Here is a 125,938-nt window from a genome sequence, read left to right on the forward strand (position 1 = left end):
TATTGCCATGCTTAAGACCCCCTCACAGCACCATCTAGAGGTCTTCTGTACTCAATTCATGTGAATGGAGTTCATAGCAGCAGCGCCTGATAAAGATTTCACATTCTCTAGTTAAGGTTTTTCTACTCCATTCATTTGTCAATAGAGAAAGCCTCCAGATGGTAGTGGAGGAGAGAGGGGCATAACCACAGCAATATTAGGGATCACAAATCAATCATTATTATTACTGCTGGAATTGGACATAGATGGCAGACACCAAAAATCTCCTACCAAGTGCCTGCAGGAGATCTTTCCTTCAGAAGACCACAAGGAGGGAGCAAAATCATTTTTTTTTAAATACATTGAAATTGTGATGGGTTCAGAAGCTAACGCAATCTGTTCATGCTTCTGGATTGTAATGAAGGGATGAGCTACTTATTTAGGATAAAATAATGAATAGCTCAAACTTTCATCTATTCCTTAAATCAGATTTAAATCTTTGCTGAAGTTAACAAAAATCTCAATACTCTTTTTAAAAAACATTTGCACATGCCTTCACACTTCCAAGTTATATCTTGGATTAAAAGCTGAATTAACAATACCATGAGATGTTATTCTCAGAGGGCCAGATCATGCAACCCAAGATCTATTCGTAGTGGCACCTCTTCTAATGGCAGTTGTTCCTGGAGACTCATTCAAAGGTTGTCCATCTGTGAAGAGGGAACAAATTAATGTAGACTGATCTATAGTAATTTGCACTTATCCCACAAATTTGGATAGGTATGACTCAGTGACCAGATCCTACATACTGACCCTCCCCACCAATGGCTCTAGATCCTCATGGAAGGGTTTCTTGGGAGTTTGAAGGGAAAATAGGAGCATACTGTAGAGCTAGCTTGTCACAGGGCACCTGTCTCTACTCAATGTACTTCACTACCTGGCCATTTCATGTGGCCTCACACTCATAAACACACACCTCGTTGTTACCTTTCCACCATGTGTATTTATTTATTTTTTCCTTATAAAGCATAACAGGCTTCCACACAACTTTCAGTCCTCAACCCAGTCTCACCTTCTGATCTACCCCTTGCTTCCTATTCCTTCTACTTATATTCTCAAATTACTACATTTACCTACTGATTACCATCAAGGTGCTCATAATTCCCCAACAGAAAATGTTTAATTACTCATAGCTGAGCCTGCAACCTACTTCATACTGTAGCAACATCAGTGACTAAGGTGCTACTAATAGTGCCCTATCACATAGCTCTTCCCCTTTATTGTCTCCCCCATCCAAATCCATGAGATTTGGCTCACCTGCACTTGTGGAAGAGAGGAAAACACTGGCCCTACAAATTTTTTTTGCCTGTTTTTGTGTGAGATAGTTTAATCCCTTAAATCTCATTTTCCATTTTAAAGTTATCTTTTATTTATCACTCATCATTTTATTTGTAAAACACTGCAAATTGGTTTTAATTAAAGAAATGTGATATTTGGCAGAGATTTTATTTAAAAATCAGGGAAAATATGAAGTCTGACAATTTGAAGATATTTAATTACAATCATAATTACTCAGAATTATTTTATAAATTGTTCCGTAGATGTTTATCCTTCTCCTTTTGAGGTCAATGGCAATAGGAGTAGGAATGAGCCAATAAACTGTACAGCCAAAAGTTCATTTAAAAATGCAAAACATGCCAAAGATCCATTTGTTAAATTCCTCACCTCTCCAACTCATGAAAAAATAAAGAACATCCCGAAAGATAAAGCAAATTGAGATAAATATTGCATTGTAATGTTAGAGTTCTCACCACAGAGACAATTCACAGACGCATTCTATTGTTATTTTCTCCAAACATTTCTCATCCTTTAAGAATAACATGTGTAGTAATCTTTAAAATGTCTACATATTTATGAAATGCCATTAATCTCTATTCACTAAAACCATGTTTATGATCAAAGTTACCAAAAGATTTCTGGACCCAGAGGACATTTGAAAGCTCTAGTCCTTTTAACCCAATCCTTACATAACTCAAATATGTAAAATATGCTGGAGCTGCCAAGATTCGGTAGCCATGCTGAATTTATTCAGAACCTAGTTATGTATTTATGATTGTAAATCAGAAACAAAAAACCATCAGAAAAGTAGAGAATGCAATCAGAAAATTAAAATGGATTTCAGATAGGCCCAGTACTCTGTAAGTGGGAAACAATGGCTTGAAGGGAGAACTATTTTATTATTAAAAATTCTCTCTCTAAAAGGTAAAAGGCATATTCCCCAGCTCTTTGAACCCTGCCGCGGATTTGTGGCTCCTCAGTTTCTTTCCAGCTGACTAGTAAGGAACTTCTGCAAAGCTGGTCTCAGTCTCTCCCTCAGTAGATAGGGTGTATTTCAAACTATCCTTCTGGACGCCCCAATACTCCTCCTGGAGCTGAAGTTGCGGTTCAAGCAGCCTCAGTCTCTCCCCTCAAGACACCTCTTCTCCATGGAGCTGGATTTACAGCCTGGATCATTCAGGCTGTACGGCCTCATTCAGCTTTTCCTTCAGTTGGCCCCTTTTCCCTAATTAGTCCCCCGATTTAGACAAGTCAGCCCTCTCTTACTGGTGTCTCCCACCTGGTAGCTAGTGCAGAGAGGTCTATCCACCTCATAGGGCTAGGCCGTTCTGAACCGGGTTTCTCCCTTTCAAGACAGCTCCTCCAAGATTGACATGCCTCAAAGACATGGCATGGCCAGGCTGCCTGAGCCTAAAGCGGTTCTTTAACCCCTTCTTGCTTGGTGCATGTTTTATAGACCACATCACTTCTGCTAGTGCAACGTGTATTCAGTTGTTGATTACCCTTAATAGCCATCTACTTCAGAGGCCGACACCCAGGACCATTCCTCTTCTCCTTAGCACAGGAATAATGATGCAAGAATACAACACAGGGCATAAACATACCGAGAATTTATAATCTCAAAAAGAATTCATAAATTGTACATAGACAGATTTCCCAAATTGTCACATATAACATCAAAGCATATCCTCTAGAAGAGAAACACATTGAACAACCATCCCTACAGGCAATTTTCAAAGTGACTTTAAATGTGGTGCCAAACTATAAACACATAAGACATAATTATCAGAGTTGCAGAGCATCTGTGGAAGCCATGCACCTCTGAAAACTGTGCCTCAGGTGTCTAAATATGGACACCAAAAATCAAAGGTCACTTTTTAAAATTTGGTCCTTAATTTATGTACATGGAATTCTTGAGGACTCAATCCAGTGCACTGTATTTGTGGCCTTATGAGTCATCATAGCACTATGTTAAACTGTAGGGGGAGGTTCTGCCCTGCTGCATACAGTGATATACCCTCTTTCTCACCCCATAGCCCACAATCAACTTGGCACCATGCAGGGCATGATCTAGTCCAAAGTGGCAAAATATATTTCCTGTGTTATTTTAGATAGTACATTGTCATTTTTAATAATATTTGTACCTCCATTTGCTCAAATGCAAGTACAAGTGATAATCTTTGCCTGTATAATTTTGCAAACAGAACTTTATTTATTCAGAAGTACAGCTGCTGTTGTCTAATCCTTGCCATCTCTTTATGCAGATTTCTTGGTACATTTCGCAATTTTTTTCTTGGAATCTAGTGGTGAAAATAGTTAAAAAAACACTTTCTGCCAAGCCTTTGCTAAGACTTGAACACTTTCTCTCAACCTAAAGAACTGATAGAATTAAAAAAGCTTTAAGACCGCTTCCTAACAATTTTGCTCAAGTTCATTATGGGTGGCTGGAAGGATCCTTCTGCTTTTAAGCATGGGTACATGGCATAATTCCATAAGCCTTGTATGCAAGTCTGAGAAGGTAGCAATAAGAACGAATATTAGAAGCAAATTAGTCTGGATAAATGAATATACTTCTCATTGATCTTGTTCTTACATCTGGGTTAAGGAGGAGTAACTCCACTGGGACAATAGAGTTAAACAGGTGTAAAAATGGTTTGAGATCAGTAATGAACGCTCTTTGAATAATACTTTAATTGTGTGTTCGCTTTCCTCTATAGGGCTAGTACATTGTTATTTACTGGATTCACTGTAATACCGCATCACCTTTCCATTAATTATTCTCACTGGATAGTTTGAAGATTTTTCAATGAAAGGTTTTAAAATGAAAAAGGCTTCTTACTGTCAAGTGTTTTATATCAATAAGAATTTTGGCTTATTTGTGACTGATGGGGAACAGGATTTAATTTAACTTCTCTCAAAATAATGACTTCAACAGACAACTTCCTACTACCCTCTAAAATCTGATTTATTGGAAAATATGTTCCATTCCTGTAACTGCCTTAACAAATTTTTTATGTGAGAGTTAAGCTGCCTGTTCTATATTCAGTACACAAAATATAATGAATCATAATTCTGTCAGAAAACCTCATTAATGTGGTGCTATTCAGTTGTTCATACACATGCAGAAGTCAGGTAAGATGGAATGCCTCCTTAGTACTTTTCTTATTTATGAGCATTATATTCCAAAAGTTCTGATACCTGTTGTTTTGCCTGTGAAGTTTCTCTGGAACTCAAGCATGATTCAGGATCCTAAATTCTCTCCATCTCACTGGAACTGGTCAGAAAAATTCCAGTAAAATAGGTACACCTAGTTCCCTGCCAGCTCACCTGCCCAGCTCCTCAGCAGCCCATGGGGTGGGCAGTTGGGACTACTCCTGGGGGAATTCTGTGCCAAAAAATTAAAAATTCGACAGCAAACAAATTAAAAATTCTGCACACAATATTATAAAATTCTGCACAATTCTGCATATTTTATTTGTCAAAATAATGCAATATAATCACTCTGGTTTCAATTATTTTGGTAATTTATTTAAACTACAATACAATAGATGGAGAATGGGAGTGGGGAGCACTGGAGGAAATCCCCAAACCCCCTTGCTTAACAGTAATGTAACTAGGTTTGACCCTTTATTTCTAGTTATTAGTCAACAAATATATGCAGCCATATGCTCAGTGTTGCATCATAGGCAACCGAAGAGCAAGTGAAGGCTGGGAAATCAAACTCACAATTTATATTGCCTACTGACCATCTCCAGAAAGGTCAGTAGCAAACAGTTCACGGAGCACATTCTGATAGGACATTTTTTCAGTCCAAAACTTTAGTCCAAAACAGTTCTAATCACTAAAGCACCATAAGCATTTATAAGGCCATACTGTCCTTTACACCACTCTGACAATTTAAAGGAGCCTTAAAACTTTTGCACCTGTTTTATACTCCTGGGGGAATTCACAAAGAGAATGGGAACAATTCACTAAGCAGGCAGGCTGATACATTCTGCTCTGCCTGAGGGGACAGTGCCTGTCCCATGCCTACCTCCTCAGAAACACCCCGAAGTCCTGGCCTTCCAGGCCAAGAGTACTACAATAGTGAGTGAGAGGGACAGAGTGTCTCTCTCTCTCACACACACATGACTGCACAGCCCCCCCTTCGGTGGTGATTTACGTCTCTAGTGGCTACTTCGGGTGCCTAAACCAACCTGCCTGTGTTGCTGGGGAGGGGCACATGACCACTCTTGCGGCTTCCCTTTGCTTCCCCATCAGAAGTCATTTTTCTGCGGGGAAGCAAAGAAATCTGTGGGGGACATGAATTCTGTGCATATGCAGTGACGCAGAATTCCTCCAGGAGTATGGGACGCCAAGGCTTTCAGGCTCCAGGGTAGCCTCCCAGGTGGACTGCCTTAGTGTCAAGGGGGCTCCCAGGGTCTGTGGCTCCATTCCTTTTGGTGGAGATTTTCTAAATTTTGGTGTTTATTCCTAATTGGAATGAAACCAGATTTCAAAATATCAAAACCCTCCATGAAATGGAATTATCTTTCTCTGTCCAGCACTCCATTTCACGCACAAAGTGCCTTGGTTTGACTACTCACCGGAACTTTAATAGAGCAAGCTTCTGGTCTGATACCCAAGGTGCCAAAAATTAGGAAATATCAATAGAGGTATATATGAATGTTTATCCCAAAATTCTGGTTCATCCATGTTACACTTAACTTTGGCCTTCTTTTGCAGAACATGAAGACAAACTCTTAGTGAAAGAGGTTTCTTATCAATGAGGCTATTGACAGACCTGAGAATTCACTGAGCAGGTGGTAATATTCAAAGATTGGAGAGGGTTCTTAGAACTGACTGACAATACACCTTTAACAGACACATGAAAAATGTGTCTCTGCCAACAGCTGATTGTTGCCTTTAGGATGAATTCCTGACCCTGTTGAAATCAATGGGATTTTTGCCACTCATTTCAACACACCCAAGATTTCACTCTCTGTGTCTAGCTACTGTTAACCCCAGTGCTAAAGTTATCTATCCCTGCCCATCTAGTTTCCTGGCATTTTAAATTGCACGTCAGCTTTTCCCTGCTTGATGCAGCCCACATTCCTGTTGTTTGTAATTTGTTCCAAGGTGTCACCTGCTGATTGGCCAGTCATAATATGGTATCACAGTCACAGAAGACAAATCAAAAGAGTATAAGTTACTGTAGCAGCAGATGTATGTTTGGGACAATCTTATATTTTTTGGCTGATTAGCTGCTTTGCCCTTCTTAATTAGGGGACCCTGGAGGACAGAGGAAAAAAGATCAAAATGTGCATTATGTATCAAGTCAATCATGTCAAGAAGTGCTAGTCTTTTCTCCTGAGACAGGATGCCTGGACCGAACTGATATACTAGTAGAGACATTGCATGAGCTCACCAAAAGCAAGTCAGCGAGTAAAATACAGGAAACAATAAAATATTTATTAGGAAAGTGCCTGGTCCAGCATTTAAAGCACAAGATGGAGAGGCAGAAGATCTGAGGTTTATTCCTAGTTTATTCTGTCACCAACTTGCTGTGTGAGTTTGGACAAATCACTTAAACTGCCTGTGCATCAATTTCTCCATCTTAAAAATGGGGATGATAATAATATGGACCTAACTCATCAGGTTACTATGAGGATTAATTTACTAATGGGTTAAATTCAGCCCTGCACAGAAAGATAGGATAGCCCAAGGCCTACTCACCATTTAAGTCAGAACAACATGTCCTACCTCTGGGACAGCAAATGGCCAAAATTACTTGCAAAGTCAGCCTCATTTTTTTTTACTCCATGTTCCATGTATTGTTTTGAACTATGGGGAGCTACTCTTTTTAAAATATTTCTCCTTTGTTTAAAAAAAAATTCACTGTAATTCCTGTATTAACATTGACAAACATTCCATTACAAACTTAGCTATATATTTTACAGTACATCAATGTTGTTATATTTTGACATGTCAACATATTTAGGGAAGCAAGAATATTTTTGAGGCAATGTAATAAGTACTTCTGTGTTTCATTATTCAGATTATATTGCTTGCACATTTCGTAGAAGTCACCACTTGTCAATCATTACAGCTGGAGTTTGCACCTTAGAGAAAAAAGAGATCTTGCAGAGGTAACTTGTGAGCTGGTAAAAGTTTGCTGTTAACTTGTTTTCCCTTAAGTTAATTTATGGCCTCCTATACTCCTCTCAAAAGAATAAATTTGCCTTCATGTTCCTGTGAATTCCAAACTCTGGTCTATTAATCATAAATTACCAGAAATGTCACATATCTTTCCTATCCAAGAAAATATTGTATGCTCAAGTTTTTCATGAGCACATGCTGGGCAGTATATTGAGAAGTGCACAGCTGTCCCACTGCAACTACTAGCACTAGCACGCATGCATCCCCTTTTCCTGCTTCTGAAGGATATCATCAATTCCACGTAAGCTTTATAGCCAAAGCTAAAGATATTTTCTCACAGTGAGGGTACTATAAGTTTCGTAGATATACTCATTGATTTCCCATAGTGATGCCTGCTGATGAAATGCCATGACTAAAATACAGACAGGATGAATTTACATGACAAAAAGTGCAATGAGCAATCTCTGATTCTACTGAAAAGTGTTTATTGAGAAGAAGGAAGGATGATGAGATTAACTAGGTTAATGGAGACCAAAGAGGAAAAGAACAAAAGTCCCAAATAGGAATGAAATGAGATTAATGGATTTAAATTGAGATGCATCTGTGTTCTCAGAAATGAAATCAAGACAACTCCATTTATGTAATATTTTTGTACATTTAGAAACCAGAGAATTAATGCTTAGACAGCCTATACATTTGCTTTCATTGATACATTAAGGTCACATTGTGACATATCTAAAAAGAAAGAAGATAAAGGCCAAAGTGATAGTAGATAATTTAGGAATCTTCTGAAAAAACAGCTAAATTCTGCACACATTGCTCAAGCAAGAGTCCCAGGCGCAGATCCTAAAAGGTATTTAAGTTGATTTCAATGGGAGGTAGGCACTTAAGTACCTTTGAGGATCTAGGCTCTAGTGACTTCAATGGAAGAGTTGCTCAAGTAACAACAGCAGAATTTGGAACGTAATGTATTTCCTGGGATCCTAAGGCTGTGAAGAGGATCACATTATGTTTTGTCCTGGAATATCACATATTAGGCAAAACAAGGAGCTGGGCAGACAGGGGACTAATGAGAGATTATTTTCAATGGTCTGGGAATGACCTCTTCAGGTGGAGTGCAAAGGGTAGTTGAATGATCTATAGACTGACTCAACCCAACACAGGGAAGATAAGCCTCTTCTCACTCTTATAAGGATGATAAAGCCAGAGCCAGAGTAGTGCCCTGAAGAACTGGCTGTACTTGAGGCAGAGAACTCAGAAAAAAGAAAACAGAAAGAGAATTTCTGTCTTTTCATTATAGACTGTAAGGGCAATAGCAGCAGAGAAATCAAGAGAAGGCTAAGAACACAGACCTATTTGCTGTCTTGTAGTTATTAGCTTTTGTTCAACTTATTATTCAACTTGATAGTTTTCTTTTAAATAGTGGGTAACAATAATTCCCTCCATTGCAGGAGGGAATGGATGACATTCTGTGTGCTCTGTTATGCAGTGGTCCCTGGTGGCCTTAAAACCTATGAACATATGAAAGACACCAAAAGTGACCTAAGGAAGTTCTAACGGGTATATCATTGATCTACCAGATCTAGCACACAAGTTCCTACTGCAGGGACACAGGCAAATGTTTTTATTTGTGGGGGCTAGAGTTAAAAAAAAATAAATATAATTGTTGTTGTTGAATATCATTGTAATGAGTAATTTTGTACCATAACTAAATGTGTCCTCTTTTAATAATGTGAGATAAAAGAGCTTCTATTCCAAACATAGTGTTTCTTTTCTTATTACAATCCCTAATGCCCTCCCCAAGCCCTCAGTTATCTATGCACGGGAATGTCATAGCAGGTCTCCTTTCTTAAGTGATCATGTGTTGTTTTGGTCCAGGTCAAAATCAAATGTTTAAGAGGCATTGATAAGAACCAGGGTCAGTAGAGTTACTTTAGCCATGAAAAAGTATTAAAGAATGAATAACACAACCATAGATAGTCCTCTGAATCCACTTTCACAGATGAGCTAACTTGAGCAAACTAACACCTCCTTCCAGGTACTGGTCACTGGAGACATAAATAGCATTTATAAATAAAAATATTGAAAACATTTAGGATGTTGTGCAGGACACATCTCTTAAATCTGGCTTTTAATTAATCAGGAGGTTTATTGTGTGAGATTTTGGGGCAAAGGTTAGGGGCAACCAGTTTGTGTGGCTGTATTGTTTGATCATTTAGAGCAGGGGTCGGCAACCTTTCAGAAGTGCTGTGCCAAGTCTTCATTTATTCACTCTAATTTAAGGTTTCGTGTGCCAGTAATACATTTTAACGTTTTTAAAAGGTCTCTTTCTATAAGTCTATAATATAAATAAACTATTGTTGTATGTGAAGTAAATAAGGTTTTTAAACTGTTTAAGAAGCTTCATTTAAAATTAAATTAAAATACAGAGCTCCCCAGACCGGTGGCCAGGACCCAGGCAGTGTGAGTGCCACTGAAAATCAGCTCGCGTACCGCCTTCGGCACCTGTGCCATAGGTTGCCTACCCTTGATTTAGAGCATGTCTACACTGCAAAATTAAGTTGACTTAATGTAAGTTGACATCCAGCTGCTGCAGTAATTAAGTCAATCATGTGTGTCCATACCACACTCATTGTGTCAGTGGAGTACGTCCTCACTAGCAGCGCTTGCATCAATGCACAGAGCAGTGCACCATGGGTAGCTAACCCACAGTAAATCTAGCCACACGGGGTTTGGGGAAGGGCTTGCAACGCCTCATGGGACCAAAACATTGTCATAGGAGGGAATGGAAACATGGCTTTGGCCTCCCATGATACAGTTTCTTCCCTCCCTCCCCTGATATCAATGGCAAACAACGCATACGTTCTCGTGCCTTTTTTTCGAAAGCCTGGCTTATCCACATGTAAGCCATAGCCCGAGAAGCATGGACCCTGCTCAACTGTACATTCTTGTTGTGAGCATTATAAACACCTCGTTCCTTACCCTGCAGTATTTCCAGAGCCAAGGCAGTCGCCGCCACGCAGAACATTGAGATGTCATGCAAGCAGCCCTGCTGCAAGCCATAGAACAAAACAATTCCCGATAGTTGCTGGCAGTCATGCAGCAGCTGAACAAGGTGGAGCGTCATTTTTGGTCCCGGGAAAGAAGCTCTGATTGGTGGGATCACATCATTATGCAGCTATGGATCCACAGTAGCTGCAGAACTTTTGAATGCAAAAGGCCACTTTCCAGGAACTTTGTGCAGGGCTTTCCCCAGACCTGAAGTGTAGCAACACTAAAATGAAACTGGCTCTGACAGTGGAGAAGCGAGTGGCTATCACTTTCTGGAGTTTACAATGCCAGACTGCTATCGGTCAGTGGGGAATCAATTCAGAGTTGGTAAATCCACTGTGGGAGCTGTTGGGATCCAAGTGTGCAAGGCCATTAATCAACTTCTGCTAAGAAGGGTCATGACTCTGGGCAACATGCAGGACATAGTGGATGGTTTTGCAATGATGAGGTTACTAACTGCAGTGGGGTGATAGATGGCATGCATATCCCTATCTTGACACCAAACCACCTTGCCAAAGAGTACATAAACCATAAGGGATACTTTTAAATGGTTTTGCAAGTGCTGGTGGATCACAGATAGTGTTTCACTCACATCAACATGGGATGGTTAGAAAAGGTGCATGAGACACGCATCTTTACGAACACAAGTCTGTTCAGAAAGCTGCAATTAGGGACTTTCTTTCCAGATCACAAAATAACCACTGATTATGTTGAAATGCCAATAGTGATCCTGGGAGACCCAGCCTAGCCCTTGCTCCCATGGCTTATGAAGCCATATACCAGCCACCTGGACAGCAATAAGGAGTTCAACAACAGGCTGAGCAAGGGCAGAACGGTGGTGGAATATACCTCAGTGAAAGCAATATTGCCATAGTTATCGCTGCCTGCAGTGTGGTCCATAATACCTGTGAGGAAAAGGGAGAGAAGTTTCCATAGGGGTGGGGTATGGAGGCAGATAGGTTGGCAGCTAATTTTGAGCAGCCATTTACCAGGGCAATCAGAAGAGCCCAGGAAGGAGCTCTGAGTCTCCAGGAGGCTTTGAAAACCATTTCAGTAATGAGCCACAGTAATATGTGCTGCTTATCTGCGTTGTGCCTTCCCATACCATCCCTCTGTTGCATCAGTTTTCCTGTACCTCCCTCCCCAAACTCCTATGACTGGAAACAATAAAAAGCATTTCATTCTTGAAACTTTTACTTTTATTGCACACACACACAGAAACTGAAAAAACAGGAAAATAATTGAACCTTGAGTAAACAGTGTGATAAAATTGGAAGGGGAGAAAACATGTCAGCTTGTCTGTCAAAAGTACCGTAGTCTTGACCATCAAATGTCTTTGAATGGCCGCCTTTTGTTCTTGGTATCCTTTCCTGGTGCTGAGTGAAAGGGATATTGCACCTCCCTACCATCACCTCCAGGAACATTTAGGAGAGGGGGATTGGGAACAGGGCGATGCTTGCAGACAGGGGCTGCAGAGGGAGTCTAGCCTCAAGCTGCTGTTCTTGAAGTTCAGCCAGATGCCTCAACATAACTGATTGGCCCTTCATAATCTGAAGCATCTCTTCCTGCATGACACGCTCATGCTTCTGGGTTGCTCTCCAAGTCCATGTCCAGTTTTTCAGACAATGAAATCTTCTAAGTTCTTAACTCCATCTCAGCTGTTAGAGGTGTTTGTTATCTCAGTGAACGTCATCATGCGTCCTCTTTTTTTGCCTTCTAATCTGCAAAAGCCTCTCAGCCGGTGTGGAGGATGTGCCAAAGGCCAAGCTTTCCACTATAAGGCATGAAAAGTACAAGGCAACCATTGTCAGCGCATTCCCTGGGTCTAGTGCCAGGTTGCTATTTAAAAAACACTCCCCTTATTACACTCAAGTGCAAGCCAGAACATGCTCAGAATCCCTAGCTATTCAATGAACTGGTTTGCTGTTCCAGCCATGGTGAGTATGGTCTTGCGGCATGGGCGATGGGTCTTGTTCTGCAACTTGTGGCAAACCTGCATTGGGAGCACAGGTGGACAATGCCCTCTCCCCCTAGAAACATGGACATTGCTTTGAGACCAGGGACCAGCATTAAGCCTCCCAAATTGCTGTCTTTGTCCAACTTGGTGTGGGTGGGTCGGGGGTTGAGGCCATGAGAGAACACAGGAAGTCCATCCCTCTTTCCCTTAATGCTGCTGGTAGTAGTAGCCCTGGACTTGCAGAATCTGAGGTCAACATCGATTCCTGTCAACCAAACCACCAGCATGTTAGGAAAAGTGTGGCTGAGGGACCTGGAAGTCACCATGGGTAGTGGATCACATGCTCTATTGTTTGCAGTAGGAACACTTGTAATGAAAACTTCTGCCATTTCTCCTATGTGATATCAGTCTCCTAAGGGTAACAAAGGAGGCAAGGGAGCAGATGCTGCAAGTGTCTGTGTACAGACCTGGTCCTTATGCTGCAAGGCTGTGTACCACAATGATGCCAGTAGAGTTAATATTGGAGTGGCATGGGGAAGTATCCTACAGTGATGGAAGAAATAAGACAGCCCTCCCCAGAAACCTTCTGCAAAGGATGCAGAGTACCTCTATGAAAGTTTCCTAGAGATCTCCATGGAGGATTGCCAGGGCATCCCTGTGCACATAACCAGTCTTTTCCAGGGAGTACCCTCTGTGTAGCTGGAGCAGCCACTGGGAAGCAGATACCCACAGCACCTCACTTTTTCTTCAGATTAAACATAAAATATAAGAGCATGTAACCCCTACAATTTGTTTGGAATTTCATACACACCAGAGGTGCCTTCCCCAGCATCACGCTTGGACATCATGCTGTCCTGCGACCAGCTAGGCTCCGGGGATAAAACCAGCTCCTGGTTCTCAGGGAGAATGGATCCACTACTTGCCTGTCTCCCTTTCTTCTCCTCCTAATGCACCTAAATCATTCCTCATCTAGAATGCCCACCTTGTTGTTGTGTGAGGTGGCCCGGGACTCAGACTCATGGGAGGTGTCCATGCTGCATTTGGGGGTAGTGGTGGGGATGCCACCAATAATCATATGCAGCTCATTGTAGAAGCGGCATGTCTGTGGTGCAGAACCAGAATTACTGTTCGCCCCCCTTGTCTTCTGGTACGCCTCCAAAGTTCTTTGATTTTCATGCAGCACTGCTGTAGCCCTCGTCCCCCATGCCTCATACAGTCTTTGGATAGATGTCTGTATTTCTTCTATTGAATCAGAGCTGTGCCTGCACAGATTTTTCTCCCCACAGACCAATAAGGTCCACCACCCCCTGTGTACTCCAGGCTGGAGCACCTTTGGGGCATTGAGTCACCATGATCAGCTAGGCTGGCGAGCTCTCCATGCTGATCATACAGGAAATGGGAATTCCAAAGTTCCTGGGGTTGAACAGGGGAGGAGCTGTTTCCTGTATACCTGGCTGCTGTGCAGCAGATTTGAATGCTCTCACCAGAGAGGTCACAACTGAGCATTGTGGGACACCTCCTGAAGGCCAATTCAGTCCATTTACATAACGCTGTGTCCACACTGCCTGTTGACTCATCAACATCGAATTAAGTACTATGCCTCTTGTGGAGGTGGAGTAATTAAGTTGCTGTTACAGGTGAGTTAGGTTGGCAGAAGGGACCTAGTAGTGTAGTAGTAGTAGTGTGGCTTCCATCAACCTAAGTTTGTAGAGTAGATCAGGCCTCCGTTGCCCTTATGCTTAGATAGTTGTTGACTGGCACATTATATAAAAAGAAGTACTTTACGAACTTAGTGATTTTCATAGCAATAGATACAATCTATCCCACTAGTACTCTTGAAACATAAGGGGGGAAAGGAGTTGGTGAGGGGGATACTGTAACTGAGTAGTATCTTTTATTTTGGAAGTCACTATGTTTTACAATCTCCTCTGAAATCCACCTCTTAGAGAAGCATGGTCAATGCAGGCTCCAAACCAGGTCTGCTTATTCATTTCCTTCCCAAGGGAAAGTGATTTATTGACTACTATGTTGTGAAACTTGCAGCAACAAACAAACCTTTCACAGATCTCCCTCTCCCCTCCCTCTCCATGCCTGATGGGTCACTACAAGTACTCAAAGCATAACTTGGTAGATGCTGGTGGATGCTCGGAAAGGAAAACAGGTGGCTCTTATGCATAATGTGCGCATAGTCACAGAATGCAGTATACACTTTATGGTAGCCATATGCAATGATCTGCCTATGACAGCAGTTTATAATTCTTATACATTTCCTCATCCTCATGATGATTATGCACCTAATCTACTGCTCCTAGCACTCTGGAACCACCAGAAGTGGCAGAGATCCCATTGCAGACTTCCTCTGTCTCTGCAACTGTGTTTAGAAAATATAAAGTGGATTAGTACAGACAAGTAACTTAACCAAAATGTCTGTCAAATTTATCTCATAGACTTTAAGGTCAGAAAGGACCATTATGATCATCTAGTCTGACCTCCTGCACAACGCAGGCCACAGAATCTCACTCACCCACTCCAGTAACAAACCCCTAACCTATGTCTGAATTATTGAAGTCCTCAAATCGTGGTTTAAAGACCTCAAGGTGCAGAGAATCCTCCAGCAAGTGACCCGTGCCCCATGCTGCAGAGGAAGGTGAAAAACCTCCAGGGCCTCTGCCAATCTGCCCTGGAGGAAAATTCCTTCCTGACCCCAAATATGGCAATTGCCTAAACCCTGAGCATGTGGACAAGACTCACCAGCCAGCACCCAGGAAAGAGTTCTCTGTAGTAACTCAGATCCCACCCCATCTAACATCCTATCACAGGCCATTGGGCATATTTACCGCTAATAAAGATCCATTAATTGCCAGAATTAGGCTATCCCATCATACCATCCCCTCCATACACTTATCTATGCCATTTGCATTGCTCCCATCACTCTAGTATCTAGGACCCATGTTTTGCTGATCCTTGTAGCATACAGCATCCTTGAGTGTCTGTAAAGATCCTCTGCTGAGGAACTGCATTTGAGAGGGTCATTTGGAACACACAAGTAATGTCACTTTCCCCTGCTAAAAACCCTCACAAGAGATTACAAATGTCATGAGGATATGTATAGCCAATACAGAGGCTCTAAGAGAGGACTTCCTCTTGTATTTTAAATTATGAAAAATACACTTAACATCTTAATGCATGGCTTCTTCTCTGTCCAGAAAAACATGATTTACTTTCAGCATGAAAAAGATGCACATGTGAGACAGATAAAACTTCATAAAATTGCAGTCACAACAAGGGAGTCTCTCTGCAACCAACACTATTAATAGATTATTGTAACTGTTTCTGGCTAAGGTGCTTATGCCTTTCCACTGCCATAGGCAGATAGCCCAGCAGTGATACAGAATGAAAGGAGGAAGCCAAGAGAAAGTCTTTGTTTGATGTGTTAATGTACAATTGTTTGAGATTAAGCCTATGGAAGCATGTGATAATAATGTGACATAGCAAGTAATAAAGAAAATGGAAATGGAAAATTGAGCTTTTACACAGACTAACCTTCTATGCTTGGAAACTCTGTCCTTTCAAAACTGACAATCACCTCATCTGTAGACACTCTAACGCAGTGGTTCTCAACCTGCTGCCCATGGGCTGCTTGTGGCCCAATCAGCACATAACTGCAGCCCATGTGACATCCTCAGGGCCATACAGCTAGTATATTATTGTGCGGATGCAGCCCACATCACACATAAGAGCTGCATATGCGGCCCACAGTGGTAAGTAGGTTAAGAATCACTGCTCTAACAGATGGACAGAAATCTATGCCATGTATGAGCATCATGTATGATGAATTATTCCAAGTCAAGAACTTTAATATGGCTCTCCTTTTAAGCTTCCATGCTTATGGTTAAAGAATATAATTACTAATACAACTCAAGTAGTGTACTGGACTGAAATCGAAAATGGGGAAAAAATGCTTGGTGTGAACATGTAGAGTTAATGGTTGGCTCCTTATCTCAATGATCTGCATGAAAATACAGAGAGAGGTATTAGAATGGAGTCTCCACTTCACCTTTGCCTTGTACAGCACTGGACACAAATGATTCGGCAGGACAACATTTGTGCTGGACAGGTCAAAAGGTTGAGACATCCTGTGTGCTTCAATGAGAAAAAGACCTCCTCAAAATTTCTACCAAACAGCCATAAAGCATTAGTTGCTTCCAATTTCCTGAATTCCCAGAGAAGGAAACAAAACAGTAATTAGTTCAGATTTATTTCAACTCTCTCTTGAAGTTAATGGCTGTTTAAATAACTCTGAACAAGGTGACAGTGCTGAACATTTGTGTGTGCTTATTTGGGAAGGTGCTTTGTACTGTAGATCTGAATTAGCATGTGTGTCATACTGAATGACACAACAATTATCATTGCAAATATCCAGGTTTAGTGAATAATAAAGAATAAAATCTCATATACACTGCTAGAAAATGTCAGGTTTACAGTAATTAGCTCATTTGCATGTTTTAAATCAATGCAGCTTTTGAGTAATACAAATGTATATTCATATCTTAACTTAGCTAACTACCATTTTAAAGCCTTCAGAAGTTAAAAATACTCAAACATTTTGAATACACACACACACACACACACACAGAGGCAAATCTACACCCACGACTAAGTCTGTCTTAGTCAAAATTCCCATTGACTTCAATGGAAGTTTTGCCTGAGTGAGGAATGGATGAAGTTACCTATATATAGCATCTACATATTTAGCAATTCTTTGTTCTTGAGCTCAGAAATTGTTTGCCAAATTCCATTTTGAAGCAAGTTATTTAGCTGAAATATAAAAACTGGATTATATAATTGTAATGAAAACGCCAAAAGAACTCAAATTACTATATATAATGACTTAGTCAGAGCGGCTATAATAATCTCCTGTAATTTAGGAACTGAATCCTATGGCTGAAATCCTGAGGCCCGGGGAAGGGTTACAGCAAAAACTGTAGCCCTGTAGAATTACTGTTGTTCTGCTGCACAGGCAGGGAGAATGAAAAGCAGTGGTGGAGCAAAGAAGATTCTGCGGGCCATTATATATCATGAAAAAGCATGGTGAGGCAGAATGTGGCCAGTAGGTCCACAAATTGTACAGATCTCTTGTCCTACAAAAATGCATATGGCGGTGCGGAATAGCAGCTTATGTTCACTACTTCTGTCCATATGCCATGGAAACAGATGTGCAGCAGATGAGCACTGGCTGCTACAGACTGGGACTAAGGAATTCATTCCCAGTTAAACATGCTATGTCCTCTTCGAACATTCCTCACCTCCATTGTGTTCCACATTACACATTCTAAAATTCTAATGTAGACAAGTTGAATTTTAGCATGTACTAGCTGGCTGAGTTGAAGCCTGGTGTTCACTTAAAACTTGCTCTTTCTATGCTACGGATTTGAAACATGTTAATTAAAACATGTTAGCTAACACATTTTTAAAATTCATCTAGCTAGCGTGAACAGGTCTTACGTGAAAGGAGAACGAGATCCCATGCAGTTCCAATATGTAAGTAAATGTTAGAATTCTGTTAAACAGGCAAAAGAAGGTATAGAATCTAGTTCACTCTCCCAGAGCTGTGTTACTTCTGAAGGGAGTAAAAGAAAAAACTTATTTTTTGTCACTAAACTAGGCAGATATGATTCAGTATATATAGGGAGATCTGTTGAGTAAGAAGGTGCCATTTTTTACATATCACATTTTGGTAGATCCACACTTCAACATCTCCATTGTCAAATTCCAAAGAAGTAGCATCTAAGATCTTTTTTTAAATCAGCAATTCAGTTGCATGAGATCAAAGGTAAACTACCCTATCTCATTTAGAAGGAAAGCTGAAACCCTTAAATTAACAGCTTTAGTGAAAATGAGAAAATCTAAGTTTGTTACTTAAAACAATACTACTAGTGACTACAAATTACACATTTGCTTTGCTTTAGCTCAGTAAGAAATTCCTAGATTGTCTAACCCATATTACTTATGGTTCAGTGATTTACATGGGAGTTTAGGAATGTCAGTGCTTGAGAACAGAACATGCAATATTCAGCTGCAAACACAGATAATGAACAAGGGTAACCCTCACCTCTGTTATCACAGAGTCGCTTAACCTGTTCAGTTGGTCTAAAAATGATGATTCTTGACTGTGTTAATGCAGTTACAATGTTCTGTTCAAATTAAATTCCGGTTTGAATCTGAAATAAAGTAAGAATAAAAATTCGTAGGAAAGGAACACAAGACAATTTATTCTACATTTGTCATTAATTAACACAATGAATAAGTGACTCTGAAATCCAGCTTGTAGAAATTTTACAGATACATTCAATATTATTACAGAAGACTGCTGAGTTATTACAGATAGTATTAAGATCCAAATTTTTTTAAAAAAGCCAGTTCTGTTTTAATCTATAGGTTGCTAATCACTTTTATATATGTGCTAACAATGCACACTACATATGTTTTATTGACCCTATTGTGCACCAGCTCATTAACCACAGCTGCTCTTGATGCATACAAATACAGGACCAAGACATATAGACAGAGAATGAGCTACAACAATATAAAGAGAAGCTTTGGGGCCAAAGTAAAGAGGACTGGGTGCTCTAAAACTATAATTTTGTTTAACTGTGAGCATGATAAAGCAGTTTTATTGCAGATATTTATTAGAAAATCAGGTACCAGTCAAAGGATGGGGGAGATGGAGGGATATCAGTCTCTTATTTAAAATACTGCTCAAGGGAATTTTAGATGATACTACTGGCAACAATTGGCACCTTGCCCATAATGGTGGATCTTTACAAGTGATAGCACAAAGATAGCAAATTTTAATGTTGATTTTAATGGTATTTCTCGGGTGCGGAAAGTTATTCATATTCATTCATTGAGTGCTTTGCTGGCTTAAGACCTAAGGTCTTGATCCAGGGCCCACTGAAATCAATAGGACCTTTTCATTGACTTCAGGGAGCTCTGTGTCAGGCCTTAAAAGTATAACTAGTATAAAAGTGTTGAAATATGCTGTGCTGATCTGATGGTATCAATAGGGTAAGCATCTGAGAATTTTCATTATTATTTCAGGATGATCAGTGTTGAACCCAAAGAGGGATGCAGTCAGAAAAGCCTACAATATATATATATACACATCACTTCAAACATGGAAGTGCTCACAAAGAATTGGTTTAGAAAGATTTTCCATTCCTCACTTCTCTCTTTTCCAGTCTGGAAAAGCTTCCCCCCCGATCCTTACATTCCATCCCTCACACCCTCAAACAGTCTTTTCCTTAATATTTTTAAAGTAAAATATTTTTAATATCTTATTTTGCATTTGTCATTAAAAATGAAATTGATTACATATAAAAACAATTTTATTTTTAATGTTTCCAAAATATACTCATTAAGGGCCCAATTCTGCTACCCTTGTTCAGGTTGAGTAGAACCCTACATTGCAAATTACCCTATTGACTTGAATGGAATTTCTCATAAGTGTAATAAAATGGAAATTTTTTCCATTGACTTCAAAGGGCTTTGGATCAGGCCTGATATGAGTAACAGTGACCAAATGCTGATTGATTAATGATATATTTTTTAAATAAAACACATTACTATGTTACAAATATCCCCATAGATTATTAAAAGTGAAGGAATTTTAATAATTTAATTTACTTTCATTTATGTGACTTTATTTAATTTCTCTCAGAATGAATGCTGAATGCACTGGTCAATTTTGCTTTTGTTTGTAATTAATTTCTCGATCGTTTAATATGTAGTTTTTCATGAAATGGCAAAATTCTGCGATGGTTAGGTTGTCAACACTGCAAGGGCATGTTTATTTGTTAAAAAATGTTTCTACTGGAATTTAGGAGAAAACCATGGAGTTATTTCTATTTATTTTAAATTCTGTAAAATATTGTTTTTAGAAAACCATTATTTTGGGTCATAAATGACTGGCAGTGTCTCATTAGGAAACAAGGAATTCTTCTATATGCTCCATCAATAAAGTACTACAAGATGGAGCCGTAATAGGCCATAACACGGGAGCCTGCCATAGTGCTGCTGCAATTTTTTGGCTATTGTTACAGAATACAGTAGTACTTTTATACGGATGATAAGGGTCATGCGAATGCTTGTGTAAGATAAACTATAGGAATCTAAGGGAAAAGTCTTTGTGAGCCACCTACTGTTTGAAATTAAACCTCACAGTTCTTGGAAATGAAACTTTTGCTAATCAAAAACTATTTCCTGGAGTTAGACACATCTTCAAAATACACAGTTAAGTCCTCTTCTTCTGTTATTATACTAGACTGATAATATATCTTTAGCGCATAGCCAACCTATTGATGTTGATCATCTTCCTCAGCTAGACAATCACAATTTTAAAGAGTACAATATTCCAACTTGGTGATTTTTCTCAAATGTTGTTAAATGAACATTTTGTAATATCTGTGAAACATATTATTTTAGTAACAGTAGCAACAACCTTTCATCATTAATTAAGTAATTAGATTCCCTTAGAAGACTTTAGGGATTAATTTTTGGGTGGATCAGAATTTCAGGAACAGTACATAGACAGTTTAAAAAAAGAGTAACAGTGATAAACAGCCTATAAATAGGAATTTCAGGCTTCTCTGGGGCAACTGCCAAGTTTCTTAGAACATCAGAGTTCCTCACATGTTCAACAGTACCTAGAAATTTTCAAATAGATTAAGCCTAAATAATATATAAACATCAGCAATATGAAATATTTGACAGTGTGGTATAACAAAAAGATATATATATTAGAATAAAATCTTTAATCCTTCAGTGTCTTGGTTTCTTTAAGATAAGTGTAAATAACTGATAATAACTAGGGTGTGGGATGAAAGGGGAGAATATCACAGCTTTCTAGATCCAGTCTGACCAAAGGATCCCACGCCATTCAAGACATCGCATTCACTGTTTTCACTCTAGTGCTTGACTCCTCCACTCTCTGTCCTTTGCAGGTTGGTCAAATTCCTAGAATATTTACTTGCTTATAAACCTCAGCAGTCTTTGCATCAAGCATAAATAATGGGTGCTAGTGCAAAAGCTATTTGGCATATAGTGAAAGTTACCTTACATGCTAAGACATATTAAACAAATGGGGTCTGATCTCACAGTGATGTAAATCAGGAATAATTCCATTTAAGTGAATTTAGTTACACCACTCTAAAACCATGAGCTCACAATCTGGCCCATGTTATTGAATGAGGCACAGTGTAAGTGATATTGGGTTGGATTCACCACTGTGTTACTCCAGTTTTACATCAGCGTAACCACTGATGGAAACACTGATGTGAAAGTGGGTTAAAGCACTGGTGAATCATGCCCAATATGTTTAAGATGTTCCATATAAAGTTTATAGACACCTGAGACTCTTAAATGTTGAAGGTCCTTAGGAATCTTCTTAAGGATGGTATAAAAATACTGTAGGTAGTTACCAAATTAGATTTGTTTCTACTAACTCAAATAATAGTCACAAATGGTTCGTTACATTTATAGCATGTGTAACCCACGCCTGTTGAGTGTGGCACTCTGTCACATTCTACTAGCACCTAGATCAGCTAGTTTATAGATTGAAGAGTCTGCTAATCGCCTTGACTAAGGGCATGTCTACACTTATCTCTGGAGTGATCGATCCAGCGGGGGTTGATTTATCGCGTCTAGTGAAGACGCGATAAATCGACTGCCGAGCGCTCTCCCGTTGACTCCGGTACTCCACCGGAGCAAGAAGCATAGGGGGGAGCATCAGCACTCAACTTACCGCAAAGACCTCGCGGTAAGTAGATCTAAGTACGTCGACTTCAGCTACGTTAGTCACGTAGCTGAAGTTTCGTAACTTAGATCGATCCCCCTTCCTAATGTAGGCCAGGCCTCAGAAAGATGAGTCTTTTAGCTCATGTAGTAGAAGCTCATGCATTAAGCTCCTGAGGTCCCAGGTTTGATGCCGCTGCCAACCAGGATCTGTTGGCGTTAAAAATAGGAGCCTGTCCAGGATATCAACTAGGAAGTCTCTGAAGCCAGGGATACGCTTCTTCAGCTAAGGGAAGTATATAACCCATGCCTGCTTGGTGTGACACCTAGACCAGCTAGAGATTGAAGAGTCTGCTGCAGCCTTGGCTAAGGGAGATGTTTTTTTTAGCTCATGCAGTAGAGGCTCATGCATTAAGCTCCAGAGATGCCAGGTTTGATCCTGGCCCACAACCACCAGGGTCTGTCAGTGTTACACATGTTTGCTCTTTGTGAATCACATTACATCCAGAGTTACACAGGTGCAACTCCCACTGACTTCACTTACAGTTGTACCTATGTACCTGAGTGTGAAATCTGACTTTATGTTTAGTCTAGCACGCAACATACGCAAAATGTTGTTTCATTTCTGTGACAACTATGACACATTCCATATTCTTCCTTTTGATTCCTCTGTTCACAAGCAATTAGGCCTAAATGTTTAAAAAAGTCGCTCAATTTTGGGGCGCTCCACTTGAACCATCTTCAAGGGGCCTGATTTCCAGAAAGAGCAGAGCACCCAGCCTCTAAAAACAGGGCTTTTTAAGATCCCTCGGCTTGAACACACAAAAACGGAGGTATTCAAAATCATTAGTTACTTTTGAAAATTTAGGCTGGATATATTAGTGACCATTTGTAGGAGAAACATAGTTAATCATAAAATGTACTGAAAGATTTAGAACCAGACCTTTGAGCAGTTGGAAAAGCAGGAATACTGCACCTTTGTTCATTTACAAAAATGGTACTTAAGACTCTGTGGACCTATTACTGTGTGTAAAAAGATTAAAGAACTAATTTTACTTAATAATAATTTAAATCCCCCACTAAAATATTCAGATATCATGGAGAAGCTCAATCAATCTGTGAATCATTCTGAAAAACCTGCTTCTGTACCTTCATGCTTTCAGCTATGAAACAGTCCAGCTTGCATCAAAGAAGCATCAATATGTATTACCTAAAAATACACAAAAAAGCAAATAGACAGCTGACTAGACAACGAGATAAAAACCAAAACACTGTGCTTCATGCCTCCAGATTCTTTTTAATGGGCTAAACTCTCCTTCTGTCTCTCGAAACTCATAGTGTAATTGTCAGTAATTGCAATGATACCTTCTCATGACATAAAAACTCATCAACTGCAGGCTCATTGCTAATAAACTTGTTTAAAACAACTTATTAAGACATAACCTTTAAGTGTGTGAGAAAACAATATGCAATCAAACATGCAGTATAAACAGCTATGAAGCCAAAACAAAATGTTAGGATTGCCGCAGCTTCCTCTGAGTGAATCAAAGCATATGGTGGTATAATGGAGCATGAATTTACAGCAACAGAGATGTACGATATAGATTAAAGCTTCATCTGCGAGGACATACTGCACAGCAAAAAAACAACAACAATTATTGTGTTTGTTGCTTTGTATTTTAATGATCAACAAAGGAGCTTTAGTAGAGCTAGGGCTCCCTCTGCTGTTAGTATAATGATAATAAAGCTTCCTCAAAATCATCAGCAGAAATGTGCCCTCCTGATAACACTTTTGTTTTAAATTCAAAGAAGCGAGAGCAGGCCCAATAGGAAATCAACAGTACATACTGAGCTGACTCTGAGGATGGACACAGGACTTCAGGTCTTGTGCAGGTTAGAAATGTGAATGAGTGACTCCAGCTTCACTAAAGGAAAAATCAAAGCTTTTTCTCCCTTTCCCTCTCTCCTCCTTCACAGCTAGTCATAATGAGCTACTGAATTGCCCCTCCTGCTGTAACAATTACAAAGAAATGGAACAAACGAAAAAATCTCCACTAATTGCTTTCCCACCCACTGCAGGAATTTTTAGTTCAAAGCACCAAAAAGCAAGTAATTTGATGCCTTTTATAACTGATTTTTGTTTATTATTATCCCCTGAATTTCTATAGAAATAGTAATCTTTAAAACTTGTAGCACTTTCAGTCCCTGAAGAGCTGCCTGTTTGATAACTGGTATCTCAGATGGAATAACATCTAGTGCCAAATATGGTCTGCATTTGGACCATGATAACTCCCAAATTAGGGCTGGTCTACACTGGCACTTTACAGCGCTGCAACTTTCCCACTCAGGAGTGTGAAAAAACACCCCAAGCGCTGCAAGTTTCAGTGCTGTAAAGTGGCAGTGTAGACAGGGCTCTTGCCAAATTAGAGATCTCTGTCAGGCATCATGACTTGTGTTTTGTGTAGCACTGATTACAACACCACCAGGTGGAGTGTGTCCATAATAGCCACTCTGAATTGGTATAAGTGCTACCTTATACCAGTTCAAGTGAGGGCTGGTATATTTATCAGCTTTCCATGGCTTATTGGGTCTGGAGGAAGAGAAGCAGCTAGTAGTTGAGGGGCTGTTAGGAGCAAAGTTACCAGCTTAGTTCTTCCTACCCTCCACTGGGTGCTGAGATACAGTATCTGCAGCAGTCCAAAGATGGATGTAGAGTTCCATGGCCAGAGTGGGCATAATGGGGGCTGTGTATGTGAGGTGAATCATGTCCTGTGGGAGCATGCAGTGTCAGCCAGGGATCCACAGTTGTGGAAGTGAGGCTCGGGGAGAGCATTTCTGAAGTGGTAAGGGACTCTAAAGGGGGGCAATACTGGTGGGACAGAGGGGTGACTCAGCCATCAAAATAAGGAAGTTAATCAGCTGAGCGAGCTACCAGCTGTCACAGCTGACAGTTCTGAGGATGGAGACTAATTGTGACTGTGAGGCTTGCTCCTATAAATTATAGGGGTAACTTCATCCACTTAGGGTCTCCCTATGAATCCACCAAAGCCCTTCTGCAAGCGGCTGCAAGGTGCCTTTCAGTCAGCTCAGGGACACTACAGACAACGATTTCTCTACTACAGACATACCAAATTCAATGGATATCGCAAACCACATACTGGCTGTATATCAGTCAGAACAACGGATGCAAGGAGCCAGCCAGTGCAATCTGCACCACTGTGGCATTGAGAGGGCCAGCTCCGGCACGGCGCAGCCACTAGGCACCACTCCCTTGGTGGAATCTAGCAACACAACCAGCTCGTCGGGCCCGGGGAAGATCACGCCGTGCAAAGGGTGTCCCCAACCGGCACAGAGCGCTGCCCTTTGCCGCTGCCCGCCGGCGTGGCTGGGAGGGAGAGCGGGGGTAGGGCCAGGAAGCCGCTAGGCGAGGGGCAGAGCCGTGCTGGGCTGCGAGGCGTGGGGAGAAGTTTGAAGGGGAGGCAGCATGCAGGGCAGGAGGGGGTGGGCCAGGCCCGGTAACGCGCACCTGGGCCCCGCGGCGCCCATGGCCGTGACGACGGTCCGAGATGTGGGAGTCCCCGGCCAGCAGCCTGAGGTGGGGGATGTAGGAAGCTGGTCCTACCCGCTCACACCCTAACATCTCGCTCCGCCAGGTCCTGCCAGCGCCTCCCCTCAGCGCCCATTCCCCGCCCAATTCCCTCATCCCACCGCTCTCGGCCGACAGCCTGACAGGGCTCTCGGCAATGGATTGGCGGGGTCTGGGACCGGGGCGCATGCGCACTGTGCGGAGAGGGGCCCCGCCGGTTATCTCGCGTTATCCCGCCCCCCTCGTCACCCCGAGCCATGGCGGACGAGGAGCTGGAGGCGCTTCGCAAGCAGCGGCTGACTGAGCTGCAGGCTAAGCATGGGGTAAGGGGCTGGCACCGCTCATGGACACCCCACCCTGGACTAGCCCCCCCTCGCCTCGACAGCCCCTACCGCTATTTCCTCAGCCCCCAGGTTCCGGGGACCCCCCTCCAGGTTCCGACAGCCCCATTCTGCCCCCTCCCCGGGGACCCGACAGCCCCCACCGCCACCTCCTCAGCTTCCTCCCCCCTCCCCGGGGACCCGACAGCCCCCACCGCCACCTCCTCAGCTTCCTCCCCCCTCCCGGGGACCCGACAGCCCCTACCGCCACCTCCTCAGCCCCTCCTACACCCCACGGCCTTAGCAACTCCTCTCAGCTCCCCGCTCCCCAGGGCCTTGACAGCTCCCTCGACACCCCCCCTTCAGTCCCCTCCGCTAGCCCTGACAGCCCCTTTCACTGGGCCCCCAAGCACCCCTTAGCCCCCCCTTCCCAGGGCCCAGTAGGGTGGCTAGCTGTCCCTTACTTGAAATAAAGCCCCTTGGCTTCCCATTTTAAACATTAAATTGAATTTTATGATAATTGAATCGTGTACATGAGAGAAGTAGAAAAGTACACTTGGGAGAAAAAAATACTAGGTAGGCTAAGGGAAGTGGTGTTTCCCTAAAATGTCCTTTAAAATAAAGCATCTGTTATTTTCATCTAACAGAGGTGGTTCCCCTTAGCCCAACCATACACCCTGGGCCCAGACCACTCCTTCCACACCTTACCTGCCTTCCCAGAGACCAGACAACTTCTCCAGACATCTGATGCCCAGGCCTTGTAACCCAGATGATCCTTTGCCAGCCTCCCCCTCTCCTTCAGGGCCCATGCGGCTCTCTGCCCCACCCCTCATCACTTCCAACAAACACCAGCAACCCCTATTCCCCTCCTCAGACTCCAAGAAGCAGCTCCTCATATGGGCAGTTCCCCTTCAATTCCTGTTGCCTTGGTCCTCCACCACGTGCCCAAACAGTACCTGTCTCTTCTTTCACCACCAGCAGATATGCTGCACGGTTCCCTCGGTTTTCTGAAAGGCCAGTCATTGTTTTTCAGAACTGATGTACTGAATGAATTAAAAGAGTAAATGGAAGCAAACCTGCATTGCTCGAAGAGTTTTAAGAAACTGTTGAGTTATAGAATACCTACATATCATTGTCTTTGAAATACTTGGGAGAATATAAATACCAAATTGGGTAATGGGATGGCGAAAGGAACTATTCATGTACAGTATAACTAATGGAAATCTGCTTTGTACTTTAATCACATGTCTGTTATGAAGTGATTAGGGGTGGGACTCTTCTTCCCCTTCCATTAATCTGTGTTTAATAACTTTCTTCTAAGAAATTAATAGGGTGGGAATAGAACTGGAAGAGATGTAACCTGTGAAATCACTTTCTTTGAATAAAACATTCTGTTAAAATAGAACAGGGCTCCTGTATTGTGTACACCATTTTATTTTGAAAATTTGCAAACAAAATTCTTAAGTGGGAGAGAAGATAGACTTTTACAAATTGTTTAGAAAGCAACACTTTCAAAACCCTTTCTAGACTGGTTACCGCTGTTGCTGCTGCTGCTTGTAGTCTGTTCATAAATTGGCAGTTTTGAAGATTTCAACTTTAATTGCAAGCCTAATTTAGGTAGTTTGATGTCAGTGGCTGTGATCTACGGCAGGCTGTTGGAAAGCTCACCCTTCTGCCTTCAAATATCACAGAGCTGGCCTTATGCCCCAAACCTGTAACTGCCTTTACCTGGCCGAACCCAGTTGCAGGATTAGGGTACTAGTTTGCTCCACCAGGACAAACAACCATGGATCACTCATCTGGTAGGGCAGGCACTTTACATTCTCAATGTCTAAACTATGGTCATGCTGTATTGTTGCAAGCTTGTCGGTCCCAGGATATTAGAATGACAAGGTGAGTAAGGTAATATTTTTTTTATTAGACCAACTTCTGTTGGTGAGAGAGACAAGCTTTTGAGCTACACAGAGCTCTTCCTTAGGTCTGAGAAAGAGCTCTGTTTAGCTCAAAAGACTTGTATCTCTCACCAACAGAAGTTGGTCCAATAAAAGATATTCCCTCACCCACCTGGCCTCTCTTAACCATGGTCAGGTAGATAATTTTGCTTTAGCCAGCTTATTTTAAATTCCGATGAAATACTAAAATCTGACATCATGCACAGAGTGTTTTCTAAAGGGATTGCTAAAGTGTCTTCTGTCATTCTTGTCTTTCAGGATCCTTCTGGTGATCCAGCACAACAAGAAGCCAAACAGAGGTATGATTGTGAGCTGGTGATTTTAGGTAGCATGTTCATAGTCTAGTGGTTTTGAATTTCTATCAGTTTGTTTTTAAACATTAATTACAGTTCCTTGAAACACTAAACTGGTTTATTTTGTTATAGAACAGCCAGTAAATCAGCTGCTAATAAGTGAAAGGGTTTTATCTTTCGCTTAAGCAAAATTTGGGAATTTTGCCTGAGATGCTTGGAATTGGGCTCTAAATTATTTAGAACCTGCACCTGTTAGTGGGAACTGGATCAGATCTTTTGTTTGATTTTGTAGGATGTTGTGGGTTGTTTGTTTACAATTGCTAAAAACATTATTTTCTTACACCTCAGATAAACATTAAATTTTCTTCATTTTTGTGTGTTAATTTGTTATACTTAACATCTGTACCTACTTGAATGAAATGACTTTTAGTCCTTAAAAAATAATTTGGTTTTTGTTTTGATAATACAAAGTATTCAGCAGACTTGGTCATCTTGCAAGATGCTATGTCTGATGCTTGAAACCTTAGTGCTATTGTGTAACTGAATTTTCATTACAGGGAGTCAGAGATGAGAAATAGCATTTTAGCTCAAGTTCTGGATCAAGCAGCTCGTGCCAGATGTAAGCATCTATGTATTTTGCCATTAAATAAAAATTCTCATTTGTACTGTTATGTCTCCCTAAATCAAGGCCTTAAATAGAATGCATAGGAGATTAAATAAAAGAAAGCATTTATCTCTGATGATGGAAAAATAATAAGACTAATGCTGTGGATTTTCAAATCACTAATATTTTTTAAAAACTGATCATGGATACACATATGCTGAAAAGCAAATCCTCAGATGTGGTGGTTTATTCTAGTGGGAGCAGGAATTAGTAAATTTGATGCTTGTGAAAGGTGCCAAATCGATAGCCTGCTTAAACGGAATTTCTCTGTTTAGGGGGAGAATATGTGAAAAGCATAGTAAGCAGAAGTGCCAGCATCCCTATGCCATCCCATCAGTGTATCTTAACCCTTATTTAGAGGGGCTCAGCTCTAGGAATGAGAGAATAAATCAGGGTCTCTGCCAAGACTGCATGCAAGGATGAGAGTTGTCATGATGAGCTTTTGTGATACGGATGTTTGCTCATTAGGAAATTGAGAGTTTGTCTACTATACAAACCTACATCGACCTATATTAAGTTGACTTTCAGCCACCACAGTAATTACTGGGTGGTACATGTCCACACTGCCTTCTTTGGGTTGGTGGTGTGCGTCCTCACAAGGAGTGCTTCCACTGACCTAAGAGGGGGAGTGTGGGGAGCTGAGAGCCTGGTATCTTAGCTTCGCTGGCAGCTCCCTGCCAGGAGCCTGGCTCCCCCACAGGCTCCTGCTAGGCAGCCCTCTCCGCTTTCTCCAATGGTGACAAGGCTGCCCGGCTCCCAACAGGCACCACTTGGGCTTCTCACCCTGGCTTCCATCTGGGAGCTGGGGGGCAGCTGGGCTCTAGCTGCTTGACTTTCTTGCCATGAAATTGACAAGACAGACGATGTAAGCGATGCAGTGTCTACACAAATAGTGTTGCCCTAACTACACCAACATAAGCCTTACGCTTATCATGGAGGTGGAGTTATGTTGGTGTAGGGCATTTACACTGGTGGGAGGAAGGCTGTAGTGTAGATCAGCTGTGAGTGTGACTACCAACTTATTTGTATGCCAAAGACCATCTATCTAAAGTGGTAACAAATTGGTCACAACTGATCTAATTTCGATTTGAACCAGTACCTAGGAGTGAAAGGCATTTTTGTCCATTGCCAATTTCCCATAACCTGATTTTGAGATTTTAATTTGTATGTATTAAAAATGGAGGTGGTACTTGGTAGAGCAATGTGGCCTTGCTACTAGTGATCTGCAGCATTAAGTTTAGTAGGCAGGGTGAAACACCGGTAAGTATGTAGGGTTGTCTTGTTGTAGGTAGTAAGAGATTTGAACCCCCTAACAAATCTTTAGAAGGAGCATATTTGTAGAGTGTTTTGTATAAATTAAAACTATTCCCTTCAATTCATGGTTCTTTCATATCCTAGCATGAATTTAGGACTAAATTGTACAGTACAACTTCTGTTGTTTAGTAGATAAATTGTACAGTACCTCATTCGCTTCTTTGTATAGTAGATGGAGGTAAAAATACAAAAATGAACAGTACCCATTTTTGTTGCAGTAAGCAATTTAGCACTTGTGAAGCCAGAAAAGGCAAAAGCGGTAGAGAATTACCTTATACAGATGGCAAGATTTGGACAGCTAGGTGGGAAGGTAAGTTAAATTTCTTATGTTACTCTAGCTCTTGTTTGCCTGGTCACTTTCAAACCAAGTGTACCCAATGAAACAAACTGAGAAATTTAACACTGAAGTGTACAACATTTTGTATAACATGCTAAGGTGTGAGTTACAGCATGTATATGAATGATTCTCAAATCCTTAAGCTGTGTGTGTATGTATCTATGTATATTTGTGTGTAAACACTGTCCATACGTTTTTTAAAATATTTATGATTTAGCTGTCTTAAACTGAAGTGCTATTCTGGAGTGAAGAAGTGCAGTTTAATGCCTAGGAAGACTGTCAGTCTTGTAATTGAAAGCATTTGTTCTCCTTTGTGACATTGCCTCCACAGAGGCCATTGGCTCAGCCGGGGACTTCCAGAGTTGCAGGTGCTGACAGCTAACCCACATTATACCAGCTTCCAAAAAGACAGGGGCTACCTTAAGCTTCACCTCAAATGTGATAAAACTGTATTGTGTTTTCATCTTAATCAGTTTTGCTACCTGGGTGGCTTCCCAAAGTACCATAAGCATCCTGGGGAAGGGAAGTTTATATACCCTGGATGTTTAGAGCTATTGGCTGTAAGTCTAAGGGCAGGTCTACACTAACCCCCCAATTCGAATTAAGGTACGCAACTTCAGCTACGTGAATAATGTAGCTGAAGTTCAAAGTACCTTAGTTCGAACTTACCTCGGTCCAGACGCGGCAGGCAGGCTCCCCCGTCGACTTCACGGTACTCCTCTCGCTGAGCTGGAGTACCGCAGTCGACGGCGAGCACTTCCGGGTTCGACTTATCTCGTCCAGACAAGACGCGATAAGTCGAACCCAGAAGTTCGATTTGCTTGCCGCCGAACTACCGGGTAGTGTAGACCTACCCTTAGTGAATAAGATCATGTAACTAGTTGTGATGAACTAGTAGACATTCTAGTGTCTCACCATCAGGGTTCACTTGTTGAGTTGGATGGTAGCCTCGTGAATCTACAGTGTATTATCCAAAACATTTAGGGTTGTTACTTAGAGTTCAATTCACAAATTGCTGTTCTTTCAATAGGGCAGCAAGACCAAATGCTGATTTTTAGGAGGGCAGTGTGCTGAGGGAGGCCTCTCCCCACTCCAGAAAGCAACTTTAATTAAGGCTTCAGGAGGTAGATGGGGAACTAAGGGACTCCTAGAGGACACAGGACTTTTACACTCCTTTTAAATGAAACACAGGGCTTGAGGGAATTGCACTTAATCTATAACTGTCCAGGCCCATGACTCCTGCAGCAGGGCTTTTTGAGGCAATAAGATTTGAGAATAGTACTGTGGATAAGTAGTTCTTAAAAATAGCTGTCATTGGTACGGAAATGGTGCAATTTTCTGTGAGCCATATTGTAACTTGTTACAGGAATATCTTCTAGTGGCAGTAATATCACATTGGTAATAGGGCTGTCAAGCGATTAAAAAAATTAATCTCAATTGATCGTGCAATTTAAAAAAAGAGTGATTAATCGCATGATTAACCACGCTATTAAACAATAATAGAATACCATCTATTTAAATATTTGTGGATGTTTTCTACATTTTCAAATATGTTGATTTCAGTTACAACACAGAATACGAAGTGCACAGTGCTCATTTTATATTTTTAATTACAAATATTTGCATTGTAAAAAACAAATAGTATTTTTCAATTCACCTAATACAAGTACTGTAGTGCAGTCTCTTTATCATGAAAGTTGAACTTACAAATGTAGAATTATGTACAAATAAACTGCATTTAAAAATATTAAAATTTTAGCGCCTACAAGTCCACTCAGTCCTACTTCTTGTTCAGCCAATTGCTCAGACAGACAAGTTCGTTTACATTTACAGAAGATAATGCAGCCTGCTTCTTGTTTACAATGTCACCTGAAAGTGAGAACAGGCGTTCGCTAGGCATTGTTGTAGCCAGCGTCGCAAGATATTTATATGCTAGATGTGCTAAAGATTCATATGTCACTTCATGCTTCAACCACCGTTCCAGAGGACATGTGTCCATGCTGATGACGGGTTCTGCTTGGTAACTATCCAAACCGGTGTGGACCGACACATGTTCATTTTCATCATGAGTCAGATGCCACCAGCAGAAGGTGGGTTGGGTTCTGTAGTTTCCTCATCAGTGCGTTGCTCTTTTAAGACTTCTGAAAGCATGCTCCACACTTCATCCCTCTCAGACTTTGGAAGGCACTTCAGATTTTTAAACCTTGGGTTGAGTGCTGTAGCTATCTTTGGAAACTTCACATTGGTACCTTCTTTGCATTTTGTCAGATTTGCAGCGAAAGTGTTCTTAAAACGAACAACATATCTTGGGTCCTCATCCGAGACTGCTATAACATGAAATATATGTCAGAATGCGGGTAAAACAGAGCAGGAGACATACAATTCTCCCTCAAGGAGTTCAGTCACTAATTTAATTAATGCATTCTCTTTTAACAAGCGTTATCAGCTTGGAAGCATGTCCTCTGGAACGAACGCCGAAGCATGAAGAGGCATATGAATCTTTAGCACATCTGGCACGTAAATATCTTGCAATGCCAGCTACAACAGTGCCAATTGAATGCCTGTTCTCACTTTCAGGTGACACTGTAATTAAGAAGTGGGCAGCATTATCTTCGGTAAATGGAAACAAACTTGTTTGTCTTAGTGATTGGCTGAACAAGAAGTAGGACTGAGTGGACTTGTAGGCTCTAAAGTTTTACATTGTTTGTTACTTAACTGCACTCAAAAACAATCTACATTTATAAATTGCACTTTCATGATCGAGATTGCACTACAGTACTTGAATTAGGTGAATTAAAAATACTATTACTTTTATAGTGCAAATATCTGTAATAAAAATATAAAGTGAGCACTGTACACTTTGTATTCTGTTGTAATTGAAATCAATATATTTGAAAATGTAGAAAAATATTCAATACATTTCAATTGTATTCCATTGTTTCACAGCATGACTAAAACTGCGATTAATCGCGATTTTTTAAATCATGATTAATTTTTTTAGTTAATCATGTGATTAACTGCGATTAATTGACCGCCCTAATTGGTAATCAGTCTCTTTGGCATGTGAGCCACTAAACAGTATGTTAGTCTCTGTAGTCAATTAAACGCCTTTGCAAGCACACAAATGGGGAAAGGGAAGCAAGAGAACTATACTAGATTCAATTATTTGAAGCTAAGCCACTTCTCCAAATAAAGTGTGTGGTTTTTATTCTGCTCTTCTAGGTATCAGAACAAGGGTTGATAGAAATACTTGAAAAAGTGAGCCAGCAAACAGAAAAGAAAACAACAGTAAAGGTAAGTTTTTTCCAAAGGCAGTGTAAACTTGGTTCAAACCTGTTCTCAGACAATGCAGAAAAATAAAAGGCTAGGGCCAACAATAGTTGCTGCACATATTTCATGCTATTTCAGGAGGATACACTATTTGTATGTTTAAGCTATATAACTGCTTAAATATACATTTAGATTCTTAATTTTACATTTTTGTTAGACAATAGTCCATGCATTTATTTACTAGATCATTTTTTACTCATGACTTGTCAGGTTGCATTTGGATGAAAAGTGGAATTCAATCAGTTGCACAAAAAACATTTTCAGATTTTTTTTTAGTTAAATAAAACTACCTTGAATGCACAGAATACATAAGTTTATTAAAACATGTTTTGCATTTAAAAGTGATTCTTTAAACAAAGGAAATATCTGTAGTTTATAGCTGACCAGCATGCCTTCAAGATTTTAGAACTGGTAGATCTTCTCATACCTCAGTTTTCCTTTTCCAATGAATAAAAATATCATTCCTCCACTTTCATCTCCTGGTTGGTTTTTCAACTTTGCATTAGCTAGTAATTGAATTGAATTAGTGGAATAAACTGAAAGAAAATATTCTCTCTGCACCTGCAGAAGAGGCTACTGCTTTTAAAAGCTGATTCCGGATTTCAAACTTTGGTTCCATGTGCTTAGCCAGTGACCAGTTCAGATGATTGACTTTCTTTAAATCTTTGGCAGCAAACATGTACTGCTTGAATTATTTTTGTAATGATTAATAGGTAAGTTTAGCCCTTAATGTAGGTTAATTTCAAATTTAATTTTACTAGGTTTTAGAGTATTAAATTAAGTCTAATTTTGATTTATATCATAGAATTTTATCCATCCTGAATAGTTACTAAAGTAACTGAGTACTCAACTATGAAAGTAGCTTTTGATCACAGAAGTTGGACAATATTTTAGTGCTTGCTATTTTTCCTATTGTCTACACCCTTGGTGATGCTCACTGTGAATCTGCATTACTTCTGCACTGATAAGAGGTTCTGGAAGGTTGTGACAGGCTATTTAAACACTTAGGTAAAAATTCCCTCTTCTAAATGTGTAGCAAGGCCAAAACTCAGCAAAACCATAATAATTCTATAGGATAAATTCAGGCTTTAGAAATATTGTATTGGGGACTGTAACCTTGTACCTTGGAGCTGAGTTACAGGAGGAAGGTTTGTGGGCTGGGGTTGTAGGGTCTGCAAACCACATAGGTCCACTGGTCACAAATATTTTTACAGGGAGCAACGGGCTGTAGCGGCTACAAGTCTATAAGTTACCATAGACTGGTTGCCCACAGCCCTTTCTCTATGTTGCCATGCTGGGGAAGGGAAGGATTGGATTCTAGATTCCATCCACACAGCACCTATGTGGACTACTAACTTGGATAAGCATTGAGAACTTTGCCCTTAGTGATTAACTTGAGTCTTGAATCTTTGAAGCTGGAAGGAGTTGCTGTAAACTGAATTTATTGTGTTTGTTTCTAGTTCAACAGAAGAAAAGTACTGGATTCTGATGAAGAGGATGATGATGATTAAATGCTACTGTAAGATTGCTTAACTGCCTGGAAAAAGGCAAAGAAAACAAAGTATAGGCAAATTGAAAGTTCTGATAATATTTAAATGTATTTGCTTTCTGCATTTTTTTTTGATAAAGGTCAATAAATAAATGAACTCATGTTCTGTAAAACAAAATTTGAGAAGGGTTTTTATAGCTTAACTTTTTGTAGTATTAAAGAGGCCTGTGTGGTATGGATTTTCCCACCATGTTCTTAGCATGAACTTTCCTTTGTCCTACTCAGCATGTAAGCTATGCTATCAGCACCTGCCACTCCGTAAGTTGTTGCTACCATAAGAGAGGTCTTGGGAGGGCAGTAAAAGTGTCTTCGGTTGCAAACACCCAGAGCCTGTGGGAGCTGAAAGAATGACAACTCTCTCTCTGTCACAACAGTTGATACAGAAACAAGAAATCCTTTAGTTGAGGGGTTATACAATACCTCACTGGTTCTCAGACTATGGCCAGTGGAACCTTTTGTTGGAGTCTGCAGAATAGAACAGCTGCTGAACGAGTTGGTGAGAAGAGAGGTGGTTCTTTGAGAGGACATCTTATGCATTCTGCTGGATGAAATTGTACATAGCATATAGTTTGATTGAATCAGTTTCTTCTGGAAACTGTCAAGTTGTCTCTGTCTCTGCAGAATGAGGTTAAAAAGTTGAGTAGAGTAGATATTCAGTTGTGACTGAAACTTAATTGGATAACTAATGTAATACAACTCTATTCAGATAGTTGGTAACACCATGTTCTTTATTCTCCTATTTAATTAAATGGTTGGAGTTTATTTTTGTCAAAAAAGGAAAGGCACCTGCTCTAAATTCCATGTGACTTGCATGCATAAAGTAAAACTGACCCTGTGTTGTCGTCTTATTTGAAAATTTGTGGTACAAATACTGTTACATCTTGTGTGATAAGATGGAAGTGAAAAGGGGAGAGACTTCACTACCGGAGAAGAGCTGTTTTCTGCTTTCATTTAAGAGCAACAGTGTACACTATTCCAACTGTAACGGTTTGGAACTGATTAAAATTTTGTTTAAAAAAGTATGAGCAGTAGTGACTGTTTTTCCATCTGTGTGAATATTGTAAAAACTTTGATTACTACAGCTAGTGTTTGTCAATTTTGTATTTTTAACTTGCAGTCTACATTACCAACTTCCTTATTTAAAATGGCACTCTATTGTAGGCTATAGTGCTTAGCTTCTACGAAGGTGATACCTCTGTGCAATCTTCATGTTTAAAAAAAACCCAACCATTTAATTTTAGTGCAGTGAGAAGTTAATAGAAAAGCCTATTTGTTTAAAAAAACGATTTGACTCCTTTCAGAGAGCAAACTGGCTTTTGCAGTAATAATGTCTACTTTTTCATTGTAAATAAGTAAGACGTGAAACCCCAGTACAATTTGAATCTCATGTGATATCAGGGCTTTAGTCTGCAGTTGTAGAGTATACTGGTAAACTGTTTAAAGTGCTCTTTAAGTTTGCTCCCCATCTTTCTCAACATTAACCATCTCATTATTACTAAAGGAGGATTTTCCATTAGATGGGTTTAAGATGCTACTGAATTTACTTAAATTTAGTTTAGGCCATTTCCTTACGTATCAGAAGAGTGAAACTGCTTAGTGTGGTAAGATATTGTTAGATGGTTGGCTGCATGTGTGTTTTCTCTGTGTGCTGTCCCAGCTCTGCACAGACAGTTGGTACAGCAGACCTCGATCGCACTGCCCAATAACCACAGACCCGTTTGTAGCGAAGGAACTCTTGCCATGTTTATTGTCACTGAAGCATGGTCCTAGTGTACAGGTACACTAATACAGGTATGCCCATTTCAATGGACTAGTTCAGTTAATGGTGGGACTTTCCATTATCCCCTAGGCCAGCCAAAGACACTCCCTCAGTGTCATTTTATACATCAATACAAACAAGTTATATATTGCCCCTCTGATGTGATTTGTTACTGCCCCCTGACATGGGTTGTTACCATCCATTACCTTGTACATGTTGATTTGATCAAAACATCTCTATCCATCATATTGTCATCCTGACCTTATCTTTAGGAGGGGTCAATATGCTCTCGTTATCTTTGTACCATACTTGATATGGGGTGTTTGTGTTCTTGTGTGTAGCACTGCTTAGGAATATGTGTTTCTACAATATCGGTCCTATTCTTGCCAGATTCTGTGAGCAGGCCTTGCCTTTTACTCACAACTTAAGTTTGCTTCATAGCAGCAAAGCTTTGAGTCATTTTGGGACTGAAGCAGTCATGTTTCTCATACTGGATTACAAAGAGTGGGAGATAAGTGTCAAACATCTAGTGAAACATATCAAACAGAGTTGTTATAAGAACAGGAGTACTTGTGGCACCTTAGAGACTAACAAATTTATTAGAGCATAAGCTTTCGTGGGCTACTGCCCACTTCTTCGGATGCATATAGAGTGGACCTGTCCATTTCAGCTGAAAAAAATAGGTGGGTTTTATAAAAAAAAAAAGTGCCCTAAATGTTCTGGAACCTGCTTACTTGAAGGACTGCCCCTTCTCTGTGCCATGTATGATCATGTTAACAGCAATGATGGAACTGCTGAGGTGGGGGGCTTCTCCCTGAAGTAGAACAGTCTGTGACTTTAGAATTCACACATGCTGTTTCAGAGCAAGAAGAACTTGACCACATACAGACTATACTGCAAATCCATTGTTTTGAAGAGGTATTTGGGGGAAAGCTGTAATGAGGGGAGTCTTGGTTTGCTCAGTGAGATTTGCTGTATGTATTGCACTAAATGGATGGATGACCTAGAATTTAGCATAGGTGTCGTCTTGGTTTTTAAAAAACTACATCCCAACCTATCAGTGGTTGGGCACTTCTAGTCAAACATCAAAAACTTTGTTCAATGTGCCACATCATTTTAGTGTCTCCCTGTTTTGATAACTGAAGCACTCTAGCAGTTTTGAACCATCCATCCATGTTACCCATGCTCAGGCCTACTTATTATTGTAAGTATCTGAGATACTTTCACTTCTACAGGGGAAAGTTAAGATTACTGAAACTTTTGAGACCCTTTCAGGGAGGCAATCACAATAGTATCCCAACAGACAAGGCTGAAGATGCAAGCAGTGTCCTCCAAATGAAAAGTTAAACAGTGATTGGGAAACAGCTCAGACTCAGGCCAAAAAAAAAAAAAATTAAAAAAAAATCAATGCTGAAGCTTATTACAAACACTATTACGGGAGCTGTTTTATTAATTGCATAGAAATAGGTTTGAAGTACGAAGTATGAAGTATTTTGCAGTAAGTATTGTACCGTATTGAAATTTTTGTTAGGAGTTGCATCTAGTTTGCTACTAGCAACATTTAAAAAGTTTTAACTAGTTAATTTCAGATCCTCTTACATTTATCTCTCGTTTTTTCCCAAAAGGAGAGAGAGAGCAGAATTAGAAGTGTATTTTCCAAAGGAGAGGGGTCACTGAATAAACAGCATGACAAATCTTGTTGCCAAAGCTAGTCTCCATAATAGGTTTATAATAAATATCTAATGAAATATACTTTGACTGTTTGACTATGTTGCATATCTCTTTTTATACTTGATAGTAATATACTATTGCAACTATTAAAAGCATCTAATTAACTGAATCTCTTATTATCCAACTTCATTTTTTACTGAAGCAGGCAGATAGGCAATCTTTTGTTTAAGAGAATGCTGTAATTAAAAACTGAAATTAATCCCCACAAATCAATTCTAAAAATGTGCTCACGCTTTCTCTTTAAGTTTACCCATATTTTAATCTTAAATTTACAAATGATACCTTGCACCTTCCAGCTAAACATGTCCAGGCACTTTATAGAAAATAAATTTGGCCATGAAACAACCCTATGTTAAGTAGGTAATTAACCCAATTTTACATAGCGTAACAATAAGGGATTTGCCATAGGTCACATTCAAAGTCTGTTTTGAGGACCAAAAGTACAGTCCATGTCTCCTGCTGTAATTTAAGCACAAGATCATCCTTTTTCTCAAGTTGTTTATAAATAGTATGGGGCAGAAAGGGAAGGACATACATTGAAGTAATCTAGAAATAGGAAATATCCCATTTAAATCCAACTGCTTCTGTAACTTTTTCCCTTTTATAGGCAGGCCTTTATATTAGATTAAAGAAAAAAGCTCAAAGGGAGAAAAGCATGTTCATTTGTTCAGTGGTAATATGAAGGTGTGGGGAAGGGGAAGCCATCCAAACTTAATGTAACTATTCCTAAACCATCCTTAGGCTTAAAGTAAAATAGTTAAACATTACGTTACAATAACAGTGAGAAGACCGTGCTAAAGGGAGTCAGTTTTTAAATAAGTAGTCAAAGTTAAGAACATTTTCAAGAATCATTACTTTTACTATTTTTCTTTTCCAACATTTGGCACAAATCCAAGGCAAGTTAGAAAATTAAATGAACCCAAATTATTTAGAAAAATATACATGCAACCTTCATCTTAGAGTTTTTTCATTTTTCAAGCACCTTTTACTTCTCTCATTAAAAATTATTTGAAAATAATCACATGGGAAGTCCTCCAATTTCACAGTGCCCTAAGCATAGTATCAATACCACCATAAAAAATCAAAATGGTCTATATTACTACTTTATAAAAGAAACAAAATGTTAATTGGATGTGACCACCTGTAAACCAAAACTATCATTGAGAACCTGAATTGTGCTATTGAAGTCTTTTTCTTTTTAATTCACACTTAAAAAAAAAAAATTTAAACTGAAAACATGTTAAGAAACAAGTTCAACATCTAAGCTTCCATCTAGTTATCTATGAGCATCCTTTAAAATATCACCTTTTAAAATAGGATAACATGCAGCCAGTTTCTGCAAACTCTTACTTTTCCTGCCAGATAACTTACCTAGTAGCTGTAGGCTTCGTGCAGAGGTGTGAATGTGTGTGGCTTTGTCTGATTTGTTCAGGGGGAAAAGCCAACTGTGTGTGTTAAGCATGCTTGTCTCTGCACAGAAATGAGTATTTTAAGTGGGATCTGAACATTCTTCAGTCCAAAGCTGTTCTGCGGTGAGAGCATTTTATTTTATTCCATCGCCAGTAGTACATGATCCTACAGACCCTATACAGGTAAATGTTCCACTGAAATCAGGGGGCGCTTTGTCTATATAGGGACTGCAGGATACTACCGTTCATGTTCATCTCATGCTGTAGATTTTTATGGACTGTTTGCGAAGCTGGTTGCAATATACAGAAATTACATTAATTTCTAAAATGCTATTAAATAAATATAGTGGTTCATAGCATTATAATAAAAATAGAGACTTTTGAATTCCTTCTGGCAATAAATATAATATAACCAATTTAGTGACAAAAACTGAAAAGAAAAAAATAATTCAATGCCTTTTAAAAAAACAGGAGTGGGTAGCTAGAAAGTACTATATAGCCTTTCTCCTCTACTGTTATAAGTAATTTCTTAATAAGTGCTTTGAAAGTGGAATGGGAAACAATCACTTCTTTCTGTCTAAATACTTTGACATTTCAATATGTCTCAGTTTCCTGAAATCAGTCACAAATTGGCTGGGAAGGGGTTTCCACGATAAACAGAGGATTCAGTCTTCAAAAGTGCAAGCCATATGGGAACATTCTACCTCTGCTAAAGATTCATCTTTATGATCCATTTTTGAAAGCAGTTTCTAAGCATCATTTAATTCTTTAATGCCCAGCAGGAGGATCTTGAAACTGGCACCACCTGGTTCTTTAGTTTTTGGCAGCAAATTCACACTTCCTTGTTAGTGTTTTGATAGCAAGTCACCAGAACAGTCTTTTGACAGTGAAATACTTGGATCTCTTGTGTTGGATAAATCACTGTCGTCACTGACATTCTCTGCTGAAAGTGCCACACTAACTGTGTGTCTTCGGTGCATTAGTTTACTTCTAAGAGGAGCATCTATCACATCATCCTGTTTCGCAGGTTCACCATTGCTTTCTGCGTCAATAATCTTAACTTTGCTCTGATCCAACATCTGGTCAATAGGTTTTAACTTGGTCTTATCAAAGCTCTTAATAGCTAACTGTGGGAAAGAAAAAATGGTACATGTTAAAGGCACTGTATATTTTTCTGCCCATAAAAAGGTCAAAAGACTACATTTTAAATATAAGCCTACAGATTCGTTCCAAGGTCTACTTTTATTAAACAGTATTATCGAAAAGTACGTAAGGCATATAGCCAAGGATTAAAAGTGCTTTACAAAGAAGCATAATCATTACATTTTACATATGGGGAAACAAGTACAGAGATGTTAAGTAATTTGCCTAGACTATACAAAAAGTCACCAGCAAAGCTAGGAATAAAATTCAAGCTGTCTCATTTTCAGTGCTCTCTCTAAATCAAGGACTCAAGTACCTAAGCAACTACCATTTCTACCCTCCAAGACTACTGAGATCACCCAAATTGTCACTGCTCTCAGTTGAGACTTCCAGGCGTAATTGGATTGGATGCAGGATCCTTGTCTGCCATAGTGTCTCTGTAGCTGTCCTCAAGGCCTCTCTCTTTCATTCACTGCATCTTTAACTATTTTAATTCCCCCTTTCACACCTACTCTTGATTATTTTTTGCTTGGCAAAGGGGTGGTTCTCCTGGAACACTGGATATTTTACAGGAGTTACTTTATTTTTAGTTAAAGTTAACTAAAAATACTAAAGTCCAGGTATATTAATGATAGATGGTCTATGAATAAGAATACCCAAAAATAGTCATTACCAAAAGCTTTTCCTGAAACAAGATCTTCCAAAAGTTTCAGAATGGGCATCTCCAAAATTCAAATTAATGTAATCATTTAGAACTCAAAGCTCTAGTAAAATCATAGTGCTAACAGCCACCCATGGCAGAAGTACTGTATATTGTTTTTGCACATCAACTTTTTGGAAACCACCATCTTGGTATGACCTACTGCCTGATCCACAACCAAAAGTCCGAAATCCCACTGTTAACTAAACCGTTGATGTAGTATGGTTAGTATTGGTTAGAAGTAATAACGTATTGAGCATCTTCATTTGAAGATCTCGAAGTGCTTTACGAAGCCTCATAACTTTATGAAGCAGAAAAGCATTCTTCCATTTTACAGGTGGGGAAACAGTGGTGGACTGATTAAGTGACTTGCCCAAAGTCACAAAAGAAATCTGTGGCAGAGCTGGGAATGGAACTCAGGAGTTCCAACACCCAGTTTGCTGCCTTAATTACTTGCAAACAATCCCTCCCTAACAATGGGCACATTAGCGCTTATAATGTAAGAGCCATCTGGAATCTCAACACCAAGGTCTCCCACCTTAATGGTCTCTTCTAGGATTCTTGCTCAACCTACTTAAAACCCCCCAGTAATCTCAGTTTCATCTCCGCTTGACTACAGCTCTTTTCTCATATGTTCTGGCCCTCTAAGGCTTGATATATATCCCAGATTGCTCTGGGCAGGACACAGACAACACACAGATGGAGCCTGCAACGAGTGACTATACAGAGGAGATGTAAGAACTGACATGAGTACTCCATAAGTGTAGAAGCAAATAAAATTGCTATATAAAGAACTCAAGCAAACATTTTCTCCTACCTGATGCAATAATTCGTCATCAAAATTAGGGACACTTTTATCTCTTGTTATTGTTCTCCGTAAATATTTTGATCTAAAAATATATTTAAAAAGGATTAGAACTAACTACAAAGCAACGTGTCTTTAGTGACAGTCTCTCTGCAACATAATCTTGTGGACTCATCAGCCACAAGATGGCAACATTTCAATAACATACAAAGATCGGGTACCTGAAGTGTGTATTCATATTAAAAACAAAAACAGAAAAAAAATCTAGTATTTTCTGTGAATAAACAACTATTGAGCATAGAATATACTTTGGATTTTACTACAGACCACCTAACTAGGAAGAATAGGTGGATGAGGCTTTTTTTAAACAGCTAACAAAATCATCCAAAGCACAGGACTTGGTGGTGATGGGAGACTTCAACTACCCAGACATCTGGTGGGAAAACAACACAGCAGGGCACAGATTATCCAATAAGTTCTTGGAATGTATTGGAGACAATTTTTTATTTCAGAAGGTGCAGGCAGTTACTAGGGGAGAGGCTGTTCTAGATATGATTTTCACAAATAGGAAGGAATTGTTGAGAATTTGAAAGTGGAAGGCAGCATGGGTGAAAGTGATCATGAAATGATCAAGTTCATGATTCTAAGAAATGGCAGGAGGGAGAACAGCAAAATAAAGACAATGGATTTCAAGAAGGCAGACTTTAGCAAACTCATGGAGTTGGTAGATAAGATCCTATGGGAAGCAAGTCTTGGGGAAATACAATAGAAGACAGTTGGCAGTTTTTCAAAGAGATGTTATTAAGGGCACAAGAGCAAACTATCCCACTGCATAGAAAAGATCGGAAATATGGCAAGAGATCACCGTGGCTTAACCAGGAGATCTTCAATGACCTAAAAATCAGAGAGTCCTACAAAAAGTGGAAACTAGGTTAAATTATAAAGGATGAATATAAACAAATAACACAAGTATATAGTACAAAATTAGAAAGGCCAAGACACAAAACGAGATCAAACTAGCTAGAGACATAAAGGGTAATAAGAAAACATTCTACAAATACATTAGAAGCAAGAGGAAGACCCAAGGTAGGCCTGTTACTCAATGACAGGGGGGAAATAATAACAGAAAATGTGGAAATGGCAGAGGTGCTTAATGACTTCTTTGTTTCAGATTTTACCAAGAAGGTGGGTGGTGATTGGACATTTAACATAGTGAATGCCAGTGAAAATGAGGTAGGACCAGAAGAGGCTAAAATAGGGAAAGAAGAAGTTAAAAATTACTTGGACAAGTCAGATGTCTTTAAGTCACCAGGGCCTGATGAAATGCATCCTAGAATTCTCAAGGAGCTGACAGAGGAGATATCTAAGCCATTAGCAATTAATTTTGAAAAGTTATGGAAGATGGGAGAGATTCCAGAAGCCTGGAAAATGGCAAATATAGTGCCAATCTATAAAAAGGGAAATAAGGAAAGCCCAGGGAATTATAGACCAGTAAGCTTAACTTCTGTACCCAGAAAGATAGTGGAGCAAATAATTAAGCAGTCAATTTGCAAAAACACAGAGAAGATAATAAGGTGATAAGTAACAGCCTCGATTTGTCAAAAACAAATGATGTCAAACCAAGCTGATAGCTTTCTTTGACAGAGTAACAAGCCTTGTGGATTGGGGGAAGGGGGAGAAGCAGTAGACGTGGTATATCTTGACTTTAGTAAAACTTTTGCTACTGTCTCACATGACCTTCTCATAAAGAAACTAGGGAAATGCAACCTAGATGAAGCTACTATAAGGTGAGTGCAAAACTGGTTGGAAAGCCGTTCCCAGAGAGTAGTTATCAGTGGGTCACAATCATGCTGGAAGGGCATAACAAGTGGGGTCCTGCAAGGATTAGTTCTGGGTCCGGTTCTGTTCAATATCTTCATCAATGATTTAGATAATGGCATACACAGTACACTTATAAACTTTGTGGATGATACCAAGCTGGGAGGGGTTGAAAGTGCTTTGGAGGATAGGATTATAATTCAAAATGATCTGGACAAACAGGAGAAATGGTCTGAAGTAAATAGGATGAAATTCAATAAGGACAAATGCAAATTTCTCCATTTAGGAAAGAACAGTCTGTTGCACACATACAAAATGGGAAATGACTGCCTAAGAGAGAGTACTGCGGAAAGGGATCTGGGGATCATAGTGGACAAGCTAAATATGCGTCAACAATGTAATGCTGTTGCAAAAAAAGCGAACATGATTCTGTGATGTATTAGCAGGAGTGTTGTAAGCAAAACACGAGAAGTAATTCTTCCGATCTACTCCACGCTGATTAGGCCTGAACTGAAGTATTGTGTCCAGTTCTGGGCATCACATTTCAGGAAGGATGTGGACAAATTGGAGAAAGTCCAGAGAAGAGCAACAAAAATTATTAAAGATCTAAAAAACATGACCTCTGAGGCAAGATTGAAAAAACTGGGTTTGTTTAGTCTGGAGAGGAGAAGACTAAGAGGGGACAGGAGAACAGTTTTCAAGTATGTAAAAGGTGGTTACAAGAAGGAGGAAGAAAAATTGTTTTTCTTAACCTCTGAGGCTAGGACAAGAAGCATTGGGCTTAAATTGCACCAAGGGAGGTTTAAGTTAGACATTAGGAAAAACTTCCTAACTGTCATGGTGGTTAAGCACTAGAATAAATTACCTAGGGAGGTTGTGGAGTCTCCATCATTGGAGATTTTTAAGAGCAGGTTAGACAAACACCTGTCAGGGATGGATCAGTGGTTCTCAAACTAGAGCTGCCGTTTGTTCAGGGAAAAACCCTGGCGGGCCAGGCCGTTTTGTTTACCTGCCACGTCCGCAGGTTCGGCCAATCGCGGCTCCCACTGGCTGCGGTTCACCGCTCCAGGCCAATGGGGGCTGCAGGAAGGGCGGCCAGCACGTCCCTTGGCCTGTGCCGCTTCCTGCCTAGGAGGGAGTACTGGCCTGGAGCGTTGGCCTGGAACGGCGAACTGCGGCCAGTGGGAGCCGCGATCAGCTGAACCTACGGACACAGCAAGTAGACAAACCGGCCTGGCCCGCCAGGGGCTTTCCCTGAACAAGCGGTGGCCCTAGTTTGAGAACCACTGGTCTAGATAATACTTAGTCCTGCCATGAGTACAGGGGACTGGACTAGATGACCTCTCGAGGTCCCTTCCAGTCCTATGATTCTATGTATAAGAGCTTAAATACAAGTATCTGCAATTATCAAAAGAGTTATCATCATCATCACAGTTTTCAAATATCTCAGTGAAGCAGTGCTTGGAGGAGATTTTCAAAGCAGTCTAGATGATTTTGCCACACATTAAAATGAATGAGAAATGTGTAGTAAAATCCCTTAGACTGCTATGAAAATGCCAGCCAAAGCTTATCTGGAGTGTGATATACGCTTCGCCCATTTTCTTCTTTATTTAAAAAGTTAGGTTTCTTACTTGTTGGGAAATGACGTCAGTGGTATTTCAAGGAGGTTTCTATGCTTACTTGTTAAATCTGTTGATTGATTGGACCAGTTGAAGTCGTCTGCTGATGGGATCATCTGCTGTCTCAGGTAACTTAACATTTACTACAGGTTCAAAAAACCAGGAGCGGGGATGGAGAATGGGGGTGAGAAATTAAATTTCAGTCATATTTTAGAATCAAGTTAGAACAGTTTTGAATAGAAAAGTGGTATCTGCTGAACTTAATTTTTAAAATCACATTAAAAACTATAACAGAAGTCATCTGAACCAGTCACATTTTCTTCTTCTTGGATGTTTTAAGCCATTTTAATTTGCAAAAAGAAAGAAACATAGCCCTGATCAGATGAGCATGACTGTCCCAGCTTCACAAGGGCATTTTGTTAAACTATGTAAAAATAGTTCTCAAGTTCAGGGACTTTAGTTCAAATGTTTCCAAGTCAGAATCAGTTGACGAACAACCACCACATAATCCCAGTGTTATTCAGATTTATTATGTCATGGCTATCTTACAGTTCTATGAAACTGCCACCATCATTCCTGAAAGTAGCATTTCTGCCTCTCGCATCAGGATACTTCTCTAACTCTCATGTTAAACTACAAAACATTTAACATCTTTCTTAAGAAAAATTATGTCAGAAAATCACCATAATCATTTGTAAAAGCTCACAAAATTTGCAGGTTGGCCAAAGCAAGTTTTTAAAGCAGTGACTCAACTTCATTTAATTATCAACATCATCATTCACAATACTAAGAGCTACTGCCTGATCCACAACCAAAATCTGAATCCCTGTGTTAACTAAAGCCTTGATGTATTATGTTTAAACTGATCACATGTTAAGGGCCCAGAGGCTACTAGTCTCCCATTCTAGCTTCAAAGACCTGCTGTGGAGCTTGTCACCACTGTCACAGCAACAAACTTCCCCAAAATAGGCAGGCCTGGGCATTGTGTACCGTGGATTCTAATTAGCGCCCAACATTATTTTAAACGACTACTGAAACTCTGATTTTTTTAAAATGTATTTCTCATGAAAAGATGTGATTAGTCCTGTAGCAGGAATAGCATTATAATTGTGAAAACAGTAGCAACACTGAAAACCAAACTGCATTCATACATTTGGACATCATTATAAATCAATTATTTTAAGAGATACACATTATATTTTGATTCAACCTTATTAATGCCTGTCCAAAAGTGTCTGATGTCATAGTTATGGTAACAAAGTTACATACGTTTGTAGAGAGTCCTCAAAAAAAATCAATACTGAAGTTTATCTATTAAATAAATTAACTAATTTTGGTAGAAATAAGATTTTTTTCCCTGTAGTGAACGTTATTAAGATGGATGAGCTTTTGAAGCATTGGCAAGTAGGGCAAAACATCAATATGGGTACAAGCTAATTAGAAAGAATGCTGGACCTAGTCCATCACTGTTCCTTAGGGCAAAACAAACAAAAGGATATGTCTGACTCCAAACATCCGGGGGCTACTAAAAAAAGTAAAAATAAAGTTCCATTCATCCTGGAGGAGGCTATAACATCACATAACAAAAATTAATATATAAAAATAAATGAAGTTACGGGCTGTAATCATAGTTCCCTGCAGAAGACTGAAAGGCACTTCGCTTCTCCAGGACTACCTGGGTATGTCTACACTGCAATTAAACACCCCCAGGTGGCCAGTGACAGCTGACTTGGACTTGGGCTAAGGGCTGTTTAATTGTGGTATGGATGTCCAGGCTCAGGCTGAAGCCCAAGCTCTGGGATGCTCCCCTCTCACAGGGTCCCCAAACTTGGGCGCCTGCCTAAGACCGAATAGCTACACTGTAATTGAACAGCCTCTTAGCCAGAGCCCGCAAGCCTGAGTCAGCTGACATGGGCCCGCTGTGGGTTTTAATTGCAGTGTAGACATACCCCCTGATGCTAAGTGCTAACACAAAATACATTACATAACATATGTATGTATTAGGTAGGCAAGCAGTGTGTGCCTCAGTGTGTTGGTTTGGATTGCACCAGGTGTAAGGATATTTCAGGACCACCAACCAGACCCGCAGGTTACCTTATGAACCTAGCAAAGCAAAAACCACTGCTTGCTGTAGCAGACAAATCCACTGCTATCCCTGAGTTCAAATTCAAGGAACGTGTGTATTTCAGCATAGGTACAGAATGCTACCGCCCAGTGATCAACTGGGATGTAATGAGTCGATGAACTGGCTGCATGTACACAAACAAAAGCAGAGACTTAAGTCTTCCTTACACCAGGTGCTGCTCTCTTCTGATGCTAAGCACGAATGCAAAATGCCACTTATCTTTCCTGTTATATTGCTCCCCCTCATATCAGCTCATCTGAGAAACTGAAGAGCTGCAGGTGGATTTTAAGGCAAGACTGGCACTTTGCCATAGCTTAGTGCAGAGTTAATAGCACTGATTGTATTTGTTTCCAAACATGAGCAGCTAGTTAGCACAACTCCTGAGAGTACTTCCTTCACTCAGTTTTCAAGGCAGCTTTTCAGCATAAATAACTTTAAACTCAGATTCTACCTATTTACTTGACTATTTGAACATATTTTTTTCAGATTAAATAGGTCTTCAGTGAAGTAACATAGATCCTAGCCCTCTCTTCTTTCCACACACCTTTCTTAAAAAATTATCCTTACATATATTAAGAGAAGGCCACAAAGCAAACACACAGGAATACTGAATTAACAAATTCTCTTCTCCCTTTGTATAAACACAAATGGACCTCTGTACGTTACAGATTCCATACTGTGTAAAAGGAACAGCCAACCTGAAATCTAGTCACAATTTTAAAAAGTAAACTAAAAGCAGTGTCAGGTACCACCCTCTCTTCAATTCCCCAGCAGCTGTGATGGTTTTACTGCCACATTTTCCCCACTGTTAAATGTCTCTCTTCTGTTGATAGAGACTCACAAGCAAAAAGAGAAAACTGACTACTCAGAAGAGACTATGAAAGTTGCGCAAAGTAACATCAAATGCACAAGGTAAATTTAACAGCCAAATTACTTTCCCTCCTCCAATCTTTTTCAGTTACAGTAAATTTAGGTGTTACCTGTAATAAACAGTATGTAAAGCAGCTGACTGTTCCTTAAAGCTATATTATGTATAAAATAAATACTACAGAATATCTAATCTAGCACACATTCATCCCCAAATCTCTTCTTTCTATTTATACTAATAAAAATGTGACACATACCTTTTTTCCTGATCTTGATAGTAACATGCTGCTCATAGTCTGTTTCTCCTCCCTCCGCTGATGTTGGTGCATAGCTTGGTGCTGTCTGTAGCAACTTCATGATATTTGAATTCTTAACAACAAGAGTTTCAGTTTTCACCATTATTAGAACAAAGAAAACATCAGTATACATTAGGGTTCCAGTAGTCAATGTAGAATGTGCTGGTTAATCATTTTCAGCCAAAATGATTGCAACAAACAGCATGATATACACCTTTATAAATACAAACCTACAATTACATGACTATTTTAATCTCAGGTTTAAATGGAAGCAGAAATTCGTCTAATGTTCCACAAACTCTGCTATTCCAAACTGGTGAGCTAAAGGTTGTATTCTTCACAGATGTTCTACCATTAAAATATTCCAGATTTGGAAAAGATGAAAGTTACCAATTCTACAAATTGCTGTTTTAAACCGGGTAATTTATGGGTTGATCTAATTTATGAATAAATAATAGAAGTAATAAGATCCAGGCAGCAGTACACTTTAGGGCCACTATCACATGCCTTGGGGGCTGTTATAGAGCACAAAGCTGAAAGCAGAGTGACTGTAATCACCCAAGCAGTGCAATAATCCCGTCTAATTTAATATTGTGGAGCGTTTATTGCTATTTCTAAATGGGGGAGTTAGATCTGTGCATTTAACTAAACATTATGGGTGGGATTCCCATCACTCACAGCCAGTTAGAATATCCCAACTGGATATTTTGTCTTGAGTTCTAAAGCATTACTAAAGCAATAACTAGGGGAGCAACCATAGTAGATTCCTAGAGTGCTGTTCCCTCAGAGCACAACTATATACTATATATGGGCTATACCCATGTGGTTCAGAAAGGAGGCTTTTGCTGTTTTATATTTTAAAATATAATCTTACTCCCATTTTCTTCTTAAAAAAAAAAATCAGTCACTTTACATTTCCCTGACTCACTGAACACAGTGTGTTACAAGAGGTAGGCACGCCCCAAAGGGCAAACAATAATTCAGGTAAGGGAGAGTGTGAGGAGGTTACTAGAGAAGATGAGACTAGTGTAGGATGTATTCTTGGAAGAGAGGGCACCAGGCAGGCAAGGAGTGGGGAGCTGTTCCAAGCATAAGGTAGCAGCCTGAAAAAGGACAATAAAAGGAGTGATTTAGGAAGAGAGTAGGGAGTAAGAAAAGGCAATAGGCTGAAGCAAGAAGACTTGGAGGCAAGATCATGCATGACCTCTGAAGGGGAGGCTGAGAAGGGCTTGAGTTTGACATGGTAAGAAACAGCAAAAGGGAGTGAAGGGAAAATGTGGAGATAGCTGGAGTGAGGAATACAACTAGCAGTGTGGCTGATATCAAATCTGAGGGGGAGAGAAGAAAATGGAGGACTGGAAAAAAAGGTTTCTGTAATCAAGGTGAGACATCAATCAGGGAGTGAGCAAGGTTTGCATCAGAAGAGAGGTACGTATGGATGTGGAGAATGAGGGGGAAACTGTATTATTTTGCATGAATTTTATATGTACCCCAGTTTATTTGCTTGATATTAATTCTGTCTGACTACACAGAGTTAAATCAAAGGGGCAGTTAGGGGAAACAAAATAAGCAGGAAATGAAAAAAAGAGAGAAACCTCCACAGAGAATACTGTCTGGGAGTCCTTAACAGAAAGTGAGGAGAGGGGGAAGAGATACACTATTGAATCAGGAAATGCCTACCCACCTGGTTCTTGATTTATTCCCCCAAGGCCAGAACCTAGGATCAAAGGGATACTAAACCATTAAAACCCTCACCTAGAGAGGAAGTTGGGGCTGGGCAGCAGCTGCTCAGGGGAAACAGAGAGAGAGAGAAGCTTCAGCAGGGCTATGTTGCTCCCAGCACAGAAATGGATATAATTGAGCTAAGTGGTGCTTATCAAAATTTGTAAGGAAAGTTTAGATTAGACCAGATTCATATAGACTTTTGGTGTTTTAACCCTTTTCTCTTTGCTTGCGAGGTTATACACCTTTGGGTGAATAAACAATACATTTGTTCTGAAGAAGTTGTTTTGAGGTCACTATAATTAGCCACTGGTCACAGGCTCCCAAAGGAAAGTTTCTTGCAGGTGCCTAATACAGTTAGGCCTGTCGTATTTACAGGCACTGTAACACAGGGCACTGCAATCCAGAAATCCAAGTGATTGGAACACAGCGAAGAGAAGGAAGCCAAGCCAGGCACCTAAAGGATGTACTCAAGAGGGACTGCAAATAGGGTGACCAGATGTCCTGATTTTATAGGGACAGTCCCGATTTTGGGGTCTTTTTCTTATATAGGCCTCTATTACCCCCCACCCCCTGTCCTGATTTTTTACACTTGCTGTCTGGTCACCCTAACTGCAAATGGGTTTAAAACATTGCTTTCCCTGACAATGGATTTTGGAAATATATGATAGGAGACAAACAAACAATCTGAAGAGCCCTTATTCTTTGAACAATCTGCCTCACTATTATCTATGGTAGAAAGCATTCAGCTTCCCTCAATGGACTTCTTTTCTCCCCTTCTGCCATTCCCAGCTTGAATTTTAACTTAACGTTCACACATTTGTACGTCTGTATGTGTTTATGCTGCTTCCAGACTAATTTTTTCTTCTGCATAGTATATGCTTAATTTCAGAAATAAAACAAGCAAGGATTCTCCTAAGGGAGAAAAAAGAATTCTAGTACTTAACAATATGGTCCTTCAAACTGTTCTGACTCCCCCAACCATGAAGTACATCTAGTGATAATTTAAGTCAGAGAATTACTTGGTCTGCATATACATAAAGCTTCCATCCTCTTTTACTAAAGTATGTTTTGTTTTGTCTTTTCCCTCCCTGATGGCATATTTTGCTGTGGATTTCAATAAGTAACCAATGCCAGTTTTTCATTAAGAGTTAACAGAGATGGGTACCCCAATTCTATTTTGCTTTCACCAATATGTTTGCAACACAGTTCCTTGTGGTACATGCTGTTTTAGCCCAACAGTTCTACTGAAGCTACATGGAATTAAAAAAACCAAAACAAGTCAATTTCTAGTCCTCTGGAAACAGAGTTAGAATGCTACTGAAGAGCTCAAATGTGGCTGTTCAAACAGAAGGAAATTTTGTTTAGCTGGAAATTCTCAACAGACCTGTGATAAAACAAAACTGAAGGAGAGAAATGATATTGTAAGATGTTAAACAAAGACAAGATTTATCAAATTAGCACTAGAGCTTCATTGTGCTTCATGATTTCCTGCCTATCATTTTAAATTAACAGTATTCCTGACAATCTTCGCTTATGTTTGGCTAGAAATGGTTATGTGACAAGCCTGTACGATTCCATTTTCCTCCTAAAAGATCAATACAGGGGTTTAGAACAAGCTAAAATGGGACAACTAATACTAGAAGTGGACTTCTTCACCTACCAGCTCAGCACAGTCAAGAGGTGTACGCTGCCTTTTGTTCCTAATGTGGTTCGAAGCACCATTCTGAAGCAACAGCTCTACCAAGACTTCATGTTTTCCTATCACAGCCTCATGCAGTGCTGTATTTCCCTTGCTGTTAGAAAGGTTAACAGAGGCCCCATGCTGGAAGGAAAAGTAAAAAATTAAATTAAATGTTATAAGGAAAAAATAGCATCAACTGGAGGCAGCACACTACCTTTCTCTTTGTCTCCTGTAAAAAAGCACATAGAGTACTATACCAAAATAATCAATTAGAAACATTACAGCTACATACAGAAAGTGTAGATTTCCACAGTGAAATCAACAGCAATAAACCCAACAACAATGATCATTCTCCCCTTAATTTCATGAATCAACTTATCTAATTTTGCATACATCTGCTACATATCCCAGCTCATGTTGGTGAGGCCTGAGAGAGAGTTTTAAGAAGAAAATGCTTTTGGTATATTATCAACTTTTGCTACCAGTTATCTGGAATTCTGATGACATACACCAGGATCAGGAAAGCTAGACACGAGGCACTAAGTTGTTAAATAATAAGTGTTACTTGCAATAACATTACAGGAGTATTTATCTAAACAAAACACCATAGGGGGTGGAGTTAAGGGGGTGGGGAGGGAGGGATGCAGAACTGCTCTCAATTTTCCTTCCAGAAGTTTTACAAGAGAAATGCATTACTAGTATTAATACTAATGTTTTGTACTCAGTACATGTAATATTAAAGGTTCATTCACAAGAGAATGGATATTTTAAACATAACCTTTTCTGTGAAGAAATCTTACCTCTAACAACAAGGCAGCAATCTCATGTTGGCCATTCAAGCAAGCATAAATTAAGGGAGTATTTCCATGTACATCCTTTTTATTTTGTTTAGCATTGCAATCCACTAGACACTTTACTACCTATGGGAAGAGAGATATTAAAATGCCAGTTTAAAATACTTTAACTTACCAGAATCATAGAGTTAAAATACCACTGTAGTTACTGCATCACCATTAATGACACTTCTAATGGAATATATTTTCTGATACTGTAAATCAAGACTGAAGTGTTTCAGATACTCAGAACCAGGTTTAATTTAAGAGTCCCGCTGATGCGGAGAACACTGGTTTAAACTAGGACAAAACCTAGTTCTTGAACCTTGTGTACCCCTTGGTCCGTGTTCCTATATTGTGCCAACTTGTTATAATGCCAATAAGGAGCATCTTATGCAGACAATCTAAAGGCTGATTTGTTACCTATGCCCATCAGACTTATATGGGCCTACATTTTCAAATGTGACTACTGATTTTGGATGCTCCGTTTTTGAAAACCAGGCTTGTTCAAAGTGGGGCTGCCAAAAATGGAGGCACCCAAATTTACCAGTCAACTTTTGGAAGTTAAGTTCCTGGAGAATGAACAATGGAAAAAGCAGTAATTTCAGTATATGTTTCCACTGGTCATGATAAGAAGGTTTAGTTATTTTAAGCACCTAATCTAGGAATGCTACATGCAATTTACTTTCCTTTAAAATAAACAGGCTGGAGGAGATCCTTAAAGGATCCAATATAAATTTAACATTCAAAGAAAATCCAGATAATGAAAAGATTTTTCCTCTGTCTGAAGTCTGGATGCTTTGCTTGGTAACTATCTGGATGACACAGCAATTGTCATGGCTGACAAGCAGCAGCAGGATGCTTCTCTCCAGGTCAACTGCTGACCATCTGGCACAGTTTTCTACCTACTTTTCTTTTAATCTTTTGCTCCTTAGAGGTTAAAACAAGTTAATTTGAAACTTTCCGCACCAGTCCCCTATAGTCAGTAAAATAAATAACCTGGTTCTGGGACATGTGAATTATATGCGTGCGCATACACACACACACGGCCAATGACCTTATAAAGGATGAATGCTCCACAGCAACGCCATCCTGGCATCCCTCATCCTAGTAGATTAGGGAGTTGTAGGATAATTGGCAGGGAAGTACTATACAGTCTAACACCAGAGAACTAACATTCACTGACCTAGGAGTTGTGGACATCTTTTCCTCCTTTTTCTTCTTGTTTACATTTTCTTTACTATTTTCTCTCTCTCTCTCTCTTTAAAGTTCTCTTCATTTCAATTCATTGTACTGCCTTTTCATCTCTCCTTGCCACACTCCTGATTTTCCATTTTTCTTCCATTTCACTCGGATTTCTCATCCCCTTCTCCATTTCTGTCCTTTCCACCTGCTTTCTCACAGCCAATATTTCCCCCTTCCGTTTACTGTCTCCCCTACATCAGTCTCTTCACCCACTTTCTCTCCCCTACTCCTCCTCAACTAGCTTATTTTTCTCCTTCAGTACTTCCCATGTCCGCAGCTCAGCCTGGAAACAAACAGGGAACTGAACACCACTCTCAGAGCTTCAAGTGGCACGTCTCCCTGCTCTGGCTGTGTGTTTAGAGAGCAGAAGCACGTAGCACTCCCACCACAACAGTAAGGACACCAATGTGTGCATGCATACACACACACGTACCCTTGAACTCTGAAGGGAGAGACTATTTTCTTCCTCTGTGAAGTTCTCAAAAGAAACTGAAGAAACCCTTTGAAAAGCCCAGGAGATTGACATGCCACTGGATGAGACGGACCCACCTGACTACAGTTTTGTCAACGGGAGAAGGAAGTTTCAATCCCTGGATCAGCATTACGCTAAAACTAAACTCAGGTGTGTCCAACACTGACCACATTCCATCTAAAAATGCAGCAGCAAATGCATTTAAAAGGAACTCAATGACTTCATGTCCTCAGAAAAGAACGGAGCAAGACACAAAGAAAAAAATGACCCAAAGTATATGAATACATAGCCATAAGGGAGCCTAAGCCAGGCAATGAAATGGAGAGGGGATGAAATCTTGTGAAAATCTACTTAAAACAGCGTCACTCCCAGTCTCAGCAAGGCTAATTTCATGAGTTCTGTTAGCAGAAATTCTGCTGCTAGCAGATAGCTATTAAATTAAATTATTTTTAAATCTTTAAACATGAGGCAGAAGTTTTTAAACATGGGTTGAAATCGGTCTAAAAATGAATAAAAATATGTATGAAAAGCCGGTTGCACAAGACATTTATTATAACGTGTTTGATATGAAATGGTTCCATTTGAGCCAACACTTACATTATACAGTAATTTCAGGCCATTAAGAAGGAGAAAGCTCACACAAACAATTTCAGTACTGAGGGAGTGGTTACTGCAGCATGGGAGGGATCTTCTCTCTCTTTCTCAGGGGAGTTTTGTGGACAGGAGGTTTTTTTAAAGACATAAAAACCTTTAACTTCCTTTTTGCTCTACGTCAGGCTTACCACTTAGTTATTTTGGAACGTGAAATATTAGCAGAAAGCACTGCCTGATGCAAACTGCTTTGCTTGTTTGGCCACAAAGTTCAGACCACCACCAAAGAAGTTGTTTTTTGTTTTGTTTTGAAGTGAAAAGAATTCTTTCACATAAAAAAATGTTTGATTGACCCATAGTTCATAGAGTGGGTGTTACTGGGTGTATACGTTTTTCAAGCATACGTATGATGAAGAGACCGCTAGAGGTGATATCCTGTAGTATATATTACTTTTGTGGAGACTAGAACTATTACTCTGAAAGCTCAATTTGTCATTCTTGACACATCCATGCCAAATACAATATAAAAAGCACAGAGGAAACAACAATGTAAACAGTGACAATTCTTTGGGATACAGACCAGGGTCAAGACCTTCTATTCCAGAACAACACAAATCTATTCTAGTAAGTGATGTTACAAATACACGCTCTGGCTGAGAATGTTATCAGTAATATTGCTGGAGGGCCCAACCCCTCCCCCTAGAAACAGGACTGGATTCCTGCTGTGCTAGGTGCTGTAATAACACATATGAAGACACAACCCCTGCCCCAAGAAGTTAATAATCTGATTAAATCAACTTCAACCACAAAAATGTACATGGAAACCACATTAAAAGTCTACTCCACAGCATAGGTATCAGAGAGGTGTCTGAGCTTAGGAGGCTAAAGTAATCACAAAACTAAAATCTTTTCAGTCTAGAAGCCCTCTTTAAATGGTTAATGTGGGATAAGTCATTCTACCTTGTAATGAGAAGTGTCCAGCTGCCTGTATATGGAAGCTTTAAACTGCTGAAGCTCAAATAATTTTTAATACACCCAGATGTGCCTCACTTGAATGTAAAGATATTTCTCACTGTTAATACACCATACAAGGTGAGTTGTAAGGAGTCAGTGTCAAAGTAGTTTGCGGATTGATGAAATGGGTTGAAGGCTAATGGGTTAGTTCTTTCACTCCAGGAGGCCTAATTTTCACTGCATGTTGACGACTGCTGCCAAGTGACAAGTCAAGACAGTCTCTTGGACCTGACTATGCTTCCAACTGAAGTCATGGCAAAACTCCCACGATCTCCAATGGAAGTAGGACTGGGATCCCAGTGAGTTAATGAGAACCATCAAGGCCTCACCTATTCAGGTCACAGATTCCCTTGAAATACCTTTAGTTTCTATGTTTGTACCATATAGAGAAGCTCACTTAGGCTGGGTCTACACTACCTGCCTGAATCGGCGGGTAGAAATCGACCTCTCGGGGATCGATTTATCGCGTCCCGTCGGGACACGACAATCGATCCCCGAATCGACGCTCTTACTCCACCAGGGGAGGTGGGAGTAAGCGCCGTCGACGGGAAGCCGCAGAGGTCGATTTTGCCGCCGTCCTCACAGCGGGGTAAGTTGGCTGCGATACGTCGAATTCAGCTACGCTATTCACGTAGCTGAACTTGCGTATCTTAAATCGACTCCCCCCTGTAGTGTAGATGTAGCCTAAGAGAATACAATGGATGCAGAAGACACATAGATGCCTTTATGACAGACTGCCTATAACGAAGTGTTTTGAAATTATATATATATTCTGATATCTGCATGCGTGTGCTCACTAAAATACAGAAGATACACACAAACTGGGAACTACTATTGATTTTCAAGAGTGTGGGGTGACCTCAGGTCTCTCAGGTTGTGCAGTAAAGCAGAGCTATAACCCACTTGCATTTGACTGCTGCAAAGTGACAATAGCTTGCCTTCCTAGCTTGGTACCTGAAAAGCATGACAGGCTTGTTGGAAAAACTGCTGGATGCTGCAGTGTCCTGCAAGTCCCATCACCATTTTGGATTTGGGAGGAAGTCCCTGAGGCAGCATATAAGTTTAACATTTAGAAGGAATACATTCATCCTCACTAGAACTACACAGAGTATATTCATCCTGTGTCCCCTCTCCAACACAAGGGGCCAGACCCGTCTGGTTCTAGTTTACTCACTTCTCCCTTCAAAACAAAATTCTCAGGCTAGCTCTGCACAGTCCATGCTGAGGCTACTGAAAGAGGCTTTATCCCTTATCCAAGCAGACAGAGAGCCTCACTGTGCCCAGTCTGCTTCTTCAGCATAAAGCAGCACTAGGAACAATACCATGAAGTCCCCTTTATACTCTGGCCTCTGCTACTTCCTGGAATGAAGAGAGGGGATAGGAGTTTACTTATTTGTCCCCTTTCCTCCCCGTTCTAGTCTCTTCTCTCCAAATGACACACACTTACTGAGCTACCACCCACGCCCCAATAAAATCTACCTGCCGTGCTTATAGCTATGAAGAGAACCAGTTACCTGAAAGTGACCTTTCTGACAAGCCAGGTGAAGAGGTACGGCATGGTTAATATTCTTTGCACTGATATTGGCACCGTGTTTCAACAAAAGGTAGACTAACTCAGGGTGCCCATGCAGTGCAGCCACATGTAGTGGTGTAAAGCCATCCTGGTTTGTAACATTTACTCCAAGTCCATTAGCAGGGATTCTTGCAAGCTTCTGTTGGGAAAAAGAATAAAAACCACAGAAAACTGATCACAATACTTTCTATTGAGTAAAGAGCAGTTAAATACCTGCATAGTATATATGAAACAGGCAGATAGACATTACAAACACTATTGTCCAGGGAGTCTTATTTAAGTCCTTCAGTGAGCAGTTGGGTGGCACTGGCACCAGCAGCCCGAGCCAAGCCCCCACACAGTCAGCCAATCAGACGGGAACAAAAAAAGGCAAGTGGCATAGCAGTATAGTGTCCTGAAAACTGGCACCCGGGGAATTATTGCCCTGCTGCCCCACCCCTAGAACTGGCCCCGAGCATCGGTGACGGATAATTGTCTTATTTTTCCCTTCCTTAAACAAGATAGGTTAGTACAGAAAAATTTCACAAAAATATTTATTATTATTAGCAGGGACTGAAAACTGCTCAGTTTGACATGTGATTTAAGAGATCCAGACTTGCATTAGTTGTTGGCTCTAGTGGGATACAGTACGGTATGACTGGTAGGAGTTAATGTTACACCTCACATTTGTTTTACACACTTGATTATAGAACTGAACACAGTCTGCGTTCTTAGAGACAGAGATTACTTAGGCTAGGTCCACACTACCCGCCTGATTTGGCGGGTAGAGATCGATCTTCTGGGATCGATTTATCGTGTCTCATCTGGACGCGATAAATCGATCCCAGAAGCGCTCCCCTGTCGACTGCGGAACTCCTGCTCGCCGAGAGTAGGAAGCGCTGTCGACGGGGGAGCTTGCCTGCGCCACATGGACCCGCAGTAAGTAAACTTAGTTCGATCTAGGAAACGTCAACTTCAGCTATGCTATTCTCGTAGCTGAAGTTGAGTTTCCTACATCGATCCCCCGCCCCAGCGTGGACCAAGCCTTAGTCTACTTCCCTGCTATGAGAAGGTCCAGCTTTTGAGGGCTACAACTACAGCTAAAATTAATTCCAGTTCTACGGAAACAATCCATGGCACCAATATAGTGTATACTAATAATTGCTATAGTCTTTGGGAAATCACAAAATTTGAGGAAATGGAATTCTGCAGATCTGCTAAACCTTATTGAGCTGCATTCGTATGACAGCCCTTTAGAACAGTATCCTAACTGAGATAGAACAGTAAGAAGGGCTATATGGCATGAATTCCTTGGAGGCCATCTGGAAAAAGTTGCTTAAGATCCAACTGGGATGTGGTCTACAGACTACTCAGAGAATGTCCTGTTCTACTGCTCTCTCAGACTGCATGGAAGCCAACGTTTCACAATGGTAGCGAACGTTTCCCATCCTTCCCTCTTCCCAACTGCAGTGTGTAGTTGCAAGACTACTTAACAAATGCCTTCTTATTTTTATTCAAGAGCCAGGTGGTCATTCCACTGTTACCAGTTAGCTAAACTAAAATGTCTCAAAGCCGTTGTTTCGGTAAGCAAGAGATTCCATCATCACTCAGTCACAATAATCCTTTTTCCTTCTGAGTTGCAATCAGCTTTCTATTTTCTTTAAATTATGAGCGTTCCTTATTTCCACAAATGAGACCCAAAACACGTGTTCTAAAGAAACAGTTATCAGTATTTAAGTATTCAATACTATTACTCATTGGAAGGCATGGCAGTGGCTTCCAACAAGGAACATGATTAATCCCATATCACAGCCCGTTTCTCTTTCCACTGTATGATAAATAATGGGCAAGGGAGACAACAATTCTCCATAATTTTATTTAGCCCTCTAGTTTTTTAGATACAGTTTGAATTAAAGATATGATAAACAATAAAGTGGTCTTATTAGTATTGTATTGATATTTATGAGGACAGTAAATTTTCTGCTAAGATATTACCAAAGAATAAAATGTTCAATGGGCCGAGAGGGCAAGTTATCAAGGGCCCAGATCAGCAGAGAAATTGTGGAGCCCTAGAGCAGATAAGGGGGTAAAGGAAACAACTGGGAGGCCTAGAGCAGAGCTTCTCTTTACCCTCACGTTTACAACGTTACTCAGAACTTACTGAAAGCCTGGACTACAAATCCTGGACCAAAACAATACAAAAAGGGGGTGAAGAAGAAAATCCAAACACACAAGTTTTCCACTCCTCCATCAGAAAGCAAAATGAGTTTCTAAACATTGCTTCTCTATTCCAATCCTTTCCACAGCCTGATTTTCAAGTACAGCAACTTCATCCTATAAGGTGATGAACTCTATTAAGATCTGTGCACATTTAATCACAGGCCTCTTGTGAGCAGAGACGCAGCTGTGCAGAAGAATAGGAATATTATTTTCCTGGGCTAAAAAAAACTAACTACAGGAATGCAAAAGTTATTCTGTCTACAGAACAGAAAAAAATTCCAACCTTTTGTATTGGCTCACATTTTGAGCACTGGCATAATGGGTGACAGAGCTCTGGCTTCACTGTATCGTCAGCTTCGTCTGCTTCTTCTACGTCTTCTACGTCTTCCTCCATCCATTCCAAAAGATAGCGAACCTGGCATAAAAACAAAGTCCCACTTTATATTGCCCAAAATCTCTATCTCCTGATAATTACAAACATGTACATGTTAATTTCACAAACACAGGATCTTTGGAGAGTCTGAACGAGCCAACTCGCAACCTTGGCTCCCCTGGAAAAAAATTAACGTTACAGTTGACAAGGCAGCCAGCAGCAGTTCACCAAGTAACAATGAAGTAAATTATAAATGACTTCCTACTGCCTAATCAAGACTTCAGTGTTCACCTCTGCTCAAACCCTTCAAATCCTTTTAGCTCGGATTGCTGAAGATTAGGCCAAAGTTTGTGCCAGTTCATGTCAACGTTATTCTTTGTTCATCATCTGCTTTTAAAAGTATAAAAGTGACAAGGATGACGTCGTTTAACCAGCATATAAACTGTGCAGGTACAATACATTTTCTCCTCAGAGCTGTAACTTCTCATGAGCTGGATGCATTTCCTAAGCCTGAAAGGGAGGCCTAAGTTTGTCTCTAAATAACATGATTCCTTCATTTGTAAGACACATTTCTGCTGAAGACAATCTACACATTAATGCTGCACATAGTGAATATTCACTGAGTGTTAATGTCACATGTGGTTGTAAATAACAAAAACACTATTAAGTAGTTCTTTTTTGTTTTTATTTGTTTACAGAGAACCTCATTAACCTATTGTAGACCAATGAGATTTGGGGAGTACCAAGTAATTGTATCTGTCTTAGGTACTTATATGGAGCCCATTATTGTAGTATCTGACTTCCTCACAATCTTTTAATGTATTTATCCTCACAGCACCTGGAAAGAAGGGCAATGCTATTATCCCCATTTTACAGATGGGGAATTGAAGCACGGAGAGATTAAGTAGCTTGCCCAAGCTCATACAGCTAGTCCATGGCCAAGGAAGGAATTAAATCTAGGTCTCCCAAATCCCAGGGTAGTGCCCCAAACAAATGGAGAATTGTTCCTCTCCAGGTGTCAGGGCAGGGTCAAAGTGGGCAGAGCATCACGTTATCCTTGGCCTCACCCCCGCACGCAAGAACAGCCTGAAACAAGAGTAAGGGCACTTATTTGGTGCTGGTGCTCTTCCCCTCCAACTGGTGCATGGTGTAAGGGCTTCCAGGGCTCGCGTAGCTCTTCTGGGGCTGCCACAGGAATAGAGAAGAACCCGTCTAGTAGCTGCAGGATTACAGTAGCATGGAGAGTGCACAGCTTTAACATGTGCCATCTTATTCCTCTCCTCATAGGCAGCAGCATTTATAAGAGAACAAATGCATGTGTGCTGCTCCAGCACTAAAAGCCCCTGCAGGAGAATGTGAAAATGGAGGTTATGGCCTTACTGCTGAGGAGGAGAGTCTCTCCCAGATCTGCCCTGTGCCTTCCAACGAGCAGTGGCATAGGGCAAAGATGGGGGGCAATGCACGACAACTGAAGACAGAAATAAGAGCATCTTTACTGGATTCTATAGCGGGGCTTGGTGCTGCAGGAGTGCACAGGCAATGGATCTCCAAGCCGCTGCTGAAGAGGAAGGGAGAGGGGCAGCTTTTCTACAGGCTTCTTCCATTTCACCCACTCATTTCAATCCTGCAGGTTCCAGCAAGGTCTCCTCCTTATCCCCATGGTGGTTCAGCAAGCTACAAGAGCATAAATAGCCTGGCCTTGCCCCTATGCAGAAGCAGCTGGAAGGAGCACCAGGAGAAACAGTGAGGGCCTTAAGCCTGTTTCAGGGTATTAAGTGCCGGGGGATAGAGATAGAAAAGGGATATGTTGTCCTCCCTACCATCCCATGGAGAGTATGACTGCACCTGTATTCCCCTCCCTCTTCACAAGTAAGGTCTCACCTCTCTGAAGTGCAGTAAACTGCAAAGCTGAGAACTTCTCTTGGGTAAGTAAATGGTTGTAGAAGAGCAGATTAGCGAGATTTTACTGGCCAGTGTATCTGTGCATGTCCAGCAACAGCTAAAAAGGGCAGTGTTTTGCCACTGCCGCACCCTGACCGCAGGAAAACAATTTTCAGTACCCTAAATAGTTTCAGAATCTGCAAGGCCCTCACACAGCAGACCCTACTCTTCAACTCTGTATTGTCACAGAGTAACATAATCACAATCACAAACATAAGCACTCCCCCCCCCGCCCGCCCGCCTATTAAAGCTTTCAAAATGCTAATGATGAGATTTGAATTTATGTCTCACCAAAACTTTAAAACATGTTACCCAAGCATATCTGTTTCCAATTACAGTGGATTAACCAAGGATTTTGGTCAAAAGGTTAAATGCACTTTTAAATAGACACACACATTAAGTATCTCATGAAGCTGTTATAATCTAATCTTGCTAATTAATTTATGTCACTTCACAGCTTCTTAACATTTCTGAGTGAGATGCAACCCAGAAAAGCAAACAACTCCTGGACTAAAGAGCTCTGTTTTGCAAGACTGCTAGCTCCCTGGATACCCATAATATATATTTATTCTGTAGCAGATTCTCTTTCTGAAGTATACTATAAAACACATTCTACTAGAACACACAAGAACAGGCAATGACAAGCAATAATACAATTTAATGTCAGGAGTAATTACACATTATGTGTTTCAAAGAACCAACTGACTTTACCATAGCGTGGCCTGAATAAGCCTGCCTTTGGCAGGCAAAACTCCCACTGACTTCATTTCCTATTTGCCTAAGTAAAGAGCTAGCCCTATATGCATAAACACACCAACATCCCCTTACCCAGATAATCACCTCTGTAAAATATTTGCCACATTTTAAGCATCAGAAATAATCTAAATTTATTTCAGAGACGTTCTTTATGGTGATTTTTCAAATAGGCAGGCCCAAAGCCACTGAGGGTTTTATAGGTAAAACCAACAGCTTAAAGTCCACCTGAAAACCAGTAAGCACCAATACAGGTCCCCTAGCTCTTAATGAAATATACCATTTAAGAAAGCAGGCTGCTGCATTTTGCACCAGCTTCAGTTTCCATATTGAATTGTTCTGTAACAGGGTCTGCATCAGAGAGAAAATGTTTTAATTCCCCTGGCCAGATGCTGATAGTGTGAAGCTATTGTAGTCCCTACTAAAGGGGGGAGGGATAGCTCAGTGGTTTGAGCATTGGCCTGCTAAACCAGGGTTATAAATTCAATCCTTAAGGGGGCCACTTAGGGATCTGGGGCAAAAATCAGTAGTTGGTCCTGCTAGTGAAGGCAGGAGGCTGGACTCGATGACCTTTCAGGGTTCCTTCCAGTTCTATGAGATAGGTATATCTCCATATATTATATTATTAAACTAATTCTTTGAAGACTACTGAGGATCTAACACACTGTCCAAGTTGCCATTTAGGGCAACTGATAGCGGACAAATACCCTCAAAGGGGCCAGTGTTGTCTCTCTCATATCCTCTAACTCCTTCCCTCAACCTACTAGCACCAATTCAAATTCACCTGGACCAAATTTTAGCCGTCACACCTCAGTCTCAAAACAGACATAGTTAAGACGCTCACCTGTGTCATCCAGGCTGGTCAAGGAAGATTTAAAACTGAGTGTAATCCACATACTGAAAACAGTGCACTCCGTGCCCTCTCCCTTATCCACCAAATAGCCCCATCTATAAATTGAGTAAGAGGAATAAGGAAGTAGAACCTGCAGATCCCACAATTGAGACTCCTTGGGGAAATAACAAGTGGGGTCTCGCAGGGATCAGTTCTAGGTTCGGTTCTGTTCAGTATCTTCATCAATGATGTAGATAATAACATACAGAGTACACTTAGAAAGTTTGCGAACGATACCAAGCTGGGAGGGATTGAAAGTGCTTTGAAGGACAGGATTATAATTCAAAATGATCTGGACAAATGAGAGAAATGGTCTGAAGTACATAGGATGAAATTCAGTAAGGATAAATGCTAAGTACTTCACTTAGGAAGGAACAATCAGTTGCACACATACAAAATGGGAAATGACTGCCTAGGAAGGAGTACTGCCGAAAGGGATCTGGGGGTCATAGTGGACCACAAGCTAAATATGAGTCAACCGTGTAACACTGATGCAAAAAAAGCTAACATGATTCTGTGATGTATTAGCAGGAGTGTTGTAAGTAAAACACGAGAAGTAATTCTTCCGTTCTACTCCGCGCTGAGTAGGCCTCAACTGGAGTATTGTGTCCAGTTCTTGGTGCCGCATTTCAGGAAAGATGTGGACAAATAGGAGAAGGTCCAGAGAAGAGCAACAAAAATGATTAAAGGTCTAGAAAACATGACCTATGACGGAAGATTGAAAAAACTGAGTTTGTTTAGTCTGGAAAAGAGAAGACTGAGAGAGGATATGATAACAGTTTTCAAGTACAAAAAAGGTTGTTACAAGGAGGAGGGAGAAAAATTTGTTCTCTTTAAACTCTGAGGACAGGACAAGAAGCAATGGGCTTAAATTGCAGGAAGGGAGGTTTAGGTTGGACATTAGGAAAAACTCCCTGTCAGGGTGGGGTAAGCATTGGAATAAATTGCCTTGGACAGGTTGTGGAATCTCCATCATTAGAGATTTTTAAGACAAACACCTGTCAGGGATGGTCTAGATAATATTTAGTCCTTCTGTAAGTGCAGGGGACTGGACTAGAGGACATCTCAATGTCCCTTCCAGTTCTATGATTCTATGAAATGGGCAGTTGTTAGCTAAACCCCATTGGGACCTCTTAGAGAAAAGAACAAAGCTGTTGAAAAGCAGCATTTACTCCTGCTAAGGTTTGTGGAAAAATCAACACCCTTCCACGATCAATAGAACTGAAGGCTTCTAACAGGTCTGAAAACTAACAGGTCTTCTAATACCAGCAGGAACACATGATCTTCATCCAAGACACAGTCAGTCAGACTCTGTACTAAAGTTAGGTCTGGTCCTAGAGCAGAGGGAGATCTGAAGTATCCACATATTGAGAGAATTATTTTACCACAAGCTTCTCAGCAGATTTACTCAGAAATGGAAGACTGATAATCATCATTCACTGCAAGCAGTGGCTTCTTGAGCAAAAACCACATAAAAAAGTTTCCTTCAAAGCATTTGGTAGTAAGCATTCTCTAATACAACTCTTAGCAATCTACACCAATAATGGACACAGCCTTCACCCTCCAGGGAGGACATAAATATCTGATGTTTAATCAAAAGCATAGGTCATGGCATGAAGCTCTCCCCAACGACTCCAGTACCTCAGAAAGCAACATTAGACATAAAACTAAGTAATTTCTGTGAGGGTTTTCTCCTAGCTACCTTCCCGCAAAAAAAAAAAAAAAAAACACACACCTGACCACCAAAGCACCAAACAGCTTGCCAAAAATCAAATTACTTTTATCTGCAAAATAAGAAGTTTCCTTCCAAAGAACCAGACACTGAGCAAAGACACTCTGGATTAATCAGGCTATCTACAGCCCGAACAAATCTGCTGTCTAAGCTTTTCCAGATGCTATGATGGAGGCAAAGAACTGTTTGTTTGTGGCTTCCTGCACATCCACAGCATAAGAATTTTTAAAATCTTTAGGCTCCTTAGGATTTGTTTTAAAATTTGCTCTTGCAAAGCTCAGCTAGCAATCACAGCAGAAATCTACAACAGTGCTAATGACTCTACTGCTGCTTCTGTTCCTATGGAAACAGACTTCAGATTGTCAAGAACAAGATAAGGTTTTTAAAATAATCATATTTTTAACAGATACCCACAGTTGGAACCTGTGCCAGCCAGTCAGACAACTCCTTTCACAAAGAACAGTTTTACAAGGGGACATACAGCAATTCCATTCAGCAACTGTAGTAAGAGAAGCCACAAGGTATAAACTCAAGAGATTTATCATCAGAATGCAGAGATTGCACTACTCTGTACGCTGCATTGTCAAATACTGGTTCATCCGTGTTGGAACTCAGTCTTTCCAGCTGAAACCTCAGTAATTTGTTTCATTTGTCTTAAATATTTTTCATATGCTTTAGGCTTTGGCAAAACTGTGAAAAAAATCAATGTGAAATTGTGCACGTTTACTTATTCTTATATACAGACTTAATCATGAAGAAGGCAAATACCCCCATTTTATGGATGAGACACTGAGGGTCAGGCAACTCACTTGAGTTTCCCAAGACCACATAACATATCAGTGTCTGAACCACAGTAAGACCCAGGGCTTCAGATTTCTAATGTACTAGGACAACAGTGCTGAACCTTCTGCTTTACTGTTTAACTCCCTCGGGAACATCCGGTAGTTGTGAAGCAGTCAACACACACGCTTTGTACAGTCTACCATCTTTATATTCAGTCACAGCACAGGAGAGCAGAGCTCATACAAAACAATAGAACATTCTAAACACAATGTTCCTCACTAGCTTACCCTTCCCTTAGGAGTCCAAGGGGGATCATTTGTGTTCTGTCAACAAGGAAGGGAGGGTCCTCTGCCCTCTTGCCTACCCTGCCCCTGCAGCAGGGTCCCTACTCCGATTCAGAAGCAGTACAGACAAGACCCCTAAATCATCACAGGTTCCTCCCTGACAAGACACTTTGGCAGCATGTTCGAAAGTGGCCTCCTCTTATTACACATAGCTGAGTTTTTGAATGCCCAACTTGAGACACGTGGGGCCTGATTTTCAGCTTTGAGCAACCATAACTCCAACTGAAGCCAATGGGAACTGCAGGCACTCCACACCTTTGGGAAAAAAATCAGACTAACAGTGATCTGAAGTTAGGCATCCAAAATAAAATACCATTTTTAGAAATATGGGACTTAGCCTCTCTGCGTCTCAGGTTACCCATTTGTAAAACAGGGCAACAATATTTACTCTATGTGAGTCTGAAAATAAACAGGATATAAGATGTCCCCAGCCCCAGGCAAGTGGGTATTACTATCCCATTTTACAGATTAGGAAATGGTCTCACAAAGTTAAAATGTCTAACGATAGGAGGCAATAAGGACTAGGGATAGCTCTAGCAACCAGCTAATCTGTGTTCTAATCCTACTTTTGACAATGACTTGCTGGGTGACTTTGAACTAATCAATGAGGTCAGTTGTGTAAATGTCGGGTTTACATGTTTACCTAACTAATGAGTGTACAGTAGTACTGATGGTTCTTTCCTTTTCTTAATCAACTAGTAGGTAAACTTATACCTACCATCTGACTGGTATAGAAGACACTAGAGCAGTGGTTCTCAAACTTGTTCCGCCACTTGTGCAGGGAAAGCCCTTGGCGGGCCGGGCCGGTTTGCGTACCTGCTGCGTCCGCAGGTCTGGCCGATCGCGGCTCCCAGTGGCCGCGGTTCGCTGCTCCAGGCCAATGGGAGCTGCTGGAAGCGGTGCAGGCCAAGGGACGTACTGGCTGCCGCTTCCAGCAGCTCCCATTGGCCTGGAGCAGCAAATCGCGGCCACTGGGAGCCGCGATCGGCCGGACCTGCAGACGCGGCAGGTACACAAACCAGCCCAGCCCTCGCCAGGGGCTTTCCCTGCACAAGCGGCAGAACAAGTTTGGGAACCACTGCACTAGAGAATCAACTACATAATATATATTATATTCAGACAGATGACTGTATGATGCCATATCAACATATCTGTTAATCCTGGAATGTGTTACCCTAGGGGAATTTTTAGAAAGATTCATTATGTACATACTGTACATAAACCCAGTATATCTTATACTCTGTAACAGGGTTTTCAGTCTTCTGTTTTATGATGAGTATTGAAAAAAAAAAAAAAAAACCCATGTAGACCCCAAACTTAGAGCTCTAATTTTTTTTAAATGTAAGCTGCTATTTTTCAGTAAAATGTTTTCAAAAGTACCATAATTTTCAAGTATTTCAGAAGAAAAGAAGGAAATTGCTATAGTAGCTCAAATGTATCAAGACAGACAGTAAGTAATGCAAATTATAGGATCTAAATGTTCATGGTCATATTGCTGTAGAAGTCAGCTCATTATTGGAAGTGAAGTACAAAAGTCAAAATATACCCAAATTCTGTACTATTTAAACCCATTTTTACTTTGTACTTGCTGATGGCATACAAATGCCAATTTAACTTTTCATTCATGGTCTCTGCTATTGCCACAAACACTAAATCAGAAAAGCCAGACTTCCATCCTACAGTATATGCACATGCACAAATATGTTATATATGTACTATGTATACACTGTGAACAGGGAGTGCTTAAAATCAGCAAGTTGAAACTTTCTGTTCAGATTGATTTTGAGCTTTGATCAGTCTCTACTAAAGGTGCTGGCAACTTGGAGTTCAGGAAATATTTGCCAACTTCAAATTTTCATAATTGCTATAACATATGAAAGGAAACTGAGTTGTGAACTTTCTTGAAGTCTGAGCTCTTTGCACATGCAAACTGGGGTAATGTGCACATTTTTAAAATGCTGGCTTTAATTCACAAGGAACAATAGTGTATAAATTACTCAGAATAAAAAAAAACAGAAGAGGAAATATAACAGAAAAAAACCCACAATATCCTAATAAAGTGGCACCCAAAAGATCTCCAAAACCCTTAAGCCTTATTCATAGAGATGGAGACAAAAGCCTGTGGAGCAGCAAAAAGAACAAGGATTCAGAAAACACAGAAGAAAGGAAAACAGTAATACAGGAACAGTGACTTTGCCATATTCTTCTCTCGCTGATACTGGAATAAATCTGAAGAAACTCTAGTGAAGAGATACACCAGACCAAAACTAGCATAAGCAAGAGGAGAATCATACACCGTTTTTTTCTGGGATTCACTAATGTCCCAATTTCACCAGTGGTGAGCAGCTCTAGGCCTGCCACCTAGATTATAGTTTGGTGCTACAAAAATAATTGGATCAAAGCAGTTTCTAATATGCATTTATATAGTGCCCTGAAAGTAGCTTCTATCTGAGCTGGAAGACCTTATGAACAATTCTTTCTTTGGACTGGAGTGCTACTAAGCACATTTGAGGAACTCTGTTCTAAATGAAATAAGCATAGGATACATCAGCTTGAAGTTTGTTTTATTTTTAAAATCACAAGGGCACCAAATAAAAGAATAAAACTAATATATTTCAAATCAATGAATAAAGAGGAACATGTTTAAAAGAATTATATCCATAGTTTTCTCCTTTAACAGACAATATTTTATATTAGCTCAGATCTAAATTATTCTCTAGAGCACCAAGTAATTTCAAATTACTGACTTATTGTTAGCTGAGTACTTTTGGAATGTGAAATGAATATTCACAGCAGCATAAGTTAATCAGCACTTGATTCATATTTTTTTAAATGAAATTGACTATGAATTCTCCATCCAGTGTTATGTGTAAACAGCTTCCTCAACTTCAGTAGGATAGCTGGGAATTCAGTACTCTACATCAAGTCATTCTAAGAACTTACCATTTCCAGATCTCCATCAGCAACTGCTCGTAAGAGTTTTTCTATCTGTATATAAAATCAGAAAAGGGAATTTTAGTTGCTTTAGTAATACTAGTATTAAACTGTACTCTGAAAATCCAGTGTCCTTTATTAACCTCCTAATCTGATGCTGTAGGATTACAGCTGGCCCATTTCAGATATATTGATAAAGTTTTAAAGGAAAACGTTATTAATTTATGAAATACAAAATCTGTATAAGGCCTATAGCCATTCGATGATTTTTGAATTGCGTAGCAGAAGATAATCATTACTTATCTAAATACAGAACACCTATGATGCATATGTAAATAAGCCCATGCTAGTTAATACAGCAAATACATTTTTTTACTTCACCAGCAATTATGCATGTACCTTTATTTAGGATCCAGCATTAAATAAAAGCTATTAAAGGCATGTAGCTCCCCCTGGATGATGCTACTGTTTGGGGCTCTTGCTAGGCTGGTAGTTGATGCCAAAAGGGGTCCTTTTTTTTTCTTTTTTAAATAGTTGTTGAGTCAAAACGTGGTTTCTAGTTTTGCATTTCTGTATCTGCATATTAGTGTTTGTAGTAGTTGTAAGTTCTACTCTACTTCAGTGTTAAAATGAACATTGTCAAATTGGTCCCAAAATCTAAATTTATTCTAAATATGGAGTTTGCTTTTTAAAAAATAATTAAAACTTACTATGACATCACTGAAAAGGTATAAAAAATGCAGTATTTTTGCTGCACCTGCAAAAGCATGTTAAAAGCTCTTTGATGACCCTGTATATCAGCATTTTAACAAATATTCATAGGGCTGTGCTATCACCAGTGATACTAGTGTATAAAAAGATGATTCAGCATAAGATACTGTGGCAGTTGACCTCATTTCTAAATTAGATTAACATTTCAGCTTCTATCTAGAAATTTCTACCTTGCACATCACTGGTAGTATCTGAGCACATTCAAAAGACAGACAGACACATTCCTTTGCCAGATAGAAAGGGTATAACTGATGGGTGAACAAAACATTTTCAATTTCCAAAGAACATACTGCAATTAATGGTGAGGTCTGCTTTAAAATTACTCACTCAAGTATTTTTGAAGGCACATTAGCAGTCATATTATGAACACAAAATAAATAAATTAATCATTAAAAACAAGTCTCCTTGTCCCTGTTACTAATAACAACTTAGATGATTAAAACTGAATTTACTTTTCAGCATTACACCACTTGGACCATGATGATAAACGTCTGAGATTTATGTTTTTTGTTTACATTTGTATTGCTTTCAGTTTCAACAAAGAAACAGACTAACTGGTTTTCACTTTTTGGTTCTCATGCACTAGCTCAGTATTTCAGTGCTGGAATTGCAAAAACCCAAAATCTATGTTTTGTAATTTAAAAAAAAATTATGAATATATAATTATATATTGCAACAAATTTATTACAAAACCTACATTTGGGGCATAAACTACTTAATATCTCTAAATAACTTCTAGATGAAAATACATAATTTATTATTTTCTGTCCCGTACAAAATTAAAGATGGCTTCTGGTTTGGATAAACAGAACTGCTACATAGGCCCAGATCCTGCAACTGGATCTGCATGAGTGGACCAAATAAATGGTGGAGCAAGTGAATTCAATGGGGACTCAAGAATCTCCCAGTAAGGATCAAAATGTAGGACTAGGGTGTTAGTCTGTAGCCCACGAAAGCTTATGCTCAAATAAATTTGTTAGTCTCTAAGGTGCCACAAGTACTCTTGTTCTTTTTATAGTTCAGTGCGATACTTGAGCCTGTTTTTCACTTGTGAGCCTTGTCTGAATCCCAAGTCCTGCCCCCCAGGACTGAAGCAGGTAACTTAACTTCACAGGAGGCCCCTATGGCATGGATCGCCGGGCAATTGCCCTGCATGACACCTCCTAATGTCGTCCCTACACTTGCATCTGAAGAAGTGAGGTTCTTACCCATGAAAGCTTATGCTCCCAATACTTCTGTTAGTCTTAAAGGTGCCACAGGACCCTCTGTTGCTTGTCCCTACACTTGTGACCACCCCCCCAAACCCAGCCCATGACCACCATGGGGGCTGCATCCCCCAGGTCGAGAAACACTTATCTAGATGAGTTGAGTACCCCCTGGAAGATCTCTGAGTACCCCCAGGGGTACATGTACCCCTGGTTGAGAATCACTGGGCTAGGAGACTTACTATAGTGTAGAAAAGGCTTTTCTGTTCCTCCCTGCTCCCCATTTAGAATGCTATGCTTTGCCTTCACTCGCTTGGTGCCCCGGACTATGTGTGCAGGATGGTGTCACCTGAGGCTGTAAAACCTCAATTGTCAAAGGAGGTTTACCACAATCGTGGGATTGTCACAGTCAGCAGGGATGTCCTGGGCAAGCAGAAATGTGGCATCTACTCAAAGATGAAGAGGGACTTGGATGGGGACTTGTACAGGTTATTTTGCATATTGTTACATTAAACCTGTGTCCAACTCTGCCAGAGAGATCAAAATAAGATCATGACTATTGTCAGAGTCTGATCTTATAGCTTACAGCCTTACAGTAATGGAATGGGATAGCAGGGATACACAGCTCTCTGGTCATCTCTCTGTTAAACACTCACATCCTTATGCATCCAAGAAGGCACAGGAGTTTATCAGCAGCAACCTAGTCAGAGGAACGTTGCCATTTGTTGTGTAGCTTATGCATGATTCATTACTGGTTATAAAAAAGTCTGGCACCCCTCCAGGTTCTTCTCTCCTCAATGGAAGAACTGTATCTTCCTTTGCATGCAAGCTTACAAGATGCAGAATTCCACCTGACAAAGTCTGCTTCATTTCACCCACTTACTTGCTATTTTGTTCCATTGACAGAGGGTAAAGCAGTTATTGAAAGATCCTTAGGCAAGAAATTTCCAAAATTATTTGCCCATCTCTTTACTAATGGTTCTTTTCCATGGTGCCAGTAAGTCATGGCAAGTCATTTGTGTAGGACACCAAATAAGTCTCTCCTTGTATTGAATTGTTTGGACAAATAGTTATTTAGCAGCCAGCAACGTGAATGGATAAAGACTGCATTGACCCCTTAGCCCATGGTCTAATCCGACAGCCTGTAAAGCCAATCCTGCCAGTCTCCTATTAATTCCAGTGGCAATTCCCTACATGGAGAATTTGCAGAATTAGACTCTGGTCTTCTTGCTTAGCGGGAGTAATAGCAGTGAGCCCATGTGAAACTTGGCTAACAGTAATGAACTACAGTTGGATTACAGAAAGGCCATTAACCTCAACAGACTAAGGTATAAACTGCTAGTAATCTTTTCTCCTGGTTTGAACTACAGACTCAGCCTTTGGAGTGTGATAAGTTTGTCCCTTTAAGAAAAAACAAATCCTCAATCTGTTATTGGGTGAGATTTTGTGTGCATTATACCTTATTTATGGAGCAACATTACTGGGGTTGGCTCTGTACACACAGACATAGACCTGTTATAAGGATATTACAGTGTAAATTACACACTGGAAAAAGTGTACACACAAATAAACGCAGTATCCAAGAAGAGATTGATAATACCACAGTGTGAATTCACATTTTCCACTCATGCTCCTTCATGCTTTTTGGAGTAATTATCTAAGAGCCTCCTAGAATAAATGTTTTAAGAAGAGATTTGAATGAAGAGAGGAGGGATGTGTCCTTTTTTTTTTGTAAAAGGAAGGAAAGAGAATTCTAAGCAAGAGGTAGTATGGAAGGAGACAAAGATATTTAAGAGGGTGGCTTGGAAGGAACAGAGGAGTAGGAAGAGGAAGAAGAAATTAAACCTGAGAGGTCAGGGTGGAGTTGAGCGGGGCTTGGGAAAAGAAGATGAGAAGTATGGGTTTGAGGTGGAAGGTGAGAGGAAGTGAGTGTGGAAATTCAAAGAGGAGTGACCTGGTAAGAGTGGATTTTATCAGCCATATTTTGGATATATTGGAACTGGACAAATGACATGCAGGCACGGTAGCAGATGAGATATATTCCTTACGATGGTCTGAAAATTGACTTCCTGTGGTTTATTACAAAAGCTAGTTGTTTGCACTTCATCACGTTCCTTGTCAACTCCCTGTCTAGAATCATCTCTTTTCTATTATTAATTTTAAAACATACCATAAGATGTTATTTGGTTCTGATGCTGATTTTTATAGACAGAATGGAAGAGTGAAAGCCCCAGGAGCTTACGAACACACAGAGCACCCAGTTAACCACATTGTGATATTAACAGCTGCAAGGTACACTTAAAAAAAAAAAATACAGTTCCATCATTAACCCTTCCTAAGAGTCAAGCAAAAATGTATGCTTAGACATCAAGATGACAGCCAATACCTCCGAATAGCAGTGCTTCACCATCTGCCCTAACACCAGTAGTGTGCCTCCTCCACACCTGGATATATATAGTGCCAGGTGTCTTCAGAGGTTTTCCTCACACTTGGGGAATGAGTCTTTACTTGGCACATTTCTGATTCACACACAAAGCAGCACCTTGTTATTCACAGTATTCCAACCCAATGGGTACTCCACTCGGTGCTCCTGTACAGAGAAGCTTCCTACCTAGTGCAACAGTACTGAAAGACCTCATTGTTCGTGGAACCATCTCTGACTACTTACTTATGTTTAGTGAAGTGCTGAGAAAGTATAATACATGAGCTTTCTTTCCATGGAATCCTTCTCAGAGCAGGAAAGTCATAGTGTGTTTAAAGGAGACACAAGTGAGGATTTTTCCCTTTGGCTGAAGTGAAAAAAATTCCATTGCTCTTTCCTGGAGCTCTCCCTTAGTTTACTATCAGTGCTGGACTAGTTTATGCTTATTACTTACTGTTAATTAGCTATCCCCGACAGCTATGTCTGGGGGAGTAATTTAAAATGACACTGTAGAATTGACACTCAAGGCTACCTTTGCACTGCTAAATACCAAGCTTTTATTACTCTTACCTCTTTGTAATTATTTTTAATTTCTTCTTGTCTGGTATCTGCTGACGCTGATGACAAGCTGGAGACAGATGACCCTCTGCTGAAGGTGTCTGCTGAATGCTGAGGAGACCTAACTGGAGACTTTAATCAGGTCAACAAAAACAAAACAAATAAGAGGGTTTACATCCTTATGTTAAACAGCTAAAATGTATGCAAAAGATTAGCAACTCACACTGTTACCTCAGAAGCACTCTGTCCCCTTTCAAATGTTAGGTAGTTTAATTCCATCAATGATAAAATCTGCAGAAAACATATTAATGAAGAGATACAATGTAACTCAATTTTAAGAGGAATTTACTGATGGAAACAGAAATTAGCCAACCACTTAATATCAGCAAAAGAGATTATGATGGATCAGATTAAAGCAACAATTTGCACTGTTTATGTTCCACATTAAAAAAAAAACACTGCCATGCATTTTAAGACGTAAAATATGAGCTTCCTTTCTTAAAAGTGAATGGAAATTATTTTTAATTGTAAGAGTATATGCCCACATATCCCATTCACAACTAAGCTTCAAATACAGCTAAATCACTGTGGAAATGCATTTTAAAAACCTCCCTGCTAGCAGATTGGGAAGAATACCTTGGAGTTTAATGCACACTGCAGGGAAGTCTCTTTCATCCGGTTTTGAATATCTGGGTTGGCTCCATTCTGCAACAGCACTTCTATTATTCCTTGATAGCCCCAACGAGCAGCTATATGGAGGGGAGTATCTCCTTTTTCGTTACCAGTATCTAGTCTACAAGAGTGTACATCATAATAGACTAAAGCTTTGACACACTGGAGAGAAAAGAAAAGCCACCAATGAATTATAGCACTGGTCCCCAATCCACAGAACATGTGCAATCTGAACAGTAATGCTGGTTTTATTGCAGATCCTAGAATCTACTCTCTGGGGTAGGTTTTTGAGGTCCTATCAAATATATATCATTTTTTAAAAGGACACAATAAATAAACAATGAATACAAGGGACCCAAACAATTAGGCTTTCTAGCGGCTACACCAATGTTAATGGATACCTACATTAAACAAATACTATGATATAATAAGGTGCCAGTTTGTAATATGAATTAAAGAGTCATCCTGCAAAACTGTGTTTTATTTACTTTTTTAAATAAATAAATGTAATCCAAATTGGCATCACAATTTCATTCCATGCAGTAATCCTATTAGGATGTCTATTAAGTTTGTTACAAAACAATTACTTACATCCTCATGACCATAAGTGCAGGCTAAATGAAGTGGAGTATTGCCATTATTGTCTTGAACATCTGTACTTGCCTTATAGTGCAACAAGAGAAGCTAAAAAGAAATTCAACATCTAAGTAAGAAAATTAATGGACAAACAATTGTTACTGCTGTAGCACCCTTTAGGTTTCTAGGATGATGAATTACTATAGTACAAATAGAACCACATCTCTCCTGCTTTAAACCAGTAAGTAAAGATGGCTGTCCTTGGCTTCATGCCACTATTTTGCTCCAGTTCTTGTCACACACTATTTAAAAACCACAGAGTATATCTGCAAACTGACTCTAAATCATCCACTGTAGCGAGGTACTGCAGCACAGATAACATGGATATTCACTCAGTGTTCTAAGAGCACTGTAAAGGCAAAGGCAAAGGCACAATGGGTTTAATTAAGTGCATCATTTCATCCCTCTCTCTGAATTTCTTAGTTTTGAACATCTGAGTTGCTGTAATATTACAAAAAAAAATGTTAAAAAATTCAAGTCTACAACAACTGACTGAACTGTATGATTAGTCTATTTTCAAAACAATGTTTAAAGCACTGTATTTACTTGACTGATCATAATAGCTCTTTTGCATCAATCCAGAGCAGAGATTCCACCATCCTATCAGTCTGTGCTAAACATTAGACATGAATTAAAAAACATATTGAAAAATACTATGAATGCATAATCACTAACAACTGAGTTAGTCAGAAATAAGCAAAGCCATACAAATCCTAATCTGGACGAATGGCCTTACAAAAGGTAACTGAAGATAATAAGGCTACTTTGAATTATGGGAATGCAGAAAAGCATATAAATTTGGCAAACCTCTCAAAATCTAGTTTTCAAACTAATTTAGAAAATGTTAAATAGAATTTAAAAAAAAATACTTTAACCAAGAAGACAGAGGGGACAAGAATTTATTCCCAACATGAGATCTTGTAGATCATAAAAAATTGAGACATCTAAATTATAAACCTATAAAGTTTAGCATTTAATTAAAATGCTTAAAGGCCCTGAATTGTGATAGCACACAATTATAATGAAGCTTTTACATCCCTGAACAATGGTATCAGTAGAACAGCAATAGTTAGATTTGTTTTTTCTTCAACTTATATAGGTGTTAAAAAAATTCATTGGTTAAGTCTTTCAGTGCTTACTGTAACATTCTGATATCCTTTCTGACAGGCAAGGTGAAGAGGTGTTGAACCGTGGTAATCTGTAGCATTGACTACAGCTCCTTTGGAAACTAACAGGTCAATTAATGATGCTTGCCCTATGGAAAATATGTGGTCATTAAAACTGAGAAGTAAACATCTCACAGGAAAAGTTACTTTTCAAACTAAAATGAAAATTTTAAACCTTGACACTCTTCATTCTTGTGCACACTGCATATTCGCTTTTTTAGTACTTGCTCTTTGTAATGAACAGTCAATTTACTACAGATTATTCAAGGACACAGCTCAGAAAGGGGGCCACTAACTGCAACTAAACTGCACTTGTATCTTGAGGGTGAACAGGGAATGGAAAGTAAACTGATGTCACACAAAGTGCTCTGCCCTTGGCATATGTACTGTGCAAGTCAAAGGTAATAAAAGCAAGAAGAACAGATAAAAAAAATCTCCAGAGTAGATTAATGTGTTTCCTTACAAACCTGAGGTCAGGACCATGACCCACATTCAAGGAGTGGGGAGGGATAGTGTATATCATGACACATATACTGGGTCACAGGATGTATATAAGACTTGCCACATATGCTGTCAGTTTGTAATAGGATGTCTCCTTTCTGAGGATACCTCCTAATCTACCCATCTGGCTAAAAGAAATGCCACCATGGCAGCCACCAAGGCAAAAACAAATAAGAAGCCAAAAGAAAATGCAGACAGGTGCACCTGGGCTAAAGGGAAGAATACAAGAGTTTCATTCTGGGCCAGGATTTCTGTTCGTCTAACCCATAAGTAAAATACAGTTCATGCAAAATTCATCACAGAATGTAAGGTGAAAATAAGCTAATGTGTCCCCTCTTTCAAGGATTTAATGAAGAGTACACAGAAGGTAAATATTACACAGTCATGGAAAGACAGCAATACTCACCACAAATAGCAGCTATATGAAGTGGTGTGTATCCCCTGTCATCTCTGGAAAACGGAGTGACAATGGAAGGATCATTCATCTTCCTATAAAACAGGGTAGTTTTCAAGAACATAAGTTAGCTGTATACCAGGTACTGGAGAAAGTTTACAATCACACACACACACACACACACACACACACACACACACTCTACATAGTTTTTAAACTTATTTAAGTTTTCAAACCTATTTATCCTCTACCATTTCTCATTAACAGATTATTCCATATGGGTTTTTTACTAAGCCAAAAGAAAAAAAAATCCAGACATCTATTCTTTTGGCTGTGAAATCCAAATTCAGAGAGAAGAGTCACTCTTTAACATGTCCAAAGGACATCTCACTATCTCCCATCTATGGGAAATGGAGCTCCCAGCTTTTCAATACTTTTCTATTCAAATCTGCATGCATAATTCTGACACACCTACAATTTCTTCTGTCCCTCTCAACCTAGATATATACACACACAATCCTAAAATGTAGCCAATATCCTCTCCAACCAGAAGCATTTTCTGGATGAGGTACTGCACATACCAGTATTGCCCTCATACTCTAAAGGAAATCCTAGAACACAGACCTTTAGAAAGCTTTTCATATGAAGACGAAGAATCCTTACCCAGAAACCAGTTTCTCACAATTGTCACAGAAACAGAGTGGGTGGCACATTTTCTGTACAGTGTCTTTATCACTGTCACCTTGACTTAGTAATCGTTCCACTTCCTCCTGGTTACCTGAAGCAATATACTACAAAAAGCCAAGAGGAGAAAGAGTGAGGTATTGATGTGAAGAAGCTTAAAATAAAACCTACTTCATCCACTGAAGCACAAAACCAAAGCAACCGATTATGAATGAAGCACTAGAAGCACTGGTGCAAGGCTGGATAGGGCTGCTGCACATAATCCCCAATGAGTTTTCAGTATAAATAGCCCTTACATCTGATCTTGGTTTGCTTTCCATAAAAAAAAAAAATTAAAATAAATTTCACATTGTTGTCTTCCAGACTCAGTTACAACAATGACCTCCCTCTGTTCAGACACATTATTACTAGCAGTCTCTAGCCATAGCTCTAAATATGTATAATTAGTAGCTCTGCTTTGTCTTTGCATAGGTGAAATTCTCTTTTTATAATTACACTATGAGATTAACACAATATGTAGGAGATGGGAGGTGACAGCACTTTAGATTTTTTTTTCAGCAAAACTTCTTGGTTTTGGGCACCAAAGTCTCTAGAGACTAACAGCCATTGGCAATGCATCTCTGTTTTAATGGGCTATTGACTATTACAGCAGCACTATTCCAACTCCATTTGTTTCTGTGCTAGAATCTGTAAGAACACATTGCCAACTTGCAGAAGCTTTGGCACAGAACTGCAATGCCCTGATTACCCAAGCACCTCTTTATAGTCTAACATATGGCTTTCTTGGCACTCCAAAGTACAAGCAGCATGGTAAAGTCATTACAAAGTGTGTGTTATAGTCTAGAAAACTGTGTGTAAGATTATATATGTACAATGTTCTGCAATGCAGATTTTTCACCTTGAACAAGCAATCTATTGGGGTCGTGGACATCTGGGATAGCAAGTTCATTCTTTGTCTCAAGAACTTGTCACTAAACCTCTCAGATTCCTGAAAAGAAACAAGCCATGTCAACCAATATTCCCTATATTAGTAAAAAGAAAGTAGTTTTATAAAAAAAATTTTTTAATATGCAATACATATATTTACCAGCTCTTAGCTTATATAACAGGTTAAACCCTAAAAGTTTGATTTAATACTTAAAATTCTGTATCGATTACTTTGTACATTTGTACAAGAGCATTCCCTGTCACCTAACTGGATGTTAGTCCATAAAATAATCCCAGGGAACACCTTAGACATTTTAGTACTAAAACATCTGAGTTTCATTAACAAAATAAAAATAAGAAAAAACAAAGTAAAAGCAGCTTTTGAGTGGCCAAGTTAGTGAGAGGTGTGCTTCATATAAAACACAGACTAAAGAGGGTGTGCCGAAGAGCAAGATGGACAGTCACAAAACTACTGCCTAAAAACAGGCCTGGGGCAGATACTGTCTGCTGCCAGCCATGTAGCAGCGTCAAGCTGAAGCCCCAGAATCAGAAAGCCCCTCAGAATCATGCTGGCTTAGGCTGAAGGCTTCTCTACCTAACATGGACACAAAATCTGCAAAGTTAGTGCCGGTGTTAATAGTTGAGAAGAAATGGATTTGACCCATTCTTCAGCACTTGAGAATAAATCTCAAAATAATAATTACTGTATTTGCATGTAACAAATACTAAGCCAGTGCCCTCTGTGCGAAAGTAATAAGGCAGCATATCAAACTGAAGCATTAGAAAAATCAATTCAGAGCAAATGAACACAAGATCACTCAGGTTTCCTGGTGATACTGGAATGTGGAGTCCAGCAGCTTTTCTGGAAACTTGGATCCCTGAGGTTTTCATGTTAAGATCACAGTAGGTGATCTTATGGAGAAAGCCTCTCAAAACCATTTATAAAGCCACCATCACCACTAGAACTACTAGAAACAGAAATCTGTTCTGGTGCTTCTAGATAATTTGGCTATAATTAGGGTTTCTTTCAATAGTTAAACATGTTTGATATAGAGAAATTTTAGGATGAAAACTTGCAAAGGATTGTGAGTGTATGTGATATTGTACTATTTTTCATAAGCCTCACATGAGCTGTGCTCTCCTTACAGCAATTTTATTAGTCACTAAATTTACACAGGTGTAAGATCAATAAAAGGAACTCCATTTGCTTGCATGTACATGAGCTGTTCTCTCCCAAAGTGTGTACAATCTTTAACATTGCTTGTTTTCTTTGAATTTTCCACACAAAATTTTAAAGCACTAACTATTCTAAGAACTTGTTTGGTTTTGATCACTAGTAGCCCCTGTATTTAGTTATGCATGCTAAACCATGGAATAGTTTTTAAACTATGCATATGACTGACCTACAATGGAAAACTCAATACAGAGATTTAAAAACTCAATACTGTGATGTGAGACTAGAGAACATGTATATCCTCTAAATTGGTTTGGTTTGGGTTTTAGTTACACACAAAAGATAGCAGGACAGACACCAACATTTTCAAACCTGGGTGCCTAGCCTTCTAGTACCTAAATAGGTAGACAGGTTTTTCAGAGGTTTTGGTGAAGTAGCACCTGCTGCTCCCACTGGATGAGTTGACAGGTAGGTGTCAAAATATGGATTTTAGTGCCTAATTAGAGGCACCCAGGTTTGAAAATGTTGGCCTGAGTGTGTAGTGCAATTGGTCAGAGATTGTAATTACTTGCAGTATTAAACTATCTATGGAATTAATGAACATCAGAAATCCCAGGCAAGTAGTTCAGCACTATTTCCCCCTCCCCCAAATGATGGCAATCCTCATGCTCCAGAACACAGGCTTGTATGAAATATCAGGAAAGATTTTGCCCTGTTATATAATTGGCACATATTCCCACATAGGAATAAAGAGAAATAATGAATGGGTAACCTTCTGAAGCATTGTCTATTGACCATTTCTACAAGCAAGATAATTAATTGAAAGGATAAATTGCATGTTCTGGTTTAGCTACTATGTTCTACACTTCAGTGAGTGAGAATGAGGGTTTCATTTGTTTGAAAGTAGAGCATGGTCCCCTGGATGGATTGTTTTGGTTAGAATTCTCTGATAATTACCAAAAACATTGCTTGTGTTGCAGTAGGACAAGATAGATTGCATTCCCAGAACTTTTAAGCACATATCATCCCTTATCTACACAAGAGAGAGTGAAATATATTAGAACCTGCCTTCAATCCCCTGCCAAAATCCTCAGACAATAACTGAGTCCAGAACAGTAAATATCTCCATTTCCATCAGTGCTGATGTGGGTCACTAGTTAGAGGGGATTTTATTATAATAAACAACACTTTAGACCTGAGGATGTGCAGAACTCTTGGATGGTTGAGGACATGTACTGTCCATGTATTTCAGTGTAAAAGTCTTCTCTTCCCACCCACCCCCAAAAAAGGGGCAGGTGTTGGCTTTCAGAATCTCTGAACTAGAACTTGTTGCTACATTCTGGCCCATTAAATGAAAGCCATTTGTTACTGCCCCCTGCTGCTGGGGCATAATAGTTATGAAGCCCCACTATCCACAGGCACAAATTCAAAGAGGGGCCTTCATAACTCACGTGCTCCTCCAGTCCCTATCCATTTTACCACCCCCACAATAGGTCCATCCAGCTACAGGCTCTTTTCAACTCCTCTCCCAGCTGTGCCTCAATCTCTTCTAGTTTTCTCCATTGTGCCTTTTGTCTTTTCCTCATTTGCTTTTTCAAAGCGCTAAGAGACATATGCTGCCAACAGGCCAGTCCTGCTGCCTGCTATTGCCTTGGATAGGCTGATTCCTCCCTATGTGTTTTGCCCACAGTTGGGTGCTTTAGGGACTGGTGGAGGGAAGGGCTAAGAAGGAGCAGGCTGACTGCTAGCAGCTCCTTCAGAAGCTATCTGTCCCCGCTGCAAGTGGCATCAGGAGTTGTCACAGCAGACCTGGAGATTCATCATTTTTCCTTACCATTTAACTCCTGTTTCCCCCACCAGTACTGGATACCTTGGAATGGAGTGAACGATTCAGCAGGATCCTTTGGCAAGCAAAGAGCCTGAAACTTGGCCTAGTGACTAGTGCCCAGTGCCCCAGCCAGGAAACTGAAGGCCAACTGATTTATTCTTTGCCGGGGCAGAACTAAACAGGAGATTAGGGATCAACACACTCAAATGTTTTCAGTTGCTGAGGGCTGGTGAGACTGGCAGAGACTACACTACTACCTTGAGTTTTTACCCCTTTTTTCTATATACACTGCCCTCCTCCCACCCCATCCCATCCTTCCCCCTTCACTCAGGGAATTTTGCTCTTTCCTGTTCAGTAGCTGCTGGGTGACTTGTACTAGTTCCTGGCTCTACTCCTCAATGCACATGGCTCACAGTGCACTGTACAGAAGCAGTGCCTGTTCTCAGATCCCTTTTTATTGGGGTAATCCAGAAGATTCAGACTGGCCCAGCACCCAACAGAGAAGGGGAGTTTTGGTGAATGGTGGCCCCAATTTCATTCTCCCACTCCATATGAGTCCTGTCCTTTTCAGGCTTCCCTTCTTTCTTAGAATAAACTTTATTGCTGACACCCCAAACCCCAGTGCTGCAGCTGCTAAAGGAACACTATATGATTCTCTGGTTTACACATCCCTAGGAATGGCACTAATTAAGGGGCCACAATGGAGTCACAGCTTTCAATCCCCGATGTTGACAGTGGGAGGAAGAGGGCTCCTGCTGCAGGCTTCCCACACAGACACTGAAGGTGAGAGGAAAGAGAAAATGGTGGCAGGGGGCAGAGAAGAATGAGATTCCCTAGATGCCTGAAGCTGTTCTTGTTGCTCCCTGGTGTTGCAGGCTTTCCTTAGAAGTCAACCAGCTAGGACAATGGAAATGGAAGATGGATGTAGGAAGGAAGCCCAGAGGGAGAGAGGAAAACTAGGAACTACCAGCACATTCAGTCTGCACTGTCATCAGTCATTTGAAAGGCTTATGAACCCTGCAGGCTGGAATCACTACTCTGCTTATACTATGGCTTCAGATTTCAAATGCAACAAGTTGGTACCAGGGAGATACTCTGAGGCACTGCTCAGGTCTCTGGTTCTCCTATTTGGAACTCTGGAAGAATCAATTAGTGTCCATTCTCAAAACAGACATCTAAGATCGGCAGCAATGTCAGAAAATTGGAACAACCTTTAATATATAGTGAGATCTCCTGTTATGTAAAGAATTGCTCTATTCAGTTATGTGAAGACAGATGGGACCAGACTTAGAGGAAGGCAATTTTTATTCTTTTTTTTGATCCCTTCTTTTTAAATGAGCAACTTGTTTTATATAAAACTAATTTTGTCTTTTGAAAAAAAGACCACAATCCACCAAATACAGTTTTTTACTGGTATCCTCAATGTTAGTTCATGCACTGTTTTACAAAGAGAATTTAAAAATGTAAATTTTTCTGGACTGAGAGTCAGCTGGAACTATTGCTATTCATATATTACTGAGAATTACAAGAATTTTGAGATAGCTGCATGATGGCTGAAATTAAAAAGGAAAAATTGCAAACTTTGTTTTTAACATTAACACTTTATTATGTTTTCTTAACAGAATTCAATATAGCAATATAACAAGAGATACTAAATACAAAACATCATGTTCTTTTCTAAATGTTCAATAGTTCAGAGTGCCATAGATTTGTGGAAAGATCACCACAGAAAAGCAAAATAGCATATTACCATAAAAGTATTTCTTTAAATAAAATTTTGAAGTTACTCTAAGAGGTTTTGCTTTGTTAAGATTGTGCCCTGGAATTGTCCCACCCCAAACCCTGTACATTGAGCCAATCAATCAAGCCGGCCACAGTAATCCAGATTCCAGTGCTATGCAGTTGATAGATAATTCAAACAAGTCTCAGTCTCTGTGGTCCCATGTTCACATCCTTTGGTTTCCAGGTCACACCGGGAACACCTATTTTTGCAAGAGCAGAAACTCTAGAGTGTTTTGAGAGCTTAACAACCAAAACAGATTACAAAACAGAGTAAACAGACTACACTTTTTAAAAGCTACTGAGAAGGACTTTGTTAAACAAAACAAAAAACACAACCCTAGGTAGGTTTCTTTTTAGGCTCTCTTCATTTGGCACAAGAAACAAGTGTGATCTAAATTCAGGACCTAGTCTGTTTTCCACATGTAAGAGGCTGGCTCCCTACCCTAAATAAACCACAGGGGCTCTCCTTTGACCATGGCAGCTTTTAAAGTCACATCAGCACTCTCTCTTGATTGGCCTGCAGGGACCTGAGCTGATTGACAGAAGGCATGCTCACCCACCATGAAATTAATTCACTGCATCTGCAGCATTTCTGACCCCTGCTAGGTTAGAGACCCAAGAGCAAACCTGGGCTTCAAACTCTGCTGTCCAGCATCACAGAGCTTTGTGTTACCACTGGGCTATCATGCTGGTGCCACAAAGTTCATTATTTGCATTGCATAAATCATTTGTTAATGTCATCAGCTTCACAAGAGGGAAATCCAAAGCTGGTGCCCACTATTTGGAACGTATAAATGGAATACATTTAGAAGCTGCACTATGTGGTCAAGGCTCACTGAATAATTCTGTTTTTGATCTATAGTGCAACCTTTTTTCTCCCCCACTCCCACTGCTACTATGTAGGTTTTAGCCAGCGTTTTTAAAATAAACATTAAAGAAAAAGGCTGCACAGCATTCTAAGAGAAAGCATGGCACTGAGCTCCGTAAGACTGTATCGAGGTTAAAACCATGCTGCTATCTAATAAGACAACTGATCTAGAAAAAAAGTTCTAGCATTTTCTAAAAAGCTACTAAAACTATTATCAGAGGGGTAGCCGTGTTAGTCTGGATCTGTAAAAGCAGCAAAGAGTCCAGTGGCACCTTATAGACTAACAGATGTATTGGAGCATGAGCTTTCGTGGGTGAATACCCACTTCGTCGGACGCAAACCATTATGTGATACTACCATTTTAACGTGTTTCCTTAGTAAATATTTTAAGAATACAGTTTTAAAGATCAGGTTTTGTAGAGTGTTGTTGTACAACCTGCCACAGAAGTTCATTATGTCATGTAGCCTGAAGCATACAACATCTTGCTAAGTACTGTGCAGTGTGTGTGTGTGTGTGTGTGTGTGTGTGTGTGTGTGTGTGTGTGTGTGTGTGTGTGTGTGTGAGAGAGAGGAGATTTTCACCCAAGGTATTCCACTTTGACAGATAACCATTTGCCTTTAGTTAAATTTGATTATTCAGTACACATTCCTTTTCATATCTAACCTTTGCCAGTTACAGAATGCCATTAATTTTCTAGACCCAAAACTCTAAATAATGCTTCAACAGAAACAGATAGAATGGAAGATCAATTGTTAATTCATCCTCAGACTACTGAAAGCCTTTGATCCATATAACAGGCTAGAGTAAGAATTTGGAATTAGATGGCACCTTTAACATGATGTGTCCCAACCTGCTTTATAAGCAACTAGGGGATGGTAAGGTAGTCCAGTGATTTGTCAAGTGAAGCAGCAGATGTTATGTGCTCACCAGTGAAACTCACATTTCCCCCACCCACACTTGAGAAAGATTAGCTAGGACACCAGCTCACTACTCTTTTCAAAGAAGTGAGATGGGATCTTTTGCCTCCCTCCTGGCTGTGCAGGTAGAAGATGGAGACCCTGGGTTTAAGATTTCCCCCCAAAGGATGGAACCTTGCTCTCCTAAGTAACCTGTTGATCACCATTAAGTGTATGAGGAAAGAGAAGGAAAATACCTACCTCTAAAAAGGTATTAGAAGGAGCAGTTAATACTTGTAAGGTGCTAAATATGGTCATAAAATTATCTTACTGTTGGTCTGTCGGAGAGGTTTCCTTGTCGAATATATTCTATAGCAGCCTCAACAGAGGTCAGGCAGTATCCCAGTTCATCCTTTGCTGAACTGCAAAACCTGAAGTTTTTGATGTAACTCAAATTTGCCATCCTAGAAGTAAAGATAAAACACTTATCCTTAAGGATTCATGAAGGTGTGGGAGAGAGGGGCTTATTTTAATATTGCTACTCAGCCTACTCAGAGAGGGGAGAGAAGTGGATGGAACTAGAAGCCAATTCACATTCTCTTATCACAAGGAGCTAGCAACTATATTTACAGACCCCTGAGCTTGTTGAGAGCCCTAGGAAGGAAAAGTTTTGGGTTATTTTAGTATTTGTTTGAAACTGAGAAGAAGGGAGATAATGGAAGAGGCTGAACCAATTGTCCAGCAAGGGGAGATGAGAGCTTACATACAAAATGCCCTGAAACTGCTGGATGAAAGAACGAAGAGTTATGCAAAATATGGATACATTTAGCATTCAGTATGGACACACTTTCCAGGATTATGAGGTGGTGCTAAATTCTATGGTACTTGAAAAACATAAGCACTTCATTAATTTTAGATGCCTTTTTACAAAGAAAGAAAGGAAACAAAAAAAGTCTGTTAAAAGCCACATCCAGGATTGCAATGCTAATGCAACTGTTACATTGCAAGTACATCTAAATGTACAATTCATACTATTAATCTCTAACCCAGTATCCATAAAGGTATGTTAGATATTAGCAGTAAATAGTTAAGTTCATTTCAGCAACATTCTAGTTACATTATCCCTCTGGATATTGATTAATCTCCAGGTGTTCCACACCTTTGAATGTCAAGTTCCCCAGGAACCAAGCTGGGAATTGAGGATTGGTTCCTGGCTGCTTTGAGACAGATTAAGTCAGGAATTTTGGTATGAAATAGGTCCAAAGGTGAAGATGGGTCACATCAAGAAGTCTGGAAGGGGCAAAAAAAACAAGCAACATTTGATGTGTGATGGACGAGCTATAAAAAGGGGAGGGAAATGGAAGCAAGGTTTACAGCTCTTTCCCAAGGGACTGGAAACAAGCAAGTTCCTTTTTATTGTTGAGGGTAAAGATCCCTTCAAACCTATTTGAGAAATTGTTATAAAAAACAGCAAGCCTGTCCTTGTAGAGCTAGCTGTTTCTAGAAGAATCTATATTTATTTATGCAGCAACATTATGTACAAGTTACAGATATGTTTGTACAGTAAAAAGAAAGTTACATACCAGTTAGGAATCTCTGTTTTTACAAGCAGATACAGTAACACAGAGAGAAGATCATCTGCACACATGGTCTCCATGTTCACTGAAGGAAATAAAAGAGTTTGTAATAGGAAAAACTTGTGGCTTAAGCCACAAGAGGCCAAAGATAAGAGCCAGGACTGAACGCGGATTTTAATATTTAAGCTTTTTTAAACTCATTTCAGATAGAAAGGTTACTTATTCAGTATTTTCTACTGATACCCTCAACAGGACCCAGACCCACCCATCAGATCATGCACCTTCTAGGTGACCCATGTAGGCCAGCCTATTCAAGAAGTGTCAGCCTATGGTAGAGTGCAAAAAATACCCTGGAATCACCTCTGTCAAACTCTTCCCTCAAGAAGTAAAGGAGTTTCTATGACTCTAGGTTTTGAATAATTACTCTTCCCAAAACCATGCACAGCCCTACAATGGACAGCCTCAGAGCCAAAGAGCCTTCCTTTAAAATAGTAAAATAATAAATAACTTTGTGATGGGGGAGGAGAGACATGGACTGTGGAGAGCTACTGCCTCCTGTTCACTGGAGGGGGGATTTCTTACTTCAGCCCCATTGAACAGTTTGGTGGGACTATACCAACACTCAATATCTGACTTCAAGAGGGTCATGTTTCATTAGAGGGAACTTAATTTCACATCTTCAATGGATTAACAAAAGGCATCATGCAATAATGGGAATAAACATTTATCTTCCAGGATTATTGTTCCACAGTTTTATTCTATTTTTAAGTGTTGTAAAGAAAGTCTCAATTAACTTAACATCCTTTGGGAGTCAGTGCATTTACAAGATTATGGTGGACTCTAAGGCAGATGTCAGAGTGCTGTAGCAACTCAACAGCGCTACAATGAATCACTCAACTCCTTGAAGAAAAATATTCCTCTGCAGCAGAAAGAAATCAACATTAGGCCTTTTCTCTGCTGTGGTATCAATGCAAGTCAAGTGTTTTTCCCCCACAGGATGTTTATGCCCAAGGTAAGTATACTACTTCAAGGGTCTGTTTTGCCCAGTGTGACTAGATAGCAAGTGTGAAAAAAATCGGGATAGGGAGTAATAGGTGTCTATACAAGACAAAGCCCCAAATATCAGGACTGTCCCTATAAAATTGGGACATTTGGTAACCCTAGTTTTGCCTGTTGTACTTAATATTCTGCAAGCCAGACCCTTAGTATTCTATTTGAACATGAATTCTTCAACATATAAAAATAATATTAGAGAGTATATATACAGAGAGCACAAATAAAGTTAGAGAGTATATGTAAAGTGCTTTCAAGATGAAGAGTGCCACATATTAAAAATTAATTACCAGTTCATTGCTTTGAATACCAACCTCTTTGGCTAGGAGACTGCATAATAATTTGCACCACTTTTCGAAGACAGATCAGCTTCTGTTGTGGGGAGGTGCATTTATTCAGCTGACCCAATTCTCGCTTTGCACGTGGAATATTAAAGCTATAAAATATTTTTGAAAGATAAAAGCCTTAGTATACAACCCAGATTTATGAGATGTACTAATTAAGTATGCTTGTGCAATTGTTCAAATTTCAGGCAATACCATGAATTAAAGCCCAAGAGGCAGAGTTCACTTCTGAACACCCTTGGAATCAGGGAGATCTGCATTCGAACAAAAGGTGGAACTTGTTGTTCCAAATGTTGTTGAGCACATAAGCGCCAACTCCGTGGGTGCTCCAGGGCTGGAGCACCCACAGGGGGAAAAAAAAAAAAAAAAAAAAAGGTGGGCACTCAGCACCCTCCAGCAGCCCCCCGATCAGCTCCCACTGCACCTCCCACCCGCCAATCAGTGCCTCCCCCTCCCACCCACTGGCAGCCCTGCCCATCACTGCCTCTGGGTGATCAGCTGTTCAGTGGCGTGCAGGTGCTGGGGAGGGCGCGAGGGAGGAAGGAGCGAGGGTGGGGAGTGCTCAGGGGTGGAACAGAGATCGAGCACCCCTTAGCACATTAGAAAGTGCTAACCCAAGCTGGTGCCCTCAAACCCTTTACTTTTCTATCTTTTGGAGAAGTGAGAACATCGCAGGGGCTAGTGCAGAAAGAAATGGACTTCCCTCCCCTGGAGTAGCGAGCAGACTTTGGAGAAGAGCTGCTTTTTGGCTGACCTGAGACCTACTTAGCTTTAATCCATTCCTGATGAAGAGTTATTTAGAAGTCCCTCATCATGCAACTCTCACCTGAATTCAGGCTTAACTCCAATATCTTTTTGCTGGAGATCTTGGAGGCTTCTTGTAATTTTGTTAAAGGCTGCATCCTAAACAGTGAATAAAACACAATATTTTTAGAAGCTGTACAAAAGTTGGTTCATCAGTCTTGCATAGATTTTTTTTTTAATATAATTAAAGAGCTTACCTCACTCGCCTCAATAGTTCCCACATATTTAAAGATCAGATCATAAATATCATGATGTACATACATCTGGGGAACAAACACCACAGTTTAGAAAGGAAAAGGAAAGAAGAGATAAAAATAACCCATTGATGTTTTTGCCCAGCCTCAGAGACTTACTTCAACTGCTTGTTTCATCAGATTCATCTGAGGTTCCTGCTTTGCAAGCATCCTCTAAAAGATATGGGAATTTATGCACGGAGTTAAATACATTGTCTAAGCAATAGGCAGCTATTTTCACAGTACAGATTTACTGAAGTAGTGCTTACCAAGTGAGAATCCCTCAGTAAATGCTGGAGGCATTTGGTGTAAAGTGCATTAACAGAATCCTGAAAAAATCAAGACATGATATTTTAAAAAGTTGCTATGTTATTTAAATATGAGCAATGCAATATTAGAACTCAGGATTTGTCTGATTATCTAAGCCAGGCAAGTAGTCCCATTCAATTAGTAAAATGTACTGAAGTGCGGAGACAAGCAGGATTTGATTATTATTTTTTAATTACCAAAAAAAAAAAAAAAGCAAACCACCATAATCCTTTACGACTAAATACCCCACATTTTCACAATTCTATTTACAAAATATTTTGTGACATGAAAAGCTTTAATAAAATAAATTCAAATAGTGAACTACCTAGGTACAAACATTAGGTCAAAATTCTAGGTTATCAAAGGTTAAAAGTGAGATACTGACTATGTAATGTCGTAGGCTTTTTCTTTCATGTTCTTTAAAAGTCCTATGGAAAGATGCAATGTGTTTGTCAAATCTTTCAGAATGTCTTCCCAAAAATTCTCTCACATCCTCAATGTTTTTCAGGGAATAAGAATTTGATGGGGTTTTAAATTCTTCTGCAATGAAAGTTAGGAGTTAGTGCACCACAAAGCATCCAGGTTCTTTTTCCATCTGTATTGCAGAATCTGCTCCCATTTATCTAGGCAACTTAACCATCACCTACAGCCAAAGCAAGCTCAACTCTCATTCCCTCCAAACCAGATTTTAACCTTGTAGTCTTCTACTGCTCTTCTGAAGGTGTAGTAAATAACCAGACCAAATAACAGCACTCCTTTAAAAAGAGAAGTTATTTTCAGAAGCTACATTAAGGTTTACGGTTTGATTCCATATAGGAGTAAATCAGACTCATTTAAACTTATTGTTCAAATCCAGTTTTCACACTTCCCTGCCAGTTATTACTCCACTTTCCCTAATGTCAGTTTCATTTATACAGTTTACCAGACCCTCTGCAAGATAAAATGTGAAAGTAAAGTATGTTGAGCCTTTTAGGGACAGCATTCATTTTTAGAAGTTTCCATTTTGCTTTTTCCATTTTATTTTACCCTCGGTGAGCAGCAACGACTTGCCAAAATTCTGCAAAAAAAGCTACATATACTGCTTTAAAGCAGTTACTCTGGCAATATTTCCCTAATCTTACCTACAGTATCTCCAATCCAGAGCAGGAAAGTGTTCTTACTCAGATCCATGTCAAATGCAGCCAGTTTAAGAAGCAAGAATTAAAAATTTTAATACTAAAATCAGGCATCACCAAAAGAAAAGCTGCTACAAAAAACGGTTATCAGACAACTTCTAAATACGGCAACTGACCACATCAAAGAGTTTATTCAATCTCAAGATCTCAGTAGAAAGGGGCAACACCATTAATAAAGTGATACAAGTACTAGTTTTAAACAGAGTCAAGACAATAAGCTGTCTGATGATGACCTACCTGAAATTCTAATTCCATGTTGCATTAAAAACAAGCATTTCACAGAGCTGACTTTCAGTTCAAATTGAGGCCATTTAAAAATAATTTTATTAAGTCTTATACTACATAAAAAAAAATACCAGCCAAGGTTTAAAGTTTGGTTCTTGCCTAGCTACACTATCAATAGTGATAGCATGCCAGTTTAAAAAAAAAAAAAAAAAATCTTGAGTTTTCCATCCAAAGTACTGCTTTGTAAGACAAACCTAAAATTATACTTAACCCTATAAAATAGAGGACTGTCTTGTTTCACACCAAAGCAGACCAACTGTTGGTGTTTTCCTGGCATTTCTGTACGCACCTAAGATTTCAGATTCTTCCAGGGGATGAGCTATACACAATAAGCTAAAACTTTCTTCTTTTTCATTGTAGAATGTTTCCTCAAAGAGAACAGGTACTGAGAGATGATGATTAAAACCAGTTCCTAAAATAATCAAGTTTCCTTGAATAAAGATTTCCTGAAATTAAAAAAAAAATAAAGTCAATCATAATATTGAGCAGAAAAACAGGAAGTTGACAATTGTAATGCATAGTTCTGTATACTAGGAAAAGAAGGGTGTATTTGTAAGACCAAAAAGACCATTAAAAGTACTTTGTTGTTTTCTGTTTTAGCTTATTATTCAATAAGTCAGTGCTGCAGGGAGTGTTTTTTTTTTTTAAATCCACATTAGTAATCTTGGATGATTTTGTGCCCCCGCCCCAAGTTTGTTCTCCACTGCATCTTTTGTTCAACGAAAATTCAGACACATTTGTTCAAGATTCAGAAATGGGTAGGTGCCCAAGTTTTTAGTTACTCAACTTGAGACACCTTAAAAAGGGCTAATTTTCAGAAAATGCCTACTACCCATCTTCTAATAAGGTTATGTCCCTTTAAAAGGTGCCTTGAGTTGGGCACCCAAAAGTCACTAGCCACATTTAACACAAACAACAAAAAACCCATGCTTTTCCACATCCACCTTTAGCATTTTTTTTAAAAGAACTTTTGAAATGCTTTAAGTGCACTGAAACTTATTTTATGGGCATTTGGGACAAAAACACCCATTTAAGCAAGAATTCTGAACTTCTTTATTTCAAACTGCACTGGGAAAAAAAAAATAATGCCACTAACTGATACTAGCACGCCACACGGAAGGACTTCTCATTTATAGCAATTAGCATGACTGTCCAGTTTGTTTTAATACATCTTTAACTTTGTAACATTAAGTCACCAGAATGTTTCTGAATCAGTTTGTGCAGAGTGTGAGGCGACTGCAATTTATAACTTAAGAAAAAAAGTCTGAGACTCTGTGCCATCCTCTTCTGGACAAACTTCTCCCTTACTGTCTATACAAGTAAGCTAGAGTACAAGCACAGAACTCAACCCAAAGCTCTCATGGACAGAACAGACAGCCCATCTGAGTTTGTCCTACTAATTAGCTCTATGAATAAATACAAATACTTTGCACAAATGCAGTAATATTAATTTGAAGCTGTATCTCCATTTCCCCTTCTGTAAAATGAGTTTGGAGTTACACTCCCAGTAGCAGAATCAGGAACAGAGACCAGGCCTCCAGTTATCTGCTCTAGTCATTAGATAGTGCTCTCTCAAACTCTGCCTACCCTAGGATCACTCAAAGTTTGGTCTCTCCCCCTTCACTCTCATCTATCATGTTCCCAGGCAGGATCCCTCCACCAGATTTGGTGGAGGGATCCTGTATTAACAAGATTTGTATTAACAAGACAATACCTTTCCATTTAGGGTCTGAAATTTTTCTTCCACTGGTTTTAAAACATAGGAATCAAATTGGCAGGTAGAGAGACTGCTGCTTGAAAGGCTCCCTTTGCACGGTACTAATATCTGGAGAAAGAATAAAATCAGTCAGTTAATCACATGCCTTTGTAGGAGGAAATGCAGTGTGCCAACTGCTTCCAAATCAAACAACCTTTGTTCTGTGTTCCTCATCAAGCACTCTTCATATCAGACCTGTATCATTTGACAGTGCATGTCTATAATTTACTTTTATTATTATTATTAAAGGAACAGAGCCCATAACCAAGATTCCTGCTCAACATCTCAGATCACATAATTTAAAAAATAAAAAATGGTTTTATTTTAGCTGCAAGAGATAGGAGATTATCAGAGTATAGATTTTAAGTATTACAAGCTGGGGACAATCAGAGCACTTTGTACCCAAAAGGAAAGGCAGATGGAACTTGATGCAAAAAAGCAACATCTCTAGCAAGACACCAAGTCATATAAATACAGATCTTATATTGCTGACATTTTTACATTAAATTAAAAACCCGAGACTAAGCAGTTTAAAGTGTTCATTAAGGTATTTTCTTAGACCAAGTGAAAGGCCACCAGAAAAGGGAAAAACAAAACAAAAAAAACATGCATAGTGGGGCCTCCTCCCATTAACAGGTTAGTGGAGCCTTTAGAGCAGTGATTCTCAGCCAGGGATATGGGGCCCTCTGGGGAAGCCACGAGCAGGTTTCGGGGGGGGGGGGGGGGGGGAGGAGGGAGGGGGTTTGCCAAAATACACCAAAGAGCTGGGCTGGCATTAGATTAGCTGGGGCCCAGGGCAGAAAGCCAAAGCCCGTGCCCCACCACCTGGGGCAGAAGCCCAAGTAACTTAGCTTTGTGGGGTCCCCAGGAAATTGTCCTGCTTGCTACCCTGGCCCTGGTTTTTAATCTACTGGATACGCAGAAAAACAGTTGTTGTGGCACACATGGGGCGTGGGGGGAGCGCTCAGAGAAAAAAGGTTGAGAACCCCTGGTCTAGAGTGAATTATGGAATCAATAGAAGAACATTAGTAGTACTGAACTATACAATCATTTGAAATGAAGTACAGTCTGTTCCTAGCTTGTGTGAGAGAACTTAGTGCTCATGGAAGGTGCTGGATTGATGTTCATACACAGGACACAGCACAGTGACACTCCAAGCTTCCCTCCCTCATTCTGCCCAGCCATTGTGCCTCAACCCTGACCTGGAAGAAATATCTTAAAAACTATTCTCTTATCCACCACCTTGCTAATTCAATCCTCTACATCTCTGCCAGTTTGTACCCTTCGGGGTGGATTCACAATGCAAACATATAGTGCCGGTGCTAGCCCCGAAGCAGGAATATTCCCCCCTCCCAATCCCCAATACTAAAACAGGCAAGTTCTTACAATAAAAAAAGTGAATGGGAGGCCCTCTTGAGCTGCTTGGGGCCCTAAGCAATTGTTTAGTCTGCTTATGCAGAACACTGGCTCTACAAACATAACCACTGGGAGTGGACTGAGGCCACTAAACTGCAGTTTGGTGAAGTGTTAAGAGCAGTGACTTGCAATTGCTACTATCCTCACCAGGATTTGAGCTGTCTGAAAAAGGTTTTAAAAGGAAGAAAAAGTCTGCCCCCTTTGCAATCAAAGTTCTCTTCATTATAACAGACTTGCTCACTGTTTCACTTTGAAGCATTTCTTAAAGTTCAGCCCTTCATTTTAACTGGGATTGGAGAGAGAAGAAAGTGAAAAGATGGAGTGTGGTTTCTTCAGGCACCATAGTTATAAGTAAGGTAACTGGAGAAACCCAGGATATTGCTATAATGGCCTTCAAATTTGAGAAGTCTTCTGCGAATCATTTAGATTGTCTATTGAGTTTGCTTATAGGCTCCCTTGGCAATTGTCAGACCAAGTTTTCAGTACATATTGAGTATGCCAAAGGCGTCTTGCAATTCCAAAAAAAAGGTAAGATTTACTTGAACCACCAACTTTAAAAAAAAAAAAAATAATACACCAAACATCTTTTCAAAACTACTTTAAGAGCCAAAAAGCTATGCATAGTCTCAGTTTCACTAACACCGCTTATCTAGGACATAATGGCGTCCACAACTAATTTAAGAAACAATCTTATAAGAAACAGTTGTTTTTTAGGAAAAAGGAAGAAAATTCTGCTTTATCATGTGGAGAATGAAGCATTAAGTGTTAGATTATCAAATACATAAATTATTCCATTCAGGGCTCTTTGAGCAGAAGTTGAATTAAAAAAAAAAAAAAACACTTAGGCTATGTCTACACTACCGCAGTAAGTTAACCTATGCTACGTGAATAACGTGGTCGACGTACTTTGGGTCTGACTGTGGGCTCTACACCGCGGGGGAGGGGGGGGGGCGATAGGAGAAAGTCTCCTGTCGACTTACCTTACTCTTCTCATTGTGGAGTAGAGTACAGGGGTTGACTGGAAAGCGATCTGCTGTCGATTTGGTGGGTCTTCACTAGACCTGCTAAATCAACTGCCAGTGGATCGATTTCAGAGCATTGATCTGAGCTGTAGAAAACTCTTCCTACACAAGACTTTGTTTTTGATATCCACCCTGCCCCACCTCCCACCCCCGCTGCCGACCACCTCAATAGCAAGAAGGAAGTTATAGATCCTCTCCTCCAAATTTGCTTAGTTACAGCAACTCAGATGAGTCAGTCACACAGAAAGAAGCCAATTTACTCAGTCATACAGAAAAAAACCAACAGCTACTTCAAACAGCTAGACTTTAAAAAAAGAAGTAGCACAGCAGGATTCTGAACAGCCCTAGAACTACAAGTTGAAACGATATATTCAGAGAAGAATAGAAAGTGGGACTGTGACTACCTCTAAGAACTAGTCTGCATAGCTCTTAAAGCAAAGCCTTTCACAAATCTAATACACCTTTCTAAAGCATTTTCACTCTTCTCTGTATCAGCTATGCATTTAAAAAAAATCCGCACACAATGGAGGGACAACTTAAATACTGGGATCACACCAGTTTCTACGTTTAAAGCAGCACTTCAACAAACTAGCTACATGCTAATCTGTGACAGGCCAATATTTCTCTCTGGTAGAACAGTTATACTAATGAGGTAGCAGTACCATTGTTTCTTGCATTCCCAAGTCACTACCATTTGGCTGCTTGCCACAAAAAGGTCACCAGAGAGAGAAGAAAGGTAGTCTTAAAAGGTACCAGGGCAAATGGCATATTAGTTCATACATACAAATTTGCCTAGCTACCATTAAAACTACCTGGTGAATATTTTGAGCCCCTATTCTTCCATCAAGAAACTGATCTAAAATTGGTAATATATATGCCTAGTTTTCAAATGAAAAATAAAAGATTGTCACAGACTACAACGTTGTCTATTCCTGCTGTTCTCTGGAACAGTGCAAAAATTTACAATTTCTCCTAACTAAAACGCTTTCAGTATTGAAAGATACTTTGTACAGAAACACTTCAACTCTTCAGATAAGAGCACTCTCTGGAAATATTAACACTGCTCAGAGAAACAAATGCTTTTATTCTGGAGGCATAAAAAGCAATACCATTAGCAGCAAAATCATCTCCACAAGGAGGTCAGACCTGAGATGAGCAAAGAAGCAGCAGGTACCAGGAATCTTGACAAATTTAAGTTCTGCAAATATTTACATTTCTAACAGCAGCACTACAGTTTCAGACATTCACAAAGCACTCTGACTGGACATTGTTTAGTCCCCTTCTCGCCATTCCTTTGGTACGCAAGAAGATCTTATTACTGAATTAGAAGTACAGTAAACTTTAAAGAACAATTTAAAAAAAGTGCCTTTTTGTTTTGTGCTGCCAATATTTAAAAGTTTAAATGGAGCAGTTTATAGAAACTTAACAGGCACAGTGTCAAAATAACATTTTACACTGAAAGCCTGTTCCAACAATACTGTGCAATGTCCTCCTACATTAGTTATAGAAAAACTGGATACTGCACAGGCCCACTTGTGTATGTGGACAAGGTTAAATGTTAAACTATTATTAATACTGATTTAGGACAAAGCCTGTGTAAAAAGTTATGCCTCTCCCCCAATTCCCACAAGAAGAAAAACCAAACAATTGCTTTCATACTCAACATTTCTGCTCAAATCCCATGAAAGTGGTAACCCCAATATTTCAGTTTTCTTACTCCATGTATTCTACATACTGCAGGTCACACACACACACACACACACAATGTTCAACAGATAGTTAAGTTTCTAAACTTTGAATACCACTGATGCAGAAATGATTTGACACTTAGCCCTAATAATGCATCTTAAAAAAAAAAAAAGCTTTCTCCAAGATTTTAAGATAAATAGGCTAACTAATTTTTCCTGTGCCATTGCTGATCAAAAAGCCCAAGAATAAGTGAGGTTATTTAACCTAATAAAAGACATCCGTAGGCTTTGGAATTAGAGCTACCCTCTAAATAAGGTTCTATGTAGCTAATAAATAAAAATAGAAACCAAGACCATTTGGAAAGATTGGCCAGATTGCTTTAGAGAGCATAAAATTATTGTAATTCTTGCTTGCAAGGCTTACTCACAAGCTGTGTTTATGCTAGGATGTTTCCCCTAAAAATTTCCCATGGCTAGTATTAGTGGCAACAGTGCTGGGAACGAGGACAGACAGAGGCCCAGGAGCCAGTGGTTAGTTCCCCTCTCGCCCTCAAATTAAGTGCTGTTTTGTCTAGACCTGCTTCAAGGAGGGTATAAACACCAAAGGACTTAAAACACCTACAGCTGCTGGTGTTTCATTTACATTAGCATTCTCGTCAATGGAACTGCATCACTGTAAGCAACACTTGGAAGTGATACAGAACAAAACAAAAAACAAAATATTGACACAGCCATGCAGAAGCTACCATGCAAGTATATTTGAATTCTCCGGCTAGGCACTTTAAAAGTGAATATAGGATTTATATAGCATCCTTCATAGGAGTCATAGGTCAAAAGTCCTCATTTAAAAATATCTAATATTTACTAACACTTAAAAAGCAGGAATAAACCAGGTTTTTATTAGTTGATGTTTTAATGCCAGAACAGATTTGTGCATATTGATTTACAATATAAAAACAATTGCAAAATGCTTCGGTTCCCAGTCTCTCAAGGTCATAATTATGACAAACAGTACTGGATATACAAGTTATTCAGACCAGCAAGGACAACTAGAAGATAACGCTTGATAAGAAGATTTCCGTTAAGTAAAGATCCATCAAGTACAGACAGTCTTTCAGTAGTGCATTCAACAGTTACCTGGAGTCTTTAAAACTGAACAAAAACTATAGTGGCATGATATTTGTAGCCTCATGTCATATAAAATAAAGTAGCTTGTTGGTCAAAGGGCCATTCTTCTCTTCCCTTACAAGCCAGGGACTCTGAACACAAGAGTGCCAAACCCATATGTAAAATATGCATTTATATTTTGGGTCTTTCTATGAACCATAATTGTAAGAATCCCCCTAAAAGGTGGAAGCCCCACCATACATTCTATCTACTACCTCCTGCATTCCCTCATGTATATATAAAAATAAAAACAATGTAATATACTTTATGTATCTCAGTTTTGATCTAGTTTGTTGGCTTGCTCTCATCATTTCCTAAATTTTAGTGAGAATCTGAGAGATTTTATTGCTTCTGTATGTAGTCAGTCAATTTAAAACAAGCTCTTTACTTACAATTCCATGGAATTCTGCAACTTTCCTGCAAAGGTCAGGACGACGTTTCTGAATAGCCAAATAAAAAGGATTTTTCAAGAGATCTTCATCATACATAGCCATATGGACGTCAGAGATTCCAAAGATATTTTCTAGAAGAGATACAAGTGTTAATAGAATAGCTGTTTAACGTCTGTAATATTGTTTAGTTTTCATATTCAGATGTAATAACATTTGGGAATATAGAAGAGGATATTTTTGGTATACTTCCTTTCATGTTTTAGAGAAGTATAAACTACTCTCCTTATCTCACATCAAGATACAGAATATGTGGAGCTAACTCCAATATAAAGTGACTGATACAGAACCATGGAACTTCATGCAAAATTAGTCTTCATAACCAAAGATTTCCTATTACTATTATCCCTCCCCAGTTCTTCCAACTGTTACACCTACTTGTGTGTTAAGTTAGACTTTATGCTACTGGGGCAGGGACCATCCCTTCTAATAAAATCTGCACGCCACCTGTTTGGGGCCTGAGTGTTGCTATAACTGTAAATAGATGATTTCAAACAACCCAATCTACTTACTTTCAAGCAGTATTATAAAGAATTACTGCAGTATGCTGGCTGGAAAAACAAAAACACACACATGAACCTTTAAAACCTTCATTACTGCAGTAACAACTGGTGTATGAAAAACAAACCCTGAGAAGATAACACAACCACTTCTACCATTATTCTTTGTGTAAATTGCACAACAGTCATGCACAGGTATTTTCAGGACACTATCCTCAGCTATCAAGGGGAAAAAGTTACTTAAGGAAAAAAATTTCCATTATATGAAATAGTACATCTATTATGAACCAATTAATCAAAATTTCAAAGGAGGCACACAACCAATAGCTTCTGACTATAGCTGTCTAGGTCAGTGTTTCTCAAGCTTTTTGATACCAAGGACCAGCTTGCTGCCTTTCCTAAACTCTGTCAGGGAAATCCCAGGAACCCTCACTGGCCCATGAACTGGCTGTTGAGAAACACTGGTCTAGGTCATCTCTTTTAGAAATTAGCCAAAAACTAATCCCTACTTTCAAGCCTGCCCTTCTCCCCATGAATATGGGCTAACGGTGCTCTGAGACAGACACCACTGACAATAATTACAACTAATTAAGTGTCCCATTCTACCACACTTACTCGCTGTAAGGAATACCTTCCCTCCAGAAGTAATCCCATTGATTCAAGGTGAAAGAATTAGGCTCAGAGTCTAAAAACATATTTTACCTGATCTGTCATTAATACATTTGTGAACCAATCCTAATGAATTCAGGTTTTAACATTCAGTTTGTCTATGAGCTCATGTCTAATGGAAGAAGTCCAGAAATACAGTACGCTTTGGTAAAAATAAAAAGGTCTTTCTTATAACTAAACTAATGAATGGAATAAAATTTTGTTTCTAAAGACGCTAAAACCCCATGCGAGTTATGGCTTCCTAGGTTCTAATTCTCAACAGAAGTTCTACAGTACACGTTTTACAAACGTGAGGTTCAGTGACTCATAATGGGATGCCTCTGGAATGACTTCAGAATTTTTATTTTACATATAGGATGGAAAGGAGGTCAGTCAAGGTTACAAATGTCTGGGACGTAAATTCCTAATGTGTTAGATTGGAAAATCTGTTTCCCCCACCTTTATCCCTTAAACAGAACAACTACTGTAGCAGAGGAAACTACACTCCAAGATACCCTTTTATCAATGCTCTCAACCCAAACTTGAAGACTTTACAAGTTATTCTATGGTACGATGTCTTGGCAAGTCTACGCAATCCCCTTTGCAGAAGGTAACAGATGTTTGTAATGGGATCCCCAAGTTCAAAAGAGGCTAGACTTAAGACCAACATTTCACTCAAAAGAGGAACTCAGCATGGAATCTGGGCACTATCCACAACATTTAAAGGATATTTTTGTTTTAGGTGAGCTTTCCTAACTTTATCACCTATTTTTAGGGAAATTAATAAAAGTGCAATTCACTCACAGTTTTCAATTTGACAAAGGTCATCTGGGGAAATGCATTTACATGCACCAGACAAACATCAGAACAGTTTGAAGAGCTGTGCCCATCTACAACAAATCTATATCAGATATCTTTAGCAGCTGTTCCAGCTCACTTTCTATCACTGTTCACAAGGCCACAGAGAAAAATAGCAACATGCTCCGTGTTAAAATATAAGTTATTATGGCCAGAGCTTTTGAGTTGTGCAAACTGTCAGAGCATATAACGTGACAGTTACATTAGTCCTGTCACCACATTCCTTCATATTGTTCATTACACACTTGTTTCTTCCTGTCCCAAGTTAGAATGCAAGCTCTTTGGTACAGAGACAATGTCTTAATGTTTGTACAGTCTGATTGGCGCCTATAAGCACTACTGGTTATAAACACAGTAGGTCAGAGGCACTCTATAAAAAGTAAGTCTATTTTACCAAGTATCTGAGGGGTAACCATGTTAGTCTGAATCTGTAAAAAGCAACAGAGGGTCCTGTGGCACCTTTAAGACTAACAGAAGTATTGGGAGCATAAGCTTTTGTGGGTAAGAACCTCACTTCTCCAGATGCAAGTGAAGAAGTGAGGTTCTTACCCACGAAAGCTTATGCTCCCAATACTTCTGTTAGTCTTAAAGGTGCCACAGGACCCTCTGTTGTCTATTTTACCACTTATTTTGGAATCAATTTTTCCTAATTCCAATAAAAAAACATAGTACATACACAAAAAAATAATTTTCTAGTATAGTACTGAATAGACCATGAAGAAAAAACAAAATGGCACTATTCACTTAGTGTATGAGGATAAAGGATGAGATATTTATTCTAATTATTATTTTAAGTTTTCTATATGTACAGCATACAACAGGTCACTTATTGCTCTGGGTCAGGGGTCGGCAACGTTTGGCACATGGCTCGCCAGGGTAAGCACCCTAGCGGGCCGGGCCAGTTTGTTTACCTGCTGATGAGGCAGGTTCGGCCGATTGCGGCCCCCACTGGCCGCAGTTCGCCATCCCAGGCCAATGGGGGCGGCGGGAAGCCGCGGCCAGCACATCCCTCGCCCGTGCCACTTCTCACCGCCCCCATTGGCCTGGGACGGCGAACCGCAGCGAGTGGGGGCTGCGATCGGCCAAACCTGCCGCGTCAGCACATAAATAAACTGGCCCGGCCCGCTAGGGTGCTTACCCTGGCGAGCCGCGTGCCAAACGTTGCCAACCCCTGCTCTAGGTACTCTTTCAAGAACCTTTAGAGTTGAATTACTTATGCTATCCCAATGTATCTACCCTCTTTCTCCCGCATTAAACATTTTCTTCATTATATGCAGTTGCAGTCTTAACATATTGTTAATTAATAAAATGCTAGATGTTCTCTTATTTCTCTCATACTTTCACACTGTTCATATTAGTGAGCTATGAAATATTCCCCCACTTCATTTCTTGGTTGTATACCATGCTGGCAGAAGGACAAAGCCTCTTTCCTTTGAGGCTCCCTAGGGTCCAGGAAGCGCATGTGACAGCAAGATGTGAGTTTCCAAAACAGATAGTGTAACCAGAGGCGAAGAGGCAGCTACACTATGCATCAGATGTAGCCTTATGATCCTATACCAGACTGAGAGCTCCCCCTATTCTAGGCAGAGTTAGTACAGGTCTGTCGCATCTTACGCACATTTAACATGCGCGATTTCAGCTTTACACGGTTGGCAAAAACAAAAAACAAAACAAACTAAGAGAGAAAAACAACAATTTTAATACTGTACCTGTAGTGCAGGCGATTCCGCCCGCCATTGAACTCAATGTAATTTTGACTATACGCGGTTTTCACTTTACGCGCTAACCGCAGAATGGAACCCCCGCGTAAGATGAGACAGACCTGTAATGCAGCCTATAACTCAGGTTGCCTGATACTTGGCATTGCAAGACCCTGTTTTCAGTTGCTTATAACTCTGTCAAAGGATAACCATTCAGGCTGAATTTTTCCATGCTGGGTATCTGCCTGGGGCTGAACTTCTTCAAAAAGCTTCAGCTAAGATAGTTCAGCTGTTCCCAAAAATTAGATTAGGGAAATTTTTTTTTTTTTTTTTTTTGTAAATGTCCTATAGCTGTTTCATGGAAAAGCTCTAGAAGCTCCATGGTTCAGACCACAGAATTAAAAACTGGCTGGAGCTGACCGACCTCCCATTCGACACATCAGGGACGTGCCTTTTGCTGATCCCAGAAAAAAATTGCCCAAAGGCTGATAGCATGGTCAGTTCACACATACTCAGCAGAGGATTATTAGAGTTAGGCAGCTAAACTCTGAAGACTTTGCCTGCACCGAGCATGCTTCAACAGCTCACCAGGATTTTCCCCTGCAATTGCTTCTCCCATTACTACAGGCCAGGGCCCTGGAACAGAGCAGAGACACATTCTCTCCTATACTCTCAAGGCTCCCCCTGCTGGCACCCAGGAGGCAAAGAAAAAGGCAGACACCTGACTCAGGCCTTGGCTACACTGGCGGCGTACAGCGCTGCAACTTGCTGCACTCAGGGGTGTGCAAAAACACCCCCCTGAACACAGTGAGTACAGTGCTGTAACGCGCCAGTGTAATCAGAGCCTGCAGCTCTGCACACTTGCTCGCAGTGCTGCAAACTATTCCCCTCAGAGAGGTAGAGTACATACACCACTGCGAGAGCTCTCACAGCGCTGGCGGCGCGACTATACTCGCGCTTCACAGCGCTGCCGCGACAGCGCTGGGAAGTCCCGAGTGTAGCCAAGGCCTCAAATGCCACCTGGTGCATTCCCAGAGCACTATCCATCCTGTACACTGAATGAGGCAGGGGTCCGGCACAGGGGGGGGGGGGGGGGGAGAGAAGAAGAAAGCATGAGATCATGTAATTAGAAATTATAACATAATGCATATACAGGAGGGGGATGAATTAAGGTTACATATGCAATCTTAATTCAGGTATTTCCTAAATTTGTAGTGCTTGACTTTGCATCCTTAACATTCATTTAATGTAGTTTTTGGTGTGTTATTTATAATTAAGATAAACTGTAATGATCCTACCTGGGCTAGAACCTTCTTCTCTGATCCTGAGAAGTCTTACTCGTGTAAATAATTGATATGTCTGATCCTCTTTAAAGCTGGAGTTACTCATGGGAGTAACGTTTGCCAAGACTGATCATGTGGGGTTTTTCATGGACAGGATTAAAGGAGAAGAGATTCACATATATGGCTCAATCCAGAGTGTCAGATTTAAATTTATCCCAGCAGCAGCAACATTAAGATGCATGCAAAACTAAAAAAGTTATCCTGATTTTAGTTCTCATATAAAAACAGTTTCTTGTCTAAACAGTCAAACTAAAAAAGTTACACGGATCTCAGCAGGAAACTAATTTGTGTCTATGTTCTGAGATCTTGTATTTCCCAACGTACTCTATTTTAACATTTGGCTTGCCAGGAACTATCCTTATTCATAAATAGTTGAACTGTTTAGTCATAAGCTATTGCTAAATGATATTTCACAAGCTACCGAAAAGCTCCAAGAGCATTAATATGTTAAGTCAAGAAGCTAGAATGCAGGGTTTAAGTTTCCTATACCACAAAGACTGGGAAAGAGAAAATAATGACTGGGGACACAAAGTGTCCTTAAGCCGGTCACAGTTTTTACTTAGTTATTTTTTCAGAAAGATGACCAAAAAAAGTTCACCTTTCTTTCTGCCATATATCCATGGAACATAATTCCAAGATTTCTTTCCATCTGGAAGGGAAGACTGAAAAAAGCTTTAGTTGTCCCTTTAACCGTGTGATAAAGCTGATCAGAAACACAAGAGAGGTGCGCGTGAGAAACCACGCCATCTGTAACCATCATATCCCAACTCATGGGCAAAATACTGAATTTAATTTATGAATATAGATAGCTTAGCTAAATGTGCTGTTTGTAATCCACTGCCTGGACCTAAAAAGAACATAATACAAATCCAAGACAGACTAGAGTGATTTAAAATAATTTTGATTTGACAGATGGTCACAGGAAGAGAGTTTAGTGTAGTGATCTTGCTTCAGTTCCCAACACATGAGATTACACATCACAAATAACTAGCTCTAAACCGCTTAGTGGCAGCAGCCATAGGACAAGCAGACTACTGAGCATGGTTCAGTGTGATCTAGAGCGCCAACAAAATGAAATGATACAGAAGAACAAATCCACATTCAAAAATAAAAACCGATTAAAACACTTCTGTAATTAAGATAACAAATATATACCATGCCTTAATAAAGAAGTACAAAGCCCACAACATACCTTGGACTTCAGAATATAATTTATCCTCTCTGCTTGACACCCCCAAACAACATCATCATGGTTGAGAATTTAAACTTTGACTATCTTAGCACATTAACAGTTTCCTCAATTGTAACTCAGTCCCCTTGGGCTTGAATAGTATTATATAGCTGCACACGGGGTTAAATACTTGCAATATGGCCAAGTGACAGTTGCTCTGGGAGCCACAACTCTGAATTTCCTTCCCCCTCATTACCTCCTTCCTCCCTTTAGCCCAGTTTTTGTGGGTTGGAGTCCTCAGCTATTAGGTGATGTTCTAGTATTTGATTTTAAAAGAAAAGAAAATAGTAAAGGAAAAGGGTGAGTTAGTACATTGAAATATTTGTTACATTCAAATCTCTTGATCTCCACATGGTGTGTCTGTCTGGAATTCAGTACATAAAATGTAGCGTGGAAGAAACGGGTGGAATGGACTGACTGCCTGTGCAGTTTTTTTAAACCAGGAACTGGGAAAGGTATTTTCTCTCATTAAAGGCAAAGTTTTTAAAAGTTTTCATTTGAGTTCACTAAGGCATGGTAATCATGGAGTCCTATGACAACTTTTTAGAGTCACTTATCAGAGCAGTACTGCACTTCAATACCAGTGTTTCTACCATCTTTTGTACTAAGACAAACAGTTTCACCATAGTTAATTTTTACTTACTAAAACATTTAGTGACATTTCAGCCAACACTGGCGTTTTAAAGCTACGTAATACCGTGCACCAGAATCACCAACCTGTACACTTGTCACTGCAGTAGCTACAGACACACCAGCACCAGACTTGGCTGCTACTTTGCTTTGTGATAAACAAAATCCAAGAACATTTTCAAGCCACTCTTCAAAACACTTGCACAGTAGGTACAGCTGAGACAGGTGGAGAACTAATCAAAGTATGTTCTTGCTTGTTATTTGAAGGAAACTGGTCTAACATTAGCACAGGCCTGAATAATGGCTGAGGCTTTTTGATTTTCAAAGTTTTCAAGCTCTCTTGATTGAGATATCTAGATGAAAAACAAACACACAATCCCTCCTTCGGGGGGGGGAGGGGGAAAGGCGGGGAAAAAAAATGTATATTGTCCCAAACTACAGGCAGAACTTTCTTAGATGATGGTACTTAACTTTTGAGTTTACTCCAAATGTTAGTACATCTGAGCCAAGGTTTGTTAATCTACAGCACATGAAACAGAATTAACAAGGGTTTTCAATGATTCAATAAGATAATTTAGTTATCATAGGACAGGGGAGCCCATTGGTAAATTAAAAGGGTATGAGATTTAGCAAGTAATTCTCTATAATGTCTTTCAAGAGCTACATTTTCCAAACACATTTGCAAGAGTACTCTACCCTAAAAAAAGTATCAATCTTTGTCTTTGGATTTTAAGCATTTTCTACCTGTCATTTGACAATTCCTATAACAAAGCTATGGCTGAATCTGCAGTAGAGGTACCGTCTGGGATTTGGTATTGGAAAACACAGTCATCAACTTAAGGAGCTATTCTAGAGAACACTGTTCTTATTCTTCCATGTAATAATAAATGTAAAGATCTGTTGTCAAGAAGTATCTGACTACAGGTATTATCTATTGCTGCCTCCAGGTGTAAATAATTAGAAGCTGAAACATTATGTTTCCTCCTGACAAAAGGTATTCCTTCAACCAGTTAGTCTCCCATCTAGTTTCAGGCAAGTTTTCTAATGTAAAGGTCCGATGCACTGAAATAAGTAGTAACATATTACTGAAATGCATCAGACTTTTGCATGTAAACCCTTTCAAAGTATGAACAGATGCATAATTTGGATAGTCATAAGCTTATCATCAAGTCACATAAGACTTTATATCCAGAGCTAGGGCTTATCCTTTTTCCACCTGACTAGGTCCATTATGCAATTACAAATCTTTGCTTACATGTAGTTCAAGTTCACCTAGTGTCATTGCATTCCCATGCAAGATCCCACATTCTTTGGCTCAATCTTCCTAGATTAATATTGCCTTCAAACTGATAGAGCTACTTAATTGATCTTGGGGCTTCCATGACAAATTTCAAGAAAGTTTCTGAAGCTAGATACCACTTATAACATATGGTATTTGTTTGTTCCACTATGATGGCATATGTTACATTTGCTCTTTTTTTCATTCTTTATGGGAATATGAGAATGTATCTATTTCAAGTCACTTAATTCAGCAAGCCATCTGGCTGTTCCTTGAGCCAGGGGTGAATGAGGTGTGGAGACTGTGGCAATTAAGTTTTCTGGCACTCCTCTTTGATAAATATGTACTGTATGTTGCAAAATAGCATAAATTACTGTACAGTGTAGTGGTCAGTACTCACTATTATCATTTAAGCAAGTCTGGAGCACCCATTACCAAAGTATATAGCTACCAAAAAATTTTTTAAATTATAATATAGTCAGCACAGTATGAAATATTCACTACTCACCACTAACAACTGTTACATTAGCATTTCTACAATATATCTGCAAAGCATTCAATTCACAATATTATTTTACTAATTTATAACAAGTGTTCAATTTTGTCAGATTAACTTCCTCTTAATTTGCATGTACAATTATAAAAAGGCCAGGTGCAAGTAAATCTTCTTGGCTCAAAAGCTACACTTGCTACAAAGCTTCCTAAACAGTTCATACTCACTTAAGTGATCTCAAAGAGAGAAACACAACCTTTTAGTTTATGTACCGTATTAGAAGCTTTGGAAGGAAGCAAAATGTGTTGATACTACTAACCAACAAGTTAGATTAAGCTTCTGTACATATGCTAGCATGCTAAATTCAATTTTGCATTATTAACAGAAATAGTCTAAGATAGTATTATGATTAAAGATGCAGAAAAGTATCAGTTCTCCTAGCCTGATAGAAACAGTATTTACTCATGAAAGAAAGAAAAAGAAGTTTGTACTGTCTGAGAAATAATCAGTAACAGCTCTATTAACTTCAGCATCTAATGCAAGTGGGACCTCAAAAAAAGAAAAAAAATAATCCTGTGTTTAACTCAAAGACCCTTAACCCCATGTTTATACTGCATGCAGTTTAATCCCAACATAATGTAATTTCCCATCCCCCAATTAATTCAAAAATATCTTTGGAGCTCTTTCCCCACCCCAAGGGACAATCAGAATGGAGACTTCCTGAGGGCTAATAAGTCACATGTTTGGACAGAAACCTACAGTTTGGATCGGATATCGACAACAGAGTTGCTGTGTCAACATTTCAGAAGGTGAACAATCCCATCCAGAGTCCTGCACGGTGTTGAGAGTGGAAAAAGCATTTGCATACTTCCCTTCTGAAACACGTTCACTCTCTGAAAACACACACACTCTTTAAATTGCAACGGTGTCTCCCTTGAAGCGTATAAAAAGGAAGCCATCCGAAGCTCTGTGTACAAGCCCCACACGCCTGCATTACGCTGTAACTTAACTCCCACGAAGCAACAGCACTGCCAGGACACAGATCTGGAACAAAATATGCTTCCAAAACCCCCTCCATCCCATCTCTTACGCTGGAGTAGAAGAGGAGGATGGAAGGTGGTTTTCGAAGCTTGAGTTCACAGGCCTTGGTAGGAAGACAATTTAAAATGAAAGCCATGTGACAGCGGTAAACCCTGTTTTCAGTCACTCTCCCCCCCCACTATTAATGAGGAGCTGGGGGCACCGCAAGGACAGCTACAGCCCCCGAAAGTGCTACTCTCTGCCACAGGAAACGTCTCGGTCAGTGCTGACAAGGCCAGGAGAAGGGGCCCCACTTGCCCAGCAGTCCCTAAAGTCATTCTTTCCCCCCCTGGAGGGAGTGTAAGTCCCCACAGCCCTGGCAGCCTCATTTAGAGAATCGGGAGTCAACAGATACCAGAAAATTTACTTACTTACAAAGGTAACATTGTCTCACTTCCTCCCCAGACACAAGAGAACCACTAGCCGTCCAGTTCCCCCCTAACTGCTGTGTATTTCAACCAAGCCCTACCAGGATCCAAGGCGGGCGGTGCGCCACAGCAGCCCAGCTACGCCAAGCCAATGAGCCCCGGCTTCTCCCGCGACTGAGGCAGCGTCCACTCAATCAGCAGCCTGCGAAGGTGGAGCCTAGGCACGCCGAGCAGCACGGCGGCTGTATTTCGCTGGAAAGAGAAACCGCGGAGCTACTTCCTGCTCGGAACCACGTGACTCCTCCAGGTGCTCCAGCTGTGCAGTATTTAATGTCAATAGCCGAGGCGCCGGGTTGGTATTGGGCAGGCGAGTTCCCTGGCGCTGCAGACCGGCCTCTGGTCACCTGGCACACATGGAGGCAGCACTCGGGCTTTAATTAAAGGCTGCCTTGTTTTTTAGCTCTGGTATTCATTTCTTCCTGGCCATTCGGATTGGTGCATTTAAAAACAACGGGTATCTGATTTTCTTGTACTGGAGTCTCCTGCAGGAAACAACAGCTGTTCTCCATCTCGGTGTGTCAGGAGTAGGGACTGGGGCAACCCTCCCTCGGATGCTGAATACTATGCGCAAAGCGATGCCACTCGTTCCCCAAACTCCTCTCCCGCTCGCATGGACCGTCGGAGGATTTGGAGCCGTGTGAGCGGTCGGAAGGGACTCGATCTAGGTATTTGCATGCAGGATCCCAGCTCCGCTATTACCATGCGTGTTGGTGACATCTGGCGCTGGCAGCTCCCTGGGTCCGACAGAGGGTAATCTGAACTGAGCCGCGGGAGGTAGACCAGCAGGGACACAAGTTCACCCAGTTAGCAGCCCAGCCCGCCTGTTGGAGTCTGCAGCCTGCCTGAGCCATGGTGAAGGAGGAATGCAAAGCGCTGCTCGATGCGCTCAGCAAGGTGACTGCCTGCTATCGGCACATGGTGCTGACCATCGGGGGCACCTCGGACTCGCAGAACCTGCGGGAGGAACTGAAGAAAACTCGGCAGAAAGCTCAGGAGCTGGCGGTGGCTAACAGGAACAAGCTCACCGCGGTCCTGAAGGACAAGACGGTGAGTAAGGAGGACAAGGCTGAATTCGAGAGGCTCTGGGTGATCTTCTCCACTTGCATGGAGATCCTGGAGATTGACATGAGGAGAGCCCTGGAGCTGGGCCAGGAGTTCCCCCTTAACGTGCCCAAAAAGCACCTGATTCAGACGGGCATGAGCGGGGGAACTTCTGGGGTGGCCGCCAGGGCTATGAGCGTCCAGAACATGAAATACGAGGCTGAACACAACATAGATGTAGTGGATTTGAAAGACCTGGAGAACGAGATCAACCAAGTAGGAGAGATGATGTACGAGATGGAGATGAAAGTGAATGTCCCCCAGTGGACAGTAGAGGCTAAACAGGACCCTGGGGCTGAACTCAAATCCACCATTAGCGTGGGCGCCTCCTCCATTGGCATGATCTCCGTGGAGGAAAACAAATCCTTTTGCGATATCAGCAAAGTTCTAGCTGGGATCATTTTCTCCGCGGTTCTCATTATCGCTATTGTCTTGGCGGTGTGTGTGGTAAAACTCTCATAGGCTGGCTGAGTGTTCCTGCAAGACTTCCTCTCTCAATCTCTCTCACAAGTATTTCATGCAGTATGGTTCCTTTCAAGATGGGTCACTTGGAAGAGCTGACAATTAATATCTTGCATATAAAAACAAATCGTTGGATAGCATACAATCTGATCATGCCTCCAGCATCTGGATGTATGTGGTTTTGGTTGGTTTGTTTTAAAGCTCTAAAAGGGGGGAAAGGTACAGATCAGTATAGGATGACTTTTGGCTGGTTTTGTAATGGTTAACTGTGTGCTAAGTATCAGGGTATTATCACTACAGGCTCTAGCAGGGATTTGGCTGCTATTAATAGATGACTATTCTCAGTAGCCTGAAATTATTGTTCTTTAATAGGCTCTGATGTTCATTGCTGGTCCATGTTTACAAAGTAGTTGAGAATTGCACAGGATTTGGGGGTGGATAAGGTGGATGGCTGTGGCAAAATTAATGGACATGTATGTGAGTTTTCCTCTCAAACACTGGACATTCTGCCCAGAAGAAAAAACGGAAAATCCCAGTAAGAAGATGTAAACAATGTCTATTTTATCTTAATCCTTGGAGTCTAAACCTAGGAGGGTGTGCAATCAATGTTTGATACCAAATGCACTGTTTGTACAGATCCTATTTGCACTTTTTGACACAGCAAACATTAATAATCACTAAAGGAAATCCAAATCTTCAAGAAAGATGGAGAATATCTTCTGCAGAACAGCTTTCACAGAGAGGTATTAAGTCTCCATCCCTCCCTTTTATATATCTCCTTTTATTTTCCCCAGCAGAAAAGCTAATTCTTGCTACGTGTCCAAATTCTTCTTTCCATGAAAGTGGTCGAACTTTACATCAGCTGCAAAATTAAATATTCTACATTTATCCAAAATTAGAAGTAGCAATTTTTAAAACAGGTTATGGCAAACTAACAAAATCATGTAAAGTGAAAACCAATGCTCTAGCTTGTCTGCCTCTATTTCTGCAGCACAAATCGAGGTCTAATCTCATGTTGACCTGTTACTGTTAATAAGATCTATATAGCTATCTGCAGGAATCCAGAGGAAACCAAAACTGCAGGATTCAATCTTGTCATTTTTATTTGCCTGATTAATCCAATTGAAATGACTGGAAATGCAGAATTGGGCCTATAGATGGTATCTTTGATCGGATGTCTGTGCAGTTTTGTAAGAACAGAGCATAAAGTCTAACTGACATTTTTTTCTTTTTGTTTGATTGTTTACATGCAGACAGTTTAAACTTTTTTCCCTCCCCCAATAAAACTCTGAGCACTGACACAACTCTGACTTTAAAGAGAATTTCTGTGATCTCTCGCATAAAAATGCATGTATCCATTTTTTAAATATACAAATTATGTGCATCTGTTCTGTTTAAAGTAGACTTGCTCCTGTGCACACAGATTCTTGAGTAACTATACAGTGCCACAGGCATAGATTGTACTGTTCAGGCAAATATAAAGACAAGCCGCTGCGATATAAGGGTTAAAATGTAAAGTGATAAATTAGAGACGCCTCTGAATTGAGCATAAAGGACACATTACTAAAATTCACCATGAAATTTGTTGACAAGAAGTTACTGTGCATATGCAGTAGTGTGTATGTGTGTTTAAACAAAATCATGTCAGCTTTCTTAATAAAACAATTTTGTAATTCAAAAAAGGCAAAAATTTTAAAATATTTATTATTAATCATGTTTATTATGGTCGTGCATAAAGGCCAACCAAGAGTGAGCCCCTATTATATGTGGTACCATACAAACACAGAGCAGTAGACAGTTCCTGCCATGAAGAGCTTACAGTCTAAACAGACAAGATTGGAGGAAGATGCTCTGACATACAAGCAGAATGAACAATGTGATGGAGACAAAAGTCATGTTTTTTTGGGGGGGTACATAGAGGGGATAAGCTAAATAGGAACAGAGTGAGGTGACAGGGCAGGGAAGAAGGTGGTAATGGGACAGGTGTGGAGTGAAGCTGAGGTGAAGAGACTGAGGAAGGAGGGGGAGCAGGAAGGTTGGAGCAAACAGCCAATCAACACAGGAGAGAGAAAGCAGTCAAAACTCTATAAAGTTCTCCAAAGGACCAAAAATCCCTGCTTTGGTTGCTTCTGCCCTTACTGACTGGAGTTTCTGGCTGGCTCCTCCACAGTTTTCTCCTAGTGCCCCCAGAGTTTACCCTTTAAAACTAAAGACTAGTAAAGTTAGATTTTTGGAGAGCAAATAAAAGCTCTTGTATGTCACATTTGAACCTATACAGTGTTGTAGCCATGTTGGTCCCAGAATATTAGAGAGACAAGATGGGTGAGTTAATATCTTTTATTGGACCAACTTCTGTTGGTGAGAGAAAGAGAGGCTGACACAGAGCTCTTCAGGTCTGGGAAATATCCTCAGAGTGTCACAGCTAAATATAAGGTGGAACAGAATGTTTAACACATATTTCAAGGGACCATTCATGTTGAAGTGGTCAGTTAACACTAAGTGGAAACACTAATCCATGCTACTAGTCTGAATTTAAGGCCATATATTGCCCTTGCTCAGCATGTGGAATTCTCATAGATGCTAATGTGAATTCTGCATATGGGTCCAGCCCAGGCTAAGTTTGTGTGTGTTGTGGGGATTCAGAGCAAGGCTGTACATTTTTAACCAATACACTTCACTCATTTTACTGGGGTAATTTTGTATGTGGTTATTAATCTGATTGCTTAATGGTCACAAACAGATTATTTTGAGAAGAGAGAGAAAGTTTGTATTTTTGGTGCTATTGTTCCAGTCTGTCTAGATGGAGACTCGCTGAAACTGCTGTGCGTTGACTTACAAGTGAAGGTCTCCTTCATAACCATAAGGGCTAGACACCTTTCTAAAAATAAAAAAAAAATAAAAAAAAGTTTGATGGAAAACCTTAATACTATAGATTTGGATTGCTACCACCAATCACTAGATATTCATGTTCACTGTTTGCACTCTTCCAACATTCAGTTTACAAGGAACTGAATAAGAACTAGGACCTTATCCTGTTTTCCTTGCTTTCCTTTCCTTTTACTCCTATTGCGCTCAGTTAACTTTGGTAAGAGTTTTGGGTGTCCAAGTAATGCAGTTTTGGTATCTGATGGATAATAAATGATAATATCCACAACATTAATTGTCTCAAAGTCCTGAATTGCATATACTGTCTGTCTTCAGTTAGTTGTATAAGTGTTTTAACAGTAAACAATTTGACATTTTAAAAAATGAGCCTCAGGTTAATAAGTTGTAAATCTGTAGTGTATACAAGACATACAGACTCAGCTACTCAAATCTTTATTTATGTGAGTAGCCCTTATTCATGTAAGTAGCTCCTCTTACTTCAGCGTGATTACTCCCACAAATAAGCCTTTGAAGGACTGGACCCTGTATCATTCCAAAAAATTAAACTTTTCTATCTCAGCACAAACTGCAGATTTACACATCATTAACTTGTCCATGTCTCAACAACATCAGTATTATCAACTGAGCTTACATTAAGGTATGTGATATTAAAAGATAAATAGAAGTCTGACAGCAGGATTGGCACCACCTAATTGGCTAATACCCTACCATTAATCTCCTAAAAATACCCAGTACAACTGTATGTACAATGTGACATAGTTCAGGGAAACTTACATGCATAAAATCCAAATGGTAATAAACAAAAACCCTTTGTGCAAGTCTGCATCAAGGAGCAGATCCTAGTTTCATCAAATAATCTGAAATTTTGCATTAGACTTAAATGGGAGCAAGAGCAATTCCCCACCCAAGTAAATGTTTGGTTCTTACTGCTATTAGAAAGCTTTTTGTATCATGTTAGAATATCTTATTATAAATAGAAACTTTACAAATAAGAATATGGGGAGAATGTTAAAACATCCCAATGAGCAACCTGAAAGACATTAACTAGCAATTACAATTTATTTATCCATCTAATACCTTTAAAAAAAAAAGCTGAATTAAACAATGAAATTTGGTTTCTTGTGAAACAAATTAATCCTTTTTTGCTGAAAATTCTGTTCAGTTTACAAATTTTCAATCTAAGAATTAACTTTATAATTGCAGTTTGAAGGGATTGGGAAGAATATTTTTGTAAATAAAGATTACTAAAATCAAGCTTTATAATATTGTACATGTTCAATGTGTGACAAAAATAAACATATTTGGACTATGTTGCTAACCAGGCACCACAAATGTTACTCTGTGTATTCAGAAAGAAATTAAGCAATGTGCATTTTTTTCAAACTATCAGGTTTTATTTCAAAATACTTGTCTTAATCGATATTGCATATCCATTTTAGTATGAGTCTGTGAAATATTAAAATCTTATAGTTGAATTACTTGCATCATTCCATCCTGTGCATGGTGGAATTACATTTTCTATACTTGCAGTAAAACTTGTTACTGTCACTATTATTTCTTCCATTTAAAATAAAGTATGTTCTGTTAACTATCTGGTTCACTTGCAGCAGTAATTAAATTTAAAAAAACACTTTAAAATATGTCTATTGACAATTAGCTCAATAAACCAGATGATTCTATTTCATTCTAAATCATCTGACTGATATACCAAACTCTCAGATACAAACACCATAATTCTACATTCCTATTAAAGAAAAAAAAGTACCTTCTGACTACAGATATGAATCTTAAATTCTAATTTTAATGTACCATCTTTGACAGAAATCCCATTGTTTAGGACATATAAAACTAGAGTGGACAAAGTACTAGCATATAATGTACTGCAGAAGACAATGCTGTACTGATGGGGTTAAGGACTAGGGCTCAGATCCACAAAGGTATTTAACCTCCAAAATTAGGAGCCTAAATACCTTTGTGGATCTGTGCCCTAGTCCCTAACCCCATCACTACAGCATTGTCTCCTGCAGTACATTATATACGAATACTTTGCCCACTCTAGTTTAATTGATTTCAGTGGAAGTAAGGAGCCTAAATACCATTAGAGTCTGCACCTAGATGATATAATAAATCTTTTCCATCTCTCATGTCTGAGACCCAAATTCTGTGGTCTTGAGTCAAGCAAAGGTCCTATTGACTGCAGTAGAAGTGTTGCTCGACTGAAGGACCACAAAATGTGGACCTGTGGCTCTCATAACAACAGTGGCAGATAACCTGTTTCTGTGAAATGTTGCAATTGTTAAACTTTACAAGATTAATTCTGGGATCGTTTCCCCATGCATAAAGTTAAGCGTATGTGTAAGTCTGCAGGATCTGGGCCTTCGTTCATAAACTATCTGAACACTGGACTGTAATTAAATTGGTAATGCTCATGTTCTAAACTGATAGCACAATGTGAACCTCATGGCATCATGAATATGAGGTAGAATTAAAGTCTCACCATTCAATATACAGAACTATGTAAAAATATTTTCTAATATGAATGAAATTATTCAAAGTAACAATACTGAACAAATTGCATGATATCAAAGGAGCTTTTGGATTTAAAAATAAAACACATATTTGTAACCTGAAAGATTGATTATAGCCTTTTAAAAAAAATTATACTGAGGAATGATCATATATACAGAAATGTTTAAATGTTTTCGATGCTTCTGATCAACATATTCACTCTTCACAGATTTTCATTATATAAAAAGTCTTTCAGGAAGACCATTGGATTATAGTTCTCTAAATGCTTTCTCGCAATACGATTATGTTAGTCTTTTAATGCAGGCTGAGTCTGGGCAGAATAGTAGGTCTACACGTGAGCAGTCATTTGCTGTTGTAAGCATACAGTAAAAGGGGGCTTAGTGAAGAAATTGTTTGTTATATCTGATGTACTTGACTAACAATAGAAAGGTCTTACTGACAGCTCATTCACCTGTGCACATTGGGGAGGGAGGAAAACAGGGTATGTGGGCAAATATGTACTTACTTTTATAATTTGATGACAGTAAAGTATGACTCCTATCAATATGGTTATGCTATTATATAGTTTTAAACATGTGAAGATAAAGTACATCTTGTTAAAGTCCTAAAAGGAAAATACAAATGAACTGTATAATGAAAGTGATTACAATTTTAAACTTTAAAATGCTGCATTTCAGAATGAGTTACTTTGGATTAATCATGTGGCATATCAGTCCATACTTGACCGAAGTTGAAGGATAGTTCAAAATATATTTTGCAGTTTTCTGAAAGGAAAAGAATGTAAGTGCTGAATTCTCAAGCAGTTTTACTATATAGCTAGATCAGAAGATTAGGCATGGCTTCAATATATAATCTATCTGCTGAACAAGTAAAAAATCATATCAAGGAGTCTTGGAATTATGCCCCTGCTGAACCCTAGGTATCCAAAAAGAAGTTTTGTATCATTCTCCAGTCCAAGATGTGGAATCTAAAATGCAACACAACACTGATGATAACAAATTGCCTGAATCCATGTATTACTCTGAGTTAGATTAAACTGTCTTGTATATTATATAAACACACACATCTCTGTTTAATATCTTGTAAAATGTAGGTATGGTTGTTGAGAAAATAAATGGAGCAATGACACATTTACAAAGAGTAATGTGAGCTATTCTTAGTGCTTACACGTTGGTTCAGTTGTATGTGATTTGGAGCCCTGTTTTTTTATTTTTTTGTGTTTTGTTTTGTTTTTGGGGTGCGTTATTTGATAGCTTGCATTTTCAGTTTAAAATATTCAATCTGGGAGAGAGGATGTGTTACAAATATAGTTTATCAACAGCCTTAATTTTGTATGTATGAATTATATATGCCCTGGCTCTTGCCTATTCCTTCATATCAAGAGATATACTATCAGACGTAAAGGGTCTGATTCTTCTCTCACATTACTGTAAATCAGGAGCAAATCCATTGAGCTCAGTGGAGTGACATCAGTATAAAATTGGCATAAATGAAAGGAGAATCAGGCCCTTAGTGTTTATGCTGGTATTGTTAGCTCTATCAGCTGGATACAACATTTGCTTGACTTGCCTAAGGAGCCTTTTAGAGGGTGGACACAAATCAGCACTGAGCAAAAGGAGCAGAGTTAAGTTAGTTACATTTGTATAATATTTAAGATAGTTTACAATTTGGCTGTAAAATTTACTTGTGGCTAAAACCTGCTGCAATATAAATGGTCCAAACCAGAAGCAAAATAATAAAATAAAATAAAACACACACATACATCCATCCCTCTCTTCAATTATCTTCAACAATTAGGAGAGTGTAATGGGCATTCCTATAATTCCCAAAACAGCTTCTTTCAAACTGCAAGTTTAAAAGCTATTAGACTGGATTCAGTTAGCTCACACAATACAAATAAAAGCCAGCTTTATTTTAAGATATTTCACAATATTTTTCCCAAACAAAAATTTCAGATTCAGAATAAAAGTGTAGTAAATCTTGAAAACAGATTCTGTTCCATGTCTATTCTTATACCTATCACTGTACTGAGTGCCTAAGTGAATATGAAAGCTATTCTAGCTGTATGTGTACTAAATTATATTCCAGCTAAATGAAAGATCACAAAACTAGGGAATGTTCTGTATCTTACCAGCACTCCTACACGTTACACCTTTGTGAAAGTTTGTGAGGTAAATACTTCTCACTCTACTGAGTGTCTTTGAAAGCATTTATTTCAAATGGATATTTCTCAGTCTGTTGCTGGTGGGTTCTCACAGAAGCCTGTGAAGGTGGTGTCTTGCCTGTCTATTATTAACTATGTCTTGTATTGTATTTAATATTAAACGTAATGATATGATTCTAGAAGTTATATCACCCTTTGCCTGCCAAGTCTGTTTCTGATGTGACAGCACTGAATTTAGTGGGCTTTCATCAGTGATGAATTTGACTGAGGGAATCTATTCCCATGCATGATAATGAAATAGTCTCCCAAAGTTGTACCGAAGAAAAACACAGTGAAGAGTTTTTATGCATAACATCTAATTATTGGATTTAGTAGACATTAGGAAAACCTCTTATTAAATGCAAAATAACTAAATTAAGGAAAATATAAACAAACTCTACAAAATTCATAGCTGGACATTAAGCTTAAGCTTAGATTACAAAGTATGGAAAGATGTCCTGTAATATAGCTGAACACCTCTGACCAAACTCAAACCTAGGCTAGGACTAACCTACAAAGTTTTGCGGGCATAGCTATGTCAGTCAGAGATGTGGAAAAAAAAACATACGCCACCTAGCTACTCCATAAGACCCCCAGTGTAGACATAGCTTTGCCGACAGAAGAGTGCTTCAGTCAGCCTAGCTACTATCATTTACAGAGGTGGTATAACCGTGCTGACAGAAAAACTCCTTCTGTTGGCACTCAACGTAAGGTACGATTACACTAGGGGTGTAGGCCAGTATAGCTACACTGGTAAAGCTATACCACAAAGCCTTTGTAGTGTAGACAAAGGCTCTACTGTAATTATATGAAAATCACATGAAAGTCTTTGAGACAAATTAAGTGGTGATGAAATGGAGATATTAGTTAGGCATCTGGTTTGACTCACAAAAGTACTGTAACTTGCAATGATTTGGCATCCAGTGCATGTGCAAAAGTAATGTAACTTGCACACCAATGGAGTAGAAAGGGATGTAGCAGGAAAAAGCAAGACCTGGCACGTAAGATGAAGAACATGGGTGGGTTAAATCTGATATTAAAAAAGACAGAAAGCCAGTTGTACAGTCTTTCCTATACCCTCAATTTCTTTTTTGCCAGGAACTAATCTAATATTCTTCATCAGTCTGATAGGCAATAATTGAGTTGGGAAAAACTGCTGACACGGTTTCAACATTCCTGAGCCATGATCAGACTGAAGATCACCAATCAATACTGTATTGTTGTGATGTTTCATTTGATGTAACTGTACACAGCCCCCAAATGTATAATTTTCAATGTGCTACACAGTTTTGTATTGAAAATGCTTTACCACATTCTAGAAGTTGGCTGGGGACAGATGGACAGAGACAGTTGGATCTCTTGGCACCTATGAAGGCATAGGAGGCAGTTTGAGATTGTGATGTAGGCATGTTTCTGTTAAAATGATCAGTTATGAAATAGTTAACAAGGAAGCCTGGGTTATTTCCACCACTGAGCTTGAAATCAGCAAGAAGCAGCTCATTCTTTACACAAGGTGGAACTGGGACATGAGCAGTCAACACAACAAAAATATTAGTAGAGACTCCATGACTTGGGGAGGTCCTCTGCAGCTAGGAATTTGGCAATATTTTCTGAACTAGCTCTGCCACAACGTGTCCCCTAAAAATAAGGCATATTTAATTAATCACTAGAGGGGTGGGTGCCATCTATTAAACAGGCTATCCAGTTACAGATCTGGAATGACCCTAATTAGCTGACAAGATCTGACAACATCACAGCCTGAGGTTGAAGATCTCTTTGTTAACTTATTAAACATAGTGGGCACCACAATGTATATACACAATCCTGATTAAATAGGTTGGGGCTAGAGCTGAGTGGAAAACTGTGATAATTTTCAAGATTTCAAATTTTTTCCAGTTATGAATTAGGATGAAATGTCAAAAATTGCCAAAATGTTCATGAACCAAAATTAAAAAAACAAACAAACAAAAAGTTCTGGTCAATTGAAACATGATGTGTCAATAATTTCAAAACATTGTTTCAACTTTTACTTTAAAAATATTATAAATTAACTTAATTTTTAAATAATTTTTTTCAAACAAAACCAGAATTTTTCATTTAAAAATGCCTAATTGGAAAGTTATGACAATTTTTAATTTCTAATTATTTTTGCAAGTAGTACTTTGAAAGGAGAAATTAATTGAAAATGAACTTTTCCTGCAAAATGTTTTGGTTGCATGAACTAGCATTTTCTGATGAAAAAAAGTTTCATAAAAAATTCCTGATGATCTGTAGTTGTGGTGACTATGTTTAGTAAGTTACAGAACATTCATAACATCTCAGGCTCTGATCTTGCCAGGTGCACAAAGTAAAGAGGGATAAATCTGAGTAGATTGGATAGCTATGGCCCATATCTGCAGCATGTGAAACTGGTAATTCAGTAGCTATATTATAAAGGAGACAACTGAGCAGAGGAATGTGCAGTTCCCTAATGAATGATTCAAAGGACTCAATGGGCAACAGGACAGAGCAAAGACAGAGCACAATTTATGTGTTAAAATCAACTGAGCATTTTAACAGTCTCCTTTACCTGACAGGCCTTACATATGGAACCTTAACACTGGCCAGAAATGAGAAACTGGAATTACACAGGAAGTTTTTTTGTTTGTTTGTTTGTTTTTTAAACTTAAAATTAAATTCTTCCACAAAACTATGACTACTTGTTATATTTATTGTAAACAAGTTTGGACACTGAAAACAGACTAATCAATCTCACATTGTGCCTCTCGTCCTGTAAGGATCTGTGGACTAGAACCCAGTACTACAGAGCTGGGGCCTGAATTTAGCTGACATGCCCACAGTGCCACTGAGAGCCCATCAAAAACAACACGCAGGGGAGCAAGCACCACAGGGAGTACCACAAGTAATCCAGAGTGACAGTACCATATGGCCCTCTGATGGCCAAGCATTCTATTTGACCCTGGAGGGTGCACCAGAAAGTTGTGTGGGCATCCGCACAGACTTTGGGCTTGCTGTGACTCCAGACTTCACCTCATCTCCTGATCTCTGATTCCAGTCTGATTCTGGCCTCCTGATACTAGCCTCGTACTACCTCTGATTTCCAGCCTGACCCTTACTCCTCCTTACTGAACCTGGCTCTAGCGATTCCTCTGACTCCTGCTAACTACCATCCTTGACCATGAGGCAAGACTGTCTATGCCCCAGTCCCTTTCGCATATCCTAATACAATGCTTGTATATCTGGCATCCAGACACTGCAGGAGAATGTTTAAATCTCATTAAACAAAGTTTTTGGTAGCTCTTTTCTTTAATTAACAAAAAACACTCAGTTTTGTAAAATCTTCTTTTTCACAAAACCTAAAACTTGGGGCTATATTATGTGATGGTGTCCCTTTAATATGTTGTTAGTTCTCTTTTGGAGAACACTGAATGAGCTCCTGCTGACAGTTTGATCTGATGCAAGTTCTGTTCGGGTTATGTGAAGAGGGAGGGATTATAAATAATAATTAAATTAATGGAGATATCCTATCTCCTAGAACTGGAAGGGACCTTGAAAGGTCATCAAGTCCAGCCCCCTGCCTTCACTAGCAGGACCAAGATTGATAAGAGACACCAAATTGGAAAAGGATTTTTTTTAATCAAGGAGTTAATGTGATGAAATTTGAAAAAGGAAAAATAGGTTAAATAACAGGAAAAACTTTAAGACAGTGATATCTATGAGACTGGGATAATCTACCAGAAGTGCTGGAAGCTCTATAGCTTGAGAAATTTAAAATTAAACTGCCAAAAGCAGTTGAGAATATTGTGTGATCTGGATATGGCCACTAGACAAATATTATTACTTCATCTATAATGTCTGGTTCCATAAATTCCCATTTATGCAATGTAAGTCATTCATGCTAGCATCTCAACTGCATAACTGCTGTGCATACTTATTGAATTTGCATCACCGCTTATCACGCAACTTTAGATTTAACATTTTTGTATAATTTATAAATACAATTAATTGCTATAAATTTGTTTATTTTAGATTATTAATTAAAGATATTTGCACCTGATATGATTTACTTGGCTAAGCTACATTAACAAGTGGTCACATTTTATAAAAGTTAGTTTGGTATAGTGAAGTGGCTGTCTACTTTCTAAATAAAATACACCTCTACCCCGATATAACATGACCTGATAGAACACAAATTTGGATATAATGCGGTAAAGCGGTGCTCCGAGGACGGGGGAACTGCGCACTCTGGAGGATCAAAGCAAGTTCCATATAACGCAGTTTCACCTATAACACGGTAAGATATCTTGGCCCCCGAGGACAGCATTATATCGGGGTAGAAGTGTAGTTAACAAAAAATGCCATATTTAAAACCAAATCCTGTTTGCCAGACTCACATAAGCAGTCCCATTGAAACCATTGGGACTGATTCTCAGCTAAGCCTGTGATCCACTCAGTGCAGGATCTTGGGGTAAAGCAAAGGTGGCTTTATGCCTCTTCTATTCGGGGAGTGTGCAGAGACAGCTTAGCCTGTGGGACAGGTTAGAGTAGCCTTGGGTATGCCCTAACTGTCTGGCTGTGACACCAAAGGACAATTGCAGTGGCTGGGAATAGCCATGTGCAGTGGCTAGACTCTCTGGTCTCTGCCCGTGACCCCTACATGCCACCTGTGCAGGAGACTGCAAGCAGGATTGTGCAGAGCTCCTGCTCCAGCTCTACAATACATAAGGACTTCCCCTATAATTAGAGACTTTCTAAGGGCAGAATCTGCCAGGTTTCTGACCACTTTGCATCACTGGAGTCAGCATATAGGGCTGTATTACATTGATGAATTGGACCCAGTGTTTTTAATGGGATTACTTTTTTGAGAAACACTAAAAAGATTTGGCCTTTAGATTGTACTGAGATAAAAAGAGGTTACTGCTGGTAGAGCAGGTTAAAATCATAGTTTATAAGATGACAATATGATCTACACTGTTTTCCATTATCAGGATTTCCTCAGGGGATGTGTTATGAAAGAATGACCACCTGTTCCAGAAATTAATGTTGATTTTTTGCCAGAATAAGACAGCTGCCTATAAGAAATATGCTGACATATTATATTGCAGATTTGGAAATGATGTCGTTCATTATCTATATATGAGTCCTTACTGCTTAAAAATGCTTTTACACTGGAATGATATAGCATAATTGAATCTGAATCTTTGATCAGCAGAATCTAGATCCACTGCACATTAAGTCTAGGAAGACCTCACTTGTTTATTAATATTTCACCATTTAAAACCAGCTCTTAAGCTGTAGCACATTTTCTAATAAGATTTACAGTTAACAGAAAAATAGATAACTTTAATAAGAGTACAAAAGGCAAAGAAATTTCATCTGAACTCTGATTTTGGAAACAAAATGTCTTCCAGCAGTAATCAAAAACAGGGGTGTCCTTTAAACTCCCATTGCCTAGGATGCTAATCATTATCATTGATGAAGGAGTACAAATAAAGAGGCCAGGGTAACCAGATGTCCTGATTTTGCATGTGTGTGTGTTCGGGGGGATGGGGAATGGCTTTGTGGCTTGGCCGATTATACTGAAGCTGGTGTTTTGTCCCAGTTTTAGTATAATCAGCCAGCTGGCTGACCTTCTGTGCTCTGCAGTCTGCCACCCTAGCACCAAGATGAACTTGTAGCCCAGCTGTGTCTGTTACGCCCAATTGCAGCTTGCAACATCTCACCATTGAATTGTTGTTGTGCACTCTGATGCACAATGGAGTCCAAATTCGAGTTTTGTGCACACTGGCATGCTGTGGAATTTAGAGTATTTCAGGTTTCAGAGTATACAACAATTCACTGAGGAAA

General features: G+C 39.7%; 3 protein-coding genes across 7 annotated transcripts; 2 read left to right on the forward strand and 1 right to left on the reverse strand.

Annotated features, from left to right (window-relative positions):
* Nucleotides 1–26,059: 26,059 nt before the first annotated feature.
* On the forward strand, nucleotides 26,060–36,679 carry PDCD5 (programmed cell death 5). The gene is made up of 6 exons (XM_065567157.1): nucleotides 26,060–26,164; nucleotides 28,372–28,412; nucleotides 28,964–29,025; nucleotides 30,603–30,694; nucleotides 33,944–34,015; nucleotides 35,512–36,679. Exons 1-6 carry the CDS (start codon nucleotides 26,099–26,101, stop codon nucleotides 35,560–35,562), a joined length of 384 nt encoding a protein of 127 aa, XP_065423229.1. The 5' UTR covers nucleotides 26,060–26,098; the 3' UTR covers nucleotides 35,563–36,679.
* On the reverse strand, nucleotides 36,379–111,091 carry ANKRD27 (ankyrin repeat domain 27). Of its 5 annotated transcripts, none has more exons than XM_065567149.1 (29): nucleotides 110,952–111,091; nucleotides 100,664–100,794; nucleotides 94,937–95,047; nucleotides 93,512–93,668; nucleotides 92,148–92,302; nucleotides 91,723–91,782; nucleotides 91,574–91,627; nucleotides 91,418–91,483; nucleotides 91,243–91,319; nucleotides 90,387–90,508; nucleotides 89,026–89,104; nucleotides 87,774–87,906; nucleotides 80,865–80,954; nucleotides 79,946–80,073; nucleotides 79,295–79,377; nucleotides 78,361–78,476; nucleotides 77,177–77,269; nucleotides 76,550–76,747; nucleotides 76,145–76,204; nucleotides 75,926–76,045; nucleotides 70,967–71,011; nucleotides 61,489–61,620; nucleotides 58,948–59,145; nucleotides 54,079–54,198; nucleotides 53,258–53,419; nucleotides 49,834–49,945; nucleotides 46,646–46,727; nucleotides 43,160–43,232; nucleotides 36,379–41,626 (listed from the first exon to the last, which is right to left on the reverse strand). In XM_065567149.1, exons 2-29 carry the CDS (start codon nucleotides 100,763–100,765, stop codon nucleotides 41,345–41,347), a joined length of 3,210 nt encoding a protein of 1,069 aa, XP_065423221.1. In that variant the 5' UTR covers nucleotides 100,766–100,794; nucleotides 110,952–111,091; the 3' UTR covers nucleotides 36,379–41,344. The 5 variants fall into 5 exon arrangements, with proteins under 5 accessions (XP_065423221.1, XP_065423220.1, XP_065423219.1 ...); XM_065567148.1 differs by having other exon boundaries at nucleotides 110,858–110,997; XM_065567147.1 differs by having other exon boundaries at nucleotides 110,854–110,993.
* A 148-nt stretch (nucleotides 111,092–111,239) lies between these two features.
* Nucleotides 111,240–116,674, forward strand: RGS9BP (regulator of G protein signaling 9 binding protein). The gene has a single exon (XM_005289900.4). It carries the CDS (start codon nucleotides 111,760–111,762, stop codon nucleotides 112,471–112,473), a length of 714 nt encoding a protein of 237 aa, XP_005289957.1. The 5' UTR covers nucleotides 111,240–111,759; the 3' UTR covers nucleotides 112,474–116,674.
* Nucleotides 116,675–125,938: the final 9,264 nt, after the last annotated feature.

This window comes from Chrysemys picta, chromosome 14, assembly GCF_011386835.1.
Source record: "Chrysemys picta bellii isolate R12L10 chromosome 14, ASM1138683v2, whole genome shotgun sequence".
Classification (NCBI taxonomy): domain Eukaryota; kingdom Metazoa; phylum Chordata; order Testudines; family Emydidae; genus Chrysemys; species Chrysemys picta.

Bases quoted from the DNA above. Each gene is read 5' to 3' on its own strand.
- PDCD5 (XM_065567157.1), top strand. From the start codon at position 26,099: ATGGCGGACGAGGAGCTGGAGGCGCTTCGCAAGCAGCGGCTGACTGAG. The intron at 26,165-28,371 runs GTAAGGGGCTGG...CTTGTCTTTCAG, and splicing joins AGCTGCAGGCTAAGCATGGG to GATCCTTCTGGTGATCCAGC. The intron at 30,695-33,943 runs GTAAGTTAAATT...CTGCTCTTCTAG, and splicing joins TTGGACAGCTAGGTGGGAAG to GTATCAGAACAAGGGTTGAT.
- ANKRD27 (XM_065567149.1), bottom strand. From the start codon at position 100,765: ATGGCTATGTATGATGAAGATCTCTTGAAAAATCCTTTTTATTTGGCT. The intron at 78,477-79,294 runs GTGAGTATTGCT...TATTTTCCATAG, and splicing joins TCATATAGCTGCTATTTGTG to GGCAAGCATCATTAATTGAC. The intron at 43,233-46,645 runs GTAAGCATAGAA...ATATATTTTTAG, and splicing joins TCAATCAACAGATTTAACAA to ATCAAAATATTTACGGAGAA.
- RGS9BP (XM_005289900.4), top strand. From the start codon at position 111,760: ATGGTGAAGGAGGAATGCAAAGCGCTGCTCGATGCGCTCAGCAAGGTG.